The 106,836-nt window shown below is 34.6% G+C and overlaps 2 protein-coding genes across 4 annotated transcripts; one reads left to right on the top strand and one right to left on the bottom strand.

Annotated features, from left to right (window-relative positions):
- Window positions 1–13,002: 13,002 nt before the first annotated feature.
- Window positions 13,003–50,988, bottom strand: LOC136041413 (solute carrier family 66 member 3-like). The gene is made up of 4 exons (XM_065726069.1): window positions 50,838–50,988; window positions 43,286–43,508; window positions 27,230–27,350; window positions 13,003–13,211 (listed from the first exon to the last, which is right to left on the bottom strand). Exons 1-4 carry the CDS (start codon window positions 50,978–50,980, stop codon window positions 13,075–13,077), a joined length of 624 nt encoding a protein of 207 aa, XP_065582141.1. The 5' UTR covers window positions 50,981–50,988; the 3' UTR covers window positions 13,003–13,074.
- A 115-nt stretch (window positions 50,989–51,103) lies between these two features.
- Window positions 51,104–95,628, top strand: LOC136041412 (peptide-N(4)-(N-acetyl-beta-glucosaminyl)asparagine amidase-like). Of its 3 annotated transcripts, none has more exons than XM_065726066.1 (6): window positions 51,104–51,211; window positions 56,154–56,497; window positions 69,058–69,636; window positions 82,531–82,749; window positions 85,425–85,601; window positions 95,423–95,628. In XM_065726066.1, exons 1-6 carry the CDS (start codon window positions 51,204–51,206, stop codon window positions 95,596–95,598), a joined length of 1,503 nt encoding a protein of 500 aa, XP_065582138.1. In that variant the 5' UTR covers window positions 51,104–51,203; the 3' UTR covers window positions 95,599–95,628. The 3 variants fall into 3 exon arrangements, with proteins under 3 accessions (XP_065582138.1, XP_065582140.1, XP_065582139.1); XM_065726068.1 differs by lacking the exon at window positions 51,104–51,211 and adding an exon at window positions 51,224–51,329 and having other exon boundaries at window positions 95,423–95,627; XM_065726067.1 differs by lacking the exon at window positions 51,104–51,211 and adding an exon at window positions 51,254–51,395 and having other exon boundaries at window positions 95,423–95,627.
- Window positions 95,629–106,836: the final 11,208 nt, after the last annotated feature.

Below are 106,836 nucleotides of genomic sequence, written 5' to 3'. Positions count from 1 at the left end.
GATGTTGTTAAGGCTAGACACCTGCGTCGAGTCGAAGGCTTCAAAAGGTATGGCAAGATCCGCAATACTGAGATCCTGAAGACCTTCAAGCTGGCGAGCCTCTCTACCCAAGTAGAAGCTTGCTCTCTAAGGTGGTACGGCCACTTACTCCGTCTTTCACTAAGTACCCCCGCAGGGATCATCTTGGACATCAATCCCTCGGAAAATGGCTAGGAACGCCCTCGAGGAAGGCCAAACACTAGATGGGCTGATGTAATAAACCAAGGCCTACTAAATCGCAACATCAGCCCAAATGACGCCCCATCCTTAGCCCTGTACAGGGCTACATGGAGAAGACTGACGGTGGTGGTAACCAGTTTCCTCTATTCTGGCGACCCTGCTGAGAAGGAGCGATAAGTCAAGTAAATTAAGCCTTAGGCATATTTTCAGACGTAAAAAACTTTTATTTAATTTAAAATGTTTTTTTAATGCCAGAAAATCCAGCTCTACCTCCACGGAGTGTTTTTATTAATTTTTTGATACTTGGTCACTAGTTAAAAGATTCAGATTTGCCTACTAGCTGAGTGTGTTCCATCCAAAAGTGTTTTTCTATAAATGTTTTAATACCCAATCATTTAAAGCACTTTTAATTTACCAAGTAGATGGGTTTGTTGTAGTCAAAAGTGCTTTGTTTAATTTTCAAAAAAAATTCAACTGTCTGTGGTTGACAACAAAAAGTGCACTTTAATTAATTAAAATTATGAATTTGCAACCGGAGCCCCTGCCGATAATCCCCAGACCTTATATGAGGGGGTCACTATCCAAATGAAAAATAGTGAAAAATGAAATTGTCCAAGAGTGATGGGCTGATCTGAAGCAATGAATAGACACTATGTGGAAAGTCATTGGAGACAGCGGTTATATAACTTAACCTAACCTGTATTTTTGCGACCTATGCATAAACTACAATTATGTTTCGTGAGTCGTTTTTACAGAATTTGGACTAAATTCAAACTTAAGCGTAAAGAAAAGGAGGATAACCCTTTTCACAAATGTACAACCAGACGTTCAAAGTGATCAAACAGAGATGGCGAGCAAGACTACGAGGAGATATGACATTCTACAGACAGCGTAACTCTATGCTACAAAAGGACAAGAAAGGCTTCATTGAAGGCAAATCCATTGAGCTTGAGCAAGCTGCCCAAAAGAAAGACATATGTACCACATTCAAGATCTTGCGTTAGCTGACTGGCCAACAAACCATGGCGTCCACAAGCCTGAAAGCAACGAATGGAGAAACCATATACGATCAGTCCCAATGTCTTGGTCTGTGGAAGAAACACTTCGAAATACTCCTAAACTCAGATCCACCCAATTGCATTGACCCATTGCTTGTCGCTGCTGCTGCAGAAGCTACTGCTGCCCCCGATGGTGACAAATTATCTCCTGAGGAGATCATATCGACTGTAAGGAAACTTAAGAACAATACAGCAGCCGACATTTGTGGCATCGTGTCCGAGGTATTCACAACCGGCGGCCCTGCAATAATACTCTGGCTGCAGATCGGGTTCAACATAATCTGGAGCGCTGAAGTTACACCATCAGATTGGAAGAAAAGAATCCTTGGGCCAGTGTTTAAGTGCAAGAGCAACAAGACAAACTACAGGAACTACCATGGTATCACCCTACTGTCTGTTCCTGGAAAGCTGTTTGCGATACTACCGCTCAAACGCGCAACAAGTTTCCTACATGCTCTGCACCGCCCCCAACAAGTCAGATTCATGCCAGGAAGATTGACTACTGAGCAGATTGACAAGGTTAGAGAGATCGTTGAGAGGAGAGTAGAATTCAACAAAAAAGCCTATATAGCTTTCATTGACTTTCGTTTTGCCTTTGATACTGTCGACAGACCGTCCCTTTGGTTAATCCTAAAAGCTGCAGACCTAGATGCAAAGATAGTCAGCCTATTCAAAGAACTTTACAGCAACACAGACAGTGCCGTCCTGGTTAACGGGGAGCTTCTTTATTCCTTTTCGATACAAAATGGAGCATGAGAAGGATGGGCTACTGCACCTGAGATATTTAACTGTGTCACCGACCACATCCTGAACAAGACGCAACTTGCCGACCCTTTCGGCATCAGTTATGCCAGGACGATGTCCAATCGGGACATCGGACATCTGTCCGATCGCTACATCATGTCCGATCGGGACATGATTTAGCTGTCCTTAGTGATAATATCGACCTGGTTAAGTCTGCACTTGAGACACTCTCCTCCACAACTACTAGAATTGGGCTGCAAATCAACTGGAATAAAATGAATAGCAAGCCCATAGAAAAGACCGCATCAGTATCACATTCAACTGTTGAGATTAAAGACCAGGCTGTCGATTTGGTAAGGCAGTTTACATATCTCGGATCAATTATATCCTCAACTGGCCCACTTTACACCGAAATCTCAGCCAGATCGACCAAGGTAAGCACTGTGTTCGGACAACTCCTGAGAGCAGTCCGCCAAAAACGGCAAATTCGCCGTCATACCAAAGCCCGCATTTACAACGCCACAGCCTCAAGCCTCATGTTGTGCTTATCTGAAACATGACCGATAGCCCAGACGCAGCTAAGAAGGGTCGATGTTGTTAAGGCTAGACACCTGCGTCGAGTCGAAGGCTTCAAAAGGTATGGCAAGATCCGCAATACTGAGATCCTGAAGACCTTCAAGCTGGCGAGCCTCTCTACCCAAGTAGAAGCTTGCTCTCTAAGGTGGTACGGCCACTTACTCCGTCTTTCACTAAGTACCCCCGCAGGGATCATCTTGGACATCAATCCCTCGGAAAATGGCTAGGAACGCCCTCGAGGAAGGCCAAACACTAGATGGGCTGATGTAATAAACCAAGGCCTACTAAATCGCAACATCAGCCCAAATGACGCCCCATCCTTAGCCCTGTACAGGGCTACATGGAGAAGACTGACGGTGGTGGTAACCAGTTTCCTCTATTCTGGCGACCCTGCTGAGAAGGAGCGATAAGTCAAGTAAATTAAGCCTTAGGCATATTTTCAGACGTAAAAAACTTTTATTTAATTTAAAATGTTTTTTTAATGCCAGAAAATCCAGCTCTACCTCCACGGAGTGTTTTTATTAATTTTTTGATACTTGGTCACTAGTTAAAAGATTCAGATTTGCCTACTAGCTGAGTGTGTTCCATCCAAAAGTGTTTTTCTATAAATGTTTTAATACCCAATCATTTAAAGCACTTTTAATTTACCAAGTAGATGGGTTTGTTGTAGTCAAAAGTGCTTTGTTTAATTTTTTTGGTACTCAGTCAGCAACTAAAACATTTGGAATTTATCTATTACCTGAGTTTTTGTTAGTTAAAAGTGTTGTTTGTTAAATTTTCGACACTCAGTCAGCAACTAAGACGCTCTGAATTTACTTATTAGCTGAGTTTCTTATATGTAAAAGTGCTTTTTATTGTTTTTCTTATACTCAGTCACTAATTAAAGCTTTATTGTATAATTTCTCACATAGCGCTGTTGTATCATAGCTTTTGAGTTTTTTGTAGTCAAAAGTGCTTTTATTAATTTCATTTTTGGAAATCTGTCAGAAACTACAACACTCGGAATTTATCGACTCCGTCAGTTTATTGTAGTCGAAAGTGGTTTTATTAGATTATGATGCTCAGCCATCAACTAAGACAGTAAGAATTTACCGACGAGCTCAGTTTTTCCATGCAAAAGTGTTTTTCTATCAATTTTTTGATATCAAGTTCCTAATTAAAAGACTTTTAATTTATCAAGTACATGAGTTTGTTATAGTCAAAATGTTTTTATTTTTTTGGTACTCAGTCAGAAACTAAGACACTCGGAAATTCTCAACTATCAGAGTTTATTGTTGTCAAAAGTGTTTTTATTAAATTTTTGATGCTCGGTCATTAGCTAAGACACACTGAATTTACTTATTAGCTGAGTTTGTTATATGTAAAAGTGCTTTTCATCAATTTTTTACTACTCAGTCGCCAATTAAGACTTTATTGTATCATTTCTCTCATAGAACTGTTGTATCCTCGCTTAAATATATATAACTTTATTAACTCCAGCATTATGAATATCCCCAACGCTAAGTAATACTATTCAGAAGGCTTTATTGCACCATTTCCGTCATAGGGGTGTCGCATCATCGCTTCAAATGTATACGACTTTATTAATTTTGACTTTTTACATATCTCCAATGTTAAAAAATACTTTTCAGAAGGCTTTATTGCGTCATTTCCCTCATAAAAGTGTCATATCATCGCTTAAAATGTATACCATTTTATTAATTTCAACTTTATGCATATCCCCAGTTCTAAAAAGCACTTTTTAAACGACTTTATTGCATCATTTTCCTCATCACTTAAGATATAGACAAATTTATTAATTTCGAGTGTATCCTTACCCCGATACTAAGCAATACTTCTAAAATACCTTTATTGAATCATTTCCCTCGTACGGCTATCGTATCATCACTTAAAATTTATATAATTTTATTATTTTGACTTAATGTATATCCCCAGTGCTATAGCCGTCCTTGCTGAGTGGATTGGTGCGCTGGTTTCAGGATCCTTTGTCTGAGAGGGCGAGGGTTTGGATCCTAGTGTACCTAATTATTTAGTTTGGGAGTAGTCAGTGGCGTGACTCTGTAAGCTCAGCCAGAGTCAACCCGGCTCTATTGGGTACCTAGAGAAATCTGGGGAAGGTAAACAGGAAGGGTGTGCGAAAGAACAGGATGGTTGGCCCCCAACCCCCCATTGCACTTTCTGGCCAAAGGGCCGAGAAACCAGGATCTGCACCACCGGCAGGGATTAAAAGTCTAATGCCGTATTCTCTACCCTTTTTTACCTTTACTAGTGCTAAACAATACATTATAAAAGGCTTTATTGCATCATCTCCCTCATAAGGGTGTTGTATCATCGATTAAATAAATACAACTTCATTAATTTCAACTTTATGTATGCCCCAATAGAGAGCAATGGTTTTCAAAAGGCTTTATTGTATCATTTCCTTCATGAGGCTGTCGTATCATCGCTTTAAATATATACGACTTATTAATTTCGACTTTATGTATGCCCCAATACTAAGCAACACTTTTCATAGGGCTTTATCCTATCTTTTCCCCCATATTACTGTCGTATAATCGTTTGAAATATACGGTGTCATTAATTTCGACTTTATACATGTTCCAATACTAATAATACTTTTAAGATTTCTTAGTCCCATAAAATTCCGTCCCAAAAAGTCACCAAAACAATTTTTAAGTTCGATCAATTAGCAAATAAAAAAAAAGAAAGGTGTTACTACACAAACTATTTTTCTAATAGGAAAAATTACGACTAACATATCCATATTATCTCCATTTCATATTTTAAAAGATCATCAGTATTTTTTTTGTTTTAACTATATTTTAAGTCATTTTAAGACATGAAAAAGTTGAAAAAATTTATAAGTTAAGAAAAAATTAAAGTTCATAAAAATTAAGTTAAACAACAATTAAGCACAAAAAGGGGGGGGGGCAAAAAGTTGGGGGAGAGATATTAACAGTTTATGGCAACGAACTGTAGTAAGGAGCGACCCAGTTCAACAGTAACCGAAACTCTAAAACATGGAATTTTAATACCAATACATTAAAAGAATCGTATTTTAATGCTGATTCTAAATTTATAAGTTTCATCAAGTTTAGTTTTACCCATCAAAAGTTAAGAGCCTCAGAAAATCTGTCCTATTTTAGAAAATAGGGGGGAAAGCCCCCTTAAAAATGATAGAATCTTAACAAAAATCACACCATCAGATTCAGCGTATCAGAGAACTCTGCAGTAGAAGTTTCAAATTCTTATCTACAAAAATGTGGCATTTTGTATTTTTCAAACAGTTCGTGGTAACGAACTGTAGTGAGGAGCGACCCGGCTCAATAGTAAACGTAAAATAGTTTAAGTGACCAAAAAAATTGGAGGGCACCTAGGCCCCCTCCCACGCTCATTTTTCTCCCAAAGTCAACGGATCAAAATTTTGAGATTACCATTTTTTTTTCCGCGTAGTCGCAAATCATATTAACTATGTCTTTGGGAATGACTTAATCCCCCACAATCCCTGGGAGAGGGGCTGCAAGTTACAAACTTTGACCAGTGTTTACATATAGTAATGGTTATTGGGAAGTGTACATACGTCTTCAGGGGAAATTTTTTTTTGTTTGGGGGTGAAGTTGAGGAGAGGGGGCTATGTGGGAGGATCTTTCCTTGGAGGAATATGTCATGGGGGAAGAAACATTCAACGAAAAGGGCGAAGGATTTTCTAGCATTACCATAATAAAAAACAATGAAAAAATAAACATGAAAACGTTTTTTCAATTGAAAATAAGGAGTAGCATTGAAACTTAAAATGAACAGAGATTATTACACATATGAGGGGTTCTAAAAATACTTAAGCAATAAGAGCGAGGTATTTAGGAGGAGATAAATACCTTGCTCTTTATGCTAAAGTATTTTTTAGTAATTTCAACTGTTTATTTTAGGCCTTTCTGATTCAGGGGTCATTCTTAAAGAATTGGGACAAAACTTACGATTTAGTGTAAAGAGCGAGATATTAAAGAGGGTACAAACCCCCTCGTATACATAATAAAAATATAAGAATATAAAAGTTTGTTACGTAAGTTAATTCTTAAGTTACGTATATTTTTTACTAATAAAAACGTTCGTTAAAAATTAAAAGTTCTAGTTGCCTTTTTAAGTAACCGAAAAATTGGAGGGCAACTAGGCCTCCTTCCCCACCCCTTATTTTTCAAAATCGTCTGATTAAAACTAAGTGAAAGCCATTTAGCCAAAAAAAGAATTAGTATACAAATTTCATTTTAATAATTTATGTGCGGAGAGCCAAAATCAAACATGCATTAATTCTAAAACGTTCAGAAATTAAATAAAAAAAATAGTTTTTTTAACTGAAAGTAAGGAGCGACATTAAAATTTAAAACAAACAGAAATTACTCCGTATATGAAATGGGCTTTCCCCTCCACAATCCCTCGCTCTTAACGCTAAAGTTTGACTCTTTGCCTCAATTCTACTCTTTAAAACAATTAAAAGCTTTAGCGTAAAGAGCGAGGGATTGTGGAGGGGAAAACCCATTTCATATACGGAGTAATTTCTGTTCATTTTAAGTTTTAGTGTCGCTCCTTACTTTTAGTTAAAAAAAACAAGTTTTTTTTTTTATTTAAATGACACAGGACCGATCACAGATGCGCGTTTATTCGTTTGTTTGCATGTCATTTTTTTCCCAAGGGTTATCGTATCGACTTAGTGGACCTAGAATGTCGTGAGTGGGCTCATTCTGATGGAAAATAAAAGTTCTAGTGCCCTTTCTAAGTGACCGAAAAATTTGAGAGCACTTAGGCCCCCTCCCACGCTCATTTGTTTCCCAAAGTCACCGGGTCAAAATTCTGAGATAACCATTTTATTCAGCATAGTCAAAAAACCTAATAACTGTGTCTTTGAGGACGGCTTACACCCCAGAGTCCTCGTGGGAGGGGCTGCACGTTGCAAACATTGAGTTTGTAACTTCCGGATTGTCAAACAGTGCTCACATATAGTAATGGTTATTGGGAAGTGTAAAGACGTTTTCAGAGGGATTTTTTGGTTGGGGGGAGGGTTTCAGGGGAGGGGGTTATGTGGTGGGAACTTTCCATGGAGAAATTTGTCACGGGGGAAGAGAATTTCCATGAATGGGGTGCAGAATTTTATAGACTTTAAATAAAAATGAAAAAATAAATATAAAAAAAATTTCAACTGAAAGTACGGAGCAACTTGAAAACTTAAAACAAACATAAATTATTACGTATTTGAGGGGTTCACCTCCTCCTAATACCTCGCTCTTTATGCTAAAGTATTTATAGTAATTTCAATTATTTATTCTACGGGCTTTGTGATTCAAGGGTCATTCTTAAGGAATTGGGACAAAATTTAAGCTTTACTGTAAAGACTGAGGTATTGACGAGGGACTAGCCCCCTGATATACGTAGTTGAAAGTTGAAACATTCGAATATTGAAGCTCGTTATGCGATTTAATTTGTAAGTTACGTATGTTTTTTACTAATAAAAACGTCCGTAAAAATTAAAAGTTCTAGTTGCCTTTTTAAGCAACCAAAAAATTGGAGGGTAACTAGGGCTCCTCCCACGCTCCTTTTTTCTCAAAATCGTCCGATCAAAACTATGAGAAGGCCATTTAGAGAAAAATTAAATTAAAGTACAAATTCTTTTTTAATTATTCATGTGCGGAGAGCTAAAAATCAAAACATGCATTAATTCAAAAACGTTCAGAAATTAAATAAAAACAAGTTTTTTTTTAAATAAATGTAAAAAGTGATATTAAAAGTTTTTGGGGAAAGTTTTTGAGGGAGATATATGGATGACATAATTTCAGTATAAAATTATGGGGAGGGGAATTAAAACGTTTTTTTGAATATTTTAATTTTTGTGGAGGGGATTTAAAATTTACAATAGAATTAGAAGTTCCCTCCCACAACTAAGTCAATCTTAGGTAGTATAATTGATGGACTTTACTCTAACTAGCTCAAAACCGACTCAAGAGGGCCAATTTCTCCATTTTGTATCTTTCACGAGGGATTGAAATGTCTAGCGTAAATACATCCTTAGAAAGAAACCAAAATTCAGATCAGAAATTAGGCCGGGAAAATGATCAAGGCATTACCACTACCAAAACCAAGACACTACTACAAATCAGCATCAATAACTAGATGAAACCCAAAACGAATAGAAATTTCAATAAATATTCGAGTTATTTTCGATTGTAAGTTTAACATACATATACTGAGATTTATTCCATAAAATATTAATAATATTGATTTATTGAAGTTATAAAAGTGAAAACACTTTTTTCTGTAAGTGCAAATTATGTTCTGGCTTTGAGAAGGCATAGGGGTTTTTGAACCCTACTCGCTTTAATTTCTCCTCGTTTTGAGTTTGAATAAAATATTTATTTTAATTTCTGTTCGTTTTGGGTTTCATTTAGTTATCGATGCTGATCTGTCGGAGTTTTGCGCTTGGTACAATTTTCATTTTTGGTTGAATAAAGTTCTTTAATTTTCTTGAAAAACATATTTCGTCGAAAAAGTTTTTTCAATTAATATCTGTTCCCTTTTTATTGTCATAAAAAACAACAACAAGTGATGGTGTTATTTTCATTAAGATTCATTGACTTTTAAGGGGTATTTCCTTTTTTATTTGAAAATAAGCAAATTTTCTCAGGCTCGTAACTTTTCATGGGTAAGACTAAAATTAATGAAACATGTATATTTTAAATCAGGATAAAAATTCTGATTATTCCTACAAGTATCAAAATTCCGTTTTTTAGGGTTTTGGTTACAATTAAGCCAAACCACTCTTTACTTACAGTTTGTTACCACAAGCTGTTAGACAGTTTTTTTTTCAGGGAAAAAGAAAATGATTGTTTAAATCTTTTTGGATTTTCTTTAAAACTTTATAGCTTGGCCTGATATTTGTATGCTGGAGAAAATTTTTCAACGATTTTTAACAGCATGCACCCTTTTAAAAATCTGGACACAAATAGTGGTGTTTAACTTAGTTTTATACCTCTTCGAGTTGACCCGAAAAATTAAACTTAATTCCATCCGCAAAACGTTTTATGCACGATCTTTGACATCTTGGATACCCTTGCACTCTTTTGGTTTATTTAAATTTTAAGAGCAGAAGTAATAGAAGAAGAAGCCCCCATAGTTCGACCCTAATACCCCCAGTCGTTCTTTGGATATTGCTAAGATGTTTTATTGGCACCCAGCATACACAGAGTGAGTTTTGATTTAATTTTCAGGCAACAATTAGTTTTTAAACATTGATTGTTTCATGAATTGACGCCACTGTTTGTTGATGTGGTTTACCTTCAATAAATATTATATTATTGCTTGTTCATTTTAAGTAATCACTTTTCTTAAATTTAAATCTTTTTAGTTCACGAATTCTTTTTGAAAACTTATTTCTCAAACAAATTCTTGAATACAGAGTACAGCTAGATACAGGAAACCCTTTGAGGAGGAGGGGGGCTGTGGATAAAGGTTTAAATCAGACATTTTCTCATTTTACTTCGTCCAGTTATTAACTATTAGCAATTCAAGTTTAGCAAAAATATTGTGATTAGCATGTTAATTGGGAGTCAGTAGTAGATTCGCAGTAGTGAAATCGAGTACCCAGAATTTCGGAAGTGCATACCACTGATCTTTTCGTTGCCCTTTAGTAATGTACCAGCTGAGCGTTCGTTTAGTTACCTGAAATTAATCAAAACAGACATTCGAAATAGTTTCAAGAACGTCACACTAGTCTCACTTATTTGAGTCAGTTACTGGTTAAAAAACGAAGATGAAAATTTATCAACTGACAGAATACCGAAAGCTGTTGCTGGCTTCAAGACGAAAGCAAACGCTACGCACGATGAAGTGCTAGAGATGACACTTACTTGAACTTTTTTATGTATTCTCGATGGTGTAAAAGATTTTATGTGTATCATTATCTGAAGCAAAAGTAACACTTTGATTCTACGTTACGTTTTTCGTGTAGATTGTACGGAAATCTAAGGCAAAATATCTCTTTTTTTTTAGGGAGAACAATAGGGAGAAATCAAATCTAAAAACAAGGAATTTCGGGGAAATTGACATCAAGATGGGGAAAATTGAAACCGAAAAGTGGAAGCTCTGGTAATGGGTTCATTCAAGGAAATGGGTCTTTTTGCCTTAAATTTTCCTCCTGTCTGAAATTAAACTTTATATTTAATAAAATTAGTTGAAAAGAAAATACTGTTAAGAACAAAGAAATAAAATAAAAATTTATAAATGATTTTTTTCTTTTTTATTGCCCATCAACAACTATCCCCAATTAATAATCATTTAACTCAGTCTAACAAATTGGTGTTACGTGAAAAATGAATATTATTAATAAGTGCAGTACGAGATTCAAATAATAGTACACTCATTCAAAAGTTCATTAGTTAGTTCCACATACACAGCCAAATTCTGATTTTTTAAAGCATAAAATACATGACAATTTTGGGTATCAAATGTGGTTCTGGGCATTTACCCCCACTGGAAAATACCAAAATCACCCCCCCCCCCTCTGGCACACAAAAATAGCCTTTTTCCTTGTATGAAATCCCTCTAAAAGTAGAGCCCCCCCCACAGAAAACAACAACCCCAGGTGGCGGGCTGGGCTCCAATGCCTCTGGACTTTAAAAAGAGGACTTAAATTCGCAAGTTCTGATCTAATGAGCACACTCCAAATTTTCAGCGAATATGAGGTTGAGGTGTGTATGAGGTAAGGAAAACCCCCCTCTTATACAGAATAAATTTGCTCATTTTGGGATGTCGTGTCACTCTTTACTTTCATAATAACAACGTAGACCAGAGATATTCCCAGAAATCATAAGGGAGTAGATATCAATTTCACATTTTTTTAAATATATTTAAAAATTCCTTTTATATCCTCCCCCAATGAAAAGGAGAACGCTACGAAAAAATAGTGGCTACAGGGCTGGGGATTATACATCAATTTCTACCCCCTCCCTTCCTTCACCTCTCCCTGAGAGCTACCTTTCAGTTACATTGAACAAAATGACTATCTTAAAATATTGTAAGGAAATGGTGGGCGTTGGAGGAGGGTTAGTTGCCCTCCAATCACTTTTGACTATCAAAAAGGGCACTAGCCCTTTCAATTTCCAATCGAATGAGCTATTATTGAAGTTTCTAAGAGTTTTTAAGACAAAAAATAGCCATCTCAAAATTTTTATCGGATGCATTTCGAGAAAATATAAGGTGTAGGGGAGGGTTATCCACCCTCCAATCACTCTGAATCTTAAAAAAGGCACTAGACCTCCTGATAACCAATCTAGTGAGCCACATTCGAAGTTTATATGATCATCCTTTCTATATAAGCCTCATATGCCCCTAGGACATAACTTACAACCCTTGCCGTGAGGGCTGTAAGGGGTTGCCATCATCAAAGACATAATTTCTGGACCTTTCAACTATGTATAAAAAAATGAATATCTTAAATTTAGATGGGATGTGTATAGGGAAAGGGTGGTCGTAGGAGGGGGGTAAGTTGCCCTCCAATCACTTTTGATTATTCAATTAGCCCTTTCAATTCCCAATAGAATGAGCCCTTTCCGAAATTTCTACGACAAAAAATGGCCATCTCAGAATTTCTATCAAATACATTTCGGGAAAGCACGAGGCGTTGAGGGGGGTGTTTATCCACCCTCCAGTCGCTCTAAATCTTAAAAAAAGTACTAGAACGTCTAATTTCCAATCAAATGTACCAATTCTGGAGTTTTTACTATCACCCTTTCTGATTTTACCTTACATGCCCCTAGGGCATAGCTTATAACCTTAAAGACATAATTTCTGGACCTTTCAATTACGTTGGGAAAATGGCTATGTAAAAATGTCGGAAAATTTGGGGAAAATCGATGTGTTTGGGGAATTAGTGGGTGTGACCCTTCATTGGATCTTCATCCACTGATTACGTTTTACGAGGAATGTTTTCTTGATGTGTGGTAAAAAACAATGAGATCTTACTACTCCAAGATTTAGTTAGCAATAATTAGAGCCAATCAGTTTTCACAGAATTTTCTGATTGGCTGAGAAATCTTCTGAAAAATTCAGTTTGGCTTGAACCTACGCTAATTAAATTTTGGTGGTAACCAAATATAGTGATTGGCTCTTGATGGAGACCAGCAATGCTTAATATAATATTCTCAGAAATTCTTTATACTGAAATAAAGCCCTTTATTCTGGCACACAACAATTCTGCTTATTCCTTTTTTCCAATTTTTGAACAAAAAATTCAATATTCACTCTTTTAATCAATTGAATCTTTTTTTTTTTGTTGCAAGAATACTCTTCATACAAGTGATGGCAGTAACAACGTGATAAAGTATTTCAGTCAAAATAATATTTATTGTAAAACTGCTCAAGCTCACCGACGAAAAATTTTATTTAAACTTAATCATGTCATGCCTTTGAAAAGCGTGTGAACAAGGAAAATATTTTAAGACACTTTACTTTTTTCCTGCCTTTGAAGATAGATGGCAGATACAGTAATGGCAAAATTTAGGAATAAGGCGACAACAAAGTTTGTGATCAGTGGGACATCTGTAGTTGTAGCGACTGTTGTGACGAGACGACCTAAAATGTGAAGTGACTAAATTTAGATAAAAAAATATCTAATGAAAGGAGATAGTTGAATGAGGATGAAAGCACATCAAAAGTTAAATAGTGTCAGTATACTGCTTAAATACATCTTAACAAAAATAGGATTACGTGTTTTAAATAATGAATGTATATTTTAAGTAATTAGAAAGTGAAAGATTTTTATTTAAAAGGATTTTCACAAGAGCAGTTTATATCTTATGCAGGGCAATAGCGCTGCCTAAGTAGACAACAATGTTGACACAATGCACTGTTTATTTGTTTCAGACCAGGGCACTTCGTATAGAAGGAGAAACTTCGAAAGAGATTCAATCAATCGGAAATTGAATTGGTTTTGAGTTTGATTCCATAAACAGAATGATGATGGAATCTACAGAAGTCAGGCTACAGATTTTAAAGAAAATAAGTGAGATGTCAATGGAGCTTAAAAACAAAGACCCCTGTGCGAAAAGGTAGAAAACTTATCTGTGGAATTTTCTTCAATTTCAGAATCTCTGAACAATAAAACTTGTGAATTGGAAAAAAAAAATCGAAAAATACAGAGATGGAAGATTGTGAGCTGGAAATGGAGGTTACAAAGAATTCAAAGATAATGGATAGAATCGAAGTGGATCAAAAGAGGTTCAACGTGGTACTCTACAATCTTAACCCGAAGATAGAGGGTTTCTAGTCTAAATGAGGACATTGCTAGATGTTTAAATGAAATTAAATAAAACAAAAAGTTTTTTTGTCTGAAAGAAAGGAGCGAAATTAAAACTTAAAACAAACTAAATTGTTCCGTATATGAAAGGAGCCGTCCACTCCTCAACGCCCCTCTCTTTAAGCTAACGTTTTTTATTGCTTTAAAAAGTAGATTTGTGAGAAAATGTCAAACTTTAGCGTAAAGAGCGGGGCGCTGATGAGGGGACAGCCCTTTTCATATACGGAATAATTTCTGTTCTATGTCGCTAAGTTTTAATGCCGCTCCTTACTTTCAGTTAAATAAATTATTTTTTATTTAGTTTCTGAAAGTTTTTGAATTAATGCAGAATTTGATTTTAGCTCACCCTACATGAATGATTAAAAGGAAATTTACATGTTAATTTCACTTTTTAGGCTGAGTAGCTTTCTCAAAGTTTTGATAGACCAATTTTAAGAAACAAGGGGCGGGGAAGGGGCCTAGTTTCCCTCTTATTTTGGTTAATTGAAAATGTCATTAGAACTTTTAATTTTATTTACGAAAGTTTTTATTAGTAATAGATATACGTAACTTACAAATCAATTTACATAACGAACTTCTAAATTCGTATATTTTTATTGCGTACATGAGGGGGTTCGCCTCCTCATCAATACCTTGCTTTTTACACTAAAGTTCGAATTTTGTTCCAATTCCTTAAGGATGACCCCGGAATCACGAGAGTCGTTTAATTAGAATAAATAGCTCTTTTGAAATTACTAAAAAGAACTTTTCGTAAAGAGCAAGGTATTGAGGAGGGGACGAACCCCCTCATATACGTAATAATTTAAATTTGTTTTAAGTTTTAATTTTGCTTTTTACTTTCACTTGGAAAAACTTGTTTTTTTTTATTTAATTTCTCGATGTTTTTTAATTAATGCAGGTTTTGATTTTGGCTAACCGTACATGAATGATTAAAACAAAAGTTGCACATTAATTTTACTTTTTTTGAAAGTAACGATTTTGAGAAAAAAGGGAGAAGAGGGGGCCTATTTGCCGTCCAATTTTTTTCGTTAACAAAAAAGGCCACTAGAACTTTTTATTTATTTTTGAACGTTTTTATTAGTAATAAATATGCGTCACTTATAAAACTAACTTACGTAACGAACTTCAATATTGGCATATTTTTATTACATATATGAGGAGGTTAAAACCCTCGCCAATACCTCACTCTCTGCACTAAAGTTTGAATTTTTTTTTCCAATTCTTTAAGGACGACTGCTGAATCAAAAAGGCCGTTTAATTAGAATAAATAGCTCTTTTGAAATTAATAAAAATACTTTAGAATAAAGAGCAAGGTGTTGAGCAGGGGACGAACCCCCTCAAATACGTAATCATTTTTGTGCATATTAAGTTTTAATGTTGCTCCTTACTTTCACTTGAAAAAACTTGTCAGTTTTATTTAGTTTCTCAACGTTTTTGAATTAATGCAGGTTTTGATTTTGGCTCACCGTACACGAATAACTAAGAGAAAATTTGCATATTCATTTTACTTTTTTGTCTAAAAGGCTTTCTCAAAGTTTTGATAGACCGATTTTGAGAAAAAAGGGGCGGGGAAAGGCCTAGTTTCCCTTTATTTTTTTGGCTAATTAAAAAGGCCACTAAACTTTTAGTTTTATTTACGACCGTTTTTATTAGTAATAAATATTCATAACCTACAAATTAACTTACGTAACGAGCTTCTATATTCGTATGGTTTTATTACGTATATGAGGGGGTTTGCCTCAGCGTCAATGCCTCGTTCCTTACGCTAAAGTTCGAATTTTCTTCCAATTCTTTAAGAATGACCCCTGAATCACAAAGGCCGTTTAATTAGAATAAATAGCTCTTTTGAAAATAGTAAAAATGATTCGCGTAAAGAGCGAGGTATTGAGGAGGGGACAAGCCCCCTCATATACACAATAAATTCGTTTTAAGTTTCAATATTACTCCTTACTTTCAGTTGAAAAAAACTTTTTAATTTAATTTCACATTGTTTCAGAAAAAAATAATGATGGAATATCCAGCGCCACCTTCATGTAAACTCTCTTCTCCAATGATAAATTCCTCCACTAAAGATCCTCTCACGTAACCCCCTCCCCCCAAACCCTGCACCACCAGAAAAAATATTCCATGAAAACGTCTGTAGACTTCCGAATACCCAATACTATATGTAAACAATGGGCAAAGTTCATAACTTTAAGCTCTTCCCCCAGGGACTGTGGGGGGATTAAGTCGTCCCAAAAATTAAATTTATTTGATTTTTCGACAATGCTGGACAAAATGGGTATCTCAAAATTTTGATCCGGTGACTTTGGGACAAAAATGAGCGTGGGAGGGGGCCTGGTTGCCCTCCAGTTTTTCGGTCACTTTAAAAAGGCACTAGAGCTTTTAATTTCCGCTGGAATGAGCCCTCCCATTACATTCTAGGACCATTCGATCGATACGATTTACCTCTAGGGAGAAAAAACAATTAAAAAAAAACAACAAAACACGCATCCGTGATCTTTCTTCTGGCAAAAAATACAAAATTCCACATTTTTGCAGATAGGAGCGTGAAAGATCTAAATTAGGGTTATCTGATACTTTGAATCTGATGGTGTTATTTTTATTAAGAAATAAGATTCTATGGATTTTATGGGGCGGATTCCCCTTTTTTTGACAATAAGACACATTTTCTCCGGCTCGTAACTTTGATGGGTAAGACTAAAATTGATAAAACTTATTTATTTAAAATCTGTATGAAAATCAAATTCTTTTGATGCATAAAAGGTAAAAGGTAAATAATACAGCATTAGACTTTACAGTCCCGACCGGCGGTGCTGATCTCCGTTTCTTGGTCCTTCAGCCAGAAAGTGCAATGGGGGGTTGGGGGCCAACCATCCAGTGCTTCCGCACACCCTTCCTGTTTACCTTTATTTAGAGCTGGGTCGACTCTGGCTGAGCTTACAGAGTCATGCCACTGACCCCCGTCCCAAACCAAATAATTGGGTATACTAGGGTTCAAACCCTCGCCCTCTCAGACAAAGGATCCCAAACCCAGCGCATCAACCCACTCGGCCAGGATGACTCGAGTGTATATATTGTTATCAAAATTCCATTTTTTGAGTTTTGGTTATTATTGAGCCCGGACGCTCCTTACTTAGTTCGATACCATGTACTGTTTGATAGTAAGAGGCGCCAGGTTTATACAGACAGATATCAAAGATGTTCTTCGTTTACCTTCAAACCAGAAAATCAGACTTTTCGTAATTAAATTACCGTCTATGGAATTAAAAAATCTCCATTTACTTCCGCTGCACTTTTCAAAAGGTTTCATTTGATAGTAGCCCCAAATTACACTTCTTCATGTTTGTTGGTGTGCAGTAAGTTTATACGAATTTTGGAAGCCGCGCTTACAGAAGGCCATTTACATGCAAAGCTGAGGGTATGAGACTTTTCATGGGGGATAAAATTTTTGCATACGATAGTGAAATGGGTAAAGTGTAATAAATTGATCGACAACAATGAAAGGTTGTAGCAGTAGAGGAAATGAGAGCCCGTGATCATCAGAGTTTAGACTTTTCGTACAGGATTAATGAAGTAATGGGCAATGCGAGTTTACTCAGTAGAGGAGGATCAAGATCATTCACGCATAAGATTGTTATTGAAATTCAGACAGGAAAACTTGCGCGTTATATGATGGCTAGCTCCCGTAATAATTTTAATGAGTCTGGGGCATCTTATGCTCGTGCAAATCAGAGCAATCAGATTTTTTCTTGTGAGAGATGCGGATTGGTAAATTCTACTGCTAGCGGTCAGAGTTTTGGAAGCACCGCTTCTGTATTTAGTGTAGAAGAGGGAAGCTATTTTTGTTGGTAGGCAGTATCATACCCCGTTAGCCAACAACCTGAGATGGATTTAGCTCAGCAAGGCGAGAGACAGGGCAAAAGAAATAGTAAGAACATTAGACGTTTAGAGCAGGATGAAGGCACAAAAAAAATTTATACTCAAGTAAACGAAGCGATTCAGGATTACGAACCATTTGCGCCTCGCCAGATAGTGAGAACTCCATTTTTTTTTCTCAGGAGCATCCTTCTTGAGGGGATATAGTAGAGCCTGGGAACCAGTCAAAATTACGAGAATAGAAAATACCGGGCCATAGAGAATCGTGCTTACGTTTTGTAGTTTGTAATTAGCAAGGTTCTAGTAAGGAAAAGTTAAAAAATTTATTAAGGTCAAGTACATCAGCCGGTTGTAAAAATTAGGATGCTGTTTGCCTTGATGAGACATGGAATTCTCTAGATCATTTTTCGTCATGTGAAGATTTTGATGTTTTTGAGTGTAGGAGAAAAGTTTCGGTAAATGGTAGATCTTATGGAGGAGCTTAGGCACTTAAGGAAGGGTGTACTTAATTTATTTCTTACACTAGAAAGTGAGTCTGACAATTTATCCAGGCTATTATTATCACTTAGTAATGTTCACCCTGTTTTGTGTGTTGTATATTTGCCTCCGAATAATAATTGTTACAGCCATGAAGATGCATGGAAATTGATTGAAAATGAAGCACAGATGTATAAAAGAATGTACCCCAGCCGTAATTCTGTTTTTCTAGGGGACTTCAATGCATATACTGGGGATGAGGACGAGCTGCAGGTTGGTGAACCCCTTGTAAATGAACCACGTCATAATGCTTGTTTGGAGAGTGAATGTGAACATGTTTTCCCTACAAGGAAAAGTAGGGATAGTCCTAGAAAAATAAATAGATGGGGAAGGAATTTAATAATTTTTTTTTATTGGCATTCGATTTTCAATTTTTCAGGACCAGCTGAATTGGATCAAGCTGTTTTGGAAATTACGGATAGAATTTATGAGAGTATCAAGCCTTTTTCTCAGGATAGGAAACATCTGGCCAGAAAAGATGAGGGTTTTTAGATGACAAATTTAGGCAGAAAAGGGAAGATGTAATTAGGGTTTTCAATCTACTTAAAGCAACAGACCCATTGGATCAGGAAATTAATTTGCGTAGGCTAGCTGAATATAGGAAATTAAGGTCAGATTATAATAGGGTTAAGCTAAAAAGAGAGCTAAAAAAGCTAAAAAGAGCTAAAAAGAGAGAGAGGCAGATGAAGATTAATAAAGAAATTAAGAGAGCTAATGGTGTGAATAACCCTAGAGAGTTTTGGTCGGCAGTTAAATGTTCAATCCAGGGCCCAGGATTAATAGGAGATGTCCCGCCAGTTGAGATGTTGCAAGATAATTTTTAAAATAAGGAGTCAGAACATTTCAAGGTGAATGAGTCGAATGGTTTAGAAGATAGACAATTGGGTCTAGGGACGGTAACATATAATTTAAGACAGAATGATTATTATTTAATTTGGCCTGTACTTCTAAAAGAAATTTGGGATAAGTTGAAAAAGATGAAAAGTAATTCTTGGCCAGGAACAGATGGTACATCTACAAAAGCCCTGAGGTTAGGAAGGACAATTTTAATACCCATGTTGGCCGCAATTTTCTCGTTTGTAGTGGAGAAAGCTTGTTGGTCTCGCTCATGGACACTTCGTTAGCGGTGCCTCTTTTTAAGAAAGATAATTGGAAGTTACATGAAAACTTTACTTCTATCTTTATGGAAAATAAATTATTTCACTTTTCATATATTTCAAATTCATATATTTTCCATATATTTCATTATTTCACTTTATGGCAAGTAATTTTTTTTGTAAGCTTCTGGAATTTAGGCAAAGAGATTGGTTAGATAAGGAGGAAATACTTAGCCTGGTGCAAACATGCAAGATTCATATCGACATTCAGCACTGTTGACCATATTTTTATTTTGGATATTCTGATAAAGAGATATGCTAAAGTGAAAAATGGTCGGCTATTCGTAGTATTTTTAGACCTGGAAAGTGCTTTTGACTCGGTAAATAGAAGGTTGTTAATTTAAGTCTGTTTGAAATAAGCTTACTGTCTTATTTTGTATTGATAATAGCAGATATGTATCGGAGGGTGATTTTTGTTGTGAAGATTTAGTTCTAGTGGTGGTTAGTCGAGACAATCTTCAGAAGCAATCAGATATAATAAAAAATATTTAGAACTGAAGGACTTAGAGTTGAATGCTAAGACGTCAGCAGTATTAGTACTTGGGAGCAAAGGGGATGTTGATTTCAAGATTGATTTCAATTTTGAAGGAATGATGTTAGAGGTTAAACAAGAATTTTTTTTTATTTAGACGTTAAGCTTAGTGCGTTAAGGGAGATGTCTAGGCATGTATAATATTGTAATTTAAGGGGTAATAGGTTAATAAATGTGATCTTGAGAAGTAATACAGGTTAACTAGCTTACTAAGGATCTAGAAAAGTATCCCAGACACAAGTAGCTTCTAGTCTACACTGGGTTTCTAAGGTTTGGAGTTTTATTAAGGCAGCTAAGTTAGAAGTAGTTCAGCTAAGATATTTTAATAGATTTTAGGCTGGAAGAATTGATTTAGTTCAGTGGTTCCGAAAAAAGATTTGGGGCTTTTCACTTTAAGGAGTGTTAGAATGGTGAATTTTGGGAGAAGATAACTAGACTTCTTAGAGTTCGGCTTCTTAAGTCAGCTTATTTGGAGAGCTTGAAAGAAGTACACGTGATTTGTGGTCAAACCAGGTCAAGAAAATACTGGACTTTTATGGTCTCTATACATGGAGTGAAAAAATGGCACAGTGGATGAAAGTTTGTCAGTATGGAAGGAAGTCCAAAGAACCCTAAATGACCAAGAAATCCAAGAGTGGCAAGCTTTTACGGACCAATCTATGTCTTTGAGGTTTTACTCCCAAGCTAAAGAGTGTCTGAGGCAGGAGGTTTATTTCAAATTCGGGCTGAATAAAGAAGATTTGAAGAATTTGTTGTTGGTAAGAGGAATAGTTTTGATTTAGGTGAGAAGAAGAAAATTTTTAGGGAAGTTTAGGCTAATGGCTGGCTCCTATTTTCACCCTATGAGTAGATGTGTGAATGACAGTTTATTTTATTTTGTATCCGAGAGTGAAGCGCTGCCTGAGTTGCGGAATGAATATTTTGGACGAGGTTTTGGGAGTGAATATTGCTTAATTGAGCGGATTGCTAAGAGGAGCGCATGTATTGTTAAACAGTTATAGAAGTTTCTTCGTTTATGAATTAAACATGGAGAATCGTCCTTAGGGGGATAGCTTGTTATGGTTTTTAGGAATTGAATTTTATATTGATTCCTGTTTGCTGATTAAAATGTTGAACCTTAGTGTGTTTCTTTTTTTGTTGTTATTGTTTTTTTTATGTATACTATCTAAAGTTGTATTTTGTTCCTGACCTTTAGTTGTAGGCTGTATTCTGTGTTGCTATGGCCCGTAGGCTTTTTGCAATAAATCTTGTCTTATCTATTATAGCGTCTTTAATTCAATTTTTCCTTCAATATTGTAAATTGAGAAGTTTTGTGGTAGTAGTAGTAGTAGTAGTAGTAGTGATAGTTACAGTAGTAGTGGTGGCATGTAAATAATCCCTTTTTTGATCATCTTCCATATTATGTCCTGAAAGTTCCAAATTAATGTACCCAGTCATTCGTCAAAGGCTCACCTGAATTCCCTTCGTCTTTTTGGAAAATAAAGTTCAGATATGCATAGTTTTTTCAATCACATGTACTATATATAAACAATGAACGAATAGCCTAAATTTATAGCCCTCAATCTGAGGACTGTGGGGAGGTTGACCTCCCTAAAGACATAATTACTCGACCTTTCAACAATACTGAGTAAAATAGTTCTCATATAATTTTTATAGGATTTATTTTTGGGAAAGATAGGCTTGTGGGAGAGAGACTGGTTGAGTACCATTCTCTTTTGACTCTTACAAAGGGCACTAGATCCTCTGACTTCCAATCAAATGAGCCCCATCCAATCCAAAGTTACTGCAACCATCCTTTCCACAAAACGTGATATGACCGAGTATAAATCACTACACGTGCCCTGGGCTCTGGATGGTTATGTCCTCCCTCTAGAAATTGTTATATCATTTTTAAACTATTTTGAACAAAATGGCTATCTCATAATTTTGATCGGTTGCGTTTGAGGAAAAGATGGTGTCAGAAAGGAGGTGGGGGCTAGTTGTAATCCACCACTTTCACTCTTAAAAATGAACTAGAACTTCAAATTTTGAATCAAAAACGCTTCCTCTAAATATCACAAATTTATCCCTTCAATATAAAGCTTATATGCCCCTGTAGCTTAAATTACAACCCTTTCCCCCAGACTATAGGGGTTGTGCCAACCCCAATGGTCTTATTATGTGATCTTTGGACTGTTTTTAAATAAATAGCTATCTCTAAATTTCTGTCAGATACATTTGGGGGAAATAGACCGTAAGGAGTTACCGTCGGATCACTTTGACACTTTAAAAAGACAGTGAAAACTTCTGATTTCCAACCTAATGAGCCTCCTCAGAAGTTTATAAGACCGCCCTTTCCATAAAAATATTATATGACCCGAGGACATAACTTACAAGGACGACTTGGCGGAGGTCCTTGTCGAAATATTTGCTTGTTTTTCATATTTAGCTACTGGCTGATAAAATCCTCGTTTTTTCACCTATTTGTTTTTTCTCTTTTCATTTTTATTCCCTTTCTTTGTTTTCATACGTTACAACCCTTGACCTGAGGGCTGTGGGGAGAGGGGGTTGTCATATTAAAAGATATAATTACTGGACCTTTCAACTACAATGAATAAAATGGCTATCTCAAAATTTTGGTTGGATGAATTTTGGGAAATAAGAGACGTTGAAGGGGGACTGGTTAACTATCCAATCACTTTCAACTGTTAAAAAGGCACTAGACGTTGCAATTCCCGATCAAATGAGCTCCTTCTGAAATTTCTATGAAAACTCCTTCTATATGAAGTGCCTTGAAGCTCCAAAACAGGGGAAGGGAGTAGCTGCCATCCAAGCGATTTGAATTTTAAAAAGAGCACTAGAACTTCTGATTACCAGTCCATTGAGCCCCTTCGAAAGTTAGTACGGCCACCTTTCAACAAGGGCCTTATATTCCCCCATGGAATCACTTAAAACACTTGCCCTGAGGGCTATGGGTGGTTTATCATTCTCAAAGACGTAATTTCAGGACCTTTCATTTACGCTGAAGAAAATGATTATCTGAATATTTTGATTGGATGTATTTGGAGATTTGATGGGCGTAGTGACTGGGTCGGATGCCCTCCAATCACTTTCGACTGTTAAAAAGTTCACTAATCCTGTCATTTTCCAATCGAATGAACCCTTTTCGAAGTATGTATGACAACTCATTCTGTACAAAGTGCTCTGGTCTAAAAAAAAAAGAAAAAAAAGAAAAAAGACCATTGTTCCCACACCGCTCTTTACTTTGGCAGCGTTAATGCGCTTCTTGTGTTTTCTTTTCGTTTTGGGTTTCTTTCATTTATTGACGGTGATTTGTGGTAGTTTTATGCCTGGTAGATAGTTCGATTTCATTTCTGCTCATTTTTGGTTGAATAGAGTCTGCTCGCTTTTTCTTTTAAAAATTATTTTATGGAAAAAGTTTTTTGAATGGAGCGCTGCAAATAATTAACCAAAACACCTTGGTAATTAAATGTCCAAAACAAGAGCACTGTTTAAGGTAAGATCGGGTATAAATACAGTGCTTTATTCTTACAAGAGATTAAAATAGATATTAGCGTCTAAAAATAAAAAAAATCGGTTATATTTTATTTTATGAACATTGTAAATCCAATTAATGTATTTCTCATAAAATTCGAAATACTAAATTGTATAAATTATTTATAACAAAAAAATATAACAATTTACATTTCTATTACACAATTTCAATTGCTTGTTTTCGTGCTAATAGGCTATTATAAATCCCAAGGCATTTATACAATGATTTATGTAATGGTAGGTAAATAGGTATTTAGGCATGATTAGTGCCTAAATTTTAAATGTTTTTAATTCTCTAGAAAGGTCATCATTATCTGGAGACAACACCTGCTCCTTATGCTTGAAACTGGGGGGTATAACTCCTACTAAAAGAAAATTTTTATTTATATTTTTATCGAGACAAAATATTTTGAAATAGACTACCAATTTAATTTTCTAATTAAATTTTAAAATTAATTTGCTTTCAAAAATTATATTTTTCTACCATCTTTCAAATAAATACACAAATTGATCATACAACTGAATATATTATTATTAGAAAACGGAACTCATTTATACAGCCTTTTGAACAGTAAAACTTACTATAGTCATATGTTGAATTAAATAATAAAAAAAAAGTTTTTTTAAACTGCAAGTAAGGAGCGACACTAAAGCTTAAAACGAACAGAAATTATTCCGTATATGAAGGGGTTGTCTTCTCTGCAACGTGTCACTCTTTACGCTAAAGTTTGACTCTTTCTCACAACTCTACTTTTTAAAACAATTAAAAACGTTAGGGTAAAGAGCGAGGCATTGCGGAGGGGACAACCCCTTCATATACGGAATAATTTCTGTTCGTTTTAAGTTTTAGTGTCGCTCCTTATTTGCAGTTAAAAATACTTGTTTTTTTCTGAAAGTTTTTGAATTAATGCATGTTTTGATTTTGGCTCACCGCACATAAATAATTAAAACGGAATTTGCATATTAATATTTTTCCGGCTAAATGGCTTTCTCATAGTTTTGATCAGAAGATTTTGGTACAAATAAGGGGATGCGGGAGGAGGCTTAGTTGTGCCCTCCAGTTTTTGGTTACTTAAATAGGAAACTAGAACTTTTTTTACGAACGTTTTGATTAGTAATAAATATACTTAACTTAAGAATTAACTTACGTAACGAAATTCTATATTTGCATATTTTTATTACGTGTATAAGGGGGTTTACGCCCTAGTCTATACCTCGCTCTTTACATTAAAGCTTGAATTTTGTCCCAATTCTTTAAGAATGACCCCTGAATTCCAAAGGCCGTAGAATAAATAGTTGAAATTAATAAAAATACTTTAACGTGAAGAGTGAAGTATTGTGGGGGAGATGAACCCCCTTATTTACGTAGTAATTTCTGTTCTTTTTAGGTTTTAATGCTGCTCCTTACTTCCAGGGGAAATTTTTTTTATTTTTATATTCTCATTGTTTTTCTTAAATAATGCTAAAATATCCTGCAGCCCCTTCATGGAAGTTCTCTTCCCCTATGATAAATTCTTCCATGTAAAGATCCTCCCACGTAACCCCCTCCCCCCTCTTCAACACGAAAAAGTCCCCCTGAAAACGTCTATACACTTCCCAATAACCATTACTATATGTAAACAATGGTCAAAGTTTGTAACTTGCAGCCCCTCCCCCAGGGTCGGTGGGGGATTAAGTCGTCCCAAAAGACATAATTATTAGGTTTTTGACTATGTTGAATAAAATGGCAATCTCAGAATTTTGATCTAGTGACTTTAAGAAAAAAGAGCATGGGAGGGGGCCTAGGTACCCTCTGATTTTTCGGTCACTTAAAAAGGACACTAGAACTTTTAATTTCCGTTAGAATGAGCCCTCTTGCGACATTGTAGGACAACTGGGTCGATACGATCACCCCTGAAAAAAAAAAAAAAAAAAAAAAAAAAAAAAAATAAAGACGCATCCGTGATCTGTCTTCTTGCAAAAATTACAAAATTCCACATTTTTGTAAATAGGAGCTAGAAACTTCTACAGTAGGGTACTCTAATACGCTGAATTTGATGGTGTGATTTTCGGATCCAATGACTTTTAGGGGGCGTTTCCCCCTATTTTCTAAAATAAGACAAATCTTCTCAGGCTTGTATCTTTCGATGGGTAAGACTAAACTTAATGAAACTTATATATTTAAAATCAGCATAAAAATGCAATTCTTTTGATATAACTAATGGTATTAAAATTCCGTTTTTTAGACTTCCGGTTACAATTGAGCTGGGTCGCTCCTTTCTACAGTTCGTCACCACGAACTGTTTGATAATATGTTATTTCAGCTGCAATATAATCAAGTAGAATAGCCATTTAAGCGTTTAAAACATCATTAAAAAAAATTATTACTAAAATTAGAACAAAACCCTGTTTGACGTAAAAAATAATCTTACCCCATTATTACGTTAATTGATTGGTTTTGTTGAAAAATGCATCAAAGTAGTTTAAAAACTATTTCAAGGCTTACAAAGTTCTAATAGTTGCTTCTGTTTTACAATCTTAATTGAAAGTATTATTTGAAATAGAATAATACAAATAATATTAACGATAAACTTAAAACGGAATTCCGTTTGATAATTGTAAGCTAAGAAAGTGGTTCAAATAATATTTAGTGTATTAAAGTGTAAATTAGCAAAAATACAACTTTCGTCACAACCTCTAATGAGGGGCAGATCTAGAGCAAAATCTTGGTGGAGGCCAAATGTGAAAATGGCGGTAATGAGCAGAATCTTGGGGTCCAATGTGACAAAGGTGCCAATAATTGACCAAATTGACAAATTTCTTCTAAAAAATGAGTAAAAAAAAAACAAGGAACGAGGTTACCAGAAAAAATCCAGAATCTAGATCAGCCACTACTTCTAATTGTAGAAAACGACTGCGTTGAATAATGCACGCTTTAATGCCTCAAGAACTTCGCCACTCGACCAAAAAAATCTGTTCTGCTCTTCCTGCTAGTTGGGGCTCAAATTTGGAATACTGGGTAATTATCAATGTTGTATAAATTATACCGACTATGTTAACCCTTGATTTTGTAAGAACACATACTCCAACCAAAAATTAGAATATGGCATATACATCTTTTAAGTAGTCCTAGAGTAATGCGATACCTATAATCTTTGTTCTGTAGTTTTTTCATCCCTATTCGGACCCCAGAAAACATTAAGCAGAACAAAACTTGCAGAAAATTTTGATAGGAATACTGGTGAAACAAATGTATTCAATGGAAAGAAATTCAATATGTAGCCCAAGATAAATTTGGATATGAACTGAAAACATTTCCACATAATTATTTCCCAACTACAAAAATTTCTCCGTTGCTACTAATTCAAGTAGTAATTTTAGGAGACAAGAGAGTGGGAAGCATATTAAATTTTAGAGCTAATGGTGGCTTCATCTTAGAAACTTACTGCAAAAACGGACTGAGTGACAAATGTAAATCATAGAAAGAAAAGTATTAGCCAATGAATTGGAAGAGTAAAAAAAAAAATATATAATCGGATATCTTAGGGATTTCTTAAACAATTAATCAACGTATGTAGTTTTACAAAATACCAAATTATTTACACTAACATTTTATGCTTACAATAACTATAAACTATTTAAACTATTAATTCTTAGAAAAATTATTTATACATACAAACACAGGAGTAGGTTGCGATCCCCCAGGTGAGAACACTAATTGACTGTGCTTGACGAGTAGACCACATCGCTCGAAGCTGAGCCCCTTTACTCAGCGCTGTCAATGGTGTGCAGCAAGCCTTGGAAACAGATAAAAGTAAAATATTTAAAAAGAAACAAATAAAAGTTAAATATTAACCTAACTAGTACTACTACCACTACTAATAAAAACTTATTACATGCCCCAGCCATCTGAAGACAACACACCAGTATCCCTTCTTCCTCAAGTTCAATTTGTTGATAGCTTGACTCTTTCTTGTGCCATGTTGTATAAAAACATTTCTTATGACCTTTACACACCCTATCTAAAAGCTGGCCTGGCCATCTTAATATTTCTTTGATTTTACCTAAAACCTAAGAGAGAGGTATCACGTCTCAATTTTTTTTTTACAGTTGTTTCTTTCGTACATAAAATTAGGGCAATTTAACTAAGAGGTATTCATGGATTTCGAGAGTCTGAAAACTAGATTCAGGGGTATGGAAGCAACAACTTTAGATATTGGATTCAATGACCTGTAACTGAATTAATTTACCAATAGCCACACAGGAGAGAAACGTTATTTCAATCTTAGTTTAAACTAGCTAGTTACACAATTTGTCTAAATGTAAGCATGGATGTTATCCGAAAGAAATGAAATCTGGTTTTGTTGTTAACTCCTTGAACTCTGAATGAAAACTGATATATTCTAGGACTATTGCTTCGATGCGATCACCCCAGGAAAAAAAAGAAACTAATAAACACGAATCAGTGATCTTTATTCTGATAAAGAATTCAATATTCCATATTTTTGTAGATGAGAGCTAGATGCTTCTACAATACGGCTCTCGTATACACTGAATCTGATGATTTGATTTTCATTAAGATTCTTTAACTCTAAGGGTAGTCCTGTTTTCAGAGTCAGAAAAATTTTCTCAGGCGCGTAGCTTTAGATGGGTATCGTTAAACTTTATGAATTTATATATTTGGAATCAGCATAACAAGCCAATTCTTTTAATAAGATAAGATAATGATGAAGACCACACCGCCTTACCATAATACAAATACAGATGAGTAACTTTTTATTTTAATAGGCTATCTTAAAAAGATGGATTTTTAACGGAGAACTTTTATTGTAAGTGTGTTATTGTTTATTATTTCTTTTGTACAAGCAAAAATACGAAATTATAATCATGCAAATTTGTAATCTTTTCTTACAATTAGAATTAAAGTTTGTATCTTCATAAATGTTTATGCCAACAAATTGAGGTAATGACCAATCCTATAAATTATTTATATTTTCTTGTCAAAAGCTTGGATCCTGTTGAATAAGTTCCTCGATTAGGCTTGCCTTACATAATTGCTGGTGATAGTAACTGCGACCTCTGAATCATGAATCGTTTATGAATCAAAGATAGAATTTGTTTGGTCATTGGGCTATTTTTTTTTTTTTTTTTTTTTTTTTGGCAAAACAATCTGATTTGACATACACATCCAATTCTAGTGGAACTTAAATTAAGTTACGTCGCTGTGTCCACTCTTGGATCCAGGAAGGGCCTTACCCCTCCCCCAAGATTTCTTTTGGCCCCTTATTTTCCTTTCTTTTTTCAGTCTTTTTTATTTCCCGGTGATATTAACTTAAGGTGACCTTTTGGAAACATTATCAGCTTGTGAATCAATAATAGAATATGTTTGGTCATTGTTTTTTTTTTTATAGTGAAACATTCTGATTTGACATGCGTGTATAATTCTAGTGGTACTTTTATTTTAAGTTATATTCCTGTGTCCATTGGTCTAATGCTCTCACTTTTCGAATCAGCGACCTATTAATCGCCAATTTGACAACCGCTAAAATGACAAACATCTTCTGTTTATAATTATCTTTCACAAAGATACTTCTTCCTCGTCATTCTCTCCGACTGACATTCCTGATGAAGAATAGTATGCCTACTATATATATAAAGTCTATATACCTACTATATATATATATATATATATATATATATATATATATATATATATATATATATATATATATATATATATATATATACATATATATATATATATATATATATATATATATATATATATATATATATATATATATATATATATATATATATATATATATATATATATATATATATATATATATATATATATACACATATATATATATTTGCTGCTTCTGATTAGTATATTCAACCCTTTCGTGAAATTTAGTTAGACAAATTTCTTGCTACCACTCCCCGATTTTAGGTACGTAATTGGTCAAAAATATTATCAGACATTTAAAGCCTAAATCACTTATAGTTTTGACCAAATAAGTGCTTTATATTTGAAATTTGGTGTGTTTAAACCTGGATTATTCAACACAGCGTATTCTACCCTCTATATTTTGGATCGGATACCTAACCCCGATTCTTCGAAAGGTAAAAATGAACCCTCAATGTTTATTATTTTGATATGTTGTAATATGACCGTGGCTTCCTTTTGCGAAGCGTTGGAGTATCTGAAAGTAAAAATAGAATATCATTCATATACTGGTCAAAATTTGTAGATTTTGTACCTAAATAAAGAAAAAAAAGACTACTGCATAAGCTGCTAAAATAATTTACAAGTTTCAGCTCAATCACTACCCCTTGTTCCTACGATATCGCAGTTCTGTTATTTTCATAAAATGGATAATTGGTTTCTTTTACTTACCTTTTTTTCCGTTCCCTAATATTGAACACTGATATACCTTTTCAATAGCTTAGAGACATATAGTTTATTTTTTATTTATAACTCCATTTCGATTACTAATAACCATTATTAAAAATAAACACTGGGTAAATTATATAGATTACAACGCCTGCCCAAGTGGCTCAAGGGGTTAATTAATTCCAGGAGGTATAGTTATTTGACTTTTCAACTATTTTGAACAAGGTGACTATTCAAAAATTTTGATCATATATCTTTAGAGGTTGGGCCGCTTAAAAGAAAACTAAAGAGGAACTAGTTGCCCTCCGACAACTTTTTAACATCCTTTTCAGCATACCCTGGAAGTTGAAGCTTAAGGAGTAATAATAGTGTGGATGTCATGAGAACGAGTGATTTAAATAAGTCAGCCAGAACTCCTTTTGATCCCAAGAGAGTGCCTAATTTACGTAGGTCGCTTGGAGCTCCTTTGGATCCCACGAGGACGCCTAAGTTACATAAATCAGCATGAACTCTTATGAATCCATAGACTGCACCTAATTTAAAAAAGTAAGTCAGAACTCCTATGGATACAAGTGGAGCACCTCATTTAAATATTCATGTGACTGCGCCCTAGCAACCAAATTCAGTCGCTACGCTGTAGCAACCAGATCCAATGTCTCGATTTTTTATAAAAAGAGATTGAAATGGAACATGATTAACAGTATTCAAACAGATATTGAATTATAATGGCGATTGAAAAAACTCAGATATGGCTTCTAATTCAAAGCAGGAATAATATGAGCACTTCCGACATTTTTATCGTTTCTACTGGGAGGATTGGCCATTCATTTTCCAATATAGTTTTGCATTATATAGATTTATTTATAAGCTTTTTTATTTACTGAAGACAAAACTCTGCAATAGGTGAAACTTTATTCCAAAAGATATATAAATCTTACCTATCTCGCTAGTGATATAACCCAAAAAAGGTATCAGAATGAGATGCAAATCACTTTCCGTGTTTCTAATATAAGGAGAATATATTTTTTACGAAAAATTTCACTTTATATATAGGTCAATGAAGATTCATCATCACTAAGAAGACAAAGGAAAGATAATTAATTCAATTTTGAATACCTTTTTGGGGAAGAAGAAATGCAGTCTCCAGGTTATGTTGTTTGTAATGTACTCGACAATTTTTTGAACTTGATAGAGAAAATCCAGAACCCTCGGGAATGGGCCAGCTCTCCCGTTGATAATGTAAGAAAAAATTGAATCTATCTTCTCTCTCCCTGTCTTATGTGTATAAATATTATTTTATTGATCTATTATTATATAATATATTTTTTTATTTTTAATACATATATATATTTGTTTATTAGTACTGCCAACTCAGGGGACGTACAAACTCTTTGACGGTATGGAGAGATCTATGATGATGAAAACAGCATAATTTCGTGATACTCTTCATACCGGCTCGCCCTCATATAACAAAAACCAGATTAGCTTGATAAATTATTGAAAGACTGCTTTGGAGAGGCGAGTGTCTTCCCCTAATATTTTGACTGGGGTTGCATGTTAGTTTTTCTGAGTATCGTGTCTTTGAACAGCCAAGTGTATCGGGGAATGATTTTGGTTAGGTTAACTACCTCATCTCTTATACGCTTGAAGTTATGTTGAGTGAGCTAGATCATTTCACTCCACATTCTATCCCTCTGACACACACTGATGGTAATGAAGGACAAACTGGTAGTGGTGGTGCGGTACAGAAAAACCCTGTAATATCCCCTGTAGCGAGGCTTTTTTTATTAGAACTCTGCCTTGCGCAATTTATATGTTTATAGGACCGAGTAAGGGGATCAATTTAACGCACATAAAGCAGACAGTATTATCAAGGATCTAATAGACATGGTGAAATACTATGTGTGTAATATTAGAGCCCTTCTTGAACAAGAGATTCGGGAATGGGGTGGGATGAATAGTACTACATCTATCGTAAAATATTATATTATTTAAATAAAATACACGTCGGTGGATGTGTATAAATACTAAGGGCAAGCTGAAATGCAAAAAAATTACCTAGACTTGCAGAATTTCGAGGGTGTATTTTTGGATTAGATTGAGAATAGTGTAAAAAAATTTAAAAAGTAAAATGAAAGAGGCAGTGGGTCAGTGGTTTTATTTATTAGAAGTTTGGATGTGAATGTGGGTAAATTAAAAAAAAAATATTAAGAGGCAGGAGGGAAAGGGGAAAAATATATTTCAGATTTATATGGCTGTAAGGGTAAACAAAAATTTGTTTCGATACAGGGCTACAGGGCTTTAGGTACGCATTCCTTTTGGCAGCCTACGAGCCCCGTGCAGAGACTGGTGTTAGTAATAAATAATTGGACAATTTGACAGTTAATGGGAGTGGGGAGTGGGAAGAGTTTCCTAAAGTAGATTTTAGTTATTTAGATGAACAGCATCCACTAATACATGAACATCTAAAAAATGGTATTACTGTTTTACAATATGATACACAATTTGAGGAGTGTGAGCGCAAATATAAAAAAGGGTAATATATCCAGTGAGAGATCCGTACATTGAATTTGTGAATCACTGAGTATCGGTTTCTTATGAGCCTACCACAGAGCCCAATTCAATTGGTAGTTTTAATCCAATTACAGATAGGAGTCGGTTTTTAAGTTATGGTAAAAAGTACACCAAACTTCATTATTGTCCAATGAGTCAATATTGTCAAATATTGTCCAATTATTGTGTACGTACCGAATTAAAGTTAAAGAATCATTTGAGGCAAAGTAAGCGTCATGGGTACCAGCCAGTGAAAAGGTTAGCAGTGAAAAAGCCACTTTGTGATTAAATAATTTTAATCATTTGCTCATACAGAGTGACAAGGTGGAATTAGACTTAGAAGGTAAACTCACAGATGTGTATGATTCATCGAATTTAAATCTTATTAAAGAATATAAAGTCATTACAGTCTCTTTTACAAATGCATAGAGACCCTTGAATAATACCACTCAATTGGAAGAGGTTTTGAGACATTGGGTGGGGATGATTGTATGGGCGCAATTAAGACTGCACTTACTAAAACAATTATTAAGTCAATTTTACGGTTGCGCAACTTAAATTATCCAATGACCCAATCCCCAGAGGAGCAGTTCATCATTAAAAATAAGAAAATGTGTCGCGTTCGTAAGGGAACATTTGTTGACGTTAGTGGGAAGGGATTGTCAGTTAACGATCATGATCATTTAAGCAATACAATTTATCAGGAGTAGAAACTCTCGCGGACTAGCCCATGAATCCTGTAATTGAAACTTTTTAACATTGGCACGTTGGCAGAAGGAAGACGTTGTAGATGGCACATGGGTACCCAAATGTGTAGATGGCTCATACCCAAATCATCTGAGAAGCTGCTACTCTTAGATTTCCTTTAGAAAACAAAGATAATGATAAAACGTGCTTGAATAGAATCGGCTTTTTACATTCCTGTAGTTCTTTCCCTAAATCTCTTATTCAATTGATTCAAGTACAGAAAAGCGACAATTTTAATAGTTTTCCCTCCTTAAAAAGCGCTTTCGTGATTATGAAATATATTACTTATAAACGTGTAAGGGCATATACCCTTATAAGCAATACTGCTCCATATTGGGGCTTTCTGAGGAGAAATTACCGTCAACTGCCAATTTGCACCACTGCCAATTATGACTTTTCTATGAAATTTTTGGCAGAGTGAAGGTGTAAAAAGGGGAGGATTATAGTAAATTGTACCTGGCAAGTGACGCACTGACAATTCTGGATATTGTTTGTTGAAACACGGATAAAATCTTTTAGAAATTTGGCTTGGATTTTGGTTAATATTTTTCAACTCCACATTTAGTGATTATATTAATTCTAAAAATCAATAAAGAAAAATAGGCTTGACAACCGACATCGATCAGCATCTATTTGTAGAGAGATCGACGAGGGGAGGATTTGTTTTTCAAGGAGACCGTATCTTGGAAACCGATCCGATTGGACAATACACCCGTAAAAAGTCAGATGCAGTTTTTTCTGGGTATGAATTCCTTTCATCCGTCGGCAATGTCTCACTGCTTTCCCGTCTGGTAACTAAAATGACTTGGCAATATTTGTGCTTCAAATTTCCCCGAAAAATAGTTCTACACAAACTATGTGGAAAGTAGTTTAGTTCCAAGAGTGAAAGTCAAGGCAATTCGTTCTTTAACATTTAAAACTACACAGTTAGAGTAGAGAAAAATGTGGAGTGGTGTGAAGTTGCTATCCCATGGACATTACCTCACTTCGGACCAAGACATATGTTTACAACATAGACAACGTCTCGGTGTGGAAAAAATAATCAAAATTCAACAGTAAGTGATGTGGGTGGAGAAACTTTTTTCATCTCAGCAGCATGTTCCATGTGCAAAAGGCAGAGTTGTTGCTTTATTTTTAATGTATTTTTGTTTTATATATCTTTAATATAAAACTTGTTTAATCTTGTGCTATTATTTACCTGCATCTCCATGGCCACTGCCGGCCCGGAAGAGTGGTGAGGGTCCAGCCTCCTGCCACCGCAAGGAACGCTATCCTCTCCGGGGGGAAGGTAGACCCTTTTCTATGTGTTTTTGACCGTTTATGTGACATTTCTTATAGAACAAAATGTTGATAGAATGCTGTGTATTCATTATAACTAAAGAACGTGTATATTCTAATTTTTATTTTTGAACACCGTAGAAGGATTGAGAGTAAAATTATTACTATGTATTTATTAGGCAACTGTATTTTAAACTTAGTTGTATTCCAACTATTGAAGACGTTGACGACAAGAGCCCAAGCAAAATGCATCAATTTAAAACTCTATTAAGATATTTTTTTGATCCCTCAACATCGGGCAAAACAACACTTTTAACATAAGTAATTCAAAATCGTAATCAGATGTTTTTAGAAAATCTCAAAAAAATCTACTATTGCAGCAGTGTTTGACAAGAGTCTTGTGATCGAATGAAGACTATTTCACCAGACACAAATCCATGCAGGAACTTGACGTCTTCGGCATTATTGAACCAAACTCTAGGTTGATTATTGCTAATTAAGCTGAATCCATTGAACAATGGTCTAATGATATACTACAATTGTTTACTGTCCACTCTCATCATGAAGAAATTTCTGTAACACCTGTCCTTCAGAATCTCTTTCATCAGAGCACACGTATAAGACCCCTTGCTGTGAATGCTACCTATTATATCATCAAAAGGTTTGTTTGTGATTGGAATTATCACATAACTGTCAATAAACAAATCTACCCCGGTGCTCCAGAAATCCTACTTTCGGCATAAAATCAGGCTACAAATAAACCCTATGGTTACATTCTATTGGATCTCAATAAAAATACACCCGAAGATCTGTACACAGACATAGATATTTTTGGCATTGAAATTACCGTGTATCTCAGAGTGAACAGTAAAAAAAGGCAATTATTTGCCATCATAACACTGATGACATTATATGAAAATAGACATTAGTTTACCGTCCTAAGCAACTCAAAACCGGCACTTAGGAAAGCCTTACTCAAACACGGTATTGACTGAGAATTCATTAATCTCGTATCAGAGCTTTGTTTAAATTTAACCAAGGGCAATTTTCTATTGCCACAAGCAGCTAAGCAGCAAACAAAGCAACATCATTCCATTGTATGCGCCTTAGCAAGAACCAAAATCAAAGGAAAAGATTTAAAATTTAAAAGAAAGTGTCTTCTCCAAGCCGGTGGTAGCATTTTTACACATTTACTGCCAATAATTGCAGGACTTGTAAACAGTTTTACTTAAAAAAAATTTCTAAGCCCTACAAACTGACACCCATAGAACTCAGCCTTTCACCAATGAAATATTTTGAGGACCATCTCAGTAAACTTATTAACGATGAAAATATTGCCGATGATATTAACTACTTTTGCTTCAAGATGCCTTTCGAGATGTAGACAGGTATAAACCCTATCACACGAGACCGGTCAATGTCAGCGTCGTTGATAAAAAAAACTCAAGATTCTGGAACCATAACAACGACAAAAACAAAGCAGAAGGATTAAACATTATCCTGTGTTTTATCAAGTGTTAGGACCAGTTGCCTCAATCAGATCGTGAGCACTGTAAGAGTCTCTTGACATATTTCTTGAAAATTAAACACATTCAGATTAATAGTAAATTGAATCAGATTATAATTCAGGGAAACAGTTTCAATGTACTTGATTTGATATATGATTTGGTTACAAATCTTAAAGATCTGACAATCATCTATACAACTTTTTAGTTACACAAAACTTTCCAAAAAGTCTTATTACCAATAAGCAAATTCTAAAACAATCAATGGAGCATAGCAGAAAAAGTAGTAAAACATTAAAAGAAGAATATTTTAAATCAATCTTGGAAAATAATAGCAGACCTACCCCTACCAATAGAAACAATGATTTGATGATACCAGTGGTGGTGAGACAAAAGGAAAGCCGTCTTGACATCAACTTACCGCCATCAATCTCATCCACTAGTATGAAAAAAGGCAGCGGACATTTTCTTCTGTGTTTGTGCTCAACATGGCTGAAGTTTTGAAACATTTTTAATGGAAATATTGGTGAAGTGGGAAGTCCAAGTTCCATCACAACACTTTCTCAAGTCAAGAACGAGCCGGGTTACACTCTAAATCGAAGTCATAGGATTTGTGCTAATCATTATCGAAAAACTAAAGCCCTTTTACCTCTGCAAATAATACAACCATATGTTTTGACTCTAGATGAGATTTAAAAGTGTCACAATTAATATTATAAATATATTCTACTAGCAAACAGTGTCTGTAGTAAATATAAATATGATATTCAATTGCAGACAAAGAGAGGGGATGAAATCGCTAAAGCTCTAGAAAGTGTTCTTCAGCAAGATTGTTATAAAAATTTTTTAACGGATCGAGGCAGTGAATTTTTTGATCCAAATGTAAAAAAGGTGTTATTTAAATATAATACAATGCTCTGTTATAGTGATAGTCCTGTAAAGGCTACACTGGCCAAACGAATATCCAGCATTAGCTACCATGAAAATCATAAAGGAAATCATAATACAATTGACACTTATCTTGAACAATATTCCAGTGAAACCGATGTTAGAAAGAAGAAGAAGAAATTTAAAGTTGGTGACTAGAGTTAGAATTAATCGAACTATTAATATTTTTGAAATAGGGAATTACTTATGGTCCAGTTAACTTTTTAAAGTATCAAAGATCCTAGACAATAAATTTGCAAGACAATAATTTGCAAATAATAGTGAAATTTATCAAATTGAAAAGATATTAAAGAGTAGAGCCCAAAGGGCCAAGAGACAACTGCTTGCTCGGTGGCTAGATTGTGACTCTGATTTTGATCCATGGATAGCAGTTGAAAACATACAATTCCCAATGATTTCTGTATAACATTTCAAACTTGATTTGGTGTATGAAATTGCTCTTGTAGATTGTATTCTATAAAATACATATGATATCAAACAGTTCATTGTAACGAACTGTAGTAAGGAGCGACCCGGCTCACTAGTAACCAAAACTCTAAAAACCAGAAATTTGATACCAATAGTTACATCAAAAGAATCGCATTTTAATTCTGATTTTAAATATATAAGTTTCATCAAGTTTAGTTTTACCCATCAAAAGTTATGATCCTGAGAAAATTTGCCTTATTTAAGAAAATAGGTAAACACCCCTTAAAAGTCATTGAATCTTAAACAAAAATCACACCTTCAGATTCAGCGTATAAGAGAACCTTACAGTGAAAGGTTGAAGCTCATATCTGCAAAACTGTGGAATTGTGTATTTTTTGCCAGAAGGCAGATCACGGATGCGTGTTTATTTGTTTGTTTGTTTTTTTCCCAGGGGTCATCTTATTGACCCAGCGGTCCTAAAATGTTGCGACAGGGCTCATTCTAACGTAAATGAAAAGTTAAAGTGCCGTTTTTAAGTGAGCAAAAATTGGAGGGTACCTAAGCCCCCTCCCACGCTAATTATTTTCTCAAATTCACCAGATTAAAATTCTTTGATATTCATTTTATTCAACATAGTCAAAAAACCTTACAACTGTGTCTTTGGGGACGATTTACTCCCCCCACAGTCCCCGTTGGAGGAGCTACAAGTTAAAAATTTTGACCAGTGCTTACATTTAGTAATGGTTATTGAAAAGTGTAAATACATTTTCAGGGGGATTTTTTGGTTGGGGGGAAGGGTTTAAAAGAGGGGGATATGCTAGAGGAACTTTCTATGGAGGAAAAAAATTTCCATGAAGGGAGCGTAGGAATTTCTAGCATTATTTAAAAAACAATGAAAAAGCAAATATGAAAAAGTTTCCTCAACTAAAGTAAGGAGCAGCATTATAACTTAAAACAAACTGAAATTATTAGGCATATGAGGGGTTCACCTCCTGCTAGTACCTCGCTCTTTATGCTAAAGTATTTTTAGCAATTTCAACTATTTATTCTACGGCCTTTGTGATTCAGGGGTCATTCTTAAGGAATTGCTACAAAATTTTAATTTAGTATAAAGAGCGAGGCACTGACAAGGGAGTGAACCCCCCTCAAATATGTTATAAAAACATGTGAATACAGAAGTTCGTTACCAAAGCTAATTAGTAAGTTACGTATATGTTCTACTAATAAAAATGTTCGTAAAAAATTAAGTTCTAATTGCCTTTTTAAGTAACCAAAACATTGGAGGACAACTAGGCCGTGGATTTACTTACGATGAATTTTTCAACTTTTACTTGTACAACCCTTGCCTAAATGACATCTTAGTTGAAAATATACTTTCATTTTTCATACCTGTATAACATTGATTTCAGTTCTATAATATTGACAAAAGCGTTCTATTAGCGTTTGCAAATTTTTTTATGAGTAAAAGCGTATATATATATATATATATATATATATATATATATATATATATATATATATATATATATATATATATATAACATATATATATGTATATATCATGAAAAGAGAAATCACCAATGCAACAGCACAAACACAAAAAAAAAAAAAAAAAAAAAAAAAAAAAAAGAGACAGAAGGAGAAAAGGAAGACTGTTTTCCTAAATTAGTGATTAATATAGACCAGCACTTGAATGAGGCCTTAACCCTACTCATCCATACAATCACATAGGTCAAACAGCATATATATATATGGATTCACTATGTATTGATCTTGATGTGTAAGTTCTAGGTCAAATTTTCTACAGTATTATGTAACTTCACGGTTATTGTATCTCTTTGTGAAGTCAATGATAGTTTTTTATTCATACCATAAAAAGTACGTGTTCCAAATTGCTTATTTGGGGCAATATTCCATACAGTGTTCCCAAATGAAGAATCATTTTCTGTAACAGCCAAACAAAAATTACTTGGATTATAATCATAGTAGTCATTGTCTTCATGACGAAGATATAGAAACCAGATTATCTTGTTATTCCTGTAGTTGAAGCGTAGACTTGGTTTTTTCTCCAAAAACAATTTGAAGCCATGACAATACCTGTTTCCTTTAGCAATTTCAACTATTTATTCTAAGGCCTTTGTGATTCAAGGGTCATTCTTAAAGAATTGCTACAAAATTTTAATTTAGTATAAAGAGCGAGGCACTGACAAGGGAGTGAACCCCCCTCATAAATGTTATAAAAACATGTGAATACAGAAGTTCGTTACCAAAGCTAATTAGTAAGTTACGTATATCTTTTACTAATAAAAATGTTCGTAAAAAATTAAGTTCTAGTTGCCTTTTTAATTAACCAAAACACTGGAGGATAACTAGGCCGTGGATTTACTTACGATGAATTTTTCAACTTTTACTTGTACAACCCTTGCCTGAATAACATCTTAGTTGAAAATACACTTTCATTTTTCATACCTGTATAATATTGATTTCAGTTCTATAATATTGAGAAAAGCATTCTATTAGTGTTTGCAAATTTTCTTATGAGTAAAAGCGTATATATATATATATATATATATATATATATATATATATATATATATATATATATATATATATATATATATATATATATATATATATATATATATATATATATATATATATATATATATATATATATATATATATATATATATATATATATATATGTATATATATATATATATATATATATATATATATATATATATATATATATATATATATATATATATATATATATATATATATATATATATATATATATATATATATATTGATTCACTATGTATTGATCTTGATGTGTAAGTTCAAGGTCAAATTTTCAACAGTATTATGTAACTTCACGGTTATTGTATCTCTTTGTGAAGTCAATGATAGTTCTTTATTCATACCATAAAAATTACGTGTTCCAAATTGTTTATTTGGGGCAATATTCCATACAGTGTTCCCAAATGAAGAATCATTTCCTGTAACAGCCAAACAAAAATTACTTGGATTATAATCATAGGACTCATTGTCTTCATGACGAAGATATAGAAACCAGATTATCTTGTTATTCCTGTAGTTGAAGCTTAGACCTGGTTTTTTCTCCAAAAACAATTTGAAACCACGACAATACCTGTTTCTTAGAAATAAACTAAATCTCGTTTAGGGTTCTTACCAATCATAACATGATAGGTATTCTCTCACTGATCACTTTTATAATAGTGACAATTGGAACATAGAAATCCTCTACTATGAGAGTCAAAAACTTCTTCCATACAGGAATCACGGTTTTTTAATTGTGCTACATATCCTCTATGCAATTTTTAATGGATAGCATAACCTACACTCTTTATATTACTCGTCAGCAATTGTACAATTCTCACAGAATGACCAGCTTCCCAATGTATGCAAACAAAGTGGATATGTCTAAGAAAAATTTTTAACTGCTCACTTCACTGATCAAGATAATTGTCCCTAACTATTACTAGTTGTTGGAGCTGATCACCTATTAGCTCACTAAATAAATGGGAGGGGTAATTAAAACTCCAGATAAACTTAAAAAATGCAATTTCATTTTGTTTTGTCTCTATTAATATATTAATAAATTGACTAAATGCTTTGGGGCCACGATAGATAACTATCCAATATTCCAAAGCTGGAGACTCATTTTTTCGATGTATCATCATCAATCATTCTCTGACTACAGATTCTCTTCTTTACCCACTATCTTTGAAATTCATCATTTAAAATTAAAAATTTGTCCAAAGTAACGAGACATCCTATAATTTTTTGTCTGTCTATTCATTTTTGGCTATTAACCGTCATACTGCTCGGTTTAAACTAACCACCATAGCAAAAAGAATAGGAATATTTACTTCAGATACCCATTAAGAGGTGATTGACTATTAGTCCCCAGCAGAACAAAGAGTGATAGCTACTGGATTTGGTTGCTAGGGCACAGTCACAGGAGTATGTAAATTATTCGTTCCGCTTGTATCTATATGAGTTCCGGATGATTTATGTAAATTAAGAATTTTCGTGCAATTCCGGGAGATTTATTGTTAATTCGATGCTCTCTGGGATCCATTGGAGTTCCGGCTGACTTATGTAGATTAGGCTCTCATCAGATCTGCAATATCATTACAACTAACTTAACACCTACGGTTGTTCTTGTGATATTGCAGGTATGAGTTTTTTATAAACAGGACGCACGTGATATTTTTTAGATTTTGTTTAACACCCTCTACAGAATTCCCAGAAGTTTCACCTTAAAACCATCAGCCTTTTTAGATACACCTAGAGTCAAACATATCCCCTTTTCCTAATGATAAATCTTGCATGAAAAATGGGCAAACTGCGCAGTTTTCAGTCCTTACCCTAGGGGCTGTGGGAGCAAAGAATTCCTCGAGGCATAGTTATTAAACTTTTCAACCGTTTTGAACATAATGACTTTTTTGGTAAAAATTCCGATAAGTGATGAGGGAAGAGAATATCTAAGAAGGTTAAGGAGGCTCGCCGTCTGCTGACAGATTTTTAATACCTTCCTCAACTTCCCCTGATATTTTCAACTAAATACTCTATGCCGTTCCATATATATTGATGATGTGTTCCTCCTGACAAGCAGCACAAACACAGTATGTTATCGTCTTCGGCATCCCTCTCAAACAGTGGGGTTTTATGCCATCCCTATAGGCAAAGACATTTAAATTCTTGTCTTTTTTAAACAAGATATTTCAAGATTTTGATCAAATTGTTTTGAGAGAGTGCAACTAAAAAGGATATGGGAGAGGGCTTGTTACCCTCCAAAAGCTTTTCAATACTCCCCTCAACATCAGGAGCACAATTTGCTATAGGACAGGTGGGCAACTTACCTTCCAGACCTTGGTTTGCCCGCCCCCTCCCGCAGACCTGAGTTTTTCACCGCCGAAATTTAGTTACTTCATAAGTCTTGTCAAAACATAAGCCTGAATAATTCAAGCATCAACAGAAACAGATCAGTTTTCTATAGTGACAGCTCAACACATCATGACAGTTTCAACTTTATGCTCTAAGACATTCTCAAAATATTGCAGATGAACTGGATGAACTATATGAATCTTTTTGATAAAATTGATGCATAATACAAAGTTCTTTTTAAGTTTCACCTTAATACCCTAAGCTTTTTCTAAGATCTAGGATAAAACATGCCCTCTTTTCCAATAAAAACGATTGTATTTTAAAAATTTGTAATTTGCGTAACTTTTTGCTTTTGCCCTTAAGGCTGAGGCGAGAAGTGTCAACGCTTAGGCAGGGCTATTTTATCATTAAACTATTCGAAATAAATTGGTTATCTAAACTTTTTATCTTATTTATTTGGAGAAAGGGTGGGGAGGGGGCTGGTTACCCTTCGATAACTTTGGTCTCTTAACAAGGACAATAAGTTATCGACTTCCAACCGAATAACCCTCTTCAAGGTTTATTCGACCACTCCTTCCACAAAAGCTTATATGTTATTCCAAATGAGCCTTATAGATTAACGATAAGCAACTTGCATAACTTACAGTAATTATCCTGGGGACAATGTCTGTATGCCAATGCCGATGGCTGTAACAATCGTTGTAGCAATATCGTTTTTTATAATACTTTACTCTGTGTTCAACCATGATTAATCACAAACATAAGCTCAATCACTTACAGGCTCGCCAACTTATTACTCTTGACCGAAAATGGGTCAAATTGCACCCAGATACGGCAGTTAACTCAGCCTTAGCTAAAGATTCTGTTGGTGACGTAACTTAGGGTTTTTTGTTTGTGGTTGGTATAATTTTTATTCGATTTCTGCTGATAATGTCTGAATTGTTTTTGATTTATTTTATACCTTACTACTTACCATTAAAAAAGTGACCACAAACTTAGGCATCAGACCTCCAGCGATAGCATAAACAATAGCATTATACGCTCCCAAAAAGGCGAAAAATGTGATTCCAAATTTCTTCGAGTAATGAAGCATCATTGCAATCAGTATCATATCTTGTACAACTAAAACTGGATACTCAGCAAAGTTTTTGATAGGAAACTCATTGAAAATGTTATAGCACATGACAATGCTATAGCTGTAAAATAAACAAAGGTGAACAGTCTCATCCTAGAAAACTTAAACAGAACAAAGAGAAAGAACACAAACTGCTAAAAGGGAGTTGCCCTACATAGAACCCAAGTATCGAATATAACTGAAGTGATTATAACACTGATTGTTATAGGTAGCGCAATGGTACTGCATAAGTAAAGAGCAAAATTGGCACAATGTATTTTTTAACCAAGGAGCTTTGTATTGAAGAAATTGTCTTAGAAACTTCAGAAGGGCCTAATTAGTGGTGGGAGCTTTTGGATTTCCATAAGCGCGCCCTAGCAACCAGTTCTAGGTTCCTAGCAGCCAGCAGGTGTTATAGATTTTGGTATTGAATACGTACACCTGTTTGCTAAGTAATACTGAATGTTACTGATTACCTATGAAAATTTAAGGAGGATGACGTGTTTTCTAAAAGACTTGTTTAATCAGGTCCCGTAAGTTAAGTCGGGAACCCCCCGTTGTAACTGAAGATGACGTATTGCGTAAACGTGTATGTTATGTAATACTTTAAAAGATGTTTGTTGCTTCTGTTATATATTTTACACATTATCAGAGCGAAAACATTGTGAATTTTGATTTTTTCTTTGCATATATTTGGTAATGGATGCTTTACTCTATTGGAGGTTGAATGCACTAGCAGCAGTGAAATGAAACCAAGACTACCTTATGCTTAGAATATGGCACACCCTCTTATACGGTCAAAAGTCCGTCTTTTCCTCTTCAATACACATAATTTTACAGTTATACAGGTATTAAACTTACATTACAGACAATCTTGAACGGATGTACCTAATGACTACAGATGTATATAGGCTACAAAATGCCTTAATTTTAACGGTGAAACATGTTAAAGATTCATCGTGGACAAAGAAATCTACAAATTGAAGACAAAGACTTTAATTGTAAATATAGCTTTTATTAATAAACCAATTTATAAAAATTATTAAAATACTTTAACCTTAGGGCATTGAAATCAATATTATACAGCTAGAAATGGGGATTTTCCACTATTAAGTCATTCAATCAAGGATTGTCAACATAAATTCTGAGAAATTCTTTGTAATTATATTCATGAAATCCAAAATATAGCACTGCATGAAAACCACAGCATTTGATGGATAAATTTCCTACTGGCTTCCAATTTGGCCCGAGAACATTTATAATTCAACAAGAACGTTTATAAACCGTACAAGGTACTCAATATTTTTTCTTGAATAAGTCTTTTTCTTATTCCCTTCTACCAGTGGTTTTATATATTTCCCCCTGTAAAATCAAAGCCTTCTAAAACACGAAGAAATTACCTAAGAACAAGAAAGCCTTCTCCTTGCATTTTAGAAAAGGCTCTTAAGTTTTAACATCGGTCCTTAATTTGAAACGTTGATTTGAATATTGTCTTCGAATTTTGAACATCAATATAGTTCACCCTCTTGTTTTGAGCAAAACCACAGTTTGAGACGTTGGTTTTTATATTTTCTTCGATTTTGAAACATCAATAGAGTTCACTCCCCACCGCAACAATATATGGCTGACCCATAGCATCCCTATGATACATATTATCATTCCTAAAGAATTTTCGGCAATTTTTCTACAAAAAAAACATTTAAACTAAAATTGACAGTATTTCAAGCAAGAATCTATTTTTTGTCACAAACATCAATATTCGAAAAAACACAACTCATTTTGAAGCATGCATTTGATTATTTTCATCGTTTTGAGCAAAACCACAGTTTGAAACGTTGATTTGCACATTGTGTTCGATTCTCAAACATCAACACAGTTCATGCCAAACCGCGGCAGTATGTGGCTGGTATGTGGCATCCCTGTGATGCATATTATCATTTCTAAGGGATTTTCAGACAATTTTTTGATAAAAATTATGATTCAAATCCATTTGTAATTGATTTCGAAAGCCAACCTCTTCGTGATGCCCCATAACAGTTCACGCCCCACCTTGGCATCCCTGGGATACATATTATCATTGTCAAAGCTTTTTCAGCCATTTTCGTACAAAATTAACCCTATAAAGTAAAATTGACCATATTTCAACAAAGAATCCATTTTTTTTGTCACACGAATCCATATTTTTAAGCAAACACAGCTCATTTGAAACATGCATTTGATTATTTTCATCTCGTTCTAAGCAAAACAACAGTTTGAAAGGTTGATTTGCCTATTTTCTTCGATTTTTGAACATCAACATCATGCTCAACTGCGGCAATATGTGGCGTGACCCTGGCATTCTTGTGACGCATATTATCATTCCTAGGTCAGTTTCATCCATATTCCTCCAAAAATATTCCTGTTAACTAGATTGACCGCATAAAATTTTTTCTATTTTTGTCACAACATCAACTGTTAAAGCAAACACAATTCATTTTGAAGCAAGCATTTGATTACTTTCATCTCGTTTCAAGTAAAGCCACAGCACGAAACGTTGATTTGCATATTTTTTTCAATTTTCGAACATAAATATAATTCATACCCCACCGTGGCAATATGTGTCTTGTCTGTAGTATCCCTGTAATACATATTATTATCGTTCTTAAGTATATCAGACATTTTTTTGATGAAAATTATGCTTTAAATCCATTTTTTTGGTTTTCGCCAGCCAACCCTATACAAACACAAACACTAGGAAAGACACAGAGACAAGCAAACACAAATTCAGATGAACAGGCAAAGAGAGAGAGAGAGAGAGAGAGAGAGAGAGAGAGAGAGAGAGAGAGAGAGAGAGAGAGAGAGAGAGAGAGAGAGAGAAAAAAACACAAACAAACAGAAAGACTAAGATGCACAAGTACATAAAGAAAGACAAAGAGACAGGCAAAGACAGAGTCAGAAACACAGGAACGGAGAAATAGACAGACAAAAAACACAAACAAACACACGGTCAAACACAGAGTCAGACAAACAGCACGGAGAGATAGAAAAGAAACACGAAAAAATACACAGAGTCAGACACAGAGGCAGGGAAAGAGAGAGACACAGAGACCAAAACACACAGAGTAAGACACACAAACACACAAAAACAGACACAAAGAAAGGCAAACACACACTCAGAAACACAGGCACAGAGAGAAAAAAACATACAAACACAAAGAGTCCAACACCCCAACCCACAAAGACAGGCAAACAAACGGTCAGACGCACAGACAATGAAATGAGACTTTGACTTTAAATCAATTTTCAACGAAAATAAAATAATATTGTTCCGGTTTTTCTTTCAGAATTTATAATTTGGCCTGCTATTTGCATGCTAAAGAAAATTTTTCAACATTCACAAAAAATTTACTGGAATCAGCATGCAAACAGTGCCTTTTTTTATTTAATGTTATGGCAACATTTAGTTTTTAAACATAATGAGCAAATTGCATAACTATGGAGGGTTGACCTAGGCTACACAATAGCTCTAGAGATACACTTACAAGACCGTTTAGCTATGCTGAACAAAATTGCTACATTAAATTTCGATTGGAAGGGACTAGAGAATTATGAGCCTAAGAGAAGGGCTGATTACCCTTCAATTACTTTTGACTCTTCAAAAGGGCACTAGAACTTTGAATTTCCAATAAAATTAGCTCTTTTAAAACTTCAATGATATTACTAGCTATGAAAGAGCAGCACTGCCAATGATATTGCTTATATATCAATTTAATACTTGCATGCGTGTTTTTTCGTTTTATTGAAACTCCCCTCTCAACATTTCAACTTAATGCCCTTTGTGTCATTAATTACAGTAACCGTTTAAATAGTATCAAAAGTACCCACATTGTGTCTTCTGGCTAATTCTAAATCTGTTACAACTTACCCTGGAAGGTCTGAATTAATAATATATACCGCTATTGTGACATTTCTCTGTCACCCTGTTGACAATCTACATGATCATAGTTCGTTTTGATTTATTTCAGAATCCGCCCACATATTCCTTGAAGGCTTCATCTTAATACCCTTAGCTTGTGTCATAGTAATTCTTGTAGTAGCAGTAGTATCATTTGTATCAGTATGCATATTGCAGATTTTTTTCAACATCCCCTTTCACTCACGATGAAATTTTAACTTAATATCATCAATCGGCCCTGAAGCATTGCTGATACGTCCTCTTGATACATAGTGTGCTTCAACTTATTTCAATACAATTACAACATTGCCCAAAATGTTCGCCTTAATACCCTTTGATTTATTAGAATTAGTAGTAGCACCAGTAGTTAAAGTAGTAGCAGTAAGAGTAGAGCAGATAGTAGTAGTCATAGCTTCAATAGCTGTAGCAGCAGTAGCAGCAATAATAATGGTAGCAGTAGTAGAGCTGCAGAAGTAGAAGGAGCAATATTATGATCCAAATATTATCCTTTGGTTAGCTCAACATCTTGCACAACAAGCGTTGTAACTATTAATCACAAAACTGTTCTTAAGATATTGCTGATATGTCCTTTTGTCATTCTGCCTACGGATGGTAGGTTGTCGTCCGTAACACAGAAATTTTCAGATATATTCTCTGAAAATTTCACCTTCATACCCTTACGTATAGTTGTAATAGTCGTCGCAGCAGTAGTATAACCACTCAACTTAATACATTAGCCTTTGCTATGATATTGTCGATTTGCTCTTTTGATAACCTGTGTTTTCATATACTTCTTGAAATTTTCATTGTAATGCTCTTAACCTTATAAGTGATTGCGATATAAGCAGTAGTTGGAGCAATAGTAATCGTAGTAGTAGAACTAGTAAATGCTACAGAAGCAATAATATTAGCACTAGTGTGCACAGTGACCTTTTGGTCAGTTGATTTTTTTCTTTACGTATTCTATGAGAGTCCCAACTTAATACACAAGTCGGTTCTTAAGATACACTATTTTGACAATCTAAATGCACAGAGTCTCTTTTGTTAGTTCAAATTTGCCATCAATATTCTTTCAAATTTTACCTTCATAGACTCAGCCTGAATAGTAATATTATAAAAAACGCTTAATTTTTAGTCCAAATATTTAAGAGGGTAATTAATAAAATAGGTATAATGATATACTTGGTCTCTATGCGTTTCCGGATACTTTCTAAAAGCATTAGTATATATTCTGTCTCAACTAAACATTCATCTTTTTCAGTGAACAAGTTTTGACAACTTTAATTATTCTGTTTGATGCACGTTAACTGGTTTTCACCGAACACTTTCCATGGTGGCGACCGAAATCCATAATTATTAGTCATTTTATAAAATGGAACAAACGAGTACCCATATTACGATTTTGGACCGGTGTCTTTTCTACTGATATAAAGCTATTAAAAGAGAAAGTGGTTGGCTCTAGTCAAGGCTTAACTGACAGCCAATGAAAACGACCTTTGTTGAGTAAAATCAGAATTTCTTGATCCCTGTGGTTTAATTTTAGTACTTTTGCAATAGCATTTAATATCTGCCATGCATAGATATAAGTATTCTTGTGTAGAAGCGCACTGGTCCAAAATGATGACCCATGGGTGTTACGCAAATGATATTCATGGACCGTGAAGATTTTTAGGCATATTCTGGCCCATGTTAGAGGGAAAATGGGCCCCTTAGCCCAAGGACTGAAGAAAGTAATTTTCAAGGCGACCAAGGAAAATTATTTTTTACAACTTTGAAGGCCCAGTTTTTATAAAGAGACCATATAACCATTTTTTACACATTAGCATCATCTAGACTCAAGGACTCAAATTTTAAAAATGGACAAATAGTCGGTTAGATAATATTTAAAACAGTCAATGTATGAAATTGATGAATAAAAAAAATACATCAATAGGTTATATCTTGTTAAAAGATGAAAACAGTAAAACTCAATAACATATAGTTTTGTTTGTAGAATAAATTAAAAGGAAAGATAAAAACGTTGAAAAGAAAGGCAAACAAGCGAACAGATCACAGCATGGGCGACACCTGCACTACTAATAAAAAAAAGAAACTAGCAGAATATTTTGTAAATTTATTTCTGTAACGTAGGGGATAATTTTTTTTTCATATCTGGAGGTATGGTAGATAACAGGGACAAGATAAAATCTGGCTTACAAGCAGCCCGAGGCGGGAAGTCTCCTTGGGGAGCGTAATCTGGGGGAAATGATTTTCTTGCGAGGGCTTATAATTACATTCTTTGACAAAGTAAGAGGTAACATACCTCCCACGCATAAAGGCCTTTGTAACCTATCTTTCTTAGAAGAAAACAGTAGGGCTTTACCGTCTTCGAATATTATTTATAGAGCTATTTTTTTATAGAGTCAACTTTGTCTGACTTTTCCCATGTAATGCCAGTGTGTCAAATTAGACAAGCATATTAAAAATTAGGGTAGACAAAGTCTTATTCATTCAAGAATGACAAGGAGGGATGCCAATTTAATTTTTTGGAGTCTAAGGAGGGATACAGATGGATTAGGTTTGATTTTAACATCAATGCGCTGCTTCAAATTAAAAGAAGTTGTGATGTAAAGTAATTTAAAGTAGGACACAGAAATATGACGAAGAATTGGATTTAAATAATGGGGAAGGGATTCAAAACAAATTGGGATTATCAGGAATTCGGAAGGTTTACTGTCATGTCCATGTCTGAGGCACATCGAACAGTGTAATCGAGGATACTCATAATGTTGCTCATTGAATTTTCATAGCAGGTTTCAATGACTGTTGGGTCAATGACATTTCCATGTCAGAAAGCTCCTTAGCCATGCTATTAATCATGACTAAAAGAAGGAGGAAGTCTAGGTGATTAGATTGGGATACTTCAATGTGAGCAAGGAGATGATAAAAGTAATTATTAAGATATATAAGTACTTGCGATCTATTTAATAAGACAGGTTAAGAAATGCCAAGTACGAATTAGGGCAATTTTCCTCTGGGACTACTTGGTTCATTCCATCCCTGGAGGCACATTCACAAGATCTACTGATTATTGCGAGAACAATAACTATCTTAAAAGCATTGTTCTGGTGCCACTGGCCGTATACAAGAGTGACCAAGGGAATATAGGAAACTTGTGGGCTATTGACCAATTTAGAACTTCAGATCTTGTAGAATACTATTTTTAATAACATACAAGTAAAATTACCATCCCCCTTAAATGTTTTCGGGAAGAATGGGCCATAATCATATTTTAATGATCTTTAATAAAGGTTGCGATGGTGATGTCATCCGTCATTACTTTTGTGTTTATTTGTCAATGGTTTTAAATGCCATGGTCCAAACTACAGGATTTCAAATATCTTTTTATGAACGTTATCACTTACGGCTTCTTCAAAAATAATGGCGAACAAATGGAGTAAGATGTCATTCGCGAAGACTTTCTATTACAATTCTTACCTGAAAAGCTCCAAGAATGTACTTGCAAAACTCATCCCAGCGACATCTTTTTTCTTATACAAGGCATAAATTTGAGGCAGCTTCAAAACAAATCCAAAAAACAGTGAAGAAAAATTTGCTACTAATATAACTAAGTTTGCCATGAGGAGCCTTGATCAATATTCCAACTAATTATTGAAAGAGATAAATTCAGCAAAAATTACTGATAAGATAAACTGACAAGAAGAAATATTCTCCTGTTGCTAGTTGCTTTAGGGCCAGAGAGCCTTATCAAAGAATTTAGGTTTATATTCCAAAAAGAGAAGGAGTATGAATCTATAAAGAAACTTTCAAGTGATATCATGCATAACATTATTTAGTGTTTACATGACCAAGTAAATTTTGTAAATTCAGTTTTCAACAAGCAGGGAATATTTACGTCATTTTGAGTACGCACTAAAATTCAAACTGTACCGACGTGGACTAGATTTGCAAAACAAGAAAAAATTACAGGTTGAAAATCGATATCAGTGCGATATAAATTTCTATTTTTGGTTAATCTATAGTTCATATTGAAAGGTAAAATTCTAGAGTAGGGACTAGTTATCTTAGAAAGTTGCTAAATTTGAGGTAATTTATATCACTGACCTAAAAATCAAGTGCCCCCACCCAGAGGCTTTTTTCCACTATACTTCACCCCAAACCCATCCTTATGTGCAAATATATTACTCAACTTATAAATTTCCCACGTATTTTCTGGTTTTTGATCTGTCTCAGTTAAACCAGTTCAAACAAAAGTGATTCTAATAACAGTATGTAAGTAGTATTTAAAATAAGAGAAAAATGTATCATCTTTGAGGGTCTTTAATGGGTGTAAAACTGAATTTCCAAGTAAAGCAATTATTAGGCTATAGGCCTATTCAAATAACAGCATAAATAGGCACAAAGTGGTATGTTCATTTTGTTCATAGGTCAGTAATTTAACTGTTCTAAGGTAAAATTCTAGTTTTGCTACTTTTTGCTATCTTGGAAAGGGGCTAGGTTAAGAAAATAAAACAGGGATGGCTCTTCATGCTAAAGTAGGCTATGTCATGGGAAAGTATTTTGAAGTAGGCCTATCTGCCTATACTTTTTCTCCCTCTAGAGGGTACTGACCTTTGATGAGCTTTAAGAATCTTTGTGTTATGAAAGTGAAACCTAGCAGAACAGATTTTCTGCTAAAATGAAGTAGGCCTACAAGAAAACTTTTCTGCTTCACTGCTTTACTCAATCCCAATTAATGAAGTTTCAAAGATCTACATGTAGCCTGCATTTCCTAAATAAAAAAAATCATTGAAATGGCTCAAAATTCTACTCAAATAAGAGGAATTGTATTTTCATAACTAAAACCAAAAAGAAAAAGGGTAAATTGTTGATTTGTCAAATTCCCAATAGGTCAAGTAGGCAAATTTTTAAAATTTAGAAATTAGAAGAGAGTAAACACAGAGGCTTAGCAATACCTTCCCATAGTAGCCTATGCTTTTGGTCTTGGATTCATTACTGAAAGTGTCATCTTCCTAACTTAACCCCTTTTCAAGATAGCAAAAAGCAGCTAAACTAGAATTTTATCCTGTCCTAAATTTATCCATAAGTTAGGCAAATGAAACTCCCATAAATGTATCAAGAGACTTAATGATCCTATTGAAAGATATATGAAATACCTGTTTCTACTCTCCTCTTTTATAGTTGCTAGCCTTTTCCATCTTAATTTTGAACACATGATGCCTTAAGAGCTAGGCTACATCAAGAGCAAGACCCCCAGTACCTTGACTATGTCTAGATTTGTACTAATCTTGTCCAAATATACTGATAAAATGTATTTGTTATACACATGGATAACACTGCTCAAATGAGTTAAAAAGAAAGTGTTTCAAGATATAATCCTTGCCCAATCTTGACTTTCAAGGTTCCAAATCATTAAAGGTATTGAATAGCTGTTCCTCAGAAATAGACATGCTACAAAAAAGGGATATTTTAAATTGTCTATTTTGGTAAATCATACAGTTCCAATCATACATTCTGAATCTAACTATTAAAAAAGAAAAAACACGTTTTTTCAATGGAAAGTAAAGAGCATCATAACCAATTCTATATGTAAACAATGGGTAAAGTTCATAACTTGCAGCCCTCCCCCCTGGAACTATTGGGGAGTCTCAAATTCATCCTCAAAGACATAGTTAATAAATTTTTCAACCATTTTCAGCAAAATGGCTATCTCAAAATTTTAATCAGGTGGATTTGGGGAAGAAATGGCAGTGGGAGGAGGATAGCTGCTCTCTAGTATTTTTCATCACTAAAAAAGGACATTAGAACTTTTGATGTCTGATCAAATAAGCCCTGTTCTAATCTTCTGTAATCCCTGGTTTGATATGATCACCCCTTGAAAACAAAAAAGCAAATAAACACATATCTTTGATCTTTCTACTGGTACCAAAAATTCAAAGTTTTATTTTTTTATACATAGAGGTTTGAAACCTCTTCAGTATGGTTCTCTGGTATGCTAAATTTAATGGAGTGATTTTCATTAAGATCTCTTAATGTTTTTGGTTTGTTTTCCTCTTTTTAGTTTTCTTACGCTTGTAACTTTTGATGGGTACCATGAAATTTGTTGAATGTGACATATCCTGAATAATCATCAAACTTTGATTCTTTTGATATATATATATATATATATATATATATATATATATATATATATATATATATATACATATATATACATATATATATTGTTATCAAGACTCTTGTTTCTTTGAGTTTTTGGTTACTATTAAGCCAATTTACTCCTTATTTACAGTTTCTTACCCCACACTATTTGATAACAATCATTTGTGCTAAAAAAACTTTATCCCCCTCTGCCTTATATGAAAATGCAGGCTATAGGTTATTCTAAATTTTATATGTGAAAGGAATTTTTATTGTTTTGACAAAGAGTTAAATCAATTTGAGGAAAGAAGTGACTTTAAAAGAATTCAATGTGTATATACACTTCAGGGTTTATATTTACATATAAGGGTGGGGGCTAGGATTCACTTTCAGTGCAAATGAAGGTAAATATTGAGACTGGAGCTTTAAAAATTCCATCACAGAGCTTTAAAAATTCTGTTTTTGTCTAATTAAAGGCTATATTTGGCCATTTGTCACTTTTTTTTCAAACCTTGTACCCATAAATTAAATCAACTTTGAGGAAATCAAAAACCAGTAAACAGATAAAAAATTTATTATTTGGGATACATATTTTCATATTAAAGGGGGGTAGACTGTGGTAAAGTATACTGAAGATGTAGTCAAATTGTGTTAACTACAATTATTATGCATATTATGAAGTAAGAATCATTCTTATTAACTCTTTTTTTGCCAAATAAGAGAATAATGTATCATCTTAAAGGTCCACAAAGAGCTTAAAATTGAATTTCTCAGTGAAGCAATCATCATATTTGGAAAAGGCATAAAAAAGGTATCAAGTGCTATATTCACATAATTCATAGCTCAATAGTGGAAAGATCATTATATTTACTCAAATGAGTGTATGGATTCATGATGAAATTCTTATGTATAGTATTGCATAGTGTATATAGTGTTGCATAGCACTAGAGTATATAAAGAAATTCACCCAAAAAAAATGGGGAATCTCTACTAGGGTAAAGGTATGGATGATTTGACAGTTTTTGTAAAAAAAAAAGAAACAACAACTTTTCTACTCCAGAAGGTTTGATTTAAATATTTTTGGTTTGAAAAGGGTATCAGTATGTAGAAAAGTTATCTACAAATCAAACTATTTGTTAGAATTGTGAAGTTTATCAGAAAAGGGTACAAAACTCTGATTTTCTTAAATTGGAGCATTTTGACCTACAATTCAACATGCCTTGAAATACTTGGGGAATACTTATGGGCAGATCCTTATGGATTCAACATACCTATTCTTTGTACTTCATTTCTTTGTCTCTCTTCAACTTTCTTATGCATAAAATACTATTCTGATAGTGGAGACAAAAAACTGAAAAAATTGCCTCAAGTGTAAGGACAAAATTGAATAATCGTATGGAGTGTAATTGTTTGACCTAGGTCTCTAAAATATAATGTGTGATATAAGTCTCCTTATAAAAGCTATCTTGAACGGCCCACTTTCTCTCATCTTTAATGGTCCAGCAAAGATTTCTGTGTTGTTCACAGTTAAATTGTTATCAACATTTGGCCATTTCAATGTTAATATACCAGTTTAATCCACTTATAAAGTTTTAGTTTAGACTAGTGTTTGTCTGGAAAGTCCAGAATTCTTGAAGTATGCATGTCCTACTTAAGATATTCAAAGTCTGTGACACAAAGGAGTTTAACATATTTCACTACTATTTTGGGTGGGATAGGAATTCACACTAACTAGGGAGGGGTTCAGAGAGAAAATTCTAAATGACGTGAAATTAAAATGACTTGAAAGACAGAGCTAAGGTTCTATTTTCAGATTTGGATTATTTCATGGTTCAGGAAGTCTTAGACAACTGGGGATATGTTTTTTTTTTAGTTTACCATTTGTTTCAGGGCTGAGTGAAAATCTAAATAGAATTTTAAAAAGTAATGGTTTAGAGGTGGTTAAATAAACAACAATAGTAAAGTAGTTTTCTGAATTCTGGAAAGAATCAAACTTCAGAAAAGTCTATCATATCCCACATACTTGCTGAAGCTTATGTGTAGGACATATTAACCAAAATTTAAAGATTAATCAAGAATGTATTATGTCACCCTAAAGCAAAAACCCAAACCTGAAAATTTCAGATTGGCCCTATCTGAACACATTTTTGAATTCCCAGACAATATTTTTTACATTTGAAAATGTCACTTTTATATCTAGTGATTGAACAGAGTTTTGAACTGAGGAGCAGATTAATTTGGCTTATATTTAATCAATTGTGATTTGCCACAATCAAATAAAGCAAATTTATATTTTTTTTACCTCTGTTTACTTGATAATGAACCTTGACACACAAATCAAGCAAATAAACCAGAAACTAGGAAACCCGATAGAATTGCATCTGTAGCTGCTTTGAAAAGATTAGAGCATTAAATAATATGTAATAAATTCCATGTTTTGTATGAATGTTGATGTTTCATTTGTATTATTTTAATTTATCTGTCAAAGACAGCCACTGTATACATGACCAAAATCCTGAGCTTTTTCAGTTGTTTTTCAAATAAAAGGATTTGTCTCTTTTGAGCTGTTATCTGTATGCAAAGACCTCTAATCCCCCTTCAGTTTTAGTTTCCTAATCCTAGATGGACTTATATTCATATTTTTAATTTAAGATTTTATGTAAAGATGGAACAACAACTAAGAGAACAGTTTTCACGTGTCCTTTTATATGAAGATAAAGAATTGCAACAGAAAGCTAGAAGCCTAATCCCAGTAGAGATCCTAGAAACATTGGTAGAGTCCCAAATAGAAGTTCTGGTGATAGATGAAAAAGTGAAAGAAACTGATGTGTGTAGGAAAGAAGTTTTGCTAAATTGCCTCTTGGTGTGGTTTAAAGAAGATTTTTTTTCGTGGTTTGATGTTCCTAAATGTTCTAATTGTGACTTGAACATGTATACTGTGGGCTTACTAACACCTTTACCAGAGGAATTTCTCTATGGAGCTATGAGAGTTGAAGGTAGTTTTATTTTACATAAATTATTTTGTTTGCATTTTCCTTTTTACATTTACAGTTATTTTTATTACACATATTCATTTTAGTTGTTTTATTTTTAGTGTTTTCATTTTCTTCCGTATTTTCCTTCTTTGTATTTTTGTAGTGAGTGGGATTTTTAATATTGGACAAGCCAATCAATTTATTTGTCAAATATGCATTACAGAGAGAAGACTCATCTATTCAAGCACATTCAAATAGCTATATATTTTATAGCTGTATTTTGTTATTGTGAACATTTTAATTTGGGTCAAGAAAAAATCAAAGGATTGAAAAGTTCTTGATTCTTAAGATATATATATATATATATATATATATATATATATATATATATATATATATATATATATATATATATATATATATATATATATATATATATATGTATCTGTAGTCCTCCGTGTTAAAAATTTCTTTACCTGTCTTAGAACATTGTATATGACAAGCAGGCCATTTTCTTAGTTGCAAAAATATATAGAGACAGGCTACGTCATTGTTTACTAAGTAGCCTTTAGTGTAGGCACTTAAAAGGACCAGTTTGTTTCATCACTTAGTGGTTGTATATTCCAAGATTACCTTGAATTTCTGACAAGGGTGCCCACAAAAGAGATTACAGGGAAAAAAAAACCCTCTAGTGGGCAACTTACTGATCTTGCTCTTATGGCAGGAATCAGGCATTTCCACCTTGCCCTGTATCAAGGATCTTCGAAACCTGTTTGGACCATGAAGTTGGGTTTCCTGTCAGCTGCTTTGCAAATGGGAGCCATTGAATTGTCCATCTGAGGCCAAACATTCTGAACCTTCCAATATGTTCGAGGTCTGATTTAACTAAGCCCCATCAGCTTCTCTGCTGTCCTCCTTGGTGTCTGTTTCATGAGCTAAGTGGCTCAGCTAGAAGGATTCAGCAAGGCAAGTACTCTGTAAGACATGGCCCAACCATTTCAGTGTGGTATCTCTGGATACCACAGATGCGTCGTTTATCCACGCTTGAAATGCGATCATTCAGATTTAACCTGAGAATGCTATACAGACAGGTATGCTCAAACACCTTCAATGCATTTTCATGTAGTCACTTCATTAACCAAGTTTGACATCTATACAGAAGGATTGTTCAAACCAAAGCCTGGTAGACTCGAACTTTAGTTCTTACACTGATTTCACGCCAGTTTTACAACAGTTTTCTAAGGGAAGAAAAGACCGTCTGTGGTTTCTGCAATTGCTGTTGAATATTGGCGTCAGCAGATCCATCAGTATAAAGCCAAGGTATGTGAAGCTGTCGACCTGATCCAACTGTACTTGGTTTCCATTTAACAAAATAGGATCAGTGTGATTTATTGCCACACATTTTGTCTTTTCTTTACTGACTTTCAAGTCAATGCAATCTGCCTAAGTAAGTACATCATCAAGTATAGTTTGAGCTTTCTCTGGGTCTAAGAGGATTCCAACATCATTAGTGAATTCAAGGTCTCCAAGTTAAAGGTTCTGTCCAATCTGAACTCCTGGATGAGAAGATATTGCATTTTCAAGCACTTTAATTAAACACAGTACTCATCCTTGTTTTACTCCAAACTCAACCAGAAATTCTTCAGTCTCTTCTCCATAAACTCAAGTGTATTTTTAAGCATCCAGTCAATACAGTAGTTAAACAGGGTTGGAGACAGGACTCAGCCTTGTTTTATTCCAAACTCAACTGGAAATTATTCAGTCTCTTCTCCATAAACTCAAACTTGGCTCCAGAATTCTTTTAGTATGCTTTAAGCAGTTCAACAAATTTCAAGGTATTCCATCATTTTCTAGAATTTCAGAAAATTTTGGAGAATGATCATGTCAAAGGCGGAAACAAAGTTCTAGAAATATCAGAATCAGGGACAAATTATTCCTTTCAAACTGCTGAATAATGAGGGCAGAGTGCAAATATATTTTCAGTTCAGCCTATACCAGGACAGAAAATAGCTTGATTTTCGCGAGTTCTTTTTCCCTTTCCCCCTTTAAGCGGTTAAAGAGGATAGTCCCAAAAATTTTTGCTGCAATGTCAATTAGACTTATTTCCTGGTAATTTTTGAACTCAGTTTTATCAGCTTTCTTTAAAAAAGGGCGAATAACTGATGTCTTCCAATCCTTTGGGAAATTTTGGTCCTCCAACTGTCCTGGTGGGCAACTGTAAATGCTTGCCAGTTTGCGTAAGACTTGTAAATTAAATCGCTGAGTTTTTACATGCTTCCTCTCCCCATGAGAAACAGTAAGTTTGCTAGGGTGCTAAAAAGTCCCCAACATTAATCAAAGTTGAAACTCCATTGGGCTCACAAATAAAGATTTGCTTTATTTAAACTCTTTTGTAGTATCTATGGTTTAAAGTTTTATCTGGAGACCTTTAGTGTCTCTGAGTAGGTTTTGTCTTTGTATTTTGTATTCAAATTCTATTTCTTTGAGTTTATGTTTGTTCAGAACATGAATTTTTGTTTGTCTTAGACAAGGTAGGGTGGAATATTGCAACTTGGACAAAGTAGACAGGCTATTGGTTGGTGCAGGAGCAGCTGCAACAGGCCACTCTCACAGTAACCAAAGTTTAAAAATTGTATGAGGGTCGAGCTTTACGCCTGAGGCTTGCTATGTGTCGATTCATATACTCCTGATCATATGACTTACTATAGCCTATTCTTTTGGCTGTACTATTAGTTTTTTGCTGATTAACTAAATGATTGGATGAGAAAACATATAAGATTGAACATATAAAACATATAAGATCATTCCAGAATCAGTTTAGAATGGATTTTGTTATATTCTGAGCAATTTTCTTATTTAGGATTAGTAACTCAGTTTCAAGCGGATTTTGTAATAATTTGTTTGATTTTCAATTTCACATTTTAGTGATGATTGTCTGTTCAGGGAAAATTCACAATTACAGCTGTTTTAGACATTTTAACAATAAAAATAACTTAGAATAATGAAAATAAATTGCAAAACATATGAAAAAATTGAAGCCTGAAACCACTGAGGTGATGTCCCATCAAAATAAAATGTAAACAATTAAAATTACCGCTGTTGTAGACCAAGAAACCAGAGGTTTACAGCCCTGATCTTGAAAAACATTTGATGTTCTGAACCAGACTGGGTGTTACAAATCTAATTAATTTATTTATATCCTTCTAAGACTGTATAACATATTTCCAGAAAGCTACCCATTATGACACAAAAGGTCCGACTAAAAAATTATAAAGATCCTCTAGAGACATTGGTGGCACATGGGGCTTCGAATTGACGCTTCAGTTGCTGGCCCTATTTTACAGTGACAGGTTGCAAAGCTTTGTGTAACATTGCTATAGCTGGAATCAAACCCTGCCTTGTAGGGCCAATCAGAACTAAACAACTTAACTACCACAGGATTAAAAGGACAAACTAGCAGATAAATTTAAGGTAAGCCAGAGATCTGGAGTTCTATGCAGAACAAGGTGATAGTAGGAAACAAGTGTTCAAACTTGCATATAGCTATAAAAAAAAAAAACAATTTCAATTTTTTCGCATGGATCTACTGGTGTTGAGTGCAGTCATTTTCCCGTCTTGGAGACTACTCTGCAAAGAAGAAGAGTCTATGAACGAGCACAATTCTAGTACAAAAGTATTTCTAATGGATTATTTAAGGCATATAAAATGTTCCTGTCCCTGGAGACCTGGTAAAACTGGCAACACCTTCCTTGAAAAGTTTAATTTTGTACCTGGATTAGCAAAATGTAACGACAGAAAAAAAGCAGGAAAGAGCAAAAACCTTTGCAGTTAAATGAGCATTTCAAAGAGGAGTTGTGCATGGGAACTTGTTCAAAAAGACTGACAATAGTGTATCTAGAAACGTCTCTTAAAGAAAAGGATGAAGCTTTTGTTTCCCAGGTAATGGCAGCTAACGAGTTGCTAAAGAAAGCTCAGAACTGACTATAGATTGGCAATCTTCTTAAGGGGCAAAATCCTTATGACCAGTGTTTCGTCAGTTCAGATGGTGCTTTTGGAAGATAAATTAGATAGGTGTAATAATGGATTTAATTTGCGAAGTGTTTATTTAAGTGCTAAATTTTTAATAAACGAATGCTATATTTTGAATTGCGCTCTTTTCGCATGATATCGAAAATCTGTATATAAGTGTAATTTCTAGGCAAATATGATGTCTTAAAACGCACATATTTGTGAAAATCGATTTCGGTTTCATTATTGAACTGTGGATCAGTGAACTTTTTTATTTTAGATTAACTGTTTAATCAGTAGAGAATGTACTATATTTTGTAATACTACAACCGTCCAAGTTGAATTTACAAGTGAAAATTTTTTTTGCCTTGAATATTATTATTGGAGAAATACATCAAGGTCATCTCACAATTAGGTTACACATCTAATAGAAGCTTCAGTTTGTTCTATAACTTATTACAATTTTTTATTTGATTCTGGTTAAATTTCATTACATCTGGGTTAAGTCTAATTTAAATTCGGTTAAATTTGATTTAAGTGCATTTAATTATTGTATTAAGTGTGTTATAACAGTCTAGTAGATAAAGGGCTCAGCTTGTCAATGGTTGGAACTACAGAGAAACAGCGAAATTGCTTGTAAAATGTCTTGCGACTAGCTACATCAGATAATGATTTTTTTTTTTTTGAATGAGGAAAAGTGTTTCTTCGTAAATTGAAGAAATTGAGTAATAATGCTATCGGTTTGAAAACATAGGCTTCTTTACAAGCGTGCATTGATGAAATTAAAGCTCCCTAATTATTTGATAATTGTAGGAAAGTTTGTCCTTTTTCTGTTTGTCCAACCTTGTGGTTCAAGCCATTCCGTCGCTAGATTTTCTCCCTGAAAAGCGGTGACCCTTTACGTATTTAGCCAAGGTAAATAGTCAACATCGTAAGTTGTTAAAAAGAAGGATACTTAGTCAAAATTCTGAAAAATTTATTAATTAGGGTTCTTTTGCCCTTGCAATTTAGTTGAGTAGGTTTTGAAGGCTTTATTATCAAACAGTTCGTGGTAACGAACTGTAATAAGGAGTGATCCGGCTCAATAGTAACCGAAACTCTAAAAAATGGAATTTTGATACCAATAGTTACATCAAAAGAATCGCATTTGTTGCTGATTTTAAATATACAAGTTTCATCAAGATCAGTTATACCCATCAAAAGTTACGAGCCTGAGAAAATTTGCCTCATTTTAGAAAATAGGAAGAAACACCCCCTAAAAGTCATACAATCTTAACGAAAATCACACCATCAGATTCAGCATATCAGAGAACCTTATTGTAGAAGTTTCAAGCTCCTATCTACAAAAAAGTGGAATTTCGCATTTTTTGCCTGAAGATAGATCACGGATGCTTATCACGGGTGTTTATTTGTTTGTTTTTTTGTTTGTTTTTTGTTTTTTTTTTGTTTGTTATTGAGTCGGTTTTGAAGGCTTTATTTTCTCTCCAAAGAGTTAGTATAGCTTGTCTATATAAGTAGCACTAATAAGAAGTCTGAGGTTCAGTTTTACTTGCGATTTGTTTTTTCTTTATTTTTGTGGCAGTGATATTTGCAATGAATTTTTGTTATCATTTATGATTTTTCGATGAAAAATCGCAATTTTGTTTTCATGACCATGAAAAGAAACACATTTCAAACTTTGCTTTGAGCTTCTTATAAGCACGTACCGATTTTCCAGAAAATTTTCAGGAAGACACATTTTTACCAGGAGGCCATTAATCAAGTGCTTCCACTTTTTGATTCTGATTCTTTCAGTTGTCATACTAATTTCCCCTGAAATTCCCTGTTTAAAGATTTGATTTCTCCTTATTTTCCTCCCCATAGGGCCTAAATAAAAGGTAATTTTGCCATATATATCCACATAATTTACATTAAAGGCACATCACCATATCAAATAGTTTCTTTAACTTTAGGTAATGATAACATATAAGATCTTTTACACTAACGGAAGTATATGCGAAACTTCATATAAGTTTGATCTCCAGATCTTCATCGCACGTAGCGTTTGCCCTCGTCTTGATACCAGCAACAGTTTTAGGTATCCCAACAGTAGATGGTTACGGGTTTGAACCCCCCCCCCCTGGGGGAAAGAGCTGTAAGTTATACTAGCAGCCCATCGTTAATATATAAAGCTTCTATTGAAGGCGTGGTATTCATCGCACGTAGCGTTTGCACTCGTCTTGATGCCAGCAACAGTTTTCGGGATCCCAACAGTAGATGGTTACGGGTTTGAACCCCCCTCCCTGGGGGAAAGAGCTGTAAGTTACACTAGCAGCCCATCGTTAATATATAAAGCTTCTATCGAAGGCGTGGTATTCATCGCACATAGCGTTTGCCCTCTTCTTGATGCCAGCAACAATTTTCGGTATTCTAACAGCACATGAAGTCTTATTCTGTTTTCAACTGGTAATCGATTCGAAGAAGTGAGACTAAAGTGTTATTCTTGAGATCAATGCGGATATCTTTTTTCATCAATCTGAGGAGTCTGAAGAAATGCTCAACTAAAGCGTCAGAAACGACGCTATAGCGCTGCCTGTACTAAAGGCCATATAGCCCCAATGTTTATTATTTATAATTATTTTCCCCAGAGGCACTTTATATGGAAGAGCTCGTCGTATAAACTTCAGAGGAGGCTCAATCGATTAGATTTGGAAGTTCTATGCCCTTTTTAAGAGTCAAAAGTGATCAGAGAGGAAACTAGCCCCTCCCCCACGCACTTTTTATCCAAATACATCAGATAAAAATTAAGAGATAGTCATTTTGTTGGAAATAGTTCAAACATCATATAACAAGAACTACAGTGTCACTAAAACCCCCCAGGGCCTGGAGGCAGGCATTGCAAGTTATACCCAGGGGCATTAACTAACGTAACGAACTTCTATATTTGCATAGTTTCATTACGTATATGAGGGGGTTCGCCCCCTCGTCAATACCTTGCTCTTTACACTAAAGCTTGAATTTCATCCTAATTCTTTAAAAATGACCCTTGAATCACAAAGGCTGTAGAATAAATAGTTAAAATTACTAAAAATACTTTAGCGTAAAGAGCAAGGTATTACGGAGGAGACGAACCCCCTTATATGCATAATATTTTATGTTCGTTTTAAGTTTTAATGCTGCTCCTTACTTCCAGTTGAAAAAAAAACCAATTTTTCAATTTTTTTCTCATTGTTTTCTTTTTAATAATGCTAGAAAATCCTGCACCCGCTTCATGTAAATTTTCTTCCCTTATGATAAATTCCTCCATTGAAAGATCCTCCCACGTAACTCCCTCCTCCGACCCACCCTAACGCGAAAAAGTCCCCCTGAAAACGGCTGTACGCTTCGCAATAACCATTACTATATGTAAACAATGATCAAAGTATGTAACTTGCAGCCCCTCCCCCGGGGACTGTGGGGGATGAAGTCGTCCCCAAAGATATAGTTATTAGGTTTTTCTACTATGCTGAACGGAATGACAATCTCAAAATTTTGATCCAGCAACTTTGGGAAAAAAATGATCGTGGGAGGGGACCTAGGTGCCCTCCGATTTTCTGGTCACTTAAAAAGGGCACTAGAACTTCTAATTTCCGTTAGAATGAGCTCTGTTGCGACATTTTAGGACCACTGGGTCGATACGGTGACCCCTGGAAAAAAAAAAAAAAACATAGAAACACGCATCCGTGATCTGTCTTCTGGCAAAAAATACGAAATTCCACATTTTTGTAGATAGGAGCTTGAAACTTCTACAGTAGGTTTATCGGATACGTTCAATCTGATGGTGTGATTTTTGTTAAGATTTTATGACTTTTAGCGGGTGTTTCCCCCTATTTTCTAAAATAAAGCCAATTTTCTCAGGCTCGTAATCTTTGACGGGATGGAAGACTAAACTTGATGGAACATATATATTTAAAATCAGCATTAAAATTTGATTCTTTTGATGTTACTATTGATTTCAAATATCCGTTTTTTAGAGTTTCGGTTACTATTGAGCCGGATCACTCCTTACTACAGTTCGTTACCACGAACTGTTTGATTGATTGCAGCTATACTCACATTTGTCGGGTTTAAAGGCAGATACTGAATGGTAAGGATTCATTAGAGTAAAGGAACCGACACTAGGAAAATAGTCCAGTCCCAAGAAAATTAGATGTAACATCATCCACTTACTGACAGTTGCCCTTAGGCAGTGAAGAAGCTGGAGCTCGGATTGAAAAACTGTATTGAATCTTTGGGGGGGGGGGGGCAAGAGAGTAGTTCATTAAGTCATGGTATGGCTTTTTTTCTTGCTGTGAAATTGCTTTGTAATATCGACAAAATAAGGGTATTTGTTGCAGTTTGCTCATCAAGTGTGGTTTCCATGAAATTAAACAGCTTGTGGTTATAACCTATAAGTAAGAAGCAATGTGGCTCAGTAGTTACCGACAAGAAACAGATCTAAGAAACAGATTCTTGATAACAATAGACAACAGAAGAATCAAATTTTTATGCATATTCAAAATATATAAAATTCATCAAGTTTAATGTTATCCAGCAAAAGTTACGAGCCTGAGAAAATTTGTCCGTTTTTGGGAAAAGGAGGAAACACCCCCAAACATCAAGTGATTCTAATGAAAATCCCACCAACAGATTCAGCATATCAGAGAATACCACTATAGAGGTTTTAGGCTTCTATGTACAAAAATGTGGAATTTTGTTTTTTTTCAGAAGAAAGTTTATGGGTGCGAGTTTTTTTTTTCGTTTTTACAGGGGTGATCGTATTGAACCAGTGATCCTATAAAATAAGGAGAGGGCCCATTTGATCGGAAATATAAAGTTCTAGTTGCCTTTTTAAGTTAACAAAAATACTGGAGGGCTGCTAACCTCCGCCCCACGCCCCTTTTTCCTAAGCTTCGACTAAAATTTTGAGACAACCATTTTGTTCAGCATAGTCGAAAGATTTAATAACTATTTCTTTCAGTATGATCCCCCCCTCACTGCCCCGGAGGAAAGGGCTGCAAGCTTGAACTTTGGAGGAAATGAACTTGAACCCGGAGGAAATGAACTTTGCCCATTGTTTACATATAGTATTGGTTATAGTGAACTATACATATGTTTTTCGTTTTGGGGACTTTCTCTGGGGGAGGGGTAATTACTACGATGAGAATTTTCTGTTTGGAGGGAAATTTCCTAAGGTAAGCTTTTGGTAAAATTTACAGGGTGGAAATCAACCAGAATAAATATACAAATTTTCCCCAAAAAAGTTATCCATGTGGAAATATCACCAGGAATAATTCTCATCGTAAGTTTTACGCGGGAAAAACTTTCTATTGAATAGGGGGGTCTGGGAAAAAATTTTCACATAATGAGGATTCTCGGTATAAATTGAAAAACGGTCAGAAATTAAATAAAAAAAAAACATTTTTTATGACATTTTTTTTTTGAAGGAGAGTTTGCTAAGGAGATTTTTTCAGGTGGAATCTTGGTTAATGAACTTTCTGGGGGAATTCGCGGCGATGATGGAATTTCACGGTGGAGTATTTTACGTGGGGAAGCTTTCCACGGAGGAATTTACATAGAGGAGAGCAGGGTTTTGGCATTATTCGAAAAACGATCAGAAATTAAATTAAAAAGACAATTGTTTTCAACTGAAAACAAGGAGTAATATTATAACTTAAAAAGTATAGAAATCATTCCGTATATGAGGGGGGCTTCCTCCTCATCAATACCACGCTCTTTACGCTAAAGTTACACCTTTTGTCTTAAAGAAATCTAAAGAAGTCTTAAAGAACCTTTTGTCTTACACCTTTAATCTTAAAGAATGAATCGTGAAATGCAGGGACTGTTTAATTAGAACAACTACCTGTCAAAAATTAAAGCGTGAAGAGCGGGTATTGAGGAGAAGGCAGCTGCTCATAAACAGAATAATTTCTGTTCGTTTTAAGTTGTAATGTTGCTCCTTACTTTCAGCTGAAAAAACTTGTCTTTTTTAAAATTTAATACTGAAAATGATCAAGCCATTGTTCGATAGTTCTTATTACGCAGGCTTGAACGGGTAACTAACGTGTCTGTCCTGCTGCTAAAATTCGTTGCGCTCTGCATCGAACTCCTGAATTTCACCTTATTTGTCTCGCGTGGAAACGCCTCTTGAAAAGTGGGCATAAATATATCACACCTAGTCTTCTAAAGTCTTGGGAAGTGACAAGCATCCAAAGTATGATCATATAAAAGTAAGATGGAATGAGCATTTCATTTTCAAGATTTGTGGCACCATGGTTTTCCTAATTGAAACAGATATCTTGGCCTCAAACACGACATTAGTTTTATCTGACAAAAATCCAAAAATATTTTGACTGAGTTTTTTTCATCTACTTTTTTGATGGTGTTAATTGGAACCTCAGCCAATCAATCACTACACTTAACTATGCCTAATACTTCGACACGAAGTGTTAGATCTTTCTCACTTTTAAATGGAAAAAAAAAACAAGTTTTCACAACCAAAAATAAGGAGTAACTTCAACACTTGAAATATATATTATTTTGTATATGAGGGAGGATGCCCCGCCCATAATGCCTAGACCCTCCCGCTTCTTTTTTTGTAATTTAACAACCTCCTTATTCAAGTTCAATGGCCGTTGTGTTTCAGGAGTCGTTCTTAGGACTTATTTACATAAAAAAAACTAGTTTTTTTAACTGAAAGTAAGGAGCGACATTAAAACTTAAAACGAACAGAAATTACTCCGTATATGAAATGGGTTGTCCCCTCCGCAATTCCTTGCTCTTTACGCTAAAGCTTTTAATTGTTTTAAAAAGCAGAATTGTGGCGAAGAGTCAAACTTTAGCGTAAAGAGCGAGGAATTGCGGAGGGGACAACCCATTTCATATACGGAGTAATTTCTGTTCGTTTTAAGTTTTAATGTTGCTCCTTACTTTCAGTTAAAAAAACTAGTTTTTTTATGTAATTTCTGAACGTTTTTGAATTAATGCATGTTTGATTTTGGCTCTCCACACATAAATTATTAAAATGAAATTTGCATATTAATTCCTTTTTTGGCCAAATGGCTTTCTCTTAGTTTTGATCAGACGATTTTGAGAAATAAGGGATGGGGAAGGAGCCCTAGTTGCCATGCAATTTTTCGGTTACATAAAAAAGCAACTATAAATTCTAATTTATAACGATTTTTTTTTAGTAAAAAATATACGTAGCTTAAGAAGTAACTTACGTAACAAACTTTTATATTCTTTAATTTTTATTATGTATATGAGGGGATTTGTACCCTCGTTAAAACCTCGTTCTTTACACTAAATCGTAAGTTTTGTCCCAATTCTTTAAGAATGACCCCTGAATCAGAAAGGCCATAGAGTAAGTAGTTGAAATTACTAAAAATACTATAGCATAAAGAGTGAGGTATTTATCCCCTCCTAAATACCTCACTCTTTATGCTAAAGTATTTTTAGAACCCCTCATATGCTTAATAATCTCTGTTCGTTTTAAGTTTCAATGCTACTCTTTACTTTCAATTGAAAAAAAAAATTTCCATGTTTATTTTTTCATTGTTTTTTTTTATAGTAATTTTAGAAAATCCTGCGCCCTTTTCATTGAATTTCTGTTCCCCCATGACATATTTCTCTAAAGAAATATCCTCCCAAATAGCCCCCTCCCCTCAACCCCCCCCCCTCAAACCAAAACAAAATCCCCTGAAAACGACTGTACACTTCCCAATAACCATTATTATATGTAAAGACTGGTCGAAGTTTGTAACTTGCAGCCCCTCCCCCAGGAACTGTGGGGGAGTAAGTCATTCACAAAGACATAGTTATTATGGTTTTTGACTATGCGGAACAAAAAGGCTATCTCAAAATTTTGATCTGTTGACCTTAGAGAAAAAATGAGCGTGGGAGGGGGCCTAGGTGCCCTCCAATTTTTTTGGTCACTTAAAAAGGGCAATAGAACTTTTCATTTCCGTTAGAATGAGCCCTCTTGCGACATTCTAGGACCACTTGGTCGATACGATGACCCCTGGAAAAAAAAAATAAAAAAATAACAACAAATAAACACACACCCGTGATTTGTCTTCTGGCAAAAAATACGAAAATCCACATTTTTGTAGATCGGAGCTTGAAAATTTTGCTATAGGGTTCTCTGATACGCCGAATGCGATAGTGTGATTTTTTCAGGCTCGTAACTTTTGATGACAAAGACTAAATTTGATTAAACTTATATATTTAAAATCAGCATGAAAATCTGATTCTTTTGATGTATATTTTAGCATCAAATTTCCGGTTTTTAGAGTTTCGTTTACTATTGAGCCGGATCGCTCCTTACTACAGTTCGTTACCACGAACTGTTTTAAAATGACGCTCGTGCTGTTGAAACACTTTTGATTTTATTGTTTTGTTGCGGTGTGTAAAATAAACTGTCACACTGGGCTAAATACAAACCTTTTGTAGCAAATAGATTTTACCTTCTGGCCTTTACTCCTGTGTGTTGTAAATTCTGTTCCTTTGAAATTAAATGATTTACCATACGGTATTTCATAAACTACAATTTTTTTTTTAGCTTAGTTTTATTCCAGGCTATTCGTGTAGATGTGGAGCTCAGTTTCGATTCCCACGCTATAACCATCCAGAAAAATTATTAGAAACCCGAACTGGACGATGTGGAGAATGGGCCAACTGTTTTACTTTAATGTGTAGAGCTCTCGGATATGAAACCCGCTATGTATACGACTTTACAGATCATGTGTGGACAGAAGTGTATTCTGAAAAAGAACAAAGATGGCTTCACTGCGATCCTTGTGAAGGTGTTATTGATACACCTTTGATGTATGAAATTGGATGGGGAAAAAGTCTGAATTATATTTTTGCTTTTTCGAAAGACGAAGTGCAAGATGTTACTTGGCGCTATTCCAGCAACCATGGTTTGCTCAGATCAAGAAGAACACGGATTAGTGAAGCCTCACTAATTAAATGCTTATTAAACATTACTCATGAAAGACTTAACACTTATGAGTGGGAAAAAAAGAGTTTAGTTTTAGATAGAAGAGTAAGAGAACTCGTTGAAATATGTTTGAAAAGAAGCCTGGGGATGACGAGAAACAAGGAAGAACCAGTGGCTCGTTGGCGTGGAGAATGGCCCGCGGTGAAACTGGCAAGTATAATTACTGTTTGTTTATGGTTAATGTTTCTTTAATAAAATTCTTTTTTTTGGGGGGGGGGGGGCAAGATAAAATTTCACATGAATTGAGGAAAAAAAATCAGCCAGGTTATTTCCATAAATACTATAGAATTAGAATGTGGCCCATACTCAGCGGGAACTTCCGGCTCGTGTTTCATCCCTCATTTCAGGTTTGATCGAATTCCTGTCTTTTATGTTTGTTTTGTTTTTTTTTTTAATTCGAATTCTTAATCCTGTGGTTTTGCAGTGGATAATACTCTGCCTGGCAGTATGTAGCCCAGGGATCGATCTCCGCCGGAGCAAGGCTGGGTCACAGACTTGCCACCTGTTCCTGTAAAAATGACCTATCGGTGTAAAGTCATTTCGACGTCTTGCGGACCATCAATTGCTCTGAAGGATCCTCATCATTTAATGTTGTTCTTTTATGACCGTTTTTCAATTTTTGTTCAATTGTGCTTTAAATTTGGTCTGAATTATAAATGCAACAACATTATATTTTATCTGTAGAAATACAAAGGCAGCAACGTTCGTTGATTAAATGATTAAATACAATTAAGCTTACTGAGGCTTTACCTGCAAAACTCATCTCACACGTTTGTCGACATGTGTAATTGTTGAATATATAATAACGGTGACTACAGTATTTATGAAGCATTAAACCATATAAAAAACCGAAGATGACACAATTTGCTCTGTTTAGCAATTCTGGATCAAGGGAATGATCCCCGTTGCATCACGGTTGGGTCACAGACTTGCTACTTGTCCCTGTGGAAATGACCCACCAGTGGAATTTCAAAAACAAAATAACACGGAAAAAAGGATTTTTTTTTTTAGTTTTAAAATTCAGTTCAGAATCGCTAGTTATTATGTAAGCTGCAAAAATGTTTACGGTGCCTGAGCAATAATTTTAATGTTTCCATTCAAATGATTAAAATAACTGCAAATTTACAATTATTCTAAATGATTATTCTCTATTTTGACAAAAAACTTTAAAAAAGAAAACCAAAAGTTTCAAGCTTAGTGCTTATCGTTGTTGGGAATCGGACTAGCTTCAATAAACAAATATTTTTAGAAAAAACTTTAGCATGAAATGACATTAAATTGCGTAAAGAGCAAAAAACTTGTGGTTGCAAAAATATTCGTAATTTTTTTAACATGGGATTGCAACAATTCAAAATCTTAAAAAAGAAGACCAAAAGTTTGAAGCTTTGTTTGTAGATATCTTGTAGATATTTGTAGATATAGATAAAAGTTTGTAGATATCGTTGTCAGAAATCGGACTTGCTTTAATAATCAAATATCTTTGGAAAGACTCTAGTATGAAAAGACAAATGGCCCGGCGGCTGGCAAGTGCAAAAAAATTTGTCTATTTTTTAACAAGGGACTTCAACAACTCAAAAACTTTAAGAAAGGAAAAAAAAAGTTTGAAGCTTAATCGGACTTGCTTTATCAATCAGATATCTTTGAGAAGACCACGATATGAAAAGACAGTAAATTGTTTGCGGTTAGAAGAACAACGACAATGAGAATTCATATATAAAATCCTGCCGCGTGCCAAGTGCCAGGGCCCGGTGGCTGGTAATTGCAAAAATATGTGTATATATTTTAACAAGGGATTACAACAATTCATAAACCTTAAAAAAAAGAAGCAAAAGTTTGAAGCTTAATCAGACTTGCTTTAATTACCAAATATCTTTGAATTAACCACAATATGAAAAGACATCAAATTGTTTCAAATTGTCTATGGTTAAAAAAAAGTGACAATGAAAATCCATATAGGTAGAAGTCTGCCACGTGCCGATTACCGGGGCCCCGAAGCGCCGCCGGGCTCCAGGTTCAATATACATATATTTATATATTATATGTTGAGTTTTCGCCTATTTTTCTATCTTGTTATTTCTAAAAAATATCTATAGGCCTTCAAGTTTTTTACTTACGCTAGGCAGTAATCTATATATTAAAATAGTAAAAAAGTATAATATCCCACAGCTTTGAATTTTTCATGGTTAAATTATCACTTGCAAATTTCACTTTCGATTTTTAGAGGATATTTGCTGTATTTAAGGTAATGATAATCTATTGGAGCATATCCAACAATAACAAGAGCTAAGAGCTCATATGGCACTTGTGACGAAGCGAGAAGAGCTAAGAGCCAAGAGATCATATGGTATGAGCTCTAACAAAATTCTATGAATCAATAGATTGATTTAAAAAGGAAAATAAGAGGCTTAATGCCGGTAAAGATTTAAAATAAGAGCTCTGAGTCACAAAGTCCTTCTAAATATCAAAATTCATTAAGATCCGATCACCCACTCGTAAGTTATAAATACCTAATTTTTTCTAATTTTTCCTCTCCCTTTTGCCCCCCAGATGGTCGAATCTGGGAAAACGACTTTATCAAGTCAAATTGTGCAGCTCCCTGACACGCCTACCAATTTTCATCGCCCTAGCACGTCCAGAAGCACCGAACTCGCCAAATCACTGAACCCCTCCCCCCAACTCCCCAAAGAGAGCGAATCCAGTACGATTCTGTCAATCACGTATCAATGACATTTGTTTATTCTATCCACCAAGCTTCATCCCGATTCCTACACTCCAAGTGTTTTTCCAAGATTTCCCCCTCCAAATCCCCACAATGTCAAAAGATCTGGTCGGGATTTGAAATAAGAGCTCTGAGACATGAATTCCTTCTAAAAATCAAATTTCATTACGATCCGATCATCTATTCGTAAGATATAAATACTCCAATTTTCATGTTTTCCAAGAATTCCAGTTTCCCCCTCCAACTCCCCCGAATGTCACAGGATCTGGTCGGAATTTGAAATTAGAACTTACAGCACAAGATCCTTCTAAATATCAAATTTCATTAAGATCTGGTCACCCTTTCGTAAGTTACAAATACCTCAATTTTCAAAATTACCCCCCCCCCCCCACCCAATTCCACCAAAGAGAGCAGATCCGGTCCAGTTATGCCAGTCACTTATCTTAGACAGGTTTTTATTCTTCCCATCCAGTTTCATCCTGATCTCACCGCTTTAAGTATTTTCTAAGATTTCCGGTCCCCCAACTGCCCCCCCCCCCCAATTACGCTTGATCCGGTTGAGATTTAACATAAGATATCGGAGTTACGAGGTCCTTCTAAATATGAGGTTTCATGAAGATCCGATCACTCCTTCGTAAGTTAAAAATACGTCATTTTTCTTATTTTTCAGAATTACCCCCCCCCCCTCCGCAATTGAGCGGATCCGTTCCAATTATGTAAATCACGTATGCAAGACTTCTGCTTATTTTTCCAACCAAGTTTCATCCCAATCCCTCCAATCTAAGCGTTTCCCATCATTTTAGGTCTCCCCACCCCAAACTTCCCCCAATGTCACCAGATCCGGTCAGGATTTAAAATAAGAGCTTTAGACACGATATCCTTCTAAAAATCAAATTTCATGGAGATCCAATCACCCGTTCGTAAGTTAAAAATACCTCATTTTTTCTAATTTTTCAGAATTAACCCCCCCCCCCCCCCAACTACCCCAAAGAGAGCGGATCCGTTCTGGTTATGTCAATCATGTATCTAGGACTCGTGTTTTTTTTCCACCAAGTTTCATCCCGATCCCTCCACTCTAAGTGTTTTCCGATTTTTAGGTTTCTCCCTCCCATCTCCCCCCCCCCCCCCAATGTCACCAGATCCGGTCGAGTTTAAAATAAGAGCTCTGAGCCACGATATCCTTCTAAATATCAAATTTCATTGAGATCCGATCACCCGTTCGTAAGTTAAAAATACCTCATTTTTTCATTTTTTCAGAAATACCCCCCCCCCAACTACCCAAAAGAGAGCGGATCCGTTCCGTTTATGTCAATCATCTATCTAGGACTTGTGTATATTTTTCCCACCATGTTTCATCCCGATCCCTCCACTCTAAGTGTTTTCCAAGTTTTAGTTTCCCCCTCCCAACTCCCCGCCCCCATCACCAGATTCGGTCGGGATTTAAAATAAGAGCTCTAAGACACGATATCCTTCTAAAAATCAAATTTCATTGAGATCCGATCACCCGTTCATAAGTTGAAAATACCTCATTTTTCTAATTTTTAAGAATTACTCCCCCCCCCCCAACTACCCCAAAGAGAGCAAATCAGTTCCGATTATTTCAATCATGTATCTGGGACTTGCGCTTATTTTTCCCATCAAGTTTCATCCCGATCCCTCTACTCTAAGTGTTTTCCAAGATTTTAGGTTTCCCCCCTCCAACTCCCCCCAATGTCATCAGACCCAGTCGGGATTTAAAATAAGAGCTCTGAGACACAATATCATTCCAAACATCAAATTTCATTAAGATCCAATCACCCGCTCATAAGTTAAAAATACGTCATTTTTTCTAGTTTTTCCGAATTAACCGGCCCCCTCTCCCCCCCCCCCAGATGGTCAAATCGGGAAAAAGATTATTTCTAATTTAATCTGGTCCGGTCCCTGATATGCTTGCCAAATTTCATCGTCCTAGCTTACGTGGAAGTGCCTAAAGTAGCAAAACCGGGACTTTAGGTTTTCCCCCTCCAACTCCCCCAATGTCATCAGATCCGGTCGGGATTTAAAATAAGAGCTCTGAGACACAATATCATTCCAATCATCAAATGTCATTAAGATCCAATAACCCGCTGATAAGTTAAAAATACTTCATTTTTTCTATTTTTTGCGAATTAACCGGGCCCCCCACTCCCCCCCAGATGATCAAATCGGAAAAACGACTATTTCTAATTTAATCTGGTCCGGTCCCTGATACGCTTGCCAAATTTCATCGTCCTAGCTTACCTGGAAGTGCCTAAAGTAGCAAAACCGGGACCGACAGACCGACAGACAAACCGACAGAATTGGCGACTGCTATATGTCACTTGGTTAATACCAAGTGCCATAAAAACAGAATTATATCTTCATTCTTATCTGTTTCACTAAATTCTTATTTAATACGTGCCCTTGATTTAATGCCGGTACAATTTTTTTGTGATTAAATTCTAGTGTCTTTTGTATTCTTCCTTCAATATACCAGACGGACTTCCTTTTCTTTTCTTTTTACTACGACAGCGGACAATTCTTCTAGCAAACTTTAATCAACTAATCAATAGGCAATGTAAAAGCGCTTTGACATGAACTATAGTAATAATTTTATAGAAGAATTTTTTTCTCTTTTAGTTTCTTTAGAAGAGGAATACTCTAGCATAATTTCCACATAGTTGATACATAATAGATTCTGTCTTATTATCATATAATCTAGTTTTTTTTTCAAATTGAACCTTTTATGTGCCGCCTATTTCCGGTGTGCTTTTAAAGTACTACATTTGGCAATAGTGCCCTCAGAAGTTTGGTATTAGTCATGAGGAGGTGTTGAAATTCTTATGCTGATATTAATCTGTCAAGACGGCAGTTGGCATATGCGCCTACACTTAACAAATTTCAAAGTAGCAAATTGGCAATTTTTGTTTTTATTTATTTCTTTTTGGTTCAACAATCTGAGAGCGACCACTATAATTGGCAAATTCTTAAGTTTTAAAATAGGTTTTGGAAACTTTTCTTTATGCAGGTCCCCTGGAACGGGGTCATAGTCTGCTCTTACGTGGCACTCAATCAATTTTACGGTAGCCTACCGCACTGGCTGTTAGTTTCTTATTGTCATGTTTACCTTTAAACAAATTAGGTAAATATTTTTGGGTAGAGGATCTAATTTACTTTAAACTTGACTATTAAAGTATCTTAAATTTCTTTTTTTATGACCCTCTGTTGCGGAAGTTCTGGGTAGGGTCAACACCCCTTAACCTACGCTTTTTGATGGGTGCTTTCTGATCTTATGATCTGCCATACTTTCTTTATGTAGACCATCATTTTTTTTCTTTTTAAATTTCATGAATGATCAGATAAAACGTGATGTAGGGTAGCAAAATAAAATCAAACCTGATCTGAGAGATTTGAGTCTCCTCTTGACGGCAATGCCAGTTGAGACTTCTTTCAATATGACTAATTTCCTTTCTTCTTGGCACTTAACCATTAGCTACAGCTACTTTCAATGCAGCAATTATTATTTCATCTCAGCTTCAAACTAAAAAGAGCAAATAATCTTTCTTTTATAGCAGTTTTTTTTTTTTTTTTTTTTTTTTAATCACTCATCAAGTGCCTAGATCATTAGTAAAACACTCAGTCAAATAGAGTCCACATACAAATCAATCCCTATTACATCACTGTCAATACAGCATTTACAATATTATCAAAATCAGATAAAATCTTTTTCTCTACCACTTTCACAAATAAACTTAATAAACAAGTCTATCATCCTATACTTCAAAGATTCATCATCAATCAAAATTCCTAATGCAAGCCCCACTAAAAGCTCACCTAGATTTTCCTCTTTACACAACATTCTCATTTCTTTTCTTAAATTTTCATAATCTTTACAATCAACAACATAATGGAAAATACTTTCTATCTCACTACAATTATCACACTGAGGACTATCAGCTTTGCCAATGATAAACAGCCTATGCTTAATGCCTACATGGGTCGACCGAAAACGGAACATTAAGCAACCATATTTTCTTTTCAATCTACTGTAATTTTTTATATTACTACTATCATCCCTCATTTCCTCAAAATGTTTTTGGTAAATACTTTTAACCATCTCTCTAATCTGTTTATATGGTTCTGTAGGAGGTGTATGAAGCAACTTTTGTGCTGCCTTTTTGGTATATTTATCTGCTCTTTCATTACCCACCACCCCCACATGGGCTGGACACCACAAAAATTGTATCGTTACTCCTTTCTCACAAATCTTCAGAATAGAGCTATAACACTTATGGACCTCATCCTTTGGTTTATTTGGAAAATTCTTAAGGGATTGGAGGGCTGATTTTGAGTCGCTGCATATGAGGAACTTATTTTGGTTTTGATAACTTTCACTAATTTTTTCAATTACCCATTCTAGTGCACTTTCAATTGCTTTTATTTCTGCCTCAAAAACAGTTGATTCTTTGCTAAGTGGCTTTGTTATCTCTGTATTGAATTCGGGAACCACTGCTGAGCAGCCCACTCCTAAGCCATTTGTTTTTGACCCATCTGCGTATATTTTCACATATTCTTCATACTTGCTATTCAATACTGAGAGGAATTTTTGTTTCATTAATAGGGGGTTGTTTCCTGTTTTTTCCATGTAGTCAATCTCAACCCAATCCCAAGGGGGAATTTTTGGTGGTTTTTCATAACGTAGTATTTGGGTAATAGGTACTTCTATACCTTCCTGAGTAAGCAGTTCTTCAAAATTTTCAAAAGGATTCAGACGCTTCCTTTTCCTAAGGTGATTTCTAGTGTGGGTCAGTCCAGGTTTAATTATCAGTTTCTTAACTGGGTGATTGAGATATATTTTCCATAGATGGTTCATGTACATTATAAGCATTTTTCCCTTCTTGTGTTGAGTTTCTCCACACCAGACTCATTCAGGAGAAAAGGAATTGGGGTACTCTGGTGAGCTCCAAATGCTAATCTTAGAGCAGTATTCTGTATTGAATCAAGTTTTCTGAGAGTGGATTCTGGGGCAATGCTGTATATCAAACTCCCATAGTCAATTTTAGGTCTAATGTATTTGATATAAAATTGTCTTGCTGTAACTATGTTGACACCATGCTTCCCACACGAAAGCATCTTCATCAAGTTCATTCGCTTTGCACAGGATTCTTTTAGATATTTGATATGTTGGCTAAATTGAAGTTTATCATCAATGTGTATTTCAAGGACTTTATGACAATTGGTTAATAGCAGTTCCTCTCCAAATAGAGTAAGTTGGGGAGGTCTAATATTCCTCTTGGATGTGAACAACATAACTTTAGCTTTGGATGGTTCAAAATCAAGATCTATTCCTAGGGACCATAACTCTATATGATCCAATGTTTCTTGGACTGCTTTTTCTGCTTCTTCTACTGTGTTTTGGACTGTCCAAGTATTATTATCATCTGCAAAGTTCCTCCTTTGCAGTTATTGTCTTCTAGGGGTATATCAAATTCTCCAACATTATAATAGTCTGGCCCAAGAACACTACCTTGTGGAACACCTCTTTCCACCCCTATTTCTTCTGATCTTTCTTGTCCTATGGTCACAACAATTTTCCTATCAATTATCCTATCTGACAGGTAACTCAGTGTAAATTTCATCAGATTTCCATCAATTTTTGCTTTAGATAAACCTTCTAGTATCTGTCTGTGAACCAAATTATCAAAAGCTCCTTTAACATCCAAGAACACTGCAATCATCACTTTGCCATTATTGAGTGCATGAATGATGTCTCTCTGCATTCTGATCAGGTTATCCACTGTATTTCTCTCCCTGCGAAAACCTGTTTGAATATCCTGCAGCAGGTTAGCTTCCTCTGTGGCAAATCTCAGCCTTTCCTTTACTAGTCTTTCATATATCTTACCTCCAACTGGAAGGAGAGTTATAAAACGATGGTTTTCTACTTTGTTTGGTTTATTTGGTTTTGGGATCATGATAGCTATGCCATTCTTCCAAATTGTAGGGAAATTGCCCTCCTGCCACAACTTGTTGATAAGTTGTAGTAAAATAACCTTCCATTTATCAGTCAACCTTTTAAAGAAAACTGGGTGTATGTTGTCACAGCCAGGTGAAGTTTCTGGTAGTGTCTTTAGGACAAATTCAAATTCTGATTTTGAGAAGGGTTTATTGTATTTTGATTTTGATTGTTCTATAGAAAGTTTTCTTGCTTTAATGAAAGTTGTTGAGGATAGACTGGTTCCTTCAAATGGATCTTTCTTACCTATTGTCTGGTGGAGATGACTTGCTCCTGCTTCAGCTTTTGTTTTGCTATCAGCAATCACTTGTCCTTGCAAGGTTGTTGGCCCCTGTGGATGATGGTAAAATTCTCTCCTATTCATCTTTCTAATGAAGCTGTACACTTTTCCAAATGGATCTCTGAAGCTGAGATTCTCAACAAATTGCTTCCAAGATTCTTCTTTAGCTTCTTTTATTGTTTTTCTAAATTCTGCCTGGGCCAATATTTTCTTTCTATAATTTTCTATTGTCAGAATCTTGTTGTATTTGTTAGAAGCTTGGTTGAGTTTCTTTTTACTTAGGCTGCACACTTCATTCCACCATACTGGTTCATTTCTAGTCTTGTTGCCCAGTGTCTTGAAAAGGATAGTCTTCTTAGCCACTTCCAGCAGTAGATCCTGTAATCTCTCAATTTTCTTCTCTGTAGTTGTTACTGCTGCCAGTTCTTCTTCGAGACTTATATTTGTAAGTTCTTCCTGGAAGTAATTCCAGTTAAATTTCTTCAATTTAAAGGTAGGGTGTGTTGGTGGGGTTTGATTTCTAGGTACAGATTCTTTATATTCAATTATCACTGGCTCATGATCACTGGTTAGAGTTGGTTCAGGAGTTAAGCTAATATTTAGTTGATTGATTATTGCTACTGGTGAGAATGCCAGATCGATGGTAGAGTATACTCCTGTAATTGGATTTCTTCTTGTTTGGAGTCCAAGTGGGTTCACTAGGCCAATATCATCATTTTTATCAAGAGCATTTAGAATACCTATACCACTACGATTATGAGATCCACATAAACACCAGGCATCTGAATGGGCATTAAAGTCATCAGTAATTATAAAAGGCTCTTTGTCTTTAATCACTTTTTTCACTTTATTAAATATGTCCCCTGTTTGTGGTTCATTTCCATCAGGGTTATATACATTAACAATAACTACTGTATCCTTCTTGCCCAGGAATACCCGGCAAGCTACCATCTCAATTTTAGAACTTGCAATTTCTTCAATATCTAGTTTTTGAAACATTAAAGGCTTTTTAATACAAATCAATATTCCTCCTCTTGACTGTCCTGCTCTATCTTTTGTTATTACATCATAATTTCTAAGTCTACATGAATGCTGGGGCTGTAGCTATGTTTCTTGAAAGCACCCAACATCAATTTTTTCTTTTTCTAAATAGCAATCTAGTAAATCCTTTTTCCCTTTCAGAATAGATTGGATGTTAAAAGACAGCACTTTCATTCTAATTTATTTGCTAGATTCCAAACTTCTTCAACATTGATATCAATTTTGAACAGTGAGTGCATAAGATAACATAACTTCACAATCCTATCTTCATTTCTAATTCCTTGATTTCTATCATTTCTGGCACTTTTGATACAAGTAACACTAGCTGTTGAAGGGACTTTTTAGGTTCGAGGAGGGCTTGCTCTTTCACAGTCTTCTTATTCAGTGCATCTGCATAACTTTGGTATGCCTTAGCTGCTCTGTTCATTGGTTAATTTTGGGCAACTGAAATTTTTATGATTTCACGGTTTTGTTGGCGGGCTGGGCAGCTACCAGATGTTGTTGAATGGTTTTTCCCACAGTTAGCACAGACATAGTTTTTGTATTTTCCAGACTCTTTTGTTTCGAATTTTAAGGGACATTCTTTAGAAGCATGTTTGTTTGCACATCTCAAGCATACAGCATGTGGTGACCTAAATTTTTCTTGAGCATGGCCATACTTTTGACACTTAAAGCACTGTATTATTGGTCGGTTGTACCTCTCAATATTCCTTCTTCTTCCATAAAGCCAAATATTCTGGGGAAGAGAGTTGCTCTCAAATGCAACACAAATACTCAGGCTATCCTCTAATTTTTTGGTCTCTCGATTGTATCTTTTCAACCTCTTTTGTTCCTTAATCTCAATATTAGTTTCTGCCCTGAGGTCTGTTATCAGTTCTTCCTTTGTGTAATCTAGTGCTATTTGCTTGATTACACCATAGCTGACCTGTCTTTTCTCTTCAGGTGCTACTTCAACATTGTCAAAGTTTCTTTATTTTCATTAAAGTATCCAATGCAGTTTGTGATTGGACATATACATTTAGCCTATTCCTATCATAGTTTGAAGAATTTTCTTTAGCTCTAGAGTGATTGCTCTGTCTGATGGAAGTTTTACCTGTGAGGTGAAAACCACTGTGAGATTAGCCACTGATTCACTGCTTACAAAATCAGTAGTTGACTCTATTCTATTATTCCTTGTATTGGATTTCTGTAAAAATCTTTCCACTATAGGAGGTTTAACAGTTTTAGAGGTTTCTTGCTCAAGAGGTGATCCACTTCTCTTACCATTTCTTTTTAGTACTTCACTAATCCCTTCAGCCTCCTAGGATTTACAATATTTGTGATGTCCTCCTCTTCTTCTTGGGGGAGGGGAGGATAATCAACTGATAACCCTGAAAATCTATATGGACACTCACTGAAGGTACAAATTGTAAATTCTGAGTTTGGGGGGTATGATATAAATGACCTTGGTGGCTTGTATATGGCAGGGGTGCATAGTAAACTGTGTGGGGCCCTTGTGTTTCCTGATATGTTGACTGAGGGTATTGTAAGTGAAAATTTTTAGGTGGGTGATGGGGCTGTCCAGAGTATACTGGAAATGCCTGGGTGTGAGGTGGTGAGTATGCTATGTGCGGAGGTGAGAATGATGTTTGTGGAGATGAGAATCCTATTTGTGCTGATGTTGACCCTATTTCGGTTATATTGTTTGTCTGTTGTGGATGGCTAGTACCCAATGTGCTACTTCCCCCGGGGGGAACCCCCATTAAAGGGTGGGAATTCATTAATAACCTCTAATCCAATTATTCTAAATGCTCTTACCCAGATTAAAATTTATATTACCAATAAATCTGAAAATAATCCTGGGCAAAATTTTATTTTTCAATTTTACCACGTTGGTCCATGTTCTCAGGGTTCAGGATTCAATGATATCCTTGATGTTCAACAAAGCTTGAACTTTTGTCAATGAGAGCCAATGAAACTGCTTTCTTTCCAAGAGAATTGTTTTTATTGAGCGTTAGGAATGCTGATCTGTTCAGTCGATTGTTGCGATATATATTGGGTGCTGGGACAGTTTAGTATAGATTTTGTTAGTTTTTTTTCTTATTTTGGACTGTCCAAAAATTAGATCTTTTAATTGGAACTGGGCTTTGATCTATAAAACTTGCAAATTCATATAGCCAGGATTCCTCTACCCTTCCCCGATATAGTAAAGTATATGGATTGCAATTGAACCATAGTATAGTGAGGTATATGATTTTTATTTTCTTAAGTCCTTCGAACTAGCCTAACTTTGTATTCCATCTTGTTATTCAAAAAAAAGGATTCGGGAAAAGAATGGGGCAATAGTTTTGGGTGTGGATGGGGTAATTTCTTTGCAGATTTTTTTTAAGAGTTCACTAATGTTCCTTTCTGAATTTTTTTTTTGGAAAATATTTTTTTGATATAAAAACATCATAATTCAAATTGATTAAATTTCTTTATTTTTTAGACGAGGGAAGTGGAATAATATTTTTCTTGGAAATCACTCTCACAAGTATAAAGTTCTTTTGTCCAGTGAACCACTAATTCCGTTTGTTTTTTTCTTTCTTAGGTGAAAGGTAGTGTAAGTATGGATAATTTTTCTCAGACTTTGCTGAAACAGGTAGATTTTAATTGTAAAAATAAACATTTCATCGGCTTCACCTTATCCAAAAAAAAGTCTGTAAAAGAAATAGACCAACGAAAAAACATAAAAGAAAAAAATCCTTCAAATTGGGCGGACCAGCTAGTGAAAACTGGCAGCCTGGACATTTAAGGGAAGGGGCTATTGGATTTCTCCCTCCCAATTATGTAAATTATAAAGAATGCTTGCAGTTTTGAACCAAAATAGATTGTAATTAATGATTTACCAGCCAAAGGTTTCCTGTTTCGTAGGGTTCCTTAAACAGGGGTTTAAGAATGTTTTGGAATTTTTCATATAGTAGATTCATCTGTAGGCTAATAGAAGTTAATATGTACTTATAACGTTGTATATTTTAAGGTAGCTCTGTCTGTCCTTTAATATCATCTGGTCATGTTTGGATTACAAATGCAATTGGTACAGAAGGCAAATATACAATAGCCTATGGCTGTGCTGAAAATAGGTACACGGTGAATGGTAGAGATACTGGTATGTCTTGGGAAGATGGCGTGTTCCTTTCTGAGTCAATTTTTCGTAAGGAGGAGAAAGACTGGAAGATGGTTTATCTTGCTAGGAAAAGTAAGTTCTATACGTATATCTAATCTTTTTAAGCTAGCAATACCTGGTAATTGTGTTTGTAACCCACATATGGGTGTATCTTTTCTCGAAAATAGCTTGATAATTTTTTCAAAATTGACACACTAATATTTTCTTGCATGTAAAAACTGTCTAGATAGATGCCGAGTTCGATAAAATTCGTTTAGAGTCTGAATTTTGAGAAAAATTTCATAAGAATGACATCACATTCATATGCATTTTAAGAGCAACTTTCATCATTGTCCCCTGGAGAGAATCGTCCCGTTTTTTGGTATGTTTGGTGTCATGTGAACTTATACAAGATGTCAAATTAACCCTAACAGCTGAAGACAAGGCACGGAAAAAATGTCGAAGATGATGATGAACGACTGCAAATCGCAACGAATGCCATTTGTGATGCCAGCATCACATCGAGATCGAATTTTATTGCGAAGGGGGGGGGGCATATGGAACAGTTTTTAGATTGTTCTCACAGTTCAGTTTTTGGAACAGTGAAATGGTTTTACAATTACAGCAAGAATGATCGAGAAAGTGGTTGAAATCGGACTTGTGTATTTTTTCTCCTGATAATATTTATCCCTTTACTGCACGGATATGCGATTAAATAAAACGAAAGAAAAAAAAAAAAAACACATTATTTTGATTTTTGACTGTAAGGTTGATTTATCTTTGAAAGCTATTTAATGGTTTTTAAAGGCTTAAATAGATACTTAAATCTATTTAAGGGATAATACTCCTTAACCAAGTTTCCTTGATAGTCAGAAATAGATACTGCCATATGGTGGCCCCACTGCCATGGTAGTTTTAGTCACAAAAAAGGTCTAAATTATACCTAAACATCAATAGACTCAAATTAAAAGAATCTTCATCACTAATGTTATTTTTCCCCTCATTCGTTTCTTTCGTGATTGCTGATTCACGATTTTGGCTGAAAGGGACGGGTGACGTTCACAAATGCTAGCTGCGAAGAGCTATTTGATGTAGGAATATTTGAATCATTCTGTTTCCTTGTCGGCCGAGTTTAAATATTATGGTTTATGGTTGATTGTGTATGGCTATGCTGTTTGACCTATGTGGTTGTATGGATGAGTAGGGTTAAGGCCTCAGTCAAGTGCTGGTCTATATTAATCACTAATTTAGGAAAACAGTTTTGCCTTTCTCCTTCTATCTCCTTTCTTCTTCTTTTTTTGTGTTTGTGCTGTTACATTGATGATTTCTCTTTTCACTATATAATGCTTGTGCTTTGTGGTATTGCAATTTTGTGTTTTAAGGCACTAATTTAGTTAATTAATTAACTAATTAGTTAACTACAATATCCTTCTCGAGAGAGTTGTAATCTAATTAGAATCAAAATCAAACTGCTTTTTGTTATTTTGAGGTTAAATACGTTTATTGCTGTTGAAAAAATTGGACCAATTGAATTTTTTTTGTAAATAAAACGCGTTTCGTTAATTTGAAAAATCATATGAATAGTTACAATTTCAAAATAAATAATTGCAGCTTTGATTAAAAAAAACACAAATAACTATGTATTTTTATTGAGTAAGAATGCTTGAGAAAATACAGATGTGTTAGTATCTTATTTGGAAAACCTACATAAACATACGTAAGGCTTAGAACCATTGGTTTACCGGTCCGCTGTTTTATAGTTGTGTTGTATAAAATTATATGATGATTCCAGTGAACAGGTTAACCCTTCATATCATATTTAGCACCATTGTTTGCTTTTTAACAGGGTAAACACGGATTATTATGGTGAATAAGATGAAGAGGGGACCTAGTTTCTATTCTGTTAACTATTGTAGCAGTTTGATAAAGACGGTTAGATATGGGCCTACTAAGAGGAACCAATTACAGGTGTGCTAAAGGGAAACTTGAAAACAAGGCCATCAGTATACATATAGATAGATAAATAGATTGATTGTTCTCCCGAAACAAAGCTTATTTGGGCAGTGGAAAATAAACATTTGTACACAAAATCATAAAACGCTTAGCAATAACAAATAAAATAACATAATAATAACAATAACAATAAAATAATAACAATAGCGTATAAAAATAACAATAAGTTGGTTATTTTAAAAATAAAAATAACAATAAGCAATAATAACGATAGCATAAAATAACAATAACAATAAAATAACTTAACAATTATAAAAATAGAAACACATGTACTATGGCAATATAATACCCTAAAACTAACTCACATGATGTTGCACCCACAGTAGATAGGTAGACAGATAAATGTCTAATGTTTTAAAGCCACATGGACCATGGCTACATAAATGAAAAAATAAGAAACAAAGAAAACAGCTGAAAGGGATTCAACAATACTTCCAGCACTCCCCCCCCTTTTACATAAATATTTCTCTATGGGTAATTCCCTATTTCATATATTTTTCGTTTTTTTTATTTCTACCCAATCTTTGGATCCTGCTACTGAGACCAATCACTCACTTGACCCTAAACTACCAGAAAATATTTATGTCTTTAAATTCACTAATTTAGGACAAAGAGCCATGAAGTGAAGTAGATCCTCACCGTTATCTCCTCAAATGGGGCACGAGATTGGACTGTCCATTAGTAATGTGTTAATATTTGTTTGTGGGTGACTGTGGAATAAAAATGTATCAAAAATTAAAATAAATTCATTACAGGTGGTACTGCATTTGGCAAAATAGCTTGGAAATTCAAGACTGAAACGAATGAAGTTAATTTTAGAAAGGTTGCATTGAAGCTGCCTATTACTATTTTTGAAAAAGGAGAAGCTACATTAAGCGTATTAGCTGCCGATCAAACAATACTGGAGAAAAAAATTAAGAGCAGTTTTACAGGTAAGTTTGTTTGCTCAAATTTCTGCTGTTTTTATTTAATTTCTGCTATTTTTAACGATTAATAAATCATTGGTGTCAGGTATGAAGGCCGTATATGATATGAGATACCACGCTTCTGATATAATGGCGGAAAACCCTTGTAATCTATTCTGAATGAGATGATTTTGGGGTCCTTAAGAACAGGAGAAAGAAAGTGGGACTGAGCACATGCTCACCTCCCCGATACTAACTTTCAGGGCGGCATAGATAATGATCTTACAGTGTGGAAATTTTATATATAATCTTTTGGTTTGAAACCAGCGAAATAATCTTCCGGTATTTACTTAAACAAAATCATAAAACAAAATACAAAAACAAATTCCATTCCTTTTAACAGGGGAAATGTAATATTGAAAAAAGGGATGAAGATATACTTAAAGTACAGAAAACTAAATTTACATAGATATAGATATTAACGTGTGTGTATTGTCGGAAAGAATAAAAAAGGTCAAATTGAGAGGGGCTTTATTTATATTAAGAGCCGTCTGCTAAATAATCGGAATTTGCCTTGAGAGCTAGTAGTTTAGGGGATGGGAGTTCCCTTGTTTTGGGGATCCCTCCTCATTTGTTTCTGTTTTGATCCTGCTAAACTCATTACAAAATGGTTTAGTGTCTTTTACTATTGACAAGAGACATTCAAAAATGTATTTTTCAAGATGAAGAAAAAATATAAAAAAAAGTTCCACTTGCAAAATGATTTGAATCACATGTCAATAAAATATATAAAAGTTGACCCTTAATACCCTTTTGTAATGAAATGGACTTTTAAACACTTTATTAGGATTGATTTAAAAGACGCTAATTGGTTCTTCAATGAGTTTTCGGACGGACTTGTCCAAACATCCACAGAAGAGCTATTACTGCGAAAGATAATCGTAAGTAATAACATAAAAGTGATTATTTCAATAAGAATACATTTGCTATTCTTGGAAAAGAAGTCGTAGAAAAATATGAAATAAAAAGGTTGTTTTCATGTATTGTAAGAGAATTGAGAACCTGAAGTGTTAATTTTCTTTATGTTTTTTTATTTTTTTTACCTCTGAACACTTTTGAAGCTATGCACTATGAGGAATTTTCGCTTGGCTTTCGTTTATAGTTTTTTAGAAGCCCCTTCAAGCACTAACTCGTTGAGCCTCTAAAGGTGTACAAAAGGTTTGATAAATCACGTCTGGTGACGGAACGTAAAATAAGAACATAAGGTTGTAAATAGGACTTGGTGCACATTCAGACACCATCTATTCAACAAAATTAATGTGTAAATTATATACAACTAAGTGAAATTGTGATTCGTATACAAGTACTGTTGTAGCGTGCCGGGACTAATCTCTCCTGGTAATAGTAAACCACGAATTTGATCTTAGGTGCAGCAACCCACCCCAGAGCCTGGAATTTGATTCTGGTGATGAGATTATGAGAAAGGGTGTCCAAAATAATCCAAACAGTTAGGAAGTTAGCATTTAATTTGTTTCTCTTTTCTTACTTGAATTTTAAATTCCGTTAAAACCACTTTTACGAAAGATTAAACTAGGTAATCATGAACATCTCTTTTTAATTGTTCCATGTCATCTTGGGCTACCTTCGCTGATTATTTAACAACTCAGAGAAAGTTTGAAATAAAATTATTTTCTTATACTGAAAAGATTTTGCGTTTTCCCCAAATGAAGTCATACTTTTTATCAAAATTGTTATTGAAGGAAAATGCGCTTTGAAATTTTTAATTATTTTCTGTAATGCTGCGTTTAGTGAGTTGTTCTAGGCTGTATCAAACCGGTTCTAAAGAAATATCCTGAGAAGCATTCGAACACATGTTAAAAACTATGGTTGGTTAAAAAACCGACTAAAAAACTCTTTAAAACCACTTATGCCATCTAGTCTAGTCGAGCAAAATAATCATGTTAATTACGAAAACATTAAATCAGAAATTTTACTTTAAATCCAACTCAAATTTAGTTGACATTAAAGTTTCGATGAATGAAAAACAAGCTTGTTTTTAAACTGAATCCTTCTTCTTGGCAAAGCTACGCTTTAATTTAGTTTCACGTTATATATCAATTTAATGTTGGCTTGTTATGAACTTTTTAATCATGCTTGGTAATGCTGTATCAAGTGGGCAGAACTCAACCGAGGAGAAGCATAATTTTAATTGAAATAGAAAGTTTATTGTTACCCAAAGTCTAGTTACTAGTTTTAAATCAAGTTTAAATCTAGTTTCGAAACAAGTTTAAATCTAGTTACTAGTTTTAAATCAAGTTTAAATCTAGTTTCAAAACAAGTTTAAATCTGGCTACTAGTTTTAAATCAAGTTTAAATCCAGTTACTGGTTTTAAATCAAGTTTAAATTAGTTACTAGTTTTAAATCAAGTTTAAACCTAGTTACTAGTTTTAAACCAAATAGTTTAATGACCAGAAACTGTAAGTTCAAACAAGATTTAGAAGGGGCCATAGCCCTATGGAAAACCAGGGTAAGTTAGACTTTTATCGTACAAACTCAAAATCCAGTAACGAAAGCCTAGTAAACGATGGCTTTTCATGTTCCTGTTGATTTTGCAGGTTTTTACTTGTAAGATATTATAGAACTTACATATCTTTAACAATATTGATTTGGCCAGTAGTTTTATTAATTGTCCTAAAATATGGTACTTGATAGATTCTCCGTACTCTAATAAGTTGGTACAGTGATGTTAGTTAGCCATGAAAAGTTGTCTGCTTCTTTGTAGAACCCTTAGTGATCTCTTTTTCTGTAAATATCTTCTTTCAAATGAGTGTCCTCAACCGAACTTTTAGTCTCTATAGAGATTGAATAAAAAAGATCCAGTTAAAAGTAAGGAGCTACTTCAAAATTAAAAAATAAACCGAACTTATTACGTGTATGAGAGGGGTTAACCCCTCCTCAATACCTTGCTCTTTATGGTAAAGTTCGACTTTTTGTCCCAGTTCTTTAAGGGCAATTCCTGAAACACGAAGATCGTTTAGTTAGAATAGTAAGCCCTTTTAAAAGTTCTTACAAAAACCTTAGCGTAAAGAGCCAAGTATTAAGAAGGGGAACCTCTCCCCTCCTTTACGTAATGATTACTGTTTGTTTTAATTTTTGATGTCGCTGCTTACTTTCAGATGAAAAAACTTTTTTTGGTATTTAATTTCCGAGTTTTTTTTTTAATAATGCCTGAAAATCTGCTTCCCCTCCATGGAAAGCTTTCTCTCAGGTAAAATACCCCCTCACACAAACCAGGAAAATTCACCCCAGACAATTCCATTCTTGCTAAAATTTCTGCCCGGAAATTTTCTTGCGGACGATTCTGGCGAAAAACTATTTCTCCGCACATTTTCGCTTGAAAATACTTTAATTTATTATCGCTTTTAAAATTATGCCAGAAATCTTCCCTTCGTGTAGAATTCTTTCCATAAATACGCCCCCCTCCCCCAACCCATAGTAGAAAATTTCCTCCGGAGAATTTATCCCGGGAAAAGCTCCCCTATGGAAAATTTCTCTCCCTCCTCCCCTTCTACTTTTCAAGTCTATTTCTCCCCCTCTCTAAGTCCAAAAACTATTATCATACTAAGTAATTTACCTCCTAGAGAAACAAGGCTAACCTCTGTAATTATCACAGTCAGTCGTATCACCTTTCTCATCAAAGAGTTTCATTAAGGCCGTGATTAAGTGAACTAATGGAACTCCAAAATCCCATGCTAAATTGAAAATTTATATTTAAGAAGTACTCAAGTATTCATTGGCGGAAGATGCCGCTTTTAATATCAGGCCATAGCTTCTTGAAGATGCTACAAAATGTTTGAAAGGATTTTGCTCCATTTCCTCTAATTGCTTAGAAATCTTAGAAAATGTCTAGGTCTTTTCCACAAGTGTACTCTATGAAGGATATTGCTTTTGGAACAAAATCGGTACTATCATGAGCAGAAGACAATAACCTGTAAGATGATTGGAACTTTTTTTCGATATATCTTCCTGTTTTCTAACAGTCTCATAGAATATTTTCAGCTACCTGAAACTTTTACAAGTCGGTTGCCAGAAAGAATCGTTTCAGATCGCCGATAATACCCCCTAGAGACCAAAATGACAAGCTGGTATAATCAGCTGCTTGTTAATAGAGTGTGAAATTTTCATATCTAATTTCAATGCAATGAAGGAACCTAGAAATGAGAAATAGTCAGGAGCCTTCCGTAAAGTTGTGCACACAAAGTTGAAATCATGGGAAAAATTAAATCAAAGCGAGGTATGCAACTGTGAAACTGCGAAAAATTTGGGGATAGGCGAGTGGATAAAGAATCGAAAAGAGGCTAAGGCGGACTGTTGCACGGAAGTTGGAAAGAATCGACTGGTCAACTTCAAACGGGGCCACGACTACTTTTACCAAGTACAATGTCAGCTTGAATGTGCTCAGCTAGATACTTGCTTTTTCATGATTTTTACCCTGAAAGACTCTACATTGAAAAGATAGACCGCGATCCAGGCTTTTGGACCAATAAGATTTTTCCCAAGCTAAAAGGATTCTTCATGGATGCTTTGATCCCAGAGTTCCACGGGGGCTTCCAATACGAGAGCCGTACTTATAAGATTAATCGTCTAGTACCGGTAACAGGAAAATTCATTGTCCTTACATTCTATCCTTCTTTGTATTTACATACTTAATTGTATTGTCATTTCAAATAAAATACCTTTTTTTATATTGCTTGTCCTCCAACTTTATCAAACAGTTCGTGGTAACGAACTGTAGTAAAGAGCGACCCGGCTCAATAGTGACCAAAACTCTAAAAAATGGAATTTTGATACCAATAGCTACATCAAAAGAATCGCATTTAATACTGATTTTAAATATATAAGCTTCATCAAGTTTAGTCTTACCCATCAAAAGTTACGAGCCTGAGAAAATTTGCTTTATTTTAGAAAATAGGGGGAAACAACCCCTAAAAGTCATAGAACCCTACTGTAGAAGTTTCAAGCTCCTATCTACCAAATTGCGGAATTTTGTATTTTTTGTCAGAAGGCAGATCACAGATGCGTGTTTATTTGTTGGTTTTTTTTTGTGTTTTTTTTTTTTCAGGGGTGATCGAATCGACCCAATGGTCCTAGAATGTTGCAAAAGGGCTCATTCTAACGGAAATGAAAAGTTCTAGTACCCTTTTTAAGTGACCAAAAAAATCGGAGGGCACCTAGGCCCCCGTCCCACGCTAATTATTTTCCCAAAGTAACCGGATCAAAATTCTGAGACAGCTATTTTATTCAGCGTAGTCGAAAATCCTTATAACTATGTCTTTTGGGACGACTTACTCCCCAACAGTCCCCGTGGGAGGGGCTACAAGTTACAAACACTGACCAGTGCTTACATATAGTAATGATTATTGGGAAGTGTACAGACGTTTTCAGGGGCGTTTTCATTTGGTTGGGGCAGGGGTTGAGAAGAGAGGGATTTGCTGGGGGAACTTTTCATGGAGGAATTTGTCATGGGGGAAGAAAATTTCCATGAAGGGAGCGCAGGATTTTCTAGCAGTATTAAAAAAAAACAATGAAAAAATAAATATGGCAAAGTCTTTTCAACTGAAAGTAAGGAGCAGCATTAAAACTTAAAAGGAACAGAAATTATTACGCATATGAGGGGCTCACCTCCTCCCAATACCTCGCTCTTTACGCTAAAGTATTTTTAGAAATTTCAACTATTTATTCTACGGCTTTTGTGATTCAGGGATCATTCTTAAGAAATCGGGACAAAATTTAAGCTTTAGCGTGAAGAGCGAGGTACTGACGAGGGGGTGAACCCCCTCATATGTGTAATAAAAATATGAGAATACAGAAGTTCCTTACGCAAGCTAATTTGTAAGTTACGTATATCTTTGACTAATAAAATTTATTTTTACTAATAATTTTACTAATAAAAAAATTCGTAAAAAATTAAAAGTTCTAGTTGCCTTTTTAGGTAGCCAAATAATCGGAGGGTAACTAGACCTCCTTCCCCGCTCCTTTTTTTCTCAAAATCATTCGATCAAAACTATGAGAAAGCCATTTAGCAAAAAAAAAAAAAATATGCAAATTTCGTTTTAATTATTCATCTGCGGAGAGCATAAATCAAAACATGCATTGATTAAAAAACTTTCAGAAATTAAACTAGTTAAAAACAAGTGTTTTTTAAATTAAAGTAAGGAGTGACATTAAAACATGAAACGAACAGAAATTACTTCATATATGAAAGAGGCTGCTTCCTCATCAACGCCCCGCTCTTCACGCTAAAGTCTGACTCTTCCTCTTAACTCTATTTTTTAAAACAGTAAAAAACTTCAGCCTAAAGAGCGGGGCGTTCACGAGGAAGCAGTCCCTTTCATATACGAAGTAATTTCTGTTCGTTTTAAGTTTTAATGTCACTCCTTACTTTCAGTCATTTTTTTTTTAATTTAATTTGTAAGAAACCTTTGGTTTTCTAAGAATCCTCGAAGAAAGCTTTCAACTAAGTTGGGTGTTTAGTTTCGAATTAATCAACTGAGGTATTTTAAATAGCCTATCTATTTAGCCTTTCTTTTCTCCCTTGGTCGGTAACCAAGCTTTGCAAGACGCAGCCAAATATATTACTATTTCTCGGCTGAAGCATCTCACCAAAGGAAGCTGTCTATCAAAACCTTTCACAAGACTTGATAATTGGTGCTATTTGAAGTTTTGACTACCAACGGTCTCTAGACAATTAAAAGACAGAAGGCTAACCTAACTTCAATTTTGAAGCTCGAGGTTTTCAAGTTCACTTAATCATGGCCTTAAACTTTTCCTAAAATTGCTAGGTTCTTTCCCCTTTTTCAAAAATCATATTCATGATTCTCAACAATTTATCCCTAACTTTACTCCAATATATCTAAAGAGCTCATTTTACATACTATTAGCACCTGGGGTCTCATTTTCTTTATCCTTTAATTAGCGTCACTTATTCTTCCTCACAAAATAAATCTATATTCACATCCTAAGGGCCAAAAACTTTCTATTTTTTCTATATCTTTTTCTTTAACTCTATTTCGATTTAGCACGTTCTCACAAAGCTACTCTAGGACGTTTTTCGTATACCTCAGTTTCTCCGACCTTTGGCATATCTTTTCTATTGATTCAAGGTCTCAAAATTTAGGAAAAATTAAGTGAGGAAGTTGGGTTTAATTTGAATAAAGCAGTGGTAAAGAAAAAAAACAAACAACAAATTAATTAATAAACAAAAATAATTCGAATATTTCAACTTCACGCCCAGGAACCTATGTCAACAGGGAAAAAATGAAAAAAAAAAGTTTAATCAGAAAAAGAAAAAAAAGAAAACACAACAAGAGAAAAAAAACAAAAGACAAACAAAAATATAAAATTAACATCTCAATAAATTTCCACAATAATGCAAAACTGTAACACAGAAACGGCTCTGAAAATCTCTAGTAGAGTAGATTTTTCTCATCTTTAGACTTGGATTGGCAAAGGGGATTTATCAAAAATAAAATACTATATTTATTTAAAAGAATTTGCAAAAAACAGTTTACCACCTCTGATCAAATTTACAGGTTAAAAACATTTTATCTATTTTGGTATTCTTAATTTATATATAGCAACAGGTCAACAAAACTTGTGCATTATAAATTAAGTGGCTTTTTTTTTATCTGCCAGTTTAGAGAATTGAGCTAAAATATTTTTTTGGGGTTCGTTTTTTTTCCCGTTGATAAAGGCTCCCAGATTTGGATTTGAAATATTCTGATTTTTTTCATTGATTTTGATTCAAACAACCAAAGGTTGGTTGTTTGTGTTTTATTCGTTGTCACTGCTTTATTTAATTGTCCCTAATTTAATGTCACTGTTTTTCTCGCTTAATTTTCTGTAAATAGAACAGCGGTGTGGTCCAGGAAATCACTCAAAATTTAGGTCTTTGCTTTTGTCACAAGGCGATATTATACCAAAGGTTGACTTGTTGAATCTAAAGGTTGATCGTTTTTTCTGTTCTTTAAAATTTTGTTTGTTACTGGTGCTGCCTTAGAGAAAAACTTCTCCCTATTTTAAAGTCTAAAGAAGTTTATTGAATACAATACAAAGTACAATTCAAAATAGAATTACAATACACTTATTCCCCCTCGAAAGACTCCATGGCCAGGGAAAAATTGGCGTTCTCCAGGCCCAAGAAGCTCCACAGGGCAGGAAACGCTGAGTATACTATCTTCGTTTTGTGTTAACGTAAACATTGATATAAACCCTAAAAAAATAATAGGATTCTTTCAGGGATGAGTAATTGCTGTTATTTTATTTATTTATTTTTTTAAATGAAGTTCTGAATGTCGTTAATCCTGTTGCGAGAGCAACACTTTGGTTTTGTCCCGTTTTTTTTCCTATGCCGCCGATCTCTGCTTATTCCCGGAAACTGGTAAGGGTCTAACCCGTGCGGTTTTTTCGGAAAGTGTGGACATCAGACCGGATTGATGAATATGACAATACATTTTGGAAAGCTCTGCAGAACTCTTGCCTGGGGCCAAAAAGGATGGTTTTTGCTTGTCCACGAGCCAGAGCCTATGGTGTGCGAAGTGAAGTGGAGAGGAGTCCTCTCTATGTCAGAGAGGAGTATCTGAAGTTGTGCAGCCAAGCTTTCGTTTCATCAAACCGTGTTTCTGCTTTCGAGCGGAAAGCTCCGTTCTAGCAGGCAGGCACCACTTTCAAATTGAAGATGGACTAAAATCTATAGTTGGCTTACGGCAAAAAAAAATCAACTTTGAACTAAGACAGATATAATTTTTTTTGACGGCAATCGATAGCTCTTGATGCGCTGATCTAAGTATATGATGTCCATTTTTTGGTTTAAAAATTGCTTCATGAGGTATACCCGTTAGAAAGTTTCAAGGGGTTGACAACTTCAGTAGTAAGGTACACACTGAAACGAAATCTAGGCCGATACAAATTGTGAGACATATAGAGGACTTGTAAGCAACAGTCGGCTGTTAGGTAATATTCAACTTCAGGAATGAGGGGCTAGCAAATTTTGCTAGTTGGTGTATCTATTATTTGTTTCCAACCAATTTGGTTCCAGTGGTAAGACATGTAGGGGAATTGTAAGTAATAATCTGCTATTAGGCTACAGTCAACTTCAGCGATGATGGGTTTGCAACTATGGTAGTTGGTGTACCCAATTATTTGTTTCCGGTGAACTTGATGCCTATCACGAGATAGGGACTTATGAGTAAAAATCGGTTTACTTTGGGCGGGAAACGGCTGTTAGCTCATAATCATCTTCGGCAATGAGGGGTTTGCCACTTTTGCTAGTTGGTGTACCTATTATTTGTTTCCGCTGTATTTGATGGTTAAACCAATTTGGTTCCAGTGGTAAGACATGTAGGGGACTTGTAAGTAATAATCGGCTGTTGGGCTACAATCATCTTCAGCGATGAGGGGTTTGCAACTTTTGCTAGTTAGTGCACCCATTTATTTGTTTCCGGTGAACTTGATGTCTATCACAGGAGAGGGACTAGCCTGTATATTTTAACTTTGTAGTGTTTCTTTGGGTGTTGTTTTCCTGAATTATTTGTGAATCGCCTCTTTTGTTTCAAATGACCTCTTTGAAATAATGAACACTCAGTATATGACAAATTAAAACCCAAGTATTGAGGACCTCTGTTTGCTTAAGGACCTTGCTTTTAAAGACTAGCTAATGTGCTGCTATAGACTACGCCCCAAAATTATTCCGCATTAATTATACACTGGCTGTACTTTTGCACGGTCTTTGGTGTCTAAATAAATACTTTTGTATAACTGTAAATTAATATTAGTTTTATGGTTTCAGAGATTTCATTTCTTGATCTAAATAATTCCAAGGAAGTAACAATTGAACTACAATTGTCTGGAAGTTCCGGTGACTGTGCGTGGCAACACTCCCAACTTTGCAGAAAATCACTAAATGAAAATAATAGCACTGGAGATTTGATCATAGATTTGTATGTAGAAAGTGGAAACAAGTGATGTTTTGTAATTACAAAGTTTAAAAAAAAATTAAATATGTATTTTTGAAATGTTATGCAAACAAAAAAGAACAAGCCACAAAAATCTTTTCGAGTTATAGACATTAGATATGTCGCGTATCCTGCCATCTTATTAAAGTCACTTCATTGCTTTCCTTTCTATGAGATTGCCCCTTTCTTTAGCTCAGTTTTTATTTCTAGAGTACCTTAAACATTAAGTTTATTTTTTATTTTTTTTTGCTATGAGGACAGCTCACTTGTGGTCCTTCACAAAATATCAGCTTTGTTTTGTTTTCACGAGCTGCAAACTATAGTCGGCTTTTTTTTTGTTTGTTTTTCCAGGTTTTACAATATAGAGGATAATCTGATTTTTTTTTATTTTTTCGTAACTTAGAATAATTTTAACTTTTCACTTTGTCAATTAGGGCCCGACCGATACGGATTTTCAAGATCCGATTTCGATGTATTGGTAGCATACCGACATGATGCCGATATATTTCCATCCGGAAAAATCCCTAAAGTTTAAACCCATGTTCTCTTCCCATATTCGTACCTGCATATTTCTCCCTGGTCTATTACACACCAAAGAACAGCCTCAATAACTCACTATGGATTCCAAAAATTAGGTCATTTACAGGAATCGTTTGATTTTCTTTACTTTTTATGATAAGCACCTTCTGAGCACACAAACAAAATGGCGTATATTTGTGGATGTGACGACCTAGAAAAAAATTTTATCAGAGAAGATGCTTTAGTTATATAAACACACATACGTGAAGATCTGATTGAAAGAAGCTTAAGATGTTTATTGAAATTGATTATTCAAGATCCAAATTTCAATAGTGGGACTTTGAATTTTAATCTTTCACAAACTAATGTGAAAGCTTTACTTTACATTCATATTAGATAAAAAAAACAAGTTTTTTAACTGAAAGTAAGGAGCGACATTAAAACCTAAAACGAACAGAAATTACCCCGTATATGAAAGGGGCTGTTCCTCTTCAACGCCTCGCTCTTTGCGCTAAAGTTTGACTCTTTCTCTCAACTCTACTTTTCAAAACAGTAAAAACTTTAGCGTAAAGAGCAGGGCTTTGAAGAAGGAACAGCCCCTTTCATGTACGGGACAATTTCTGTTCATTTAAAGTTTTTATGTCGCTCCTTACTTTCAGTTAAAAAAACTTGTTATTTTAATTTAATTTCTGAACGTTTTTTAGTTAATCCATGTTTTGATTTCGGCTCTCCGCATAAGAATAATTAAAGCGAAATTTACATATTTATTTATTTGGCTAAATGGCTTTCCCATAGTTTTGATCGAATGATTTTGAGAAAAAAGGAGGGGGAGGAGGCCAGGTGCCCTCCAATTTTTTGGGTACTTAAAAAGGCAACTAGAATTTTTATTTTTTTACGAACGTTTTCATTAGTAAAAGATATGCGTAACTTACGGATTAGCTTACGTAACAAACTTCCATATTCGTATGTTTTTATTAAATGTATGAGAGGGTTCGCCCACTCGCCAATACCTCGCTCTTTATTCTAAAGCTTAAATTTTGTCCCCTGAATCACAAAGGCCGTAGAATAAATAGTTCAAATTACTAAAAATACTTTACCGTAAAGAGTGAGGTATTAGGAGGAGGTAAACCCCTTATATGCGTAATATTTTCTGTTCGTTTTACGTTTTAATGCTACTCCTTACTTTCAGTTGTAAGAAACTTTTCATATTTATTTTTTCATTGTTTTTTTTTTAAATAATGCTAGAAAATGCTGCGCCCCCTTCATGGAAATCTTCTTTCCCCATTACAAATTTCTCCTTAAAAAGTTTCCCCACACAACACCCTCTTCTCAACCCCTCCTCCCAACCAAAAAATCCCCCTGAAAACGTCTGTACACTTCCCAATAACCATTACTATATGCAAACATTGGTCAAAGTTTGTAACTTACACCCCCTCCCACGGCGACTGTGGGGGAGTAAGTCATCCCCAAAGACATAGTTATAAGGTTTTTCGACTATGCTGAATAAAATGACTATCTCAAGAATTTTGATCCGACGACTTTGGGAAAAAATGAGCGTGGGAGGGGGCCTAGGTGCCCTCCAATTTCTTGGTCATTTAAAAAGGGCACTAGAACTTTTCATTTCCGTTCGAATGAGCCCTCTCGCAGAATTCTAGGACTACTGGGTCAATACGATCACCTCTGAAAAAAAAGAAAAAAAGAGAGAGAAAAACAAAAACAAAAAAAAACACCCATCTGTGATTTGTCTTCTGGCAAAAAATACAAAATTCCACATTTTTGTAGATAGGAGCATGGAATTTGTACAGTCGGGTTCTCTGGTGAATCTGATGGTGTGATTTTCGCTAAGATTCTATGACTTTTAGGGGGTGTTTCCCCCTATTTTATAAAATAGGACAAATTTTTTCAGGCTCGTAACTTTTAATGGGTAAAACTAAACTTGATGAAACTTATATATTTAAAATCAGCATTAAAATGTGATTCTTTTGATGTAATTACATAAAAAAACTAGTTTTTTTAACTGAAAGTAAGGAGCGACATTAAAACTTAAAACGAACATAAAATACTCCGTATATGAAATGGGTTGTCCCCTCCGCAAGCCCCCGCTCGTAGGAGTAAGTAAGGAGCGACATTAAAACTTAAAACGAACAGAAATTACTCCGTATATGAAATGGGTTGTCCCCTCCGCAATCCCTCGCTCTTTACGCTAAAGCTTTTAATTGTATTAAAAAGCAGAGTTGTGGCAAAGTGTCAAACTTTGGCGTAAAGAGCGAGGGATTGCGGAGGGGACAACCGATTTCATATACGGAGTAATTTTTTTGGTCACTTAAAAAGGGCAATAGAACTTTTCATTTCCGTTAGAATGAGCCCTCTTGCGACATTCTAGGACCACTTGGTCAATACGATTACCCCTGAAAAAAAAAAAAAAAAAAAAACAAATTAACACGCACCCGTGATTTGTCTTCTGGCAAAAAATACAAAATTCCACACTTTTGTAGATAGGAGCTTGAAACTTCTACAGTAGGGTTCTCTAATACGCTGAATCTGATGGTGTCATTTTCGTTTAGATCGTACGACTTTTGGGGGGTGTTTCCCCCTATTTTCCTAAATAACGCAAATTTTCTCAGGCTCGTAACTTTTGATGGGTAAGACTAAACTTGATGAAACTTATATATTTAAAATCAGCATTAAAATGCGATTCTTTTGATGTAGCTATTGATATCAAAATTTAATTTCTTAGAGTTTTGGTTACTATTGAGCCGGATCACTCCTTACTACAGTTCGTTACCACGAACTGTTTGACTATTGGTATCAAAATTCCTTTTTTCTATGGCACTTGGTATTAACCAAGTGACAAAGTGGCCCGTTAATTCGGAAAAAAAAAATAGAAAAATAGAAGTATTTTTGACGTACCAACGGTTGATCAGATCTTAATGAAATTTGATGTTTGGAAGTATATCGTATCTCAGAGCTGTTATTTTAAATCCTGACCGGATCTGGTGACGTTGGGGGGAGTTGGGAGGGGGAAACCTAAAATCTTGGAAAACACTTAGAGTGCAGGAATCGGGATGAAACTTGGTGGGGAAAATAAGCACAAGTCCTAGATACATGATTGACATAACCAGAACGGATCTGCTCTCTTTGGGGTAGTTGTGGCGGGGGTTAATTCTGAAAAATTAGAAAAAAATGAGGTATGTGATGGGATCTCAATGAAATTTGATATTTAGAAGGATATTGTGTCTCAAAGCTCTTATTTTAAATCCCGACCGGATCTGGTGACATTGGGGGGAGTTTGGGTTGGGGGAACCTAAAATCATGGAAAACGCTTAGATTGGAGGGATCTGGATGAAACTTGGTGGGAAAAATAAGCAGAAGTTTTAGATACGTGATTTACATAATTGGAACGGATCCGATCTGTTGGAGGGGGGGTTCCTTCTGAAAAATTAGAAAAACAGATGTATTTTTAACTTCCGAAGGAATGATCGGATCTTCATGAAACTTCATATTTAGAAGGACCTCTTAACTCAGATCTTTTATTTTAAATCTCAACCGGATCCAGCGTCATTAGGGGGGGGGGACCGGAAATCTTAGAAAATACTTAAAGCGAAGAGATCAGGATGAAACTGGATGGGATGAATAAAAACCTTCCTAAGATATGTGGCTGACATAACCGGACCGGATCTGCTCTCTTTGGTGGAGTTGGGGGTGGGGGTAATTTTGAAAATTGAGGTATTTGCAACTTACGAAAGGGTGACCGGATCTTAATGAAATTTGATCTTTAGAAGGATCTTGTGCTTTAAAGCTCTAATTTTAAATTTCAATCTGTTCCTGTGGCACTTAGGAGAGTTGGAGGGGGAAACCGGAATTCTTGTAAAACGTGAAAACTGGGTTATTTTTATCTTACGAATAGGTGATCGGATCTTAATGAAATTTGATATTTAGGAGGAATTCATGTGTCAGAGCTCTTATTTAAAATCCCGACCAGATCTTTTGACATTGGGGGGAGTTGGAGGGGGAAATCTCGGAAAATACTTGGAGTGGAAGAATCGGGATGAATCTTGGTGGATTAAATAAGCAAATGTCCTTGATACGTGATTGACGTAACTGTACTGGATTCACTCTCTTTGGGGGAGTTGGGGGGAGGGGTTCAGTGATTTGGCGAGTTTGGTGCTTCTGGACGTTCTGGGACGATGAAAATTGGTAGGCGTGTCAGTGAGCTGCACAAATTGACTTGATAAAGTCGTTTTCCTAGATTCGAACATCTGGGGGGGGGGCTAAAGGGAGAGCTTTGAATCTTTACTTCAACCAGGAGGCAAGTTTAATTATAAGATTAATTTTTTCGGAAAACGAGGTTTATCTTATAATTTTATGACGAAATGATTCGTAAACTGATCATGCGAGGAGTTTCATGCATAAATCTCAAACACATCAAGAGTAAAATCTTGGGCACGGGGGTCACTGGACCAAAGTTACCTATGTGACTCGAGGTTGGCACAAAATTGACAAGTTTATTTTTGATAAGATTAAAAAAAGAGAAAAGAACAGAACAAGGATGCCAGAATAATTTTGGGGGAGGGTTGCCCCCTCCAACCCCGGCGATCTGTTCCTGGCCTAATTTGTTTTTAACTCATTCATTCATCTAATTTCAACCAAATTAGCTATATAATCAAAATAAATAAGCAGACATATTTATTCATACGAAGGGCCTATTGGACCATTCTCTTTTAGTTAGTCACAAAACTAAAATTGAAGGTTTTTATTAGTAGGGAGGGGGCAGGAGTAGTTAAAAAATCTCCCCTTTACATAAATTAATATTGTAAATCGCCTTATCATACCCCCATCAATGACGCCCTGAAACCGTACCCTAAATCGACGGGCTCTTAAGAAAGAGAATAAAAAAAATCTACCAGGAAAAGAAAAAAGAAAACACAATCTGAAGATGAAGATTTATCGTCAGAATCAGTTCTTCAACTGGCAAGCAAGTTTAATAATATGATCAAATTTTCCTGGAAATGAGTTTTATCTTGTAATTTTATTACCGAATTATTCGTAAAATGATCATGCGAGCAATTTCATGACTATATCTCTAACAGATCAAGAGCAAAATCATGGGCATGTTGGTCCAGTGGACCAAGGGTGCCAATGTGACTCGAGGTTCCAAATTGAAAAGTTTATGTTAAATAAGATTTAAAGAAAGGAAAAAAGAACAAAATAATGGTACCAGAAGTATCTTGGGGGGAGGGTCGCCCCATCCGACCCCGTGGATCTGTTTCTGGCTCAAATTACTTTTAACTTGTTCATTCATTTAATTTCAACCAAATTAGCAATATAATTAAAATAAATAAATAGATTTTTTTTTTATACGAAAGCTCTATTGGACCATTCACTACTTAGGCAGGTCAAAAAAAAATCCCCCTTAACATAAAGTAATGTTGTAAGTTGCCTGATCATACCCCCATCAATGACGCCCAGAAACTGTACCCTAAATCTCTTCTCTGCTCACTTCAAAGAGCCCAAAATAGGGCAGTGAAGACTACTTTTGTTCTCCCTCGGCTTTACCCTTCCTCTGATCTTTATAATGATACTGGAATAGCTCCGCTAGATCATTTTATTGGTAAAAGTACTCTTTTATTTAGCGCATTCTGCTTTTCTAGGTACTCTCTCACCGACCCTGGAGCAGTTTATCTCACGGACAGGCTCAGGTAGGTACTCTTCTTCTTTACGTAGTTCTTGTCGACGAATTATTTTACCAAAACGATCCTCCACAGCAGCTCAGAGGTCTCCTGTATATCAGTCAATTCTATTATGGAATTCCATCCCTTCGGATGTCCCTCTTTTTCTTTCTGCAAAGGCATTATTTCGGCGGGTCTTTCCAGTTCAATAATTTTTGTATCTCTTTTTAATTCTATCCCAATTTATATGTCACTTCTCTTCTTTTAAAATCATTTTCAGCTATATGTTAAATCTCCTTCTAAATCTTCTATCTGTTAAAGTTCGTTGTCTTCCAGTGTTGACTTGATAAAGTCGTTTTCCCAGATTCGACCATCAGGGGGGCTAAAGGAAGAGGAAAAAATTAGGTATTTATAACTTACGAGTGGGTGATCGGATCTTAATGAATTTTGTAACTTCTGATGGGTAGAACTAAACTTGATGAAAGTTATATATTTAAAATCAGCATTAAAATGCGATTCTTTTGATGTAACTATTGGTATCAAAATTCCGTTTTTTAGAATTTTGGTTACTATTGAGCCGGGTCGCTCCTTACTACAGTTCGTTACCACGAACTGTTTGATTAAAAAATGTCGGCCACTTTGCCACAGTTTGGAATTAGTCAATTTAGGGTGTCTGGCTTAAAAATTGCTCAAAAATTACTCAGAACGTAATAAAACAACTGCATAAAGAAACTAAATTAATTATCCTGTACTAGATTTTTATCTTGTACTAGATTGAGCTTCAGAAGGAACTTCAAAATGTCAGCCACTTTGCCACAGTTTCAGAATCAGTCAATGTAGAGTATCAGGCTTTTAGGTGAATTCAATTAATATGATATGAACATACAAGGTCAATAGTTCAATATTAGAATGCAGAAGGATATACCTAAGGATTTGAACTTTCTAATTTCATAGAATATGTTTCTATTCACCAAAATGAAAAATGAATTAAATGAGCTACCGAAAGCAATACTCCCTGTCATGATGATTCTTGCTCCCTGCCCTGTTGATTTTTGAATTTAAAAAAAGTGAATAGTTGTGGGAAAACTCAAAGTCATGGCCAATCGTATTCAGAAAGCACTGCCGTATTCAGAATTTTTTGAGGGGGGATTATTCATTTCACAAAAAAACTTTTAAAAATGCATCACAAATGTGTTTGTATCCATTTTCGTTATGTTTTTAGGCGTCAGACCAAAAATTTGAGGCAGGGGGCTTAAACCCCTAATCCCCCCCAGATACAGCCTTGACAAAAGGTGCCAAGGCTTTATTCCTATAAGACAGAGAAAGAAAACAATTTGAAGATGAAAATCTTCTCTCAGAATCAGTGCTTCACTTAGCAAACAAGTTTAATTATATGATTAATTTTTCCCGAAAACGAGGTTTATCTTACAATTTTATGACGAAATGATTCGTAAAATGACTATGTGAGCAGTTTCATGTCTAAATGTCTAACAGATCAACAGCAAAATCTTGGGTGCAGGGGTCACTGGACCGAGGGTGCCAATGTGACTCGAGGTGGGCATCAAATTGACAATTTTATTTTAAATACGATTTATAAAAGAAGAACGGGATAAGGGCACCAGAAGTATCTTGGGGTGGGTGGTCACCCCCTCCGTCCTCGTGGATCTGTTCCTGGCTAAATTGTTTTAACTCTTTCATTGATCTAATTTACACCAAAATAGCTACATAATTAAAATAAATAGATAGATAGATTTATTCACACGAAAGCCCTATTGGGCCATTCGCTATTTAATTAGTCACGAAACTAAAACTAGGATTTTTTTTAGGGAAGAGGGGATTTATCGTTAGTCAGCACTTACCTTTCAATTTCCGGATATTTTACTAAAATATCAGAAATATGCTTCGATCTCCTTCCACATTCAGCATTCAGTCTTCGTCTCTCATCCATTCTCTGCTCGTTTCCAGATTTTTGTTTCTTTTTATACATTTTGAACTTTTATCTACAAAGCTACCTTTCAATATAATTTCAGATTTTAAATTGACAAATAACTATAACATCCGGTGTTACTGTTCGTTTATATGGTAATACGAAGAAAAACTGATTAATCAAAACACGAGTTTCTATGTTCATAAAATAAAGGGAAGCTAGTAGCAATCAAAGATTTTTATGCCAATTTTGCAGATATTTTGCAGAACCGGCTGAAAATTAATAATTTTTGATCGTTTTAAGTTTCAACTTTACTCTTTACGTTCATAATTTTTCAACGCTGGAATTTCAGGGCTGGTCCTCAACATAACACCTTAAGATAGGTACTCGCTGTATGTGATCGAAATATCTATACTTTTGTACCTTTTTTTTATTATCTAAATAAATGGATTGATCCCCATTTGAAAATTTATTTGTTCAGGGCTTGGGGGATTAACTATACATTGCGCAATGCAATCTTGGCCATAATTTTGAATTTGTGACTTTGATCCAAAAAAGGTCCAAACGTAGAAGAATATCACAACAACAAGCAAAGTCAGCGACAGCTGACCTTCTCTGCGTAGGGCTATAAATTAGGGCGGGAACTTTATTATGTAGATTGTTTATTATATATAGAACTTTATCTATATAGATTAGGGCGGGAACTTAGGGCTGCGTAGGGCGGGAACTTTAAGGTTCAAAGCTTTCTCCTTTGGGCTTCTTTTTAAGCAAAATAAAAGTTTCAGGCTGCTTTTTTTTCAATTGTCAAGTGAAAAATTCACAAGACACAATCAACAAGAAAGTAGGAAAGCAGAGTTTTTGGCTCTTGCAGCCAAAAGACTCATTAGAGTGCAAATTCTAATGATTACAATATATGCAATGTTATATTTGGAATAGTCATTATACTTTTTACTTAAATCTTTACTGGCAAAAATCATGCCAAACAAGAAAATAAAGTTTGTGTCGAATTGGCAATATACTGAAAGGCTCCCAACTCAGCTCTTATTGTTACTATTTGTTCAATATGTTACTTCTTATTTTACCTTTCAAGCTTAGTATAACATTTCTGATTCCTCTATTTTAAGAAAATTATCAACCTCAATATTTTTTTATTCGTTAACCTCAAAATTATAACCTATATCCAACTTTCCAATGGTAAAACTTATGTATCATTGGAAAAAGGCTTTTTGTTATCTCCAATTGACTGTGGAAGAAAGTAGGGTTGAATATAAAAAATAAAGTATCAAAGAAAATAATATACACTAAAAATGTTGTTTTGTTATACTGTTCTCATTAAATGTCATTGCTAGTGAATTGGTATGATGTGTCATGGTATCTTTGAGTCTTTGAGTTCCTTTATATTTCGATGAACTGTTTTCCCCTTAAGTCCCTTCTTCAAATTATATAGAATACTAGATATATGCATATATATATATATATATATATATATATATATATATATATATATATATATATATATATATATATATATATATATATATATATATATATATATATATATATATATATATATACATATATATATATATATATACATATATATATATATATATATATATATATATATATATATATATATATATATATATACATGTATATATATATATATATATATATATATATATATACATGTATATATTATATATATAATATATATATATATATATATATATATATATATATATATATATATATATATATATATATATATACATGTATATATATATATATATATATACATGTATATATATATATATATATATATATATATATATATATATATATATATATATATATACATGTATATATATATATATATATATATATATATACATGTATATATATATATATATATATATATATATAATATATATATATATATATATATATATATATATATATATATATATATATATATATATATATATATCATGAAAAGAGAAATCACCAATGCAACAGCACAAACACAAAAAAAAAAAAGAGAGAGAGACAGAAGGAGAAAAGGAAGACTGTTTTCCTAAATTAGTGATTAATATAGACCAGCACTTGAATGAGGCCTTAACCCTACTCATCCATCCAATCACATAGGTCAAACAGCATAGCCATACACAATCAACCACAAAGAATAATCCATGGACAGGCAGTCATGTCGTCAATAAGTATAAGTCGTCATTTACCAAACAATAGAAAAAATAGTAAAGACAAATAATTCAGAGGCAACAACCCAACACAAGGGCTCATCAGGAGAATACACTGGCCTATATGGGGTTTCGCCACTTTAAATTCTCTACCCCACCGAGTGTTGTGGCTACCACAGAATATCCATGGCATCCCCGTGTCAGGTATCACCCCCAAAATACATGCCTATGAAAGAAAAAAAAAGCAAATGTAAAACAACCAAGTAACACCAAAACAAGCTTATCCTGTTAATATATCCCTCTTTTTTGCAACAATAGGTAAACTAAATATAATAAATTTTACCAAATCACAAATATTAACACATTGCAAAAAACCTGAATGAACTAAACAATTATAGAATTCATCTTTACCATGTGGCTAATTTAAAAAAAAAAATCCGCTCAATTAGAAACACAATTCAAAATAAATGGAATTGCAACAACAATTCTCGAACGTCCGAAATTAGTTGAAAATTTCTTTAAGTATTTCTAGATAATTCTTTTGATATTTATTTAAAAGTTCATTATAATGAAAACTAAATTTTTTAAATTGCTAAGTTAATTTATTTGCAGAAAAACCTCTTGATATCAATTTTTGGCTTAAGATTTTACATCTATTTTTAAAATCAATATAATTACTACAAATCCTTGCATAACGAAGTAACTGTGAGAAAAACGCTGAATATGTGATATTTGAGTGTATATTACTTTCAGGGAATGGGAAACTAATCACTTCAAAATCAAAATCATCCGTTTTATTATACATTTTAAAACTTAATTTATGATTATCATATATATTAATATTTAAATCTAAGAAATGATCTTCATGACCAGCGCCATGACTAGGTTCAAGAATAAGCTCTGATGGATATATATTTTTAGAAATATCAATGAAA

The sequence above is a fragment of the Artemia franciscana genome, unplaced genomic scaffold, assembly GCF_032884065.1.
Source record: "Artemia franciscana unplaced genomic scaffold, ASM3288406v1 PGA_scaffold_218, whole genome shotgun sequence".
Taxonomy (NCBI): Eukaryota; Metazoa; Arthropoda; class Branchiopoda; order Anostraca; family Artemiidae; genus Artemia; species Artemia franciscana.
Note: the sequence above shows the minus strand (reverse complement) of the source record. Positions and strands in the feature narration are given on the sequence as shown.

Excerpts from the sequence above, each read along its gene's own strand:
- LOC136041413 (XM_065726069.1), bottom strand. The coding sequence starts at position 50,980 with ATGGCAAACTTAGTTATATTAGTAGCAAATTTTTCTTCACTGTTTTTT. Across the intron at positions 27,351-43,285 it reads TTGTGGTCACTTTTTTAATG|GCTTGCTGCACACCATTGAC; the intron begins GTAAGTAGTAAG and ends TCTGTTTCCAAG. Across the intron at positions 13,212-27,229 it reads CGCAACCTACTCCTGTGTTT|GTCGTCTCGTCACAACAGTC; the intron begins GTATGTATAAAT and ends TTCACATTTTAG.
- LOC136041412 (XM_065726066.1), top strand. Across the intron at positions 82,750-85,424 it reads GGTTTATCTTGCTAGGAAAA|GTGGTACTGCATTTGGCAAA; the intron begins GTAAGTTCTATA and ends AATTCATTACAG. Across the intron at positions 85,602-95,422 it reads AATTAAGAGCAGTTTTACAG|AGATTTCATTTCTTGATCTA; the intron begins GTAAGTTTGTTT and ends TTATGGTTTCAG.